This window comes from Stomoxys calcitrans, chromosome 5 (assembly GCF_963082655.1).
Source record: "Stomoxys calcitrans chromosome 5, idStoCalc2.1, whole genome shotgun sequence".
Classification (NCBI taxonomy): domain Eukaryota; kingdom Metazoa; phylum Arthropoda; class Insecta; order Diptera; family Muscidae; genus Stomoxys; species Stomoxys calcitrans.
Genome location: NC_081556.1, coordinates 160,699,598 through 160,818,000, shown reverse-complemented (window position 1 = coordinate 160,818,000; position 118,403 = coordinate 160,699,598). Strand labels below are relative to the sequence as shown.

Sequence of the window (118,403 nt, the reverse complement as noted above, 5' to 3'; positions counted from 1 at the left end):
TCCAATAACTGCGCTAAGTATGGTTCAAATCGGTCTATGTTTTGAGATAGCTGTCATATAAACCGATCTGGGATCTTGACTTTTTGAGCCTCTAGAGGACGCAATTCTCATCCGATTTGGCAGAAATTTTGTACAACGGCTTCTCTCATGACTTTCAACATACGTGTCTAATATGGTCTGAATCGATCATCGATATAGCTTGATACACCTCCCATATAAACCTATCTCCCGATTTTGCTTCTTATACCCCTGCAAGGCGTAATTCTGATCCGAATGAACTGAAATATTACACAATGACTTCTACAATATTCGACATTCATTAATGGTCCGAATCGGACTATAACTTGATATGGCTCCAATAGGATAACAGTTTTTATTCAATATTCCTTGTTTGCCTAAAAAGAGATACCGCGCATAGAACTCGACAAATGCGATCCATGGTGAAGGGTATAAAAGATTCGGCCCGGCCGAACTTAGCACGCTCTTACATCTAAAGTGCGATAATTTTTTGATTTTTTTGGCAAACTTTTTTAAAAATGTGGTTAATTTTGGAACATGAAAGGAACATGAAATTATAATTTGTGTTTAAAAGACTGATTTTTTAAACAAGATTTTGTTGTAGAAAATGAAAGAGTAGCGAAGCGAATTCTCGGTAAAGTACAAGGCGATATTGTATCAGCAAATGACGTTGAACCGTCAGTCGGAGAACTCAACACAGCATTGAGGGAGAGAATGAAAACAAAATTTTTGCTCAAGTTAGTAAATAATGAGATGGACCTATACGATACCGAAAAATATGCTCAAGTCTCAGGAGGACGCAGAAGAAGAGCTAATGGCATTTCCAGAAAACATTTTTCTAAAGAGGATAGCAATGATCTTTTCGACCAAAATAATTAAATAATATTTTCGACCAAATAATAAAGTAATTCGACTCTTTGCCTAACTTTGTCGTAAGTGTTTCGGGTTTACCAGGAACATCAGCACCTTAAGAATTGATTGTTTCGGCAGTTAATAACTTACGGACTAACGAATAATCTGTGCAAAATTATGAAAAGATCGGTTAAGAAATGGACTAGCAAAGACCACAAAATGAAAAATCGGGAATTACGTACATATATATGGAAACTATTTATCTAAATCTTCATTGACTTCTACTAAATTCATCTTTGATTTCATAAACGAAACATTTGCTCCAATCAACAAATCATACAATAATTGCAGTATTGATTAAAATCAGACGAAAAGATCGATTGTTTAATGCGCCTGCAAAGCGTGTTACATACATATATATAAATTCACCATTGATCTCCAGAGTCACAAGAGAAAATTTCGTGGCCGACATATTGCAGTTTAGTCAATTTCGTACTTAAATATATCTGGGAACTACATCTAAATCTGAACCGTTCACAATTAAACTCGGTACACATCAGACAGCTGCAACGAGTATGATTGTGTAGGCGTGATCATCTGTTTTGAAAAACGAGTAAAATCAATCATGTGCACAATCACTTGTGTCTATTCAACACGAAAAACGAATTGATTGAAGCACTAGGTTCCAATCGAACAACTCACACGCTTGTTTTGGTAAGGAGCCTGTGAATGAATCTGCTGAACTGGACGCTCAATTTCAAAGCACGTGCTTGATCTGATTTTTCTGTTTGTTGAATTTACTTTGATTTGTTCAAAGTACAAATGAACAAGTCTGATTGGAATCAAACTATTGTACATGAATAGCCCTTCGCTTCAATAAATTAACACAGATTAAGAAAACAAAAAAAAAAAAAAACTTTAATGTCATTTGGTTTTATGGCTAAATTCTATCATTAGAATTTTAATTTCATTAAATTAACTAAAAATTTTACCTTTTCGATATTTGCGACACCCAATTCATTAAAAAAATATATAAGCTTCTTTTGAATGTTTACACTGATCGACCACTCGAAATCCATTGATTGCATGCCTAACACCAAATCAATAATCTAATGGTATTTTTGATAATGAATTGCCACGCCTAAAAGAATTCCACATGTAGATGGTTGCTGATGCACTTCCTGGACCGTTAGATTTAATTATGTTAGTCAAAATGCTCCACACAAAAGTTAGACCTTTGCGTTGGCTAGACGTTGTATGGTTTCAACTTTCCACATTTTCAGCCATTTCAAACGAAGAAAACAAAAAAAAATCAAACAAGTGTTTGTTTTTATTTTAAGTCCACGTGCACCGAGTTGGATGAATGTGCATAGAACAATCAATTGTGCCGAACAAACTCGAATGGCAACAAAAAGTTTATTTAATTCAAGACAGCTTGTTTGATCATACCTTGTTATTGAATGAAACGAGCGAGTTCGACATTCATGTCTGATAACTATTGAAGTGGTTCGAACTGAATGTTCGGTTCGAGCAAATACGAAAGCAATCATTCGTTCATCCACCCAAACAAAAGCATCAACATAAATCGAGTCGCTGAAAATTTTGCTACTCGCTGCAGTGTTCTGATTCACATGCTTTCGCGGATGGTTGCCAATATGCGCAAATCAGACTACATGACAGAGGTCCTTACGCTTTAAAGGAGGGTTAACGATAACCCTATCCGAAACGACAGTTACATGTAGTATATTCTTTGGGATCCAGTTAACATTAAAACCAAGTTAACATTTATTTGGCTAAAAGATTAACTGTAACCTGCACTAGTACTGTGGGTGTGATGCAATGTCCAGTTCGACTCATATATTCTTCCTTATTCGGTTTAGCCATGTCCGTCTGTCCGCGTATCTTTTTTGTACCGTGTTTGTTCGTGTGTCTTTTATTTGTAATCAACGTGCAACATTATCCAACCCTCCCAGCACCGCAGTACACAGAAAAAAATAAAAATTCGTTTCAATCACGAAATTAATTGATTCAATTAATTTTTTAATTGAAACTGCTTCAATCACGAAATTGAGAATACCAATCACAGTTTTTAAAGAGGCGGTTCAAAAAATTTAAATAAAAAAGTTTCATATTGCAAATGTTGAACATTTTTGAAATTTCCAATTAATTTTTTAATTAACCCAATTAAAAAAAATTATTGAAATATTTAATTCATTTTTTAATTGATACAATTAAAAAAATGATTGAAATTTCCGAAATACCCAATTACATTTTTAATGGATTCAATTAAAAATATGCAAACTTTATATTAATATTTTTGCACAAAGCGCGTCGTATAAAGCGCATTCTCGATTTAAATGCAATATGCTTCACTTATGTATTGGGTTGCCCAAAAAGTAATTGCGGATTTTTTAAAAGAAAGTAAATGCATTTTTAATTAAACTTAGTATGAACTTTAATCAAATATACTTTTTTTTCTAAAGCAAGCTAAAAGTAACAGCTGATAACTGACAGAAGAAAGAATGCAATTACAGAGTCACAATCTGTGAAAAAATTTGTCAACGCCGACTATATGAAAAATCCGCAATTACTTTTTGGGCAACCCAATAAAACTCCTGGAACACGAGTTTGAGGTTTATGTTTGGGTCCATGATCACTCCATAGAAATAAACACCTCCGGGGGTTTTCCCAAAAATGCAGCGGAAAAATTGTTTACCGAATTATAAAAGAAAGAGTGGCGAGGCGAGTTTAGGTCTAGCTGCTGACATAGACATAACAGTAATTAATATATTTTTACAATAACTTTAAGAACTACATACATTTATCTTGAATATGTTATGATTAGATCGATGCTAAAGAAGCCATTATGCCATTAACATGTATCTTTTGATCATAAAATATATTAAAATTGCGTCCAGAAATTTACAACGGTTGTGGAAAGACTGTCTTTTTTATCTTCTATATATGAAATGTATTTGTCAAAATTTTGAGCAGCTAGACTTTTTTAAAAACGGACAGTCATAACAGTGCTTCGGGGTCTAAAAAGCTTCCAATTCAATTTAAAAATGATGAAAAAAACCTACTACCTCGATCACTAACATTTTTTTTCGTCACTCGATGCGTTCGCCAATTCAAGGAAAACAGCTGTTTTCCCTTTAAAAATTGGTGAATGAATCGGGTGACAAATATCCTGACTAATATTTAGGCAACTTTCACTTAAAAAATTAATAGATTCAATAATTTTTATACCCACCATCGAAGGATGGGGGTATATTCATTTTGTCATTCCATTTGCAACGCCGATTTAGGGTCTTAGGCCCATGAAAGCCATATTTATTATCCGATTTTGCTGAAATTTGGGACAGTGAGTTGCGTTGGGCCCTTCGACATCCTTCGTCAATTTGGCCTAGATCGGTCCTAATTTGGATATAGCTGCCACATAGACCGATCCTCCGATTTAGGGTCTTAGGCCCATGAAAGCCACATTTATTATCCGATTTTGCTGAAATTTGGGTCAGTCAGTTATGTTAGGCCCTTCGACATTCTTCGTCAATTTGGCCCAGATCGGTCCAGATTTGGATATAGCTGCCATATAGACCGATCCTCAGATTTAATGTCTTAGGTCCATAAAAGCCGCATTTATTATCCGATTTTGTTGAAATTTGGGTCAGTGAGTTGCCTTAGGCCATTCGACATCTTTCTTCAATTTGGCCCTGATCGGTTCAGATTTGGATATAGCTGTCATATAGACCGATCTCTCGATTTAAGGTTTTGGGCCCATAAAAAGCGCATTAATTGTCCGATGTCGCCGAAATTTGGGACAGTGAATTGTATTGGGCCTTTCGATGTTTGTCTTCAATTTGGCTCAGATCGATTCAGATTTGGATATAGCTACCATATAGACCGATCTCTCGGTTGAACAATGACTTGTACTTATAAGCATTTGGTCTAAATCGGATGATATGTCTATATAGCTGCTATGGGGCATGAGGTATGCATTTTTCACTGGATTTTGACAAAAGATTGTTCACATATATATCCGAGGTGGTGGGTATCCAAAGTTCGGCCCGGCCGAACTTAACGCCTTTTTTTCTTGTTTAAATGTAATTAAAATTGTTGTCATTTTCAATTTAAAAATTTATTGCTTCAATCATTGTTTTAATTGAATATAATCGTGATTGATATTTTCAATTAAAAACTTGCAACATGGTTCACATATATTTGAAACTCCTGCAACATGAATTTAAGGTTTGTGTTTGGGTCCACAATCATTCCTTAGAAACAAAACACTTCCGGGGGTATTTCCAAATATTAAACACAAAATACAGTTTCCCGAATTATAAAGGAAAGAGTGGTTAGACAGTAACTTTATAAATTACATCCATTGGGGCAGTTACAGCAACAGAAAAAGATTTATCTGGAATATGTTATAATAAGATAGATGGTAAAGAAGTCGTTTTGCCATTAATATGCATATTTTCATCACAAATAGAATAGAATTGAATTTAATCGAATCGCATCGAATAGAATAGAAAGACTGTGTGCGGGAAAGTTTTATCTTCTATATCGCAGATTCAATGAAAACATTTGTTTTCACTCTATAAAATCAGCTGTTTTCAATGAATTGGCGAACAAATCGAGTGACAACAAAAAGATAAAACTTAGTGGTCTAAGCAGTAAGTTATTTCTATCACTTTTAAATTGAATCGACAATTTTTTTAGACTCAACAGCACTGTTATGACTGCCCGTTTTTGACTGTCCGGGAATATTTTCGAAAATAAACGCAAAATATTGTTTCCTGAATTATAAAAGAAGGAGAAGCGAACCAGCAACTTTAAGAATTACATGCATATGGGAATAGAAAAACATTTATCTAGAATATGTTATAGTTAGATCGATCCTAAAGAAGTCGTCATGCCATCAATATGCATATTTTCTTCATAAATAAGTTTATTGCGTCTAGAAATTTAAAAAGGTAGACGGAAGACTGTTTATGGAGGAGGTTTATTTTTTATATATACATAGAAAGTATTTACAAAATTTTGAGCGGCCAGAATTTTTCAAAAACGGACAATCATAACAGTGCTGTTGGGTATGAAAAAAATTCCGATTCAATTAAAAAATGATTGCATCAATTAATTTTTTAATTGAAAATTTCAATCACGATCTTAATTGAAAAAATAGTTCAGAATCAATTAAAAAAATTATTGAATAAATTAATTTTTTGACATGACATTTACATATGTTTGAAACGTAAACTGTACAAATAAAAAAAATATTACGAAATGTTTTCAAGTAAAAGTTTAAATGAAAATAAAAATGTTCAGTCATTATTTGGACCAATATTTTTTTCAATTACGATCGTGATTGTTATTTAGGCAACTTTCAATTAAAAAATAATAGATCCAATAATTTTTTTATTGAATCTGAACTTTTTTCAATTGCGATCGTAATTAAAATTGTCATTTTCAATTTAAAAATTTATTGATTCAATCATTGTTTTAATCAAAATCGAGGGTGCGCCGTATATAGTGCGTTTTTCGGAAAAAGTTTAATAAAAAATTTGCATATTTTCAATTAAATTTTAAGTTGATCCAAAGTTCAATCATTGTTTTATTCTATCAATTAAAAGATACAATAAAAAATGATTACACTTTTCGAAATATCCAACTAGTTTTTTAATTGGATCAACTTAAAATTTAATTAAAAATATGCAAATTTTTTATTAAACTTTTTCCGAAAAACGCACTATATACGGCGCAAAAAAATTTCAAAAATTTTAATAATTGGATCAATTAAAACAATAATTAGAAATTTCAAAAATGTTTAATCATCTTTTTAATTTTTTCAACCACCTTAAAAACTGTGATTGATTTAATCATTTTCGTGATTGAAGCATTTTCAATTAAATAATTAATTGGATTCATTAATTTTGTGATTGAAACCGGTTTTTATTTTTTCTGTGTAGGGTTTCAAAAAGAAAAGTTGGTGAGGAATGAATGATATAAATACATATATGTTTATTTCAAAATTAAAAGACAAAATCGTATCAAACATCACTTTATGCTGAATGTTATGAGAAGCAATTTAAGTAATGAGATACAATTCATTGGAGCCTATATCCAAGTTTATTCTGCTGGCAATTAAGAACAAAATGTTCTCTCTAGCACACTGTATGTTGGTATATTTATCGCCCACCCATCCATGGTTTGTTCGAAAAGAAAGATACGATTTGAACTTGCATTTAGGCTTCGACTAGAGGTTACTCATCAGAAATGCCAACTTTCAAAGGATGCAACCCATTTCGTTGGATACACCCAATCCGGAAATGACGATAAAAAGTTTTTATATTCCTGTGTGTACGTATGGGAGTGATATAGGAAGTGGGCCCCCACACCCAAACGGAAAGAGGGTCCTTCTTGAGTAGCAGATTCTCTCTGGAAAAGAGAAATAAAAGCTTACAAACATTTCTTATTGTGATTTAGGTGTCTTACCTCCACTTGTATCCAAAATTGGAATGGCGTATCGTCCATGGAGTAGACATGGTAAGCAAAATAAGGCGGCTTATCGCCTTCGTCCAACATGACCCTATTAAAGGACCAGTCGACAATTTTATTTTTATTATGTGGATCGATGTATATGACCGCTCTGTCTGCAGACCTCAGGCTGAATGAATAGTTTACATGAGTATCATTGATATAGGTCTTGGAGGTTAATTTTAAATCTGTGGCAATTACAAAGTTCGGCCGGGAAGCTGGTACCCATTTCATTGAGTTTCTGTAATAGACAATTTGTTGAACAAAATATGAACCTTACATTTCATATACACTTACTTCCAATCCATCCATCGCGTGTTGTACAAAGGTAACCCACAAAATGTTTCTGAGGCGCATTGCTCATCTGTCCAAGACTGCGGCAAGGCGTCTTTCAATGTAGTGTCATCTAAACTATAAGGCCTAGTGTCTACCGGCTGAATATAAAAGCCAGTGTCATTTTTAACCACCAATCCCGCATAGTCGCGAATTATGCGTTCTGTGTGCTGAAAGAAAAATATCTTCGTTATTGATGTGAAGGGGGGGGAGGGGGCAAGATTCAAGAAGCATTACCAAGACGTAATATCTTTGGGGAGTCACATCCTTGGTGTATGGAAAGCCAGCAGGTGTGGCCGCAATTATAATGAACACCACACATATAACTGCGAATATAGAAGAAATTGTCTTCGATTTGCGAAATTTGTTCAAAAGCGGTAACTGGAATGGGTAAAAAAAGTAAGACACGATACCCCAGCCACACACAACAACAACAACTCACAATGAAACCGCCAAAGTGTAGAATGCATAAAATCGAAAATATTGAGAGTAGCAGCTCAGGTCTGCTAGTGGGACCATCACGGCCTTGCATTGGTATGAAGAAGGTCAAGAACAAAAAGGACAAATAGGTATAAAACCAAAATGGCATCACTTGGCACAGCGAATGGATGACAAAATAATAATCCTCTGCAATAGACAAGAATCATGTTAAATGTTATGTGCCCCACATCCTCATCGTTATGCAAACAAACTTTTTGCGAATTTGTCAACAGCCATATTCAGAATTACGGAAACCGTATAGAAAAAGACTGCTATCATAACACAAAAGGATGAACGTATCCCAAGTCCAGTCATTGTTAGGCAAATAACGGCAAGCAGAAGACAGTGAGCATGCATGAAGCAGGCGATGGTATTATTCAGTCCCATTGTATTCTGAAATCATAAAAATACAAAATTTGTAAATATGTATTCATTTCATTACATGTGAGTCATCCGTCCAAAATGGGGGACCTTAAAATACTAAAACTACCATCTAACATTGAGGCTTTCGAAAAACTGCCTTTCGCATTTTACAGCCTACACTATAGCATGGGGCTTATAACAATCCCTGAATTGATCTTTTTGAAACCTGAGGCCGAATTACAGAATACATGATCGAGTAGGCTTCCGTATCGAATGAAATTTTTTTCTTGTTTTAGTTTTATTTTAAAAATTATTTCTCGACACAGAGTAGTTTTATTGTAATCTCATTGTATTAATAAAAAAAATTAATATCATATTGTATTTAATGCATGTTATACGACTTTCTTACTCACATTAATGTCGATTTTTTTTCATAAATTTGTTAGCTTTAAAAGCATTCGCATTCGTAAATTTCAAAAATTCTCGTTCTATTGAGCAAACACAATACGCACGTTTGCGGTAATTTGGCGCTGATACCTGAAGTACACTGATGGCTTCCACCACCCACGCCACAATCCCATGGCAGCCGGTTGTACGTACCGGATTGACCCGATGGAGTTCTTCATCGGCAAGGGCTGCCGCCTCAGTGTATAACACACTGCTACAACAACAACAACAACCACCCACTCTACATGCGGTCAAGATAGGTCCGATTTGATCCCTTGACCTTCTAGAAGCCTAGATTTTAAAACTATTTCTAATAAAGTTGATATGTGAAATACTCGTGCACCGTCTAGGATCCAGGAATAGATATAGCCGCATTTAAACTGGTCCCGCCAAACGACTTCTTGACGCTTGCAACAGTAGTCTAACTCTGAGGTGGCCCTTAATGTTCATATGTCGTCAAACTTGTCCACTAATCCAAGGTTATGGCCGGACAATCATAATACGTTCTCACTTGCCACGCCATTTTCATAAATAATTACCTTATTTTTCCTCCAATGTATGTATAATCCTGGCCCTAAAGCCAAAACAAAAAACATTGGACAATAATAGAGACCGAATATCATCCATGTCTGGGTGTACCAAGATTGCGTCATGCTCAGAGCTTCGACAATGATAGCTATCAATATCGTCAAGCCCACAGCCACTGCCACTGTGAGTAATTGGAAGCCGAAAATAAGAAAGAATTGCATGTAAACCGGTTTGGCTTCATCTTTTTCATCCGTTCCAGACATTAGGAATACCGACAGAAATATGAAGATAATGGCGCAACAGCACACAATTGAGTTGATAATTATTCCTGTCGTCTCCGTATATGCCACCATGAACCAACCCAGGAAATCGTAGAAGACCACATGTCCTTCAGCATGTTCCTGTAAAACAATTAACAGAGTGCATCATAGCAAAACCAAACTCTATATCATACTCCTACTTACCTCTGGATTGGTTAGTTCCTCGGCGTTTGCTAGGGCCCAGGTTAGAGCCAAAACATTGTCTCCAGTCGTCTGATAGGTTCCTCTCTCCAAATTCTGGAAATTATCGTATTTAGTGTGATAAATGTAACCGTTCAACGCATGAGCCATGTCCAAACCGGGAACACCACGATGATCGCGAAAGATGCGAAAATCCGTATCGGATGGCACGAAATTATTTTGAAACAACTCTTCGGCCAAGGTGGTGGCAAAAGGATGTGGAGCAGATTTTATGTAGTACTAGAATTTTGTATAAAAAGAAAACTATCAGTAAGTTTATACGGGTTCATCGGGGCCGTTTTTGACGTTGCAGTTGAAAATCATGCATAAATGAAAAATTGCAAAAATCGAAAATTATTACGAAAGAAGAATTTAAAAAAAAAAAGTTTATATATGAGCTTCCCCTTCAACTAAATGATGTTTTCGTATGATAAATTTTTAAAAAGTGAATACTACATATTGGTATCCACCGTGGCGCATAGGTTAGCATGCCCGCATATCGTACCCCAACGCCCGAGTTCAAATGTATGTCTCGCTTCTATCACATAAAGACACAAAATAAAAATGTCAAACAACAACACACAACAAAGACAACAGACAACAATTAAAATTGTGCGAAATTGATTCTGATGCAGCGACATGTCGCAACTATTTTTCTCATAGAACTCAGTACCACTTGTACGGAATGTGTTCGCATTATCTTCGTCACCATTTTTTTATAGTGCGTTTTGACAGTTGTTCGTGTGAAAAATCGAAGACAGTACTATGCTTTACGGCGAAGATCTTTAAATTTTACGATTTTTATTTGTTTCTCTTTCAAAACGAGCTCAATGATCGGAGATTTTCTTTGCAAATGGAAAGCCAGAGATTGTAACACACCAACCACTATGGGACGCGTTTTGGCTTTGGTTAGAAGACTTTTCAACCATATTAGGTGAGATGGCTTCAAGGGCCGTGCGTTGGTACGTTGTATTTGAATCGTATTAATTACGAAAACGCCTCTATGATACAATTACCACATTACCAATAGCGAGGGCTGTTGCCGCTGTCTAGCGTTCGAAGCCATCACTACAACTTCCAACAGATGCACAGAATTATGTGTACCACGGAAGAAGTGTAATTGTCAGGTGGCACTGGCTCTTAATTAAATACTGGGTGCCAATGATACTCGAGATGACAAGGCGAGTTATTGGCGCCTTCAAATAACCAATGGCCGACTGGAGGCGAGCGTCGTCTTGGAGCAAGCGGCTCGCCACAACGGGGGATACATGTGCAATACCACAAAATCCATGCGGTTAGGGCGCTGGGCCAGTAACCCGCCCCTGAAAACTATGAGAAACAAAGGAATAGTAAAAATGGATCCCCCAACGTTGACGACCCACGCAAATGACAGGAGGACCATGATTTGCGGATCTGCACCTGGAATGTCCGCACTCTTTATAGAGAAGGTGCAGTATATAACCGCCTTACAGGAAGTGCGATGGACTGGGAATGGCGTCACTACAACACCAAACGGTGACGAACTATACTATAGCTGCCATAACACGAGGCATGAATTTGGCCAGCTTTACTCCGGTGGATGAGAGACTAGCCACAATCCGCACAAACGCCAAATTCTTCAACATCAGCATTATTTGTGCCCATGCCCCGACGGAAGACAAAGACGAGCAGACCAAGGATATTTTCTACGTGCGCCTAGAGAGAGAATATGACCGTTGTCCCGCCCATGATATTGAAATCGTTCTGGGAGGTTTTAATGCGAAGATAGTTTAGTTTAGCCCTCACGAGATAACGTCCAGTAATGGGTTGAGACTGATAGATTTCGCCGCGGCAAAAATCATGGTAGTTAGTAGCAACCCTGCAATCAGTAGCAACGCGCCAGATGAAGGAGAGGTATCGGGAGAAAAGGAGAGAGGAGAAACGTCTATTCCGCGGAAAGAAAAAGGAAATGCAAAGACGGGATTGTGCGAATTGAGATGTACAGGAGTCAGAATGAAGTCCGGAAATTCTACCAAAGAATTAAAGATCAATCCGATGGCTTTTTATGCAGGCACATACTCCTGTAGAGACAAAAAAGGAAATTTGGTAACTGACACCGATAACATGCTGAGGATATGGAAAGAACCCATCAGCTAGTGTCCGACGTTGGCGGCGAAGAGGATACCGCAGGACCAATCAATGATGATGCTATAGAATGTTTACCTCCTAGTCAGAATGAGGTCCAAGTAGCAGTGACCCGACTAAAGAACAACAAGGCAGCAGGAGCCGACGGGTTACCCGCTGAACTATTTAAGACCGGAACCGACACGCTGATAAGGCGTATGCATCAGCTTATCTGCCCGTTATCCGTGTTTAACGCAAGCCCCCAACCCTTCAAGGGGCTGCCGCAACATGCTTCAAACACAACAACAACACGCACAAAACATTTTTGATTTTTATAACTTACATAACCAATTTGTATATAAGAAATCATCTGGAAAAAGGCACTTAAAAGCAAAGGGTTAATTTTTTTTGAAATTTACATATGTTTTAGTACATGTAAGAACTAAAAGAAAGAGCATGACTTTAAGTCCGTGTAATACAGGGTTACCATACTGCCAAGGTTCGTACTTTTTATCAAAATAATTTTCGAACCGCTATAACTTAATATATGACTGGATATAAAAACGCCCAAAAAGTTTCTTCTGCAGAATTTCTTAAAGTTTAGAAATATGTATCAAAAAATACAAAAAAAAAAATACATAACAAAAATTTTAAAAAATATTTAACCCTTTAGCCCCCTTCATTGTTTTTCAAACTTACAACTAAGCCCAACTTTCTCAATGTTCGTTTGCAACAACATAGTCATTGGTTTACAGATTCTCACGAAATTTTACTCGAGGGGTGATTTTATCACTCCCAACACTCTGATGATTTTTTTAGAAATCGATTCAGATTTTAATCGCTCCCATATATAGGTTCAAGGTTCTCTTATGACTCCCTGATGAATTTCATAGATATCGGTTCAACTTTAGATAATGCTCCCATGTACATATATGGTTCATTTTCGTTCGTTCGTTTTATTTTTTATACGGCTCGTACCCGGAGACCCTACGCAAGGCTCAGAACCAGTGGCGATTGTATTTTGGAGTCTTAATATCTATTCATGGGTTCTAATATATTTGATTTGTTTTTCTTGGACTTCATAACACACATGGTTTTGGTTGGTGTTGGTTGGTGTAGACTTACCTTGATCAGCCAAGGATGATCGGGTCCAGTTTGAAAAAGAACTTCCTTTCCACCGGAACCTGTTGAGTCCAAATTTATTAACGCCCTTAAAGAAAAAAGTGGCAAAAGATTTTATTTTAACTTGCAAATGTATAATAAAAGGGATTCTAAAAACACAATTTGAATATGAACAACCAAAAGTTAAAACATATCTCATAGTTGGCAAATCGGTGGCGTTGTGACGCATAACCAGCTTGAAGGCCTGGTTATGCATGCTTTCGTAAATGTAGAAGAACGTGTCAGCTGTGTTGTTTTGTCTTATGAAAACACATGCAACCGATTACCGAACGTCGTTCGACCGTAACATGAAAGTGGAATTCAGTAAAAACAAAATTTTACGTTCCGTTTTCGTGTCGGCTGTAAGAATATGTGAAGTTTGAACAAATTTCAAAACCATAAAATGTGTATTTAGAAAACTGATAGTTCTATTCTCAGATTTCCTTGTGTATTTTAACAATTCATTGTTGATATAAGAAGAAATTTTAATATTATCGCATACGGGAAACGAAATCGTGAGCGCAGAATCTATTCAGAGATTTCAAACACTCCGCCACGCACTTCGGTTTCACTGTCCTCGAACGCAATGCCTTGAGGTCCGCCATACTGTCCACATAAATCCTGAGTTTCGACGACCGTAAATCCCTTACCAGAATATCTTTTGCGGCTGTCGTTTTGACACAGAGCTCTGCCTGAAGGAGTGTCTCGAAGTATACCCTGATTCGTTTCCGGACTCCATATTGGAGCCATCTGTGCTGTAATTTATATCTCCTCAATTCGTTTCTTCGACTGAAATTTCGCTGATCTTCGAGATAAATTTGGGTCGCATCAGCAGTACGACGTCGTCCGCATAAGCGATTATTCTCACGCCATCCCTGAACACACTATCTCCGAATTCCGTATTGATAGTCCTGCTACGTAGCATACAGTCCGACGTGGCGGTGACTATCGACCCTATTTCCACGTTGTTAACCAGACCTTTTAAGAAGGTTTATTTGACAGTTCTATAAAGGAAATTTGACAAATAAACTTAATTGAACTTACTGATGCGTAGACGGTCTCCTAGCCGATCTAGCTAAAGTCAACTCCTTGGCATCCACTACATACAATACAAAAAAATCATATCGGTCCATATATGAGGATATATTGTAGATGCCTTACAGACCGTGATTATAAAAGACTCATTTTTACTCGGTATTACTGAAAGCAGACAAGATTACTGATTTCGCAAACATAAGGCTGTGTTTTAACAAATATTTCGCTCTGTTATGTTAAATAACAAATTAAAACTCATATTATTTTATTCGTTTATTTAATATTTAATTAATTCATAGTAATGAATGAACGCGATCCACATTGGTTCATATGGGATAAAACTCTTATATAATCCGTTTCGGCAATTTGGATTGACTGTGAATATTTTATTCGATTTTTCGGTACGAGGCATTTGAAACAATGTCCAGCGAACACAAACTGACCACACGCCAACTAAAGGGTGATTTTTTTGAGGTTAGGATTTTCATGCATTAGTATTTGACAGATCACGTGGGATTTCAGACATGGTGTCAAAGAGAAAGATGCTCAGTATGCTTTGACATTTCATCATGAATAGACTTACAAACGAGCAACGCTTGCAAATCATTGAATTTTATTACCAAAATCAGTGTTCGGTTCGAAATGTGTTCATTCACCGTAACGTTGCGTCCAACAGCATCTTTGAAAAAATACGGTCCAATGATTCCACCAGCGTACAAACCACACCAAACAGTGCATTTTTCGGGATGCATGGGCAGTTCTTGAACGGCTCCTGGTTGCTCTTCACTCCAAATGCGGCAATTTTGCTTATTTACGTAGCCATTCATCGCTGAACGGTGAATGAACACATTTCGAACCGAACACTGATTTTGGTAATAAAATTCAATGATTTGCAAGCGTTGCTCGTTAGTAAGTCTATTCATGATGAAATGTCAAAGCATACTGAGCATCTTTCTCTTTGACACCATGTCTGAAATCCCACGTGATCTGTCAAATACTAATGCATGAAAATCCTAACCTCAAAAAAATCACCCTTTACTATGCACAACAATTCATTTTTGAATTTTGAAACGAATGTACTGCACAATTTTTTCGACTTGGACTGAATTTGAAGCAATTCACTTCAAATGCTATTTATGGCTTAACGTGATTTTTTTCTAATTTAATTTCTCAAATTTTGACTTACTTGCAATTGGGTGCCCATTTGTGTTGCGTAATAAATCCGTGAGCTGCCAGAAGATTACTTTCCTCCGCACCATTCAACAGAAAGACAATGGGATTCTTTAATTCCTTTTCCGAAATAGAAATTACTCGCAAAACCTCCAACATAACAACAATCATGACACCCGCATCTGCAGCAGCGGGAGAGCCCACTTCTGAATCATAGTGGGAATTCACCAATAAATACGACTCACTACTCGTGTTCTTGGGCGACAACTTGACAATAATGTTGGTGACATTGTGATAGGAAGTGGCCATGCCCCAAAGCATAAAATCCCCCGACGAATGCTGTACATCGACCTCTAAGTCGTACAGATCTTGGCGTGACGCTGATTTAATCTTTTCAATTTCGTTTAGCAAAAACCGAAGTGCATGGACTTCATTCTCCACAGTGCCCGTAAGCTTAACGCCAATGGATGACAAACCCAATAGTTGCATTTGAGCTCTCTCGCCTATAAATTCATCAGGATGAGCTTTTTCATCGCGTATGCGTAGGGTCTCCGGGTACGAAAAGAAACTTGGTATTACAGTAACATAGAAGAGCAAGAACCAAAAGGCACAGAATACAGGTGCCCAATACCAGTTAATCTTTTTCGATTCGGCCGCATCTCCCTTCGGATCTGGGTTAACATCGAAACTATGTAACTTCATTGCCACCGGCTACACCTTGATACTACTTGCATGCAGTAGTACACCACAATCGAAACTGAGTTGCCTCTTCGAAGCGAGGGGAGCATAGGCCAACTGATAGATGTTATCTTAAACTACAACAATTAGCCTATTCGCACGATTGTTACAATAATAAAAGTAAAAATAGGCGATTAGAGGCGTCCATATCGATTGGGGGAAAATAAGCCAAAATGAACTTCCACTGCCGCACTGTGGCATAACATTTCCCAAAAGAACTGGGCTCTTCACGAAATTAATTACATTAATACAACAAACCCTTGAAACTTTTTAAATATGTGATTCATTAGTTCTCAAACCTAATAAAAGACGCATTCAAAATGTATATTAGAATTAAAGTCGGTTGCTGGCAAACTTGTCTTTCCTTTCCATTTTCGCCGAAAATATTTTATGCGGCTGAAGTGTGTTTCAACGCAATCATAGGCAGGAACTTTGGGTTCCGACCTTCGTAGTCTTGATCTTTGTCATGAGAAGCTCAGCTGAGAGCTAGGGAGTGAATCTACAGGTTTCGACTAGTAGAATGCTCCGTACGAAGTAGCTGCAAATGCAGTCGCGGATAATCAGCGGTATCAAGGGGAGAGTCTCGGTGAGAGGCCAGGCGGCACTGGCTCTGAGTGTCTCGATATGAAAAGACGAATTGTATGCGCCTTTAAATAACCAATGGCCAACACGTTGCCGCAACGTGCTTGCCCACCTTTAGGAGCTTGACGCGGATCGCTACTTCTACGTGCAATTATAAGACTACAACAGCAACGCTGATTATTTTCATTTAGTCGTTTCACCCCACTGTGCAACTCCAAATGCTCGCGCATTAATAATGCCTAATATACCAGTAATTAAAAAGCGAAATGGTAAAAAAAGATTACTATGTCAGGTTTATAGCAATTATAATCAATTGCTACTCAATTCCTCAATTGGGCGCCTTGAAATATCCGGTCAATTTTAAATTTCTCTTCATTCCCAAAACCATGTTTAGCAGTTTCGAAAGAAAAAGTAATGGATAGTAAAGTTTCCTATCAACATACTAAAACGTTTTATGGAAAATTTGTAATCCCCAAAATCCGGGGGTGATATGAGCTGTGGGGTCAGCCATGATCGACTACTTGACATTTTTTTGTAATTTTTAAATTATTTTCCGACTTAGCTGGACCGGGCGACACAAATTTCATGCGTTTACAGGTTGCGGGTAGTGGAATTCTCCATACGGATTAGCTGAAACTGCAATGAGAGGCCGGATGGCACCAGCTCTTGCTTAACTACTGAGTGCCTTTTTAATAACAAATTTGATCTTTTTTTTAATTTACAATATTTTTGCCTCTACCGTTATTTTTGGATTAAGAACTTTATCCTTTATCTACGACTGATAGTGCAATAGCAGCTGTTTTATAAAGCTGCTATTGCACGATCAGTCATGTCATTCATATAAGCTTTCACTTTCTGTTTTCATAAGACTTAAAGCCGAAACAGAATGAGCGCGTTGAGCTTTGTTTTTGAGTGTTGCGTGTGTGCAACTCTGCACGCAAATTCCGCCAAAGCAACGCGGTAAAGTTATAAAATTTTTAACTTTTACACTTGAAAATGAGCGTCATTCAGTGCTGCCACATTTAGATGTTTTTAGTCGTCAAAGTTAAAAATTGTTCAACTTGGGCGTGTTGATTTTTTCTCATTTAATTGCAAAGTTGCATTTTTCAACACGACGTCCCTCAACGGCCTTTAGGGTTGGTATTCTAGTCTGCTTTCGTAATAGTCACGGAAATTTTTAATTGTTCCGCGAGCGGAATTAGACAGCAATCAAATGTTTTTGTTTCCATACCAAAACACGTTTTTTTTTCAGCACTTTTTGTTTTCTCTAATTAATTTATTATTTTTGCAAATAAATAAAGTAAAATGAAACATTAAAGTCAATAAAAAATAAAAAAAAATTAAGCCGTCAATGGTTTTAAGGTTGCCACTTTGCTTTTTTGTCATTTTCCTCACAATAGGAAGAGTACTACTTTTTCGGCTATTTTTAGCCTACGTTTCGCCGACTTTTTTTATATGGATCTTAAAAGCATTCCGCCTGAAAAGCTGAACAGAATACTCAGCTTTGCTTTACATTTACGAGAGCATAACCAGGCCCTAAGAGAAATTTTAATTGAAAATATTTCTATATATACATAGATAAATTATATATAGATAAATAATTTTAACTTCGCACATAGACTGGTTGATGGCGCATGTGAATATAGATAAATGAGAATTATCTAAGAATATGCCGCAAGCAGAATTCTGCCCTCAATGGTATGCATTTTGCATCGTTTGCATTTTCTAAATAACCAATATTTCCCTTTCCGTGAAGGAAACTAAGGCATAATGCACGTATATAGGGCTTCGGCAGCATTAGCTTCCAATATCAGTATCTTTCTTTCTTTTATTATTATTTTTTTTTTCTTTTTGTTATAAATTAGATTTTTTAATTTTTTCGTCAGAGCTATAAGCTTGACATTTACTGTCAAATTTTGAGAGCACAAAAATTTCTGTTATTTCAATCCTCTTTCTATTTATTCTAATATCCATTTGTCATATTAAATTTTTCGTACGCTCCTGTTCAAATAGGAAAGAATCTCGCCGAGCCGTTCAATACCAAACGAAGCTTCAGACAAGGGGACAGCCATCGTGTGATTTCTTTAATGTCCTGCTCGAGAAGATTATAAGAGCAGCAGGTGTAATAGGCACGGCACACTACTCACAAGAGAACAATCGACGACATCGATGTAATGAGTCGGTCACCGGAAGAATCAATTACAGCCTTTGAAAGTATTGAAGTGGGTTTGGCCGTAAATGGAGATAAGACAAAGTGGGTGATATCAACTTCTACAAAGCCTTGTAAACCCGAGCAGTTAAAGAAAAAAGGAGAAAGTTGGGAACTGCAACTTTGAGATAGCAAATTTATCTTCCTCGGCATCACCGTAAGCGAAACAAATGACACCAGATTTTGAATAAAACTAATGATAATATTGGCTAACATATGTCACTTTGAATTAAGCAAACAGATGAGGAGCAAAGCCACCTCTCGGCAGACGAAAATTACATTATACTACTCGTCTTGTTATATAGCTCCGAAGCATAAAATTTTCAGTAATGGTCAATTACAAAAAAAAAAAACACGCAATGTATAACAACTTGCAGAATCGCTATTATTGAAATTACAAATCACATTGATCGTGTAATAGCAGTTTAAGGAAGGTGAGTTTTGACTAAACCTATACATACATGTGTAATGGCTAGACATAAATCGATGTTACATAGTAGGAAAATATGAAATTTTAAAAAAAAAAACGCATTTCTTACAAACATTTTCTGTCTATAACTAGTGAAACTTTTATTAAAAAAAGAACAAAAATCTTCTTATTATTTAGCCTATAAATTGAATTTAAACACACAACTTATGAAGTAAAATGTCATGGAAGTTTGGGCTTTTGTTTACAGCACATTAATTGTTTTAAAAGATCCATGTGTCATACGTAGCTGGCCATGCTGTAACATCGACGTACTTGGGAAAACTGGCAAGGAACTTTTTGAAATCGGCTGTTTGTACTTCTTTCTGATGATTCCAATGACCACCTATGCCGATTTCCACATTAGGTGTACTCCAGTTTCCATCTTTTTTCTGCAAAGAAATATTGTGTTTTTAATACCTTTAACTAACTAATCATAATTTTTCAAAGTATGTATTAAGAAAATCATTTAATTTCAGGTGTCCTTCAAAAACAAACTTCCTGTTTAATCTTTCAAACTTAAAAATTATCTTTAATTAAATTAGTTTATTCAATGCAAGTTAAGGTTTTTCTACACTACTTACCTCAATTTCTAGCCAAAATTTCAAAGGATCCCCATTAATGCCATATGAGAAATATACAAAGAATGGTGGTTCCCATTCCATACGCAACGGCGTCCAATGGAAGGACCAGTTGAGTACCTTTCCTCCATTCAAAGGCCTTATAAATATACCCATGTGATCCGGTCCGGTCAATTCAAAGTCATAACGTATTTTGTTTTTACTTATTTGATTTTTGGAAGTTACTTGCAAGGATGGCAATTTATCAAAAGAAGGAACAGGTCCTGGTATCCATAGACTAGAACCTCTGTAAAAACAAAACGGTCGAATAGCGTTAAAAAGTAAGACACAAATTCTGTCGTTAAGATTGTATAATCGTAATCACTAAGCTTTTGTGGTAATTGACGCAAATTAGGTTGCTCAATATCTCAAGCAACACTGATTTGAAAAGATCTAATGCCATATAAATAGTAGAGCCGTGCATGTATGCCTTAACTTGTGATTATCCGGACTCACCTAGCTTTGTGCCATCTATGATTATACAATGGCAGTCCACACAACATTTCCTTTTCACAATCATTCATAATGGGTTGAGCTAATGTCATATTGATAGCATGTTCTACAAGAATCGAAATGATGAAGATTAAAAATTTGATAAAAACTTTCGTCGCATTTAATATACTTTTGACTGAATATGTTCGTCTGTCCTGGGGTAAAATATAATAGCCAGTGTCCACACGACGTATGTCATTATGGGCATCGCGAAAGGTTCTGCGTGTATGCAATATTGAAAATCTTTGCACATTAGTTTCTGGTCGATAAGGGAATCCTAGCGGAGTGGCAGCGATAATAATGCAAATTAATGTGATACCAAGCAAAGAGCAAATTATGGTCTTCGATTTACGGAATAGATTTAAAGCAGGAATCTGAAAAAGACAAAAAAGTTTTTTTTTTTTGAAAAGTTCAAAATGTGCCATTCATTCGCTACTCACCATAAAACCACCAGTCAAAACGCCAACACCAACCGTGAAGGCACAAATAATCAAATCCGGATTGACAGAAGCGCCAAAACGGCCCGTCATAGGAATGAATGTGACAAAGAATCCATGCGACAGATAAGCATAAAAAATAAACGGAGGGATACCGCAGATAATGTGTGGTATCAACCAAGGTAAAGCTGAAAAAACAGACGAACATACGTGTATATATTTTACGTGGGGTTGAGATAATGGAAAGTCTTACATTTATTATGAAGTTTTGTCGCCAAATTGACAATCAAGGCTGTTGTGTAGAACAGAATCGAAATCATGAACATAAATGCCGATCGTATTTTACAAATAGTCATTATTAAAGTTAAGAATGACAAGAACAGGCAATGGCAGTGCAGAAGTAGCTGTACGCGGGACCCAATTGGTAAACGATCCTGCAGTGTTAAAAAAAAAAAAAAAAACATATGATACAATTTTGAGTCTACATGTTTCAAATACATACGTCTTTGCTATATTGAAAATACAGGGCGGGTACTATGGCTAAACCGAAAAACAGAGGACAGAAGTATAAACCCAAAATCAACCACGAGTGAGTGAACCTAAAAAGAAACGCATTTAAATTAAATTCCCATTTGATAAATCAATGGTACCCACCAAGCCATTGGTAAATGTATTAGATCCATAAAAATGCCCACTAAGAAACAAAGCGTAGTGGCCGCTATCACAGCAAGTACTTGAAGCAGAAACGTTTGCAATGATCTTCTTAGGACATGTCGTAATTTGATGCCCGCATTGTTGGCCATTTGGAAAAAGGAGTAGCCACAAGCAGCAAAAGCAGCCAAACACACAACAACGTTCAAAATAGTACCTTCGGTCTCAGTGTAAAATACTAAAAAGGAACCCATAACATCGAAGAAAATAGTATGTCCTTCGGCGTATTTCTATATATGGGAAAATAAGAGGCCAACATTTTACGATTGTCTATGCATTTAACAACTATTTACCGAAGTGTCTTCCAACTCGGGAGCATTTGCAATTTCTCTTACTAGGGCCAGAACATTATCGCCAGTGTTTTGAAAACTTCCTCTTGGAATAATCTCAGGACGATCAAAACGGGTGTGGTATACATAACCATTGTATTGATGCGCCATATCAAGACCTCAAATAATAAATTTCTTATGAACACTCTTCAATTAAACTATGAACAAAAGGACTCACCAGGCACTTTGCCGTGATCTCTGAAAATACGAAAATCGGTATCGGAGGGTATAAAATGTCTCTGAAACATTTCCTCGGCCACTGTTGAGGCGTAAGGATGCACAATTGAGTTTCTATAATGCTGCAATGAAGAACAAAAATAAGACAGAGCAAAGAATAAGGGATTTTTCCGTTTATTTTGTACCTTCATAAGCCAAGGATGGTTCGGACCAGATTGGAACAGAATTTCTCGGCCTCCACTTCCGGCAGAGTCCAGATTTATCAAAGCCCTATTTAAAAAAATTTATTTGATAACCATTACCGCTTATTATTATTTAGCATACGAGTGCTTACTTGCAGTTTTTCGCCCATTTGTGTTGCGTAATAAAAGCGTGGGAAGCTTGTAAGGGATTCTCTTCGGCGCCGTTAAAGAGAAATACCACGGGATTTTTTAACGACTTGTCGGATTTTGACAGCACACGTATAGTCTCTAACATAACGGCCACCATCACACCGTCATCACCCGCTCCAGGGCCTCCGGGCACAGAATCGTAATGACTATTCACCAACAAATACGAGGAGCCATTGTAATTCTTGGGACCAATCTTAATAATGAAATTCTGAATGCTTTGATACATGTTGATCATTTCCCAATGGATGTAACTGCCCGACGCTATTTGGACATCGGCCTCAATTTCATAGATATCCTTAGCCTCACTTTTCAACTTTTGAACCATGTTCTTAAAGTATTTGATGGAACCTTGTTCATTGGAGGAACTGCCCACAACGCGTGGTCCGAGATCAATAAGTTTTTGTAAATTCAACTCGGCCCTTTCGGCAATAAATCTGTCTGGATATTTTGCCTCATCTTTTATATTTAGAGGCTTTGGAAGGCGATGATATGCCGGTATGGCCACAGTGTAGTAAAGAATTATCCATAAACCCAGGAATACAGGAGCCCACTGCCATTTGATTTTACTGCCCTCCACAAAAAATCTTTTCAGGCCAACATTCTGCAAGTATAAAATTTGTTAACCGTCTCATATCACAAACAGTAGCAATCTAGATAGAAGTTTGTACATAGGTACCTACATAGATGTATTTATGTATTTGTATTTAAGTGATTAATTTTTGACTATGGACAACGAAATTCCATAGCCTTTCTAGTTGGTAGGAATACCGTGACTAGTATGGGGTATCTTATCGTTTCACCACATTTCCTCTGCACGGTCATACAGACATGTATGTATGTATGTATGTATGATTTTAAGCATGTACTCATGGACATGAAAGCTCAAAAACCTGTTGAAAATGAAATTTATGGAAATGTTCTAACCTCTTCGGTATGCCTTTGGCGCAATAGTGGGTCGGTTGTGCTTTGATCTGCATTCGGTGTATTGACCCTCCTTCTAACGTTTTTATTCCTATCGTCCATAGTGGTGATAACTACGGCGTCTTTTCTAGTTCCGTGATAGCTGCTTTCACCGTCTTCTATTGGCTCCAATCTAACCCAGCAGCGCAATGTTAATCGACTGACCACCTGTACCTGCTTCGCAACTGGCAACCGAATGTGTACTTATTGATTATTTCGAAAATAAACATTTTTATGGAATGCGTATCTTATCTGTTGGATTTCCTATCCATTATACTCATACACGTCGTTTGTTTATAAATAGTTGTTGTTGCTGTTTGTCGTTTAGTGCTTTAAAGAAATGTGAGTATTTGTTTGGTGGGTACTCGCAAAGAATTGTACCATTAAGCAGAGCATTCTGTTCAGATTTTCGAGCGGTCAACTCCATATAAAAAGAACGTCGGCGGAGAAGTAGTACTCTGCTTATTGTGAGGAAAATAGCGAAAAGAAATTGTAGTGGCAACCTTTGAAACCATTGCCGTCACTATTCTTGTTTGTTTTAATTTTTGAATTTAATTTGCTCATTTATTAGTCAAGTCGTTAGACCTGTTCGTTACTGGTTTCAATGGTCAATTTTTCTTTATTTATTTGCGAACAAAAAAATTAAACCGGAAATTGTTTATTCAGATAAAAAAAAGAGTGTTTTGGAATTGTAACAAAAACATTTGGTTGTTGCCAAATTTCGCTGGCGAAACAATCAAAAAATTTCGTGACTATTCCGAAAGCAACACTTAAAGGCTGATACTATGTTCGTTTTTCACCGTTGAAACCTCATTTTTTCGCTATAACTTTTTTGAAACACTACACAAATAACCATGGTACAATGAAGAGGTAGTGTCATTACTACAAAAACAAAACTCTACCCCCAAAGAAACTACCTTCAGCGACAAATCTACCCACAACGAAAATACCGTGAGTGGCAAATGCTGAAATTGAAATGTCAAAGTGGTTCCAGAAATAAACTCTGTTTTATAACTTATATTCTTCAAATGTGTTTTTTATTTATGTTTTCATCATTGTAACACTGTTTTGTTGCTTATGTTTGGAATATCGGATCAAATAGAACATCTTTTTAAGATATTAAAAAAAATCACAGCTGTGTTATCAAGCCTTTGACATTTAGATTTAATACAAAACAAAAATAAAAAAGATTACGTATGACCTCACCTTATAAGTGCACCGTGAGTGCAATCAGGGTTCACTAACTAAGGTTAAAACATTTGCCCAGCTGATGAAATATTGCAATTTCAGAGTTGTATCCAAATACACTCTTATGTCAAATGGTTCCTTTAGATTTTAAAGATTTTTTTTTGTTTATTGACCCACATTTTAATTCTTAATCTATACGTTTGTAGTAAAAAATCTATAAATTTTTTGACTGCTGCACCTGGCAATACAAATAAAAACTTGTATACCAACTTGTTTTTAGTAGTGTACAATGGGAGTGTAGAGTCGGAATTTCTACCCCGATCCCCAGAGATTGTATCGTTGATTTTGTGGTTGTTGGGCAAGTGACGCTACCTTCTATACTTGCACAATGAGTGAAATTCTGTTTCTTTCAAAAAGAAAGAAATGTAAAACAAAAAAATTAAACTTTTAAATCAATGGTGTGCTGGCTATGCAGGCTTATTTTTTTTTTTTTTTTTTTTTTTTGGGTTGATTCAAATTGTTCTATGCCTTCGGAACTTCGTCACACCAAGGCTATACAATCGTATGTTAAGAATATATGTAATTCAACAAGTTACCAAATTGAAAGAGATTGGCGCGAAAAGTTTTGTCTTTTGACCAAAATGTGAAAAAACTTATAAATGTCTGGCTGCCGGCATAGTTTTGTGGAATTTAGAAATGTTGGAAAAGCCGTATCGCGATCATAGAGGAAAATATCAAAGTAGCAACACTGAAATCATTGCCGGCATCATTTTTGTATGTTTTATTGGACACAATGGTTCGTGTTTCTTTATTTATTTGGGAAAGAATAAATTAAACAGAGAAAACCATAAGCGCTGTCATGAACCCAAGGGTCCCTTGCTATCGGTGTGAGGAGTCGGACTGGTGGGCGCTGGTTGCTCGGTTCTTTTGCCAATCCAACAAACTGGAAGACATCACAACTGTGGAATTCCCTGGCGCATAAAATACCTTCACGGCGCCACAGGACATTGCCCAACCCAACCGTGGCACCCTTCGTCGTGGAATATTAAGGGTACCCCGTGATCTATCATGTGGCAACTTCTCTTTTCTTCATAAAAAAAAACAACTTTTTAAACAGAAATAAAACTGTTCGATAGTCGTTCGTAGGTATGGCTGTCGGTTTATAGTCAGGAGAAATGCTTTGGACTACCTTATCCGTTTTGTGTCTTTTTAATAACCTTTCCTTTTCAGGTATTATAATAACTTTATTTACTTTAGTGTTCCTTTAAATTGTTTTATTGCCTCTTTCATTTGTAGACCTTTTAAAATGTTTATTACTTTAACAGTTCAGTGTTTCTTTTTTTAAATTGCTCATTTGTTCACTTTTCATGTTTGTTTTTTTAAAGTTCGTTTCTTTTAAAAAACATTCTTTAAATAGGTCTATGTTATTTGTTTACACTTTCAGCCTTTTTTTAACATTGTGATTGTTTTTAATCACATTCATTTTCATTAAGAAGCAAAGCTCAATAACACAATTTTTAAAAATTCCTGACTTGCGTTTGACATTCAGCGGGCACCAACAAAATATACAGCGGTCAAAAAAAGTATTCATCATTAGCAAAATTGATAATAAATTCACTTATTTTGGGTAATTGAAGAAAATTTAAAGTAAACAAATAATGCAGTTTTATGCAATAGTTTATTTTTCGTAATATGTTTTAAAATAAATTCAAAAAATAAATTTAATTAGCGCAAAAAATGCAATTTTATATAATAACACCAAAAACAGAACAAAAAAAGTATTCATCATTGATGTGCTATCATCAAAGTCAAATTCAAATATTATTTGGGAATCCCCCTTTTCTGTTTTATTTAGTAAAGGAGGCTTTGCCCTTGACAGCAAATATTTAATTTCATTGAAAATATAGTTTTTGTCAAAATGGGTCGTAAGCAAAACGAGGTTTCTGATGAGGTAAAAGTTTTGATAATAAAACACCACAGGAATGGTTTAACTCAAAAAACTATCAGTGAAATATTAAATAGACCACGATCTACTATACAATCCATCATCAGAAAGTGGACAGAAACGAAAACTGTTGACAATAAACCAAGATCTGGTCGACCAAAAGCACTTTCAGTTGGAGATGTGCGTTGGCTAGTGCGGCAAGTTCAGAAAACTCCGAAGACAAATGCGACCATTCTTCGTAAAAACACTATGGAATATTTAGGGAAGGAAGTTACTACACAAACAATTCGAAATACACTCAAAAGGCATAGTTACAGAAGAAGAACTGCACGTAAGAAGCCCTTTATAAATAAAATAAACCGAGTGAAAAGGCTAAACTTCGCAAAAATGTATGTAAAACAGCCCGAATCATTTTGGAAAACAGTCATTTTTGCAGATGAGAGCAAGTTTAATCTTTTTGGGTGCGATGGAAAGGTCATAGTGTACAGAAAACCAAATACAGAGCTTGAAGAACGAAACACAGTTGCTACTGTAAAACATGGTGGAGGTGGTTTAATGGTTTGGGGGTGTATGGCGGCTTCAGGAGCGGGAAATCTTGAAATTATTAATGGAGTAATGGATCATAAGTATTACATTGACATTTTAAAGAGGAATTTAAAAGATAGTGCTGTAAAACTTGGGCTTGGTAATAACTTTCAATATTATCAAGATAATGACCCCAAACATTCTGCTTTAAATACCAAGATGTGGATGCTGTATAACTGCCCCAAAGTCATTAAAACTCCTCCTCAAAGTCCCGACTTGAACCCAATTGAACATCTTTGGGAACATCTCGAACGCAAATTGAGAACGCGCAATTTTTCGAGCAAGAGTCAAATGCAACAGGTGATAATGGAGGAATGGACTAATATAGACCAAAATATAACCGCTAAATTAGTCCAATCGATGTCAAACCGTTTAAAAGAAGTTATAAGACGCGGTGGTCGAATAACAAAGTATTAATTTTTTTAAATTATGTTATTTATTTTTTTGTTTTTTTGCAATGATGAATACTTTTTTTGTTTAATTTTTTGTGTTCAGCTGTAAAATGGCCCTTTTTGTTCCAATAAATACTATTTTTTTCTTTAAAAACAATGAAATTGTGTACATATATATCACACAAGCACTACTGCATCATTAGTTTAATATGTTTTTATTCCAATTGTCTTTTGTAGACTTATTAAAAAAAAAACATTGAATGATGAATACTTTTTTTGACCGCTGTATGATGTTAGCCATAGTTGTTAGTAGGTGTCAGCTGGATGCCTCTTTCGTCGACAGAGGCGAATTCTAGCCATCGCGTGCTCAAAAGCCTGGTACTATTTTCGCTTTTAGGCTGGTACTATATTTTTTTTTCGCGATATTTTTCGCCAATTATTTTTTCTAGATAATAGATTTTAAAGCATAAAAACTTGCTGATTTCATTCAGTAGGATGTTCCCTCAATACTTATCGTAAAATTTTAATAAAATTGTTTTTAATCACTGTTATTTTTGTAATGCTTAAAAAAATCGCGAAAAAAGAGTTTTCAACGGTGGAGAAGAGAAAGATTTACCATCTGTAGGAGAGAGAGTGTGAGAGCAAAAAACGTTTGAAGAGATTTGTAAATGATAGGTTTCAAATTTCTGCTGGATGTTTTTTCCCCTGCAGAAGTTTTTTACTCCTTCACAAATTTTTATTGGCAAATTGTTACTGGATAATTACCCGAACACACCGTTATATTTTGCAGCGATCGGTAAACAAAACACAGCAGCTATTAATCGGGACGATAAGTCACCCATTTGCCGGTTAAGATTTTTAGTTAGGATAAGCAATAAGCATATATTCAGAAAAACAAATTCCTGTGCCTTAAAGCACATTTACATTCATTGACATTTTTGTAATCTGAATTTAACTAATTCCCAAAACAAATCCTGTCCATTTACACTACGTTTCAGGATTCACTTATAGAAGGTTAGGTCACTTGAAAAACATAAAGCGGATAGGCCCCATTAAGGACCTAACTGCCGATTGAAAATGTCACTAAATAGGAGAAATCGTAAACAAAGAAAGAATGTAAAAAGAGAACAAGTTGACATCCTCAATGCTCAAGTACTGCCAAAAATAAAAAAAAAATGTATGTCGGCAGATCGCATGCCCTAACCTTATTCAATGAATCCTGACTACGTTTTTGGGGAATAAGGTGACATATACAAGCGTACATGCGTATACATGAATGTGCATATCATACACATTTCTTGAGAACAGTAGCATATTTTTGTAATTTTGTCGATTACTCAGCCATGAAATCGGGTTTATTTAGGATTTAAAACTAAATCTTGCAAAAATGGGGTTTATTTTGTATGGTCAAACGTGCAAAAAAAACACAGAACTAAGCACATAATTCTCGAATAGGCCATAAATCCGGATTTAGTGGGCGTACTTTTAAGGTTCGAATCCTATTCTGCCCCTGCCCCTGTTCCTTAGTGGAATGTTCATGGGCTAAATTTGCATTTGCATCCTATTCTGCTTTCGGAATAGTCGCTGAAATGTTTAATTGTTTCGCGACCGAAATTTGACAGTTATTATTTGCTTTTATTTTCATACCAAAATACATTTTTATCCGCACTTGTGGTATTTTTTTTTTTTTTTTTGCAAATAAACAAAATAACAAAAAGAAAAAAAACGAATCATTGAAACCAATAAAACAAACTAAAATAATGCCGACAATGGTTTCAGGTTTGCCACTAACATTTATTTTTTCCATTTTTCTCACTATAAAAAGTAGTATGCACCTCTGGCGAAACTTTCGTTGTCAGCACCGTTACCCAAAATTTCGTGTGCAGGTACGCAGCTCAAATGAAATTTTCTTTGCGTAACAGGGTGACATAATTGGAATTGGTGAATTTTTTTTTTGGAACTACTACATATTAGGTCTCCCTGTTACACGAAGAAAATTGCATTTGAGCTGCGTGCATTTCATAAGGTACTATATTAGCTTTTCGCGATGAATTTCCATGTAAAAGAAAAATAAGAGGAAAATATTGATGAAAAGTATTCGTTTCGCTACAACTTCTTTTTTCATCTAGGGAAAATTTACATTTCACGACGCATAAGATGACCACAACCACAGTCGCTGCGCAACAAGTCGTTTTCTTACGTAAAATAAACGCGTTGGCCAAACTTCTAATTGTAACTAAGTGTTTGTTAGTGATCTTGCTCACATGTACTTACTCGGATTGTTTGTTATTTGTGGATGCATAAATAAGAAAGAATTTGTATAAAAATATAATTAAATATACTTCTACGGGTGGGTTTTGGTTGAAATTTCAACAACATATATGAATTTATGAAGAGTCCACACACTCACACTAATGTGTACACTGCACGTAAGCAGCTAACACATTGATTGTTACCATATTAATTTTTATATATAAATGGCAACATTTTGGCCAAAGAGACCCAAAAAAATCACATGTGGTAACCTTGTCAAACCACTGAAAGAACGATTTTGGGAACACGTTGAGCAGCAGCAACGTGTACACCTTTAAGAAAAATCTTGTCAGTCATTTCAATGTTTAATTTTTTTATCGTTAAATCTTTTTTTTATTTTATCAAACTTTTATTTTTTAACAATATAAATTTTATTTCATTTTTTTATATTTTATATCATCTAACATTCTTTTTTCAACACATCTTTGTCAAAATACCCAAATTTTTTCAACTATAAATTTTGTTAAGATTTCTTTGTTAACTTTTTTATATTTTAAACCATTTTTATAATAATTATTCTTTATATCATTTATTGTTCTTTTTGTTAAGAGGGATATTTTATTACATTTATATAACTGTAACTATAAGATTTTAGTCTTGTTGTGTAGGTATTTATCTAAGAAAAATCTAACAATTAGCTACACTTCCACACTCCCGAAATGAGTTTACGAGTATGTGAGGAGGAATTTCTAAGCGATCGTGGAAGGCACATTGCGTAGCAAAAAGTGAGCGACCGTCAGAAAAGAAGCTCTTGACGCGAAGACCCGCTGCTTTCTAGACCAGAGAATGATGGCAACTGAATGGAGAGAGAAACATACTTGGGACTTCTCCCCCCAGATGCACTCCCTCTCGACCCCCTCCCCGCCACCTAAGTTTCTTTGGCGACCCCGTACGCATATCCAAATACATCCATTCTTGCTGCAATTGTCTTGAGTTACACGAAAGTTGGACTTGGAGATCGACAAACAGGCCATAACTTCCTTTGGACCTACATATCACTTATTGCGAAACTGGTCACCGCGGCATACGAAATAAAATATAAATGAATAATTGCACTTTTGTACTTTACACTATTTAACACAGAATGGTCGCACTATTTACGTATTTAACACAGAATGGTCGCATTCCGACGCAATATTTTGAACACGACAACGTTGTAGAACTTTTCTTGTACAAATAAGACCAACTTATTATTGAACAATGAGCAGTTGATGTTTGGACGGCGCATAACAATATAAGGTACATTGACTATAATTACCATTTTAAAACACATATGTATATATGTGCCGTTTTATATCGGCTGATACACTATTAAATGTTCACTTGTAAAACGCTATATCGAATATGTTATACGATAAGTATGTGCGCGATGTAATTCCCTTTTATTAAATGGCAAGATATTTTCGTTCATAAAATACCTTTGGCATGTATAAGACATATGTACATACATACTCGTATATATGGTATTTATGCCTGCTTTTTAGTTTTTGTTTACTTTGTTTAAGTGTTTAGTAAAAATTCTTGTTTATAGACTAATCCATAAATACGGAGGGAAATCACTCTTGAATTGGCAAATAAAACTAATGGATATTCATAAAAAAGGTAAAGCCCAAAACATTGTTAAGCGCCACAAGCACATTGTCATTTACTTATAAGTGCACAGAAAAAAATAAACAATTAAATCAAATGAAAAACAACTCAAAAACGTTTATAATTAAAAAAGACATTTTTATTTATATGCAAAGACGAATATGCCCACGAATATTTCATCAAATAACATGAGGCAAACTTTACGCTTACCAATGAGTGCTGTCCGGTTCAGTTTTTTTAAGAACAATGATAAGAGACTTTACCTTTTACAGTCGAGTCGGAATGGGATGTCGCATTCGAAGCACAAGATAAAGCAATTGAGTCCGGTTTATTTGACTTATCCAATTTATCTGAAGTTTGGTTTTTTGTCATAAAACAATACAAAAGAGAGATAGATACGTCATTCCCTCCACTATCGGTTTAAACTTTACAGCACCAAAAGGATCCAGTTTACACAAGGAAGACTTTTGACAGTGCGCCAAAAAACATATATGCTCATTAATCACTTAAATTCTTAATTACTTTAAATTTCCAACTTATTTAATTCTAGATTTTCTAAAATTAATCATTTAAGAAGTTTTTGGAAAGATAACTTTTTACTCGTCACCATAGCATGGGGGTATACTAATCTAATCATTCTGTTTTGTTAGATCTCGAAAAAGCGAAAAGATAAACATTGAATCAATTAAAAAAATATTTGAAAAAACTAATTTTATACCCATCATCATAATGGGGGTATACTAATATGGTCATTCCCTTTGTAATAACTCAAGAAAGTAAATTTGAAGTCTATCTAACAACGTCTGGCAGCCGTATAAAAATGCAAGGACCAAAGTTTACTATATTAAACGTTTATCCACTCACGCCGCACTAGGCTTCGGAAAAAAACAAGAAAAATTGTCGTTTCCATTATGAACCTCTCCTCATTCCAAGACACACACGCCAAATATTGAAGTGGATTAATGAATTGGCATGCCGACTTTTTCTTCTTTAAAATATTTCATATCCTTTTTAATTTTTAGCAAAATCAATACCTTAAATTCGGTCAGGGTAAACTAGCGCGTTTATTATTATGCATATATTTGAAAATTGTTTAAAGTTAATTTTATTGAACTACAACGATGTCGATTAGTTTACCGCCAAACAGCGGTCACATGGCAACTCCGTTATAACAATCCTGTCCAATGTCGATTCCTTTCAATAAATAACGGTTACTCTTTAGCTTTCACAATTTACAATAGAGAGCATTAGATTGCGCTCGAATTCATAGCAAACGTTAGTTAGTTACAAGGCTTTGGCGTGAACGGTCGGTAAAGAATTGTGGAAAAGACGTACGGTACTCGTCGGTGGTAAAATAAAAAAAGTGAGTGGTGATTCAAAAAAAAAAGTACAAAAAAAGAAGATAAATGAGGAAGGCCTGGCTCATCTTAGATACCACCATTCAATTCGACTTTTTGACACAATCCCTCGTATAAAGTGCTTTTTAATATTGTATGTAACAAATACATGTGCATGTGTATGTCGCTGTAAATAAAGTTACAACGCTCTCCCAAAAATTGTTTTATATATATAAAAAATAATAATTCATTTATACATACATGCATACCTGTCCATTGGGGTGACCATAAACATTTCTATGCGTGAGTGCATTCAAGCTGTAGCTTTTACTATTGGAAATTAAGAATAGCAAATGCGTACATGCACACATGTAGGACTTACAATTTATGTACATACACATACACATAGCCATGCGTTTATTTATTCCTTGCCCACTTAAGTCATCAATATATCATTTCGAGGTGCTTCGTAGGTGTTGATGGAGTATTCTATTGTTTTTATATAACCAAGCTAACCATTGATGATGGACGGATTTATTGTATCTTTGCCAAAACTTGGCTATAGCAAATTCTAGCGCAGGGTGCATACTTTTTCAGTTTTGAAAATTGGGTCAAAGACCATCGTATCTCCTCCCCCATGAAGTTCCTGCGCCCATACACTATACTTATAATCAAGTAGGAGTTCATAACGTACATACGTATGTATGGATTAAACATCAATGTTTTCAATAAAACTTTGGGCTTTGGTTAAGCAACTATTCTAATCGGAATCGTAAAACTAAACTACCAAGGATTATTGTGGGAAGCATTTCGTTGAATATGCATGCCCACACTGTAAACCGTTGTTGGCCGACGGCATGAACATGGCTAAAATACAAACCCTACCGGCGTCTAGATTTCAAAGCACACGCTGAGTGGAGATGGGAGCTTTTACTAGCTCATCATTGATTTTTCGACCCCTTGAAAAAGTACACATTGCAAGAAAGTAACCTTATGATTGGGTCTTTGTAATTACTTTTTGTGTTTTGTTTTGATTTCGAAGTTTACGAATAGTGTTTGCAAAGTTTGAACAATAAATCAGACCGAGCAAACACATATACAAACGTGACAATGTATGTATATGTGTGAAAATTGACATGTGTATGTGAGATTCTCAAATGACTTTGTTGTCACGGTTTTTTTTGCTATGTTCGGGGATGCCAACTATAAATAAGAAAACAATCTATACTAACAAAAAGTTGTTGCGACGCTTGAGGCCTGAAATGGAAGTAATTCAGCTGATGTAGAATTAATAAACTCTGCAATTCGTCGACGATTTCGGTCCGATTTCTTGACGAATATCTTATAAATGCGAACGATTTTGCAGACGAATCGGTCGAATTTCGTGCCCATTTCTTGACGAATGTCTTACAACTGATCAAACAAAAAAAAAAAAAAAAAACAAAACACAAAAAACATTCATTCGACACGTTGTACAGAAATAGTAAAGAAAAAATCCCTCAGACTTTGCGAACCGATTTCTTTCCGGATTTGGTACGAATTGTCGGACGTCAGTCAAAGTCGGATCATCTTGTTAGCTGGGTTTTCTCACGATTGACTAACATTCACTATGAAAATAATGATAGCGTTGAGTTATTGTTCAAGTTCTTCTGAACATTTGCATTGTGATTTCTGAATATTTACATTGTGACAAATTGAGGACATGGTTCTCATTTAAATTAAATCAAATCAAAATAACAGAGTAGGTATTTAAAATTTCGGGTTAGGCTTAATTTCTTTTTTTTATTTTTAATTTTATTTTCTCATTTATTAGTCAAGTAGTTAGACCATATATGACTAAAACACTACAAAATCAACAATTCATAAAAATTTTCTTAAAAATAAATAAGGAATTAAATACTACTCAAAAACAGTAAATCTCATAAATTTAACAAATATTACCAATAATAATTTATAATACATATAATAAAAGTTAACATTAAAAATTTTCTTAAAAAATAAATCAGGAATTAAATACTACTCAATACAAAAATAAAACAAAAAATAAAATATACACTCTTTGTTTCGCAAATTGTGCACAATGTAGGTAGCACAGAAGATGAACAAAACCCTTGCAATCGTGAGGTTGATTGTTCAAGGCCCAGCCAGGGAGAATCGACTTTTTGATGAGGCACCAAATTCAATTTTCTTCTCTTAGTCCCTATTTCGTCTCGTGTCGTCGAGATATATCGCCAAGCGACATAATTACCTCCAAACGGGGACAATAATTGGACGAAAAAGCCAGATCCTCTGCAATTGTTTTGAACTTCCTTTTATCATAATCTTGAGACGCGCGATATAAAATGTTTTCCAAGTAGTTAGCAAAATTTGCATTTGTGTTTCTCAAAAAAAAATCTTTGTTAGTAGTGGGCAACCCTATTGGGATTACAGTTGTGAGCTACGACTGATTTCCCTTTTGGTATTCGTTTCCCTTGGCTTTGCTTGCTTCGTTTTGTTTTGTTTAGTATTTCATGGAATTTCCATTTACACTGCCATGCAAACGCACTTACCCGAACGTACACATACACATAAACTCGCACTTGCAAGAAGTAGGTCAGTAAGATTTCACGAGTACTTAGAAGAGGCAGTGAAAGTGACAGGGTAACGTTTAGATGGCAATATAACACCTTCAACTGTTTCCGGCTGCTTCCGCCGCAATGTTTTTCGCCGATGTTTTCGCACGCACACACAATACACGAAGGATCTCTTCTTTTCAACTTGCGAATAAGTTTTTTTGCAATTCATTACAACTGCATATTGTAAATATTGTTCACCGTCGGCTTTGTGGTTTGGAATTCCCAGTGTTTTACATCAAACACAGTCTTTTCATCATTGTTAAAAAGTCATCGAGTTGGATGGGTTTCGTCAACTACATGTTTTATGGTGAACTGATGCAGCGTTTTTTTTATATACCGATGTAAAAAAAAGAAAAGAACCGATGAAAATCCTGAAAAACAATAAATTAAAAAGAAAGAAACGGTGTTGAAAAGTGGTATTAATTTCAGTTTATTATAAATTAGTGAAAGAAGCCTTTAGTTACTTGCACACGACTTTCTGCTATTTTCTTTAAAATCAAATTTCTTAGTATGTAGAGCGAATGTAATGTTTAATTAAAAAAATGGTTATAATGTAATTTTGTAAAAATGTCCGAATGAGGTGGTTCAATCCTACCAACCACACAAAAAGGAAAAACAATTAACGAATATTGGAAGGGCAGCCGGCGGCGAAAAGGTGGTTTATTCTTGAACGCAGCGTTTTCCCTCCATACCAATTGAAGAACTCAAACTGTTTTGTGGATGTATTTTATTTGGAAGGGGGCCCGATAACACAAATACGGAAGGTCTAAGGAGTGCTTTAGCCCGTCTACGCAATAGAACGGGCCCCTCAATTCCACAACCATCTCCACCTACCTCACCTCATCCCTCCTCCGTAGTTGTCAGCTGTGGACGTGAGCTGACCACAACAGGAAGGAAGACACCCACTAACACAACCTACTCAACAAACAGCAATGGATCAACTCGAGATGTAAGTAACTATATATAATATGTATTAGCTACTATTATCCTCAATTGATATTTTAATTATCCTCAGCTGCTATTTTTACAAGTCTTTTCGAAAATGTGGTCATAATTTCAATCCATTCATTCCGTTTGCTTCTATAGTAGAGAAGCGGGATTTGGCGGACGAACTATTCTAAAATATTGAAAATTATTTTTTTTTTTTCATAAATTCTGAAATAACTATTCAACTCAAAAACTATTCATAAAATTTATAAAAGTTAAAATCACGTATGAAATGGAATCAATTATTTCCCTATTTGCATTTGCGCAATATATCTCATAGCAATGTAGACTATGATTTTAAAATCGATACAAATCTCAGCATGAAAAGTTGATGTTACACTTCTGTACCCTTCACCATATGATGGAGCTATACTAACTTCGTCATTCCGTCTGTAATATCTCGAAATACTGGCCTAAGACCCGATTAAGTACATATGTATTTGATCTTCGTTCGTCTGTGGGACTAAACTTTCATTACGATTTCTTACAGTCAAGAGAAACACGGCCCATAACGGTTCATACATTGATGTGGCTTCTATTTAAACAGGTCACTTGATTTGGAGAATCATAAGGTGACATGCATAGACCTATATAAGATTCGGTCCGGCCGAAATTATATGTACCTGGTGATGTTCCTTGTAAACCCGAAACATATTCAACAATTCTAAGCAATGAGTCGAAAGTTGAAAAGACCATTGCTATCTTTCAATAAAATCCATTCAAATTTTGAAATTTGAAAAATTATTTTATTCAGCTAGTATTCGATTGGAATTGTTTCATAATATTGTGTATCTCAATTTATGCAAAAATCTTGTACCCATTCTTTATTGTAATTGAGACCACACGAATTTATTTGCAGAAATTTATTGGACTTGAATATCCAAAAGAAAATATTTGTTTTATTCAATATAGGGGTTTGAACTGACAAGTTTTTCAAATTATAAAAACTTTGTACAAAGACAATGTTTGCTTCGAAATGTAAATATTGTAATTGATTATAGGAAGTGTGACAATATTCTTTCCCTCAATGCTGTGATTAGTTCTTCGCTTGTCGATTCAACTTATTTTAAAATTGGCCGTTGAACCCCAAATTATATTCTTAAATTCCCCTTTAAGCACGTTTTTGAAAAAGGCTATTAAAAATTAAATCGCGGGAAATATTCCGGGGATAATCCCGCCAAAAGCGGGAAAGATGATCACTTTTATAATAATTCATTTCTATCAGCCTATTCAGTATTTTCATTATGAAATGGCAAACCATACTGCGCACGAATCAACTGACAGCAGTCCGACAAAAGACAAGCACCGAAAAAAGTATTGCCAGATTGAAAACCACGCGTTTAGTTATTAAATGAGGTATAATCATCAAATAGCAAAGAAGTAAGATATATGTATACGTAGATTGATCCTACAATGGAAAGAGCTATTACCTATACTTACATTAATTGGCTATGACAGAATATTTGTTCCACTAGCCGAATGTAGAATAGCGTTCCAAGCGCCTCGATCTTCTGCGCTCATTCTAAAATCTCTGACACCAAGTTTCGAGGTGTCTCCCACAACTTGATCTTTCCATCGGGCTTTTGGTCTTCCCGGTTTGCGTGTACCACCGTGTTTGTCTTCAAAAGACTTCTTTGCTGGAGCTTCTTCATCCATTCTGACAGCATGACCTAGCCAACGCAGCCGTTGTATTTTGATGCGTGTAACTATGCAATCGTCGTCATACAGCTCGTGGTTCATACGTCGCCTATATTCTCCGTTAACGCAAACTGGTCCATATATTTTACGAAGAATTTTTCTCTCAAATACAAGTACCCATGCTTCAGAATCATACAACAGCATGGGTAGTATCAGTGTCTTGTAAATAATGTCTGGTATTACCTATAAGCAGTGCTTTAATTTTAAACATTTTTTTATGTAAGTCAAAATTAGCGTCAAAGGAAAAGGAAGAATCATAATAATAAATTATGATGGACAGTTCTTTAGAATACCCACTTGAATCAGTAGGGTGGTTTATATGATGGCTATATCTTGACTTATTACAACCTTGTTAAACATGTGTACAATTCTGTACGATAGTAAATGTAATTATGCATACAAAGAAGATAAAGGATAGTTGTTACAACAATGGTCATATGAACGTACACTAATGACACAGAAACTTTTAAAAAGTATTGATCATTTTTAAGTGATGTGCTTTGTCGCTAATTGGGCATGCGTTTCATCTATTGCACGTACCTAGATGAATAAAAACGTCTTTATATGGAAAGAGGCATTTTGTAACAAAAAACTCTGCATTCGGTTGACCAATCTGTCAAACTTTTCTTGCTCATAAAGAACGCATTTATAAATCCATTACGTGATGCCAAAAATGATGCAAGCAATAGTTTTATTACAATGAAACTAAAAACAACAAATGAAAGCGTGCTAAGTACGGCCGGGCCGAATCTTTTATACCCTCCACCATGGATCAAATTTGTCGAATTACCGGGAAAAGGGTAACTCTGTTGTGCTGTTTCAGGTTATAGACCGATTTGACACGTATGGTGAAGGTCATGGGAAAAAAAAGTTGTACAAAAGTTCAGCCAAATCAGATAGTAATTGAAGTCAAGATCCCAGATCGGTTTATATTACAGCTTAATCAGATTATGTACCGATTTGCGCCATACGGAAGACAGTTTTTGGAAGTTATAACAAAACACCTCATGCAAAATTTCAGCCAAATCGGATAGGAATTGCGCCCTCTAGAGGCTCAAGATGTAAAATAGGGCGATCGGTTTATATGGGAGCTGTATTAGGCTATAGACCGCATTTGACACGTACCTTGGAGGTTATTGGAGAAGCCGTTGTTCATAATTTCAGCCAAATTGGATAATAATTACGCCTTCTATAGGCTCAAGAAGTCAAGATCCCAGATCGGTTTATATGACAGCTATATTAGGTTATGTACCGATTTGAACCATACTTAGTACATTTGTTGGAAGTCATAACGAAACACGTCATGCCAAATTTCAGCCAAATCGGATGAGAATTGCGCCCTCTAAAGGCTCAAGAAGTCAAGATCCAAAATCGTTGTACAAAATTTCAGCCAAATCAGATAGTAACTGAAGTCAAGATCCCAGATCGGTTTATATTCCATCTATATCAGATAATGTACCGATTTGCGCCGTACGGAACACAGTTTTTGGAAGTTATAACAAAATACCTCATGCAAAATTTCAGCCAAATCGGATAGGAATTGCGCCCTCTAGAGGCTCAAGATGTAAAATAGGGAGATCGGTTTATGTGGGAGCTGTATCAGGCTATAGACTGATTTTGACCGCATTTGACACGTACCTTGGAGGTTATTGGAGAAGCCGTTGTTCAAATTTTCAGCCAAATTGGATAATAATTACGCTCTCTAGAGACTCAAGAAGTCCAGACCAAAGATCGGTTTATATGGCAGCTACATCAGGTTATAGACCGATTTCCACCATACATCGCACAGTTGTTGGAAGTCATACAGAAACACGTCATGCCAAATCGGATGAGAATTGCGCCCTCTAAAGGCTCAAGAAGTCAAGATCCAAGATCAGTGCTACTTACAAAATCCTTTATTGTTTTCCATACCACTCCCCTAAGTAGGTTCATGTCTGGTATCGTGTCCCCAACTAAGTACTGGGGTCTGTTACCCACGAAAGCCGGGAAATGCTCTAACGCCTCATCATCTTCTCCACATATCCTACACATGCTGTCACTTGCCGCACCGATTTTGCATAGTCCTATGTGTCCCATTATGACACCAAAAGCTATACTGACCTCCTTCTTACTTCCTTTCAGTCTCGTCTTCTCATGATCTGTATCATCTCAAAGGATTTCGCCGTCCTACTGACCGTTTCGCTGTTCCACAGTGTTGCATGTATGTGTTTGAACAGGGCTTTGTCGCCCACGTTCTTAAATCGGACTGTGTCGACCCGAAAGGCTTCGAGTTAACCAAGTTTATCGAAGGCAGTTCTATGGCCTTCACTGCCAAATCGTCCGCCCTTTCATTCCCTCGATTGGCACGATGCGGATTGTGACATGTTTGTGATCTTCTGGTTGTTATTGCCGTCCTGGTTGTTGTTGCCCTTATGGCAATTTTACTGTCTGTTAAGAAGTTCTCACTCGACGTCCTCGCGTTAGCACCACACCACCTCAGGCATTTCGTGATAGCCGGGATTTCCGCCTGTAGGAAACAGATCTCAGTTCCTGGGTTCTCAATGTAGACCCCCTGGCCCACTCTGTCCCCTAACTTTGATCCACCCTAGTATTGCCGTCTGGAAAATGGATTAAGGAGTGAGAAAAAGCTAAATCAAGTCATACCCATACTAACACTTTTAAATAAAGTAGGATGCCACCGCAGCGAAGAGGTTAGCATGCCCGCTTATGACGCTGAACGCCTGGGAGGTTTTCCCCTCCTAATACTGGCGACATTTGTGAGCTACTGTACCATCTGGTATGGCAGCCATGTAAAAACTTTAACACAAAGAAGTGCCGCACTGTGGCACGCCGTTCGGACTCGGCCATAAAAAGGAGGTCCCTTGTCTTTGAGCTTAAACTTGCGTCCGATGACTGCACTCATTGATATGTGAGGAGTTTGCCCCTGTTCCTTTATGTTCGTGGTCAAATTCACAATTTGCAAATTAAATAGGCCAAACCTATAGGAACTTGAGTTTGGTCGTGACTATCTTTGCACCATGCGCCCAGACCTAATCTTAAATGGGTTTGCATAGTTGATGTAAATGCTGCATAATTTAATTTAATGTATTCAGTAGATGTTACTGCGGGTAAGCCAGAGTTAAATTTTTCCAGTAGGCTTATGTTAAGGACTACATTAAACCAAGCTTTCCTTGTAGTAGTTTATAAACTGTATTTAAAAGGAGGAAAATGATGGCGATCATTTCGATATTAGGTATCCTATTATAATTTGTTACACCAGATAACTTATTTTATTACGTTGAGATACCTCGGTTTTTAAGTTGAAGCGATAGGCCAAAGCTTCTGGTAGGAATCAAACCCGCAGTACTTGCAAAGCTAATCGAGGTACTCTACCAAATCGGCTACCATTTAAGACCCTATTAAATTATATGTCTTTATCGTTTGTATATTTCCGTCCAGCTGTCTTCGTTATTCCGTTTATAACATTACGAAATATTGATCTGAGACCCAACAGAGTATTTGTATATATTCTTCATCGTTTTAATATTTTTAGAAGAATTAGCCGTGTCCGTCCACCTGTACGTCTTTCGAAAGCTCGCTAACTTTCGAAGTCGTTTAAAATTTCGCACACGTACTTCCTATTAGTGTAGGTCGGTTGAGACTGTTAATGGGCCATATTGGTCCATGTTTTGATATAGCTCCCATATAAACCGGTATCGGATTAATTATCAGATTTAGCTGACATTTTGCATGAAGTGTTTTGTTTTGACTTGCAATAACTGTGCTAAGTATGATCCAAACCGGTTTATAACCTGATATAGCTGTCATATATACCGATATAGGATCTTAACTTCTTGACCCTCTAGAGTGCGCAAGTTTTATCCGATTTGGTTGAAAATTTTATGTACACGAAACTTTTAGATGTTTTCTAATTAGTATGCAATTGGAGACCCTAGTGGCTTCAGAGGCTGATCTATGGAGCTTGAAAATTGGCCACCTTGAGTATGTCAAATTTTGCATTGCTTGTCATTTACGGACCTTTTAAAGCATAGAGCTCGTAAAACTGTACAAAAAAGATACAGAAATGTTCAGTATATCTCTAATAGTTTATCAGTTATTGGACTTATAACGATTTTTTTTTTGAAAATTTTTGTCAAAGTATCTTCGGTATTTCCGAAATTATGGGACTGTTTGTAAACCGATTGAAAATTTTCACATCGCTAGAAAGGTTACAAAATTCTATTCAAATTAATCAAAATTGTCCCTTCCTATTAAACGTTATTCGATTCAGAATCTAAAATTTCCGAAAAAAATCAAAATTTTGCATTTTTTGCAAAGTAGCATCATTATTTCCTTCATAAAATTTTTGTTTCTGCCAGTAGGTGTTATTTTCATTTATATGTTTTAAAGAGGGCTAAATGTAGATGCGATTAATGCTGCGGAAGTCCCGATTTGACCAACTAATGTTAAGGCCGTCCAAAAATGGACAATTTTCAAACAACAATTTTTTGTTTGTTTTTGCGCAACATTAATTTGGTTGTTTCATTTTGTTGTTGGATTTATTTGTCCAGCTGAAACCAATATAGGGTTCGTTTTGTTTCTATTTCAATAGAAAGCAAAATAAAAACCCTTTTTCTCCTCAAACTTCTCAAATCGCTCAGCACAGATTCCAAAGTTCTTAACACTTGTAAAAAGTTTCTACATCTTAGCTATAAACGTACTAAAAACCACTAGTTTACTAAAGAGGCTCATTTTAGCTAGGTTCGTACCTTATTTTGGTCAGTTGGAACGCTTTTTAAAACATATTGGTAGATTTATTAATTTTTTTTTTTCTTTAAAATACTATATTATATTAACAGTGAAAAAATCATCATAATTTCTTTATGTATTCTGATTTTATAGCTCCTCAAGGATACACGTCACTTTAAAAAAAAATATATTTTAATTTTTTTTCGATTTCGCGTCAAATATATATTTAATGTTCGGAATTTTTAGAATACGAGAAGTCTGATCAAAAAGATAACTGTGATTTTAAACGCAAAACGCATTTCTTTATTCATCAATAACTATCTTGTCCCCTTCAAAGTAATACTAACATCGTTCTTCCGTTTCTAACTCATCGAATTAATAATCTGAGATCCAAAAAGTATAAGAGGTCTGATCAAAAAATAATAAAATAAAATAAAAATGGGCCACCGTAGCCCCTATTCCTTAGTGGAACATTCATGGGAAAAATTTGTTTGTATTTTTGTAATAAAAAATTATTTTTTCAAAAAATATTTTTTATTCATCGATAACTATCTTCTACCCTTCAAAGTAATACCCTTCAGAACACGTCCGAAATAAACTGACAATCCAAAATGACTGATACTGATCGTGTGTAATTAAATCCAATCCAATCCAAAAATTGAAAATGCCATTACACACTACAAGCAATTGTCCTTTCTATTTATATTTCAAAAAATGTGGCCAAATTTGTTGTTATTGTAGTAAAAAATTTGAGCCCCAAAATAGTAAAATAAGGCCCACAGTAAAATGAAAATATATCCTAATATTCCTTAAACCCCAATTTAATTTGAAAAATATGGATTTTCTTGAGGAAAACCCAAATTGGCCCCAATGGCTGGTTGAAAAGTCCCAAAAAGGCGAAAATAGGTCGCAAAAGTTTATTTTTGTTGTTCTCTTCATACCTGTTTGGGGCATATTTTCGTTTTGGGTTTGGGGTGCAATTTCATTGGTCCAACCTTCATATCGCCTACTTAACAATGAGTCTAGCTCGTCTCTTAGGCAAGCCAACCAGGCCAGCTAGCTCTTATGTATAAAAGCCAATGTGTGTTCGAATGTCTGTTTGTTTATGTATTAGTTGAATGTAATAGATTAAAAGTCTGAAGGGAAACATATTGATTGACTAAAGCTTGCAGTTAATGATATAATAATCTTTGTCGGGGTAAGCTTAGCGGGTTCCAAAGATCAAAGCAAAAGTAGTTTCATAAGGGTATTTAACAATTTTATTTAAGTCAGGCTTACAAATTACTAAAAATGTATTCTGCAAAACTTTAAAGAGACCAGGCAAGTTACAACAAAATACAGCAGACACGAATCAAACAGTTAACATGAGGTCCAGAATAGAATGCCTCCTTCCCAAAAAGGAAGGTTGCCTTCATGGTAAATTATGGATAAGTTGGTGTAATTCAAATGTGTGTAATCTATGACTGCATCATACCAGTAGACTCCCTGTACACTACAATTATGGTGCCTGTGATCTATGGCCGTTAAGAACCAGTAGCATTCCTCTGCCTACACGTGTCTGGGTACTATGGCTGTATCAAACCAGTAGAATCCTACTACTTGAGTCGAGCTAGGCTGCGTTAGTGTGGCTGTCACCGTAGCTGTCGCATACTTGCAGTGGCTGTCCACACACGACGGCAGCCTAAGCCCAACTGAAGTAGGGGTGATCACTCGAAGAGTAGAACGTGCTATCGGTTCCTGAGTATCTGTGACGTCGAAGTATGAGTATCTGTGACGTAGGAGTGTACAACCAACCATTGTTTTAGTGATGTTATGAGCAAGTTTAAGTGAGTATCATCTCTCAGTATAAGAGTGTTAGATATTATTGCAAAAAACAGGTTTTGAGCGTAGCAGATGGCAGCTAATTGGTGGTTGTTATAATTATCAGTGAATTGTGGTTGTTATAATTATCTGTGAATATAAACTCAGAAGAAATATAATTAAATGGGATTAATAGAAATGCAATTTATATAAATTGAAATAATATACAATTGTATATTTCATATAAATGTAAAAATAGAAATAGATTAGAGTGATGAATGTATGTAACGATAGCTTCGGTACAATGAAGTGAGCTATTACTTAGTTGCTGCGTCATGCACCGCACTAGTTCTTGAAAAAATTGCACTTTAGGCTCTCATTTCTTTAAAGACTTGTCCTCATTACCCAGCAAAAACTCTCATTAGTAAATAGCTAGAAAGGTAAGCGCATTCAAGAAGTAATAATTATTTATTTGTAGGCATCGTTTCTAATTACTTTTACATTGCGATTTCCTAGGAGGAAAGTCCTTTCGCACAAGCACACCAATAGTTTAAAAATAAGTACATACGACTAAGCGTAAAAGTTGTCAAAAAAATAACGACATATTATCTTAGTTTAACGTTGCTAAGAAATAACTACTTAGACTCAAACATGTTCGCGCCTTTCTCCACCACCACGTTCTCAATACTCAATTTCTTTGAAGAAGACAATTTTTATATGAATAATACAAATTATAAGTGAAATTAAAATTTAACTTCATCGCAGCCGAGAGTTGAACCAAGAACCCTCTGTTTTCAAAGCAGACGCTCTACGCACTCATCCACTTTACTATTGTTTGACACAAAAGCAAACTTTAATTCTATTTCATCAAAGATGGTCATGCCTTTGAGTTTATGTTTGACATATTCTATTTATAGACACAATATTCTAACACATGGGAGTGATTTTAGTAGTTTTGTGGAACATAGCTTACATCAGAAGATTTACAATGCAAAGGTCCCGAGTTCCAATACAAAGTTGAGTTAATCTCGTAACGGACAGCAACCATGGGTATGAGATAATTTTGCCCGCAGTTTCTTAATGGTATTTTTGTCAATACCAAGGTTATAACAACGATTTTTTTCTATTATTACAACTACTACAAAGAAGTGCTTATTCTAGAGCTTCATCGAATGTTGTATGTAATGACATTTGTACCACCGGTAATACAGATGTTGATAACTCGTTATATTTTAGCAGCTAGTGATTCTAAGGATAATGAGTAATCCATTATTTGTACATGCCAAAAATAATGACATGGACTTACCAAGTTTTTGCCAGGTAGCGGATGTACATTCTTGTTGCGGATTTTTTAAAGCGGTCGTGTAGGTTCACTTTGCCTTAGTAAGGCTGATAGCAGACTGCAGATCGCAAACTTAACCCAACCTAACCAATATTGCAGTTGGTACAGCCATCTTTAAGATATTCACAATTTTTTTCCAATTCGTAATTAGCAAAAAATATGTACATTTCCAAAATTCTACACCAACAAGCTCAAAAGGCTTTAAATCTAATTCTATATTTTTAAGCAGCAAATAGAAGAGGAGAGTCTTTTGCATTTCATTACAGCAAAGATGCTATTCAACCTCTCTTTCGAAGGTACTTAGGCTCATATAAGAGTACTTACTACAATAGGACTGACTACTCCTTATCGATATGAATAATTACATTTCATTCGCCATTACCATAAAAACTCATTTCTTCTATTGAATTTACGCACAATAATAGTCATTAAGGAACAATTCACAGTTAGATTCGGAGTTCGAGTTTGGAAGGAGTGCCAGGACTTGGGCAAGTTTTTGGCATATATAGTCACCTTGCCCCCAGCATCTTGGTAATGGGCCGCACTGATCTCTCCTTTACGGGTCTAATTAGGAGAATAAATTTAATGTTATTAAAAAATAATTGCTTGACAAATACAACTTCGAGAGCCAAATCGACGGCCAGTCATTTGACTTCGGCTGTTAGGCATCGTTTTATTTATTCAAATGTTAACGAAGACGCTGCCTATGATGATGATGATGATAGCTGAAATTGAGTTTGCCATTGAGTATTTGTGAGTAAAGTGGTGGAGAAATATATGCTTGATAATGCGCCGTTATTCAAAATCGAATTGTTTCCTTTGGCAATGGGAGCTTTTCTCTTTTTTAATAGGGCCAAATACATTGAATCCTTCTACCGACTCGAACGTCCTTGCCTATCCTCGCTATAATACACAACGTTCACACTCTTACACGTCCATCCATTCATACATAGCTAGCAGCTCGTATCTATGTATCTAAATAAGTATGCAAGCAAACATATTTATTTATGATGTTGTTATACTTGAACAATATATGGGCAAATGGATGTATGCCTTATTTACTGGAGGATACTCAAGGGTGTATAATGTATCTGTGCCAATGCTTCTGCGATTGTGTATGGACGGATGGATGAGTGTGTGTGTGTGTATGTGAGACTGAGAGTGTGTAGAAGTTTAATTTAATTTTATACCCAATTAAGTACAAAATTCGTTTGATGTCTCTTTGTGTGGAGAGATACGATGTATTTTTTGCATTTTCCTCCTCTATTGTTTGTTCGCCAGAAGGAGGGGGAAGAGCCAGTGGCAGCGAGCAAGGACTGTTGAGAATGTGCCACTGCGACAAGGGATGACTGCGAGTGCTCGGAGATATTAATAAGAAAAGGGTGAGCTAACAGCTAGACGACGAATAAATCAATGACTAAATGAGGGCGAAAATAGACCAAACTGATTGATTATACGCACTGAGGGGTAGATAAGTGGCACAAGATAGCAGATGCTCGAAGCAGGTGATACGCTTGAAAATGACGATGCCTTAATTTACATCATATTACACACCGTGTTAATATATGTCTAATTAAGGCACACTTTTCCTACGCCAACGCTCTTAGCAACCAACCAGTAAGAAGGCGATTTGTTGAATCTTTGATTTTATTTTTTATAGGAACTCCGCTACACAAGTATGTAGATCTCTTGCTACTGGCATGTTTCATTGTTATCAGAGAAGTTTCCCTTATTTTTTTATGGGAAATTTGGTCCATTAGCCGGCTTGCTTGCATTGGTTCATGTCTTAGTATCTTCCCGAGAGTAAAAATAACTATTTGTTTTTCTTTAGGCCCAGTATGCAGCTCAAGCAAAATTTTCGGTAGCAAACACATGGTGACAAAAAAACTATACATTCGTTTGACCAAACTGCCAAAGTATGCATTTATCAAAATTAAGCATTGTATTTATTGTACAAATAAATCCGAAAAATACCCCAAGCTTTCAATGTCATCCTGGAACACAGAGCAAAGAAAGATCCAAATTACCTATCAGCTGTACCTTAAAACGTCATCAGAACAGCCATGGTCTCCTCACATAGTATGGCAGAAATGTGTAGTATGTCTACGGTTAGGGCCACCCATTTAAAATAATCCCCCACAGTGGCACAGGATATTATAATTTAATGCATTTGCTTGTAATACCCAGAAGGAAGGGAGATAGACCCATTGATAAGAATACTGATCGACTCAGAATCACTTTCTGATTCGATTTAGCTGTGACCGTCTCTCCATGGTATTTAATTTGTGTACAAACTACAGTTCGCCCGAACGTCTTCAAGTTTGGCACATACATTTTTTTGGCGTAGAGACGAAGCCTGTTGAAAATGGAAAAGCCGGTTGTTAACCGATTCTATCGAAATTTAGCAGGAAGGATTTTCCTTTAGAAATCGGTTAAGATTTATATTCATCTGCCATATAAATATGAAGATTGCCCGATTTTCACATCTAGAGCCACTGCAAGCGCATTTATTGACCAACCTGTCCAACATTGTGCACAACGCGTTCGTCGACGACTACCACAATATCTAAGAAGATTGGTCGAAATCGGTTCAAATTTAGATATAGCTCCCGTCAGATTTTGGGTTATTTACAATAATATTGTCGTTTGTTAACCGTAGTTATTACAATTTGAAAATATTTTCTCGAAATTTGATACCGATTGTTTAATAACCCATCTGAAAACATCAGCCGAGGTCCATCATAATTGGTTCAGAAGTCACAAGTATTAAATCTAATTGTGATCACCTCTTCCAGAAATAACACTGCTTGGAGACTTTCCCGTAAAAGAATAATGGTTTCGTTGCTTGTGTGACACGAAGCCGTCTTGTTGAAATTAAACATTGTCCAGATTAATAGCATCCATATCCGACCAAAAAATCATCTCTCGATAGCGCAATCCATTCACCGTTACTGCTGATCCAACCTACCTACCCAACAACCTAGAGGCATATTTGAAATTTATTTTCTTTTGTAATAAATCCCGTAAAGTTTGTTGGCCTATATCATATTTTTCTGAAAAGAAACCAACTGAGATGTGTGTATACTGTGATCTTTATCCTGTCTAAATTTTTCTTGTATTGAAAGAACGAACAAACACCTTGACCGGTTAGCTTTCAATTACAGACTGAATGTAATTTGATACTCAACTTTAGCTCAAAATAAAACAGGTAATCCCTGAATTTTACATCCAAAAATGTGAGTGGTGCATGGGTAATAGAGGAAAGCCCGGTTAATAAAGGTAGCATTTTTGACGCAACGGTTAAAAGAGGTACAAAATCAAAAGCACAGCATATCGGTTAATAGAGGCCTGGATAATCGAAGTTCAACTGTATTTTACTTCCAGGCTTCTCTTCATTATACCTATTCCTATGTAAAATACAGTGTGCAAGGGCGTCATAATGGAACAGTTAACACGTCTTGCGAGTAACTTTCGAAGTTGGACACTGTCATATCTACTATTTCCTGTAGTAAATAGGACATACTACCGATGAGTTTTACCCGAGCATCTTCTATTAATGCCTTCGAGGTAAATAGTGCCAAAGGCCATCCTTATTCTATATTTCTACTAACCAGAATAATACCAAATTTTAACCACCAGATATCGGTGGGTTAAGTGATGTACGTAATTTTTGTTTGAACCCTTGTCGAAACCTGCGAACATGGGTTTTAAGTCCACGCTAGTTTTTGAACACAGAAGACCGAGCATTCGAATATCATAGGGATCATAATATTAAATAATATAATACACATAAATATTCTATTTATGATATTCTGTATTCTCATAGTTATATCCCGGCCGAACTGAACGCATTTTTGCTTGTTAATTATCGTCTGGATATCAAAGCCTTTAAAACCAGATTAACATCCCATTCAAATCTTTTTTTTCTGAGCTAAGTTTTGTGTTTTAACGTTTGTTGATATATTTGAAGTATAAAATAATTTTTTGTCAATAAGCATCAAGCGATACAATGGCATATTCCTCGCCAGCAGGTGATTTGTTGTTGCTAATTCCTAGGCTTCCCTTTAATAATCATATTGGAAGCAGCACCAACATTAGGATCGCCACTCGCAATAGGCTGCTTGCCATCCGAATCATTGCATAACTCCGAAATGCAGGAACGATAATAGGTTTTGTATGTCGAATCAGTTACCACAGAGTTATATTCCTAGAAAGAAGCCCGAAAACAGATTACATCATGTTTGGAGCAATGAACACATCGCTATTTACATCGAGTTTATCCTCACAGCCACGTAGGAATGTTGCAACCTTTCCATGCTCGTGCTGCAAAAGAAAAGGGGACAAGGGTAAAAATCGCACTCAGTTACAATGAATGCACAGACAGCATATCTCTCTGGTAATGTCAATAAATACCACCAATTCCTGGCGCACTATCGTGCAGTATTTCTTGGTACAATTAGTTTGGAGTTTCGGTTTAACGATACATGAGTCATCCGGACTTCCCCATGTGTAACTGCAGGTATAGCAGAGTAAGGCTACAAAGAGAGACAAGTAAAACAGAACACACAAAATGCACACAACATCAACACAAACAACCAATCAGACCACTTAACTAAATAAGTTTTGGAAGCAGACATAGGAATTCAATGGAAAAACAAGTCAAAGCGCCATAAGTTCGGGCCGGGCCGAATCTTCTATACCCTCCACCATGGATCGCATTTGTCAAGTTCTATGCCCGGTATCTCTTTCAATTTGCCATGCTATTGGTGTTATATTAGGCAATGGACCGATTCGGACAGTACAGAATATAAGAGATGGAATTGGAGCAGTGAGTGGCTTCTGCGCTTTTCGACAGATATGACAATTATTTGCATTTGAAAAAGATGCTTATGGTGGTGGCACAACAATTATTGGTTTCAAATCCCGGCGTGAACATCAAAAAATTCTCAGCGGTGGTTATCCCCTTAAAAAAAGGACACCCCTTATCAATAAGCTTTAACTTTAATCGGACTGCACTCGGTGATATGGGAGAACTATCCCCTGTTCCTTAATTAAATGTTCATGGCAAATTTATTAGATGATGATGACATTAAGAGCAACAGCCATCCAAGCAACAATGATAGAAAAAACAGCTTTTTAAAATTTTATTTCATAAAACAAAAATTCAAACTTCGATCCAATTTCATCATGGAGTTAAGTTTCAACATATTTCTCATAAGATATAACACACATGTGTCAATGATTCGAATTGTAATAACCCAAACACCATAAAAGCCATTTTAAATATGCGTACCGTCATCAAAGGGATGCCACCGTGGTGCAGAGTTTAGCATGTCCGTCTATGACGCTGAACCCCTGGGGTTCGAATCCTGGCGAGACCATCAGAAAAAATTTTCAGTAGTGGTTTTCCCCTCCTAATGCTGGCAACATTTTTTTAAGTACTATGCCATGTAAAACTTCTCTCCAAAGAGGTGTCGCACTGCGGCACGCCGTTCGGACTCGGCTATAAAAAGGAGGCCCCTTATCATAGAGCTTAAAACTTGAATCGGACTGCACTCGTTAATATGTGAGCAGTTTGAACCTGTTCCTTAGTGGCATGTTCATGGGCAAAATTTGCAATTTTATATAAAAGTTGTTTAGGCACGCATAATACAAATTTGCGACTTTGGGGTCAATTGAATTCACCGCACGATTAACCGATTTTGACGGTAAACGATTTCCCCATATGTCCAATAGACCCCCTTGGCATTTATGTAGGACGAATATGTGAAGAGATGTGGCTTGGCATTCGTGTGTCATAATAATATGCTATGGACATTTCGTTACATCGTTCACTAATGAAACCATATTAACCAATAGCCGTGGCAGAACAAACATAATTTCTGGGAATCACAATGAAAATGGAATTATTCACTTGAAAATACTACGAACACAAATTGGTTGCAATAAATAAACTTGCCATGTAGATATTTCTGCGCTCAATAAATCCATTGTTTGTTTACAACACAAATAAGACGAGGACGAGCGCTTTGTCCATTTATTACAAGCGAGAAAATGTTCCTCCCTCTCTCTCTCTCTCTCTCGTATACACAATCACTCATACCCATAACAAAAAGCACATGTATGTATCTAAGTGTGTATGGTTGTATGAATGAAGGCTTTTACGTCGACCATAACCCATCGACATCACCTCTATGCTTAACCGCAAATTTCTCCTTGTGCACAATCATGTAGTGTCGCACATAGCATTGGGTGTGTGTCTACACGGAGAAAAAGATTTTTTCAAAATCACTAAGCTATCCGCTTGAATTGTGCACACACGCAAAAATAAAAACTATTTAGCCATAAACGAAATTTTCGTCAGACAAACTTCTTTTGTTAAAAACGTGGGGATGTTGTTAACGAAAAAATTGCATGAGATTTTCAACTGGTTCACAAATGGGCCCACAATTTCAAAATTACCGACGATACCTAGACTAAAACTTTCAAACAAAATTTGTTTTAGTCCAATAAAACATAAACAGTTAGAGATGTTCAAAACATTTCAGCATGTTTTTGTAGAGTTTTACGAGCTCTATCTGAAAAAAAATGAATAAGCTATTGGGTTGCCTAAAAAGTAATTGCGGATTTTTTAAAAGAAAGTAAATGCATTTTTAATAAAACTTAGAATGAACTTTAATCAAATATATAATTGCCATTTTGTTCGATAACTTTTTGCCATCTTCCTGGCAAATTTAGTATTCCACGCTCATAGAACTTCTGGCCTATATCTGCATAAAACTGAACCAAGTGCGATTTTATAGCCTCATCATTGCCGAAAGTTTTACCATTTAAGGAGTTCTGCAAAGATCGAAATAAATGGTAGTCTGATGGTGCAAGGTCAGGGCTGTATGGTGGATGCATCAAAAGTTCCCAGCCAAGCTCACTCAGTTTTTGGCGAGTGACCAAAGATGTGTGCGGTCTAGCGTTGTCCTGGTGGAATATGACACATCCGAATTAATCGTTTGGTTCCTTGGAAGCAGCTCAAAATATACCACACCCTTCCAATCCCACCAAACAGACAGCATAACCTTCTTTTGGTGGATTTCAGCCTTTGAAGTGGTTTGAGCTGGTTCTACATGCTTGGACCATGATCGTTTTCGACTAACGTTGTTGTAAACAATCCATTTTTCATCTCCAGTTATGATTCGTTTTAAAAACGGATCGAATTCATTGCGTTTAAGGTGCATATCACAAGCGTTGATTCAGTTTGCTAAATGAATTTCTTTCAATACATGTGGTACCCATATTAAAATTGACGCTAAACAAACAAATGTAAACAAAATTTCGCGCACTTTTTTTCTAAAGCAAGCTAAAAGTAACAGCTGATAACTAACAGAAGAAAGAATGCAATTACAGAGTCACAAGCCGTTGAAAAAATTTGTCAACGCCGACTATATTACTACTATATAACCGACAATTACTTTTTGGGCAACCCAATATAAATGACTATTTGGCAAGCAAATCAAAATCTGGACCCTCGGGATCCCCAAATTTTGCACACTTATTGGAAAATACCTCAACATTGACTATGTTAAGTTTCGTGTACATATTTGTGTCTGTTCAAAAGTTCCAGATTTATTTCCAACATTTTTGGATTTGGTAACACTGTGCGATGTAGTTCAAACAAAGTAAACGAATCATTATTTCGTGCAACAAAACAGTTCTTAAAGGTTTTACCCTAAACAAATATATGACTAACGCTCAACCGGGGAAAATGTCATACATTTACTATAAAAAGCATACCCATATAAAACAGATTGATATCAAGATATATTCATTTACAGGTAGTGGCAGTTGCTCAACAACAAAATATTGAGTTCACTATCTGTCAAAACCTATGATTAGTGCAACTCTGATTTTGAGTATTTTCCTAGTTCGCACGATTTTTCCTTGTTTGTGTGTGTTATACTTCTTAACTGTAATATACACACACAACAAAAGCTCGTTGACAGATAGTGCACTTCGCGAGAAAAAATTGTACTCAGCTGTTTACGGTACACTACCTGGTAATTCTGTCATGGATTTATATATCGGAAAAATATTCCAAACCTTTGTTTTTTGCGATCAGATATTTGACATTGTTGTAAATTGTTCGAGATGTTTAGTGGTACGTATCGGTTCAAATTAAGATATACAGTCGGACCTCGGTTATCCGGCAATCGGTTATTCAGGAACCTCCATTATCCGGGATAGAAAAGATATTTTTGTCTTTTTTCTATTAACTCGATTATCCGTGATTACCTCTATAAGCCGGGAGTATATATACGTTTTACAACTGCAAATTTACAAATTTTGCCACGCACATTACATTAAGGAACGTGAGGCAAACTTCTCACATTTCAATGAGTGATGTCCGATTCAAGTTTAAGCTTAATTATAAGGGACCGCTTTTTAAAGCCGAGTTCGAACTGGGTGTCCTAGTGCTACACCTCCTTGGGTAGAAGTTTTTACATGGCTGTTATTTCACAAATGTCGCCTGTATTAGGAGATAATAACCACATTCGAAATTTTGCTGATGTACTCGCCAGGAGAAGGCCACCGTAGCGCAGAGGTTAGCATGTCCGCCTATGACGCTGAATGCCTAGGTTCGAATCCTGGCGAGACCATCAGAAAAATTTTTCAAAAGTGGTTTTCCCCTCCTAATACTAGCAACATTTTTGAGGTACTATGCCATGTAAAAAAATCTCTCCAAAGCCTTTCGGACTCGGCTATAAAAAGGAGGCCCCTTAACATTGAGCTTAAACTTAAATCGGACTGCACTTATTGATATGTGAGAAGTTTCCTTGGTGGAATTTTCATGGCCAATATTTGCATTTTTACTCCCCAGGATTCGAACAAGAGCTTTCAGCGTCATAGGTGAACGTGCTATCCCCTTAGCTACGGTGGCTCCAGTTTATCGATTACGTTTGGAAAATTTAACAAAAAGAAACCGGATGTTTGGTGTTTGGTATGCAGAAGCACTCGTAGATGGGCATAAGGTGCGAAAGATTAACCAACAGCTTTATTATGCGTACAACTGCAAGGCTATAGTTATTAGAAAAAGTACTGGACCAAGAGACCTATAATAAATATTAAAAAAAACATTGTAGTTTATTATTTTTACATAAGATTCTAAACCAATGTGTAATTTTCACTAAAAAAAATGTGTGAAAACTGCAAAAAAATTTACTCGGTTACCCTGGAAAATCGATTATCCGTAATGTCTCCGGTCCCGAGGATCCCCGATAATCGAGGTCCAACTGTATTTTTCACACAAGCCTCAAACTCCCATAGAAATACAATATATAAAAATAGCCCATTTGTAAACCGATCCCGCCAGTTTAGGAATTTGCCACGAAGCTTATTGTAAAGGGGCTATCGATCAGACTGACATAAGAATGTATTGTAATTAAATACACCCGATACACTAATTGGACCAAAAACTACAATTTTAAATTTCATATCATACAAATAAATACATGTTCGAACTTAAGAATCAAACTTTGACAATGTCCCCTTCCTATAAAATGTTAGTTTTAAATTACAACTTTTTTCGGTGTAGTCATTGAAGTACACAATAGAACAGAACGATATATAAGTCTCGGACATAAGTACACCACTTTACAATGTAAATGGCAAGTGAATGAACTTTAATAATGGCCTTTGTTTGCCAATATTAATAATAACAATAGTGTTAATAGTGTTGGGGACAGCACTTAAAATAATCCGTCCTCAGGGATGGATATGGAGACGTTGTCACGTTTATGAAAACGGCTTGTTGAATTTACTCTAAGTGTATTGGCCAAATGTTTGATTTTTCCAATGAATTCTATTTCAGGGATTTTACTGAAAACCGATTAAAAGCGAAACATCAATTTAGTTTCGGCGAAATTGAAACATCTGTATATTTCGACTAAAATTTGGCGTCTTCGCGCGAAACCTCAAAAAAATGATTTTTTCTCAATTCAATCTCTTTTCTGCCATTCTTCTTCTTCTCCCAAGTGATCACTTTAAGGGGGACATTGTCACAATTTACGCACCTATCCACCCACCCGCTATGACAGAATCATGAACGTCATCACTAGAAAAAACACATAAACTAAGAAACACTTGCACAAAAATAGTCTTAGTAGTATTTCACTGATGTTTGTATTTAGTGAGTGACGATTATATTTGTTGGCCATGGAAACGAAAAAATAGTTCTAGGACTGCTAGGAATAGCTATGATGCTTGTGGTATATATATCTACCATTCGAACTGCATATCATCCACAATAGAGTTGCACCAAGAAGAGCCACAATTGTCCGATACCCCTCCATTGCGGTAGGTAAGTGTGTTGCTTAAAACTTTTCGTAAAACTGATTTCATAGATGGAACTCGTGCCATATATTTGTCTTCCATTAATCGATGACTAGGCACATTCACACACACACACACTACATGCATATTCGTACGTCCCACTAATTGGACCTGCAACACCTTGTGAATGTTATCACAATGTTTGTTTATTCTTCATATCTTAATGATTAATTTGTTATAAATTCTACACTCGAAAAAACTTATCTGACAAATTGCAAATAGAAAAATGAAGGATTTAAAATTTTAAAATATGATAAAATGAAAAATTGATTGCACTTATAGTTTCTAGGGCTTTATTTTCAAATCCGGAAACAGAGGTCTTATTTTCGCATGCGTAACGATCGTAATTTGTTTTTGCCCGCAAGATTCATCTATCATATACAACCAATTTCCGTCTATTTTTAGGCAATTAAAATAGGATGTAGAAGTATTTTTACAAAATATGTAATACAATAATTATTACATATTGATTCATATTTGATTAATAAATTTGAATTAAAATTAACTTGACGCAATAGAGAAAATGATCAAATTGCCTGCAAGCAAGAGCAAAGCAAAAGCATTGCGTCACTAAACCACTAAATTAAATGCGGTTGGATATAGATAGATACAGTAATACCTCGATTAACGTCGTCGCGGATAACGCCGTTTCTATTTCCGTCGTAAAAAAATTGTTCCTAGTAACTTCGATTTACGTGGTCATTTGATTTACATCGGCTCAGTAGTTTCGAAGAAAAAATCGGTCGATCTGCCTTTTTGGTTGTACTCGTTGTTCATTTCGGGAAATCCCAATGGTGGTCCATGTGCGCTAAAACTTTTATCGGATTGCACTCATTGATAAGAGAGAAGTGTCCCCGTTTCCTTAATGGAATGTTCGTGGGAAATTTAGTAGGAATAATGACTTAAATCGATGTATTACTGTATTTCCATAAGATCGATGTATGTATTACTGTATTTCCATAATGTATTACTGTATTTCCATAATCGAAAAATAAACATCGAAGTTTAACCGTTGAGCCTAGTACTTCATTCGGATCGAAAATGCCTATTAAAATATTGCGAACTCCAACGGACTCTATTCTTAGTCAGCACATAAACAATAGTCAAACATTAACACACAACAAATTAGCGTTTAATTACATTTGTAATTTTTTAAAGGGAAATTTATTCGAAATCAGTACTACTTCTACGGAATGTGTTCGCATTTTCTTCGTCACCATTTTCTTATAATGGGTTTTTGGAGCGAAAAGTTAAAGTCAGTACACTGAAAGGAAAAGCTTTGTGATAGAAATGAAGTCTCACGTTGTATCTTAAAAAGCGTGTAGAAAGCACGTTTAAAAAAAATTCGTAAGGAAACACATATTTTTTAAGTCGAATTTTCTTAAATATGTTTGATGAAAAAAACAAAAATTTTCCCGGCGGTAGAATTCGAACCTGGGCTTCCAGATAAGACAGTGTCATTCAATATATTACTTCACAGCAATAAGTTTTTCAAATAAATTTAAAAATGTGTAGAAAACACATTTGAAAAAATTGTTTAATAAGAAATATATATTTTTTGCACCGAATTTTCTAAAAAAATACAAAAAAATTGACCGGCGAGGGGATTCGAACCTGAGGTTCAGTGGAAGGTCATATTACTGCAAAACAATAAGTTTCTAAATTAAATTTAAAAATATTTTGAAACCACAAATATACAATCGAACCTGGTTTTGCAAATTTTCGTTAAGTGATGCAAATTTCGTTAAGTAAATGAAACGTTGCATTAAGTTTATGAAACTTATTTAATGTACTTGTGGCGCAAATATTAAATTTAACAAATCTTATATTTTTCCGTCAAATTTCATATTCATTTGTTGCGTAAAAGTTTTAAATGCTAGTTAAAGGCATTTAAAACTTTTTACAATTATTTTATTTTCTCATATTTAACAATTGTTTTAGAAATAAAGTGTTTCATGCTATCAATGAAATCTGGTTTATTAATTTAATGAAGCCAGAAATTATTAAGTATGGAACATTTCATTATGTTAATGCAACTTTTCATCAATGCATCAATGAAAAAAAATAAATAAAACCCGTTTATTGATACAATGAAGCATTTTTCTTTCAGTGTACTAGACCATAAGGAAGATGTAAATTCCACGTATTTTTATGACTTATTTCTCTTCGAACACTAACATAGTATTGTTTGTAGTGTTTAACACTTTGTCAAAAAAAAAACCACATTACATTATAGATGTATTTCTATATCTTTGATTCCAAGTAATTTCCTTTGAACTAACCAAGAATTCCATTGATAACATTTCAAATGAGACATTGAGATTTAAGGCGACCGTAGCGCAGAGGTTGGCATGTCCGCCTATGACGCTAATCGCTTGAATTCAGAAAAAAATGTCAGCGATGGTTACCCCTCCTAATGCTGGCGACATTTGTGACGTACTATGCCATGTAAAAACTTCTCGACTATAAAAATGAGGCACTCATTGCTATAGTTCTTTAATGAAATGTTCATGACAAATTTGCCTTTGCATTTACATTTGAGATAGAGGTCGCTCCAGTAGCCGATCGTGCTCGGATTACCAGTGCGGGGTCGTGGATTCAATTCCCACTAGAGGCCTCGTCTTATTTGGTACAATGGACTAAAATAGTCTGTGTAGAAAATAGACTGACACTCGAACCTAATCCAACCTACATTTGGGATGGTTACATATTTCCAATTACATAATCAGCTCAGCTCCGACAAAATAAAAATCTTCAATATACAAATTTTTTGGTCTACGGACTTGTTATTTTGGCGAATTAAAACTAAAATTTAGAATTATTACATTAACGTGCGATAACAAGTGAAAACGAGCTAATTGCGGTAGGGACGAATCTTGTATACCATCCACCATTGATCGCATTTGTCACGTTCTTTTTATAAAAACTAAAAAGCATCAATGGATTTTTATATCCATAGGAAAGGAGATATATTAATTTAGTTATTCCATTTGCAACATATCGAAACACCCATTTCCGACCCTACAAAAATATATATTTTGGATCGTCGTAAAATTCTAAGATGATTTAACGATGCATGTGTGTCCAACTTTATTTATTTTCTAGATCTATTGGCTGATCTACACTCTACAGAGTTAAAAAATTGAGATATCGAGCTAAAGTTTGGCACAGTTTCGTATTTCATCTATTCGCAGACTATGTTCTTGAACGAGCAAAATCAGATCATATTTATATATAGCTGTCATATAGACCGATTACCCGGTTTAGGGTCCCAAGCCCATAAAAGCCACATTTTATATCCGATTTCGTTGAAATTATAAACCTCGAGTTTTTCTAAGGCCCCCGATATCCGAACCGAAAATGGTCCATGTCGGGCCATAATTGGATATAGCTGCCATATAGATCAATCTGCCAATTAAGGGTCTTAAACCCATAAAAGCCTCATTTGATACCCGATTTCGCTAAAATCTGGAAAAGTGATTTACTCTCGTTGTCCGACCTGCTGCCATATAGACCAATCTCCCGGTTTTGGGTTTTAAGCCCATAAAAGAAAATGGGTCTTTTACCCGATTTCACTGAAATTTGAAAGAGTGTTTCGCAGTGGCCTCTCATTGTCCGACCTGTCGGACATATTCCACATGCGACCAATTTTGGATATAACTACCATATATACCGATCTACCGATTAAGGGTCTTAAGCCCATAAAAATGCTTATTTTCCTATTTCACTAAAATTTAGAGCAGTGTGTTGGACTAGATTTCCCGTTATCTGAACCATATTTGATTCAGATCGGACCATACTTGGATATAAATTTGGAACATGGAGTTACACTAGGCCACCCGGTATCCGAACCGCGTATGGTACATATCAGACCATATTTGGTAAAACGGCCATATAGACCGATCTGCAGATCTGGGATCTTAAGCAATAAAATCCTCTTTATAACCTGATTTTTCTAAAGTTTTACGCTGTGACTTTTATACATCTACCGGTACTTGAACCAAACATGATCCAAATCGGCCCAAACTTGGATATCAATATAGATAGAGTAGATTTACAATAAAATAGAATAATAGACATATCCATGGTGGTAGGTATCCAAAGTTCGGCCGTGCCGAACATAATGTGTTTTTACTTGTTTTTTAAAATTTAGTTTTAAATTACTTCCGGTATATGCTTAAAAAGTAAAGTCGGATGATCTGTTTATATAGGAGCAACAGACAGCATGGATATTGGAGGATATATTAGAAATCATTATGCTCAATTTCGGTCAAATGCACACTCTAGATGCTTGGGAAGTAAAAGTTGAAACCACATATCAGTCAAGCTCTTTAATTTTAGGCAAAAAAAAGTTGAATATCATCTCACGATAGCGCTCGCCATTCACAGTTACACTACTGTTCGCATCGTCTTTGAAAAAGTACGGTCCAATGATGCCACCAGCCCATAAACCGCATCAAACTGTAACTTTTCTGGGTGCATTGGTAGCTCTTGCCATGCTAAGGGCTGATCTTCACTCCCAAATTGACAATTCTGCTTATTTACGTAGCGTGAGCTGTTTAAACCAGTATTGCCAAAAAGATATTTGTAAATTATGAAATTCATCAAATTCACTCCTTTTCAATTGGATGGAATTGGATGTTTTTTGGTGTTAATAATTGCATTAATCGCACTAGAAGAAGGAAAATTCTCTTCTTCGGATGAATCCATTGTCGTGTGCAGCAAAAGCAAAACACATAGAATAAACCGAATTTCAGCGCTGATTCTCGCATTCACTGTGTTAGAGACAAATTTTCTTCTCTTCATAAAAATAAGTGTCACAAAGCTTGGTTCGGTTCCACTCGGCATCAGCGCGCACACTGTTCTCATCCTTAACGTTTGTAACACCCATGGTTTGGCGTGAACCTCTGGCACAGTACTATTTATTTACAATAAACATATTGAATATGGGTGCAATGCGCACATACACCACACGTCATACGCTCAATCCCATTGCAGCCAGTTGTACGTACCGAATTGACCCGATAGAGTCCTTCATCGGCAAGGGCTGCCACCTCAACAACAACACGTCATACGCTACCTTGGTCACTCATTTCCCATATAAAAATATTTGGCAAACAATTATTTGCAAAGCAATTCTGCAACTCCTTTTTAAGTGCCAGTCATTTTGAGGAACCCATGGCTTATGCTGATGACGTAATCTGTACTGTTAAAATGCAATTTTGGCAAAGTCGCTACATATGTATGTACCAGCGCTTTGATTTTTTAAATTTTTTTCTCATCTCATTTGATTTTTAAAATTTTTTTTCTCCTGTTGCACGAATGAATGAACTTTTGCCTATAAATGACTAAAATAACGTTTATTCCCTAAAAATATTGAAAAGGTCATACACAAACCTCTTTCAAACGATATTTTTGTGAAAAAATTTAAATTTTTCTTTTTTTTAATCATGTAACTCCAAAACGCAAAGAAAATTAGCGAGGAGCACTACCACCACAACCGTTTTGAAGTAAAGCATAGAATAATACTGGCAAACTTTGGATTGAATGAGCAGTTTAGAAACAAAGCCATCTCTTGACAGACGAAATCACGCTAAACAAGACACTGATACTACCCGTATTGTTATAAGGATCCGAGGCATGGGCATTTGTAAAAGCAGACGAGGCACTGCTTGGAGTGTTTAAGAGAAACATTCTTCGTAAAATTTATGGACTAGTTTGCATTGATGAAGAGTATTGAACCACGAACTGTATGAGCTGTATGACGACGTTAGCATAGTTAAACGTATCAAAATACCAGAATGCGTTAGCTATGTCATGTAGTCAGAATAAATGAAGAAGCTCCAGCGAAGAAGTATTTTGAAGGCGAACCCGATAATTTACGTATACCGGGACGTTCATTAGCCCGATGGAAAGATCAAGTAATGAGAGTCAGATCGAAACTGGGTGTCAGAGATTAGGAAAGTGCATTTGTTTTATTGTTGTGTGTTTTTCCGTTGGCCTAAAATGACAACCTATTTAACTTATATAGCCAAATTGCAAAATTGAATGGTGCAAAATTAATGTTATGCAACCGAATATTTCCAAATGAAAATAATGCGACAGCAAATTTATACACTTTTTTATTACGTTGCAACTTTTTACTTTTTTTATTATAACATAATATACAACAAATTATTCATTTCGTCGTATATGGTATCAATTTAACAAGTTCTATACTATCAAAAACCTATCTGAGAATCGAGATACATTAAAAGAGAGACATTATATTGCATTTAAGCAGCTAGATTTCATATTATGTTATATAATAAGATTTATGTATGTAAATAGGAGTCTGTAAGGATATTTGTTATCTATAGACTTAATAAAAATAAAAGTAAAAAAAAAACTAACAAAACTTCTGGATACTACTAGCGCTGCAGTACAAAACAAAACTTTGATTTATTTAAGGAACAGTTTGACATGACCAAGGTAGTAAGCTGTATTTATGTGTGATGGTAAAATGTGGTAATATCGAGCAAAAGTGAATGGATTCAAAAATGTAGCTTACTTCCACACATTATTGCACTTTGAATCAAATAAAATATTTTCACACGAAAATGTGGTCTTTTGAATTGGAAACACACAAATTTCGATACGACAGTGTCTGAGTGCACGACTTTCGATACGTGTCGAAATCTCATTCGATACAAATGCGTACTCGATCACGTATGCGGCAATACGTACTTTGACGCCAAACAGCTTGACAGTTTTGAACACCAGGCAGAAGCCCCCAAGAATGAATTTAAAGAATTTATGTTGACAGCGCTTAAATTACACAAAAGGGTCCAAGAAGGGTTCAAAAATATGTTAGATGAATTCGTCATGTGGGAATCAATTGTGAAGACTGTTGCCGATACAACAAGCGCAAATAGCAGCAAAAAGACAGGCTTTGTAGTTCGATTTGATAAGAAATTATGGTCAATTGAAAGCAACTTTCAGCAATGGTAAAATCGACATTAAGGAAACAGGCAGATGGAGAGATGACATGAAGTTTTTCTTCCACCTCACTCAAGTCATTCGTCACTTCACTGAGGAGAGTGAGATCGGGCATGAGCATCTCACGCTCCAAGTCAAAGTCATGCAAGACCTATAGGATTTGCGCTGCAACAAGGACAAGGATCCTCTGACATCCAATGACAACGTGAATATTTAACTTGCTTGTGTATTTGATGATCCCATGAAATGTTACATATATGTGCCATTAAAGCTGGTGTTCAATTATATATCTGCTTACAGTGAGTTCAAAAAATTTCCCAAAATGTTGGTAAATAGAAATTTGAAAATCATGACGTGCGTGAGGATTTTTATTGAATCACGTTATGTGTAAGATTTTATCTAATCTTAAATAAAAACTCATCACCCTAATGTATATAAAAAAATATTTTGACGAAGCACACAACATCTTCTCTTCGAATTCATATCGAAAAATAACTAGACGAAAATCTGGCTAAAAATCGTAAAATAGGGCCTAAGCTTTATCTCAAATACAAGATTTGGTGCAGTAAGCTGTATTAGACATCTAGGTTTAACGAAATCTTAAATAAATTGGCTTTTTAAGGCCTCAAGGCCGTACGTTGTTTTTAGCATGCAGTTTGGATTCGGTTGTTAATGGAGCTACTAAATGTGAAAAGTCGTCACGCTCTATGTTAAATGGGGCATTCGTGGGGAATTTTTCATTGTTTTGTTTGTACTAAAATTTTGTTCGTATTTAGTTACTCCACCAGTATTTAACCAATATGATTTTGTAGAATAACAAAAGCATTTATTTGCTTATTTATTTAGTTACTCCGCCAGTATTTAACCCAGTATGATTTTGTAGAATAACAAAAGCATTTATTTGCTGAATGTTTTCATATTGGTTTTGTAAAATAATTTGGCATCAACTTGCTATTCCCCAATTTTTGGAGTTTTAAATATATTTAATTTTGGATTTTTAGAAAATAAGGAAAATTGAAACTTTCACGAACTGCACATTATTGGACTGGGTCTTAATAAATGTGACTCATACTCCAGTGTCCTGTCTGGAAAATCAATTTCGCAGTCATTTTAATAAAAACTTTAATTTTAATTTGACAGTCGAGTTTTTCGCTACAATTTGAGTTTTTTTTCTATGTCTATGCAAATGATTATTACAAATTACACGCAGCACTATCCAAATTTAAACGATGGCCTTCAGAATTCTCATTTTTCTCGCTATGCTCATTTCACTGTAACTATGGCTCATTGATGAAGTCACAATTGTGGGAAATTACCACGACTGCAAGGTATTACTCTCACCTTTGGAAAAATAAATCGAAGCTGACAGTTTCAGGAACTTAAACAAATTAGTTGTGACCCACATCCCAAACACACACACACACACACCCATATATGATAAATGGGTTTAATCGCAAAAAGGAAATAAATTATTTCGCCATCCCACTAATGAGTGGGAGTTTGACAGGACAATACACCGCTACTAGTTAAAAATACCACACACATAAATGTGATAGGAAGCGTAAACCAGAATGAAAATTGCATTCCATGACTAATCCAACGCAGCCTTCTTACTATCTGAGTTATGGCAATGGGCATCGCTCGTTCTTTTTTGTATACCCTCCACCATAGGATGGGGGTATACTAGTTTCGTCATTCTGTTTGTAACACCTCGAAATATGCGTCTAAGACCCCATAAGGTATATATATTCTTAATCGTCATGACATTTTAAGTCGATCTAGACAGTTCCGTCCGTCCGTCTATCAGTCGAAAGCACGCTAACTTTCGAAGGAGTAAATCTAGGCGCTTGAAATTTTGCACAAATACTTTTTATTAGTGTAGGTCAGGATTGTGGGATTGTAAATGGGCCAAATCGGTCCATGTTTTGATACAGCTGCCATATCAAAACATGGACCGCCGCCATATCAAAACATGGACCGCTGCGGAGGCCACCGTATCGCATAGGTTAGCATGTCCGCCTATGACGCTAAACGCCTGGGTTCGAATCCTGGCGAGACCATCAGAAAAAATATTCACAGGTGGTTTTCCCCTCTTGATGCTGGCTACATTTGTAAGGTACTATGTCATGTAAAAATTCTCTTCAAAGAGGTGTCGCGCTGCGGCAAGCCGTTCGGACTCGGCTATAAAAAGGAGGCCCCTTACCATTGAGCTTAAAACTTGAATCGGACTGCACTCATTGATATGTGAGAAGTTTGCCCCTGTTCCTTAGTGGAATGCTCATGGGCAAAATTTGCATTTGCCATATAAACCGATCTTGGGTCTTGACTTCTTGAGCCTCTAGAGGGCGCAATTCTCGTCCGATTTGACTGAAATTTTGCACGTGGTGTTTTGGTATCACTCCTAATAACTTTGCTAAGTATGGTTCAAATCGTTTCATAACAGGATGTAGCTGCTATATAAACCTATCTTGGGTCTTGACTTCTTCAGCTTTTAGAGGGCGCACTTCTTATCCGATTTGGCTGTAATTTTACATGTGGTGTTTTGTTATCACTTCCAACAACTATGCTAAGTATGGTTCAAATCGGTCTAAAACATGGTAAGCTGCCACATAAAGCAATCTTAGGTCTTGACTTCCTGAGCCGCTAGAAGGCTCAATTCTCATCCGATTTGGCTGAAAATTTGAATGAGGTGTATTGTTATGACTTCTTACAACTATGGTAAATATGGTGCAATTCAGTGCATAACCTGATATAGCTGCCATATAAACGGATCTAGGATCTTGATTTCTTGAGCCTCTAGGAAGCGCAATTCTCATCCGATTTGGCTGAAATTTTGTACAACGGCTTCTCTCATGACCTTCAACATACGTGTCCAATATGGTCTGAATCGTTCTATAGCTTGATATAGCTCCCATATAAACTGATCTCCCAATTTTGCTTCTTGAGCCCCTATAAGGCACAAATCTTATCCGAATGGACAGAAATATAACACAATGACTTCTACAATGTTCAGCATTCAATTGTTTGCCTAAAGCATTGTTTACCTAAAAACAGATACCGCGCAAAGAACTCGACAAATGCAATCCATGGTAGAGGGTATATAAGATTCGGCCCGGCCGAACGCTCTATTTTTTTTTTTTTTTTGCTGCGTTGTACCATTATCTCCTATTTTTTTGTTTCTGTGTGATTCATCGAGAATTGTGCCAAAAGTAATAGCCCATTTATTTGTTCGTCTGTCCGTACTCAGACGTTGACTATGTAGGGCATAATACATATATACAAGCAAGCATACATATATACAATCTGCATATGCTTTGCTTGTCACATTGCATTTTAAATATGTCCAACATTTCTAGAGATTATTAAGGCCAAAAGCACTTGGACCCAAAACAAAATAGCAGTGAAGATTAACATAAATTTATGGGCCAATATGTTTAACTTGAAGCAAACCGACTGATTCGACCAAGCCCTTTTAATTATCTAAAGAAGTTAGTTTATTTAATTTTATAAGACATTGGCTTTTGTATGCGCATTATCATATTAAAAATTCAAATACAAAATACGTTAGTCTTAAAAATTTGTCAATGATATTTAATTTTTTCGTCGCAAATTTATAAAAAATTCCTTCGACATTTGTTTTCCTCTAAAACAAATCAATATTTCTCTGTTATAGTGATTTACATATATACTCGTATACGTTACCCATATCAACTAAGTGTCTTTTTTTCTCTTTTTAGATTGATAAGATCGCAATTAGTACAGCGGCTTCAGATGTATCAATTCAGCAATTACCGATAACATCCAGCCACAACGGGAAAGGTATGTAAACTGTAGCGATATAAAAGTATACATACACAATTTAGATACCAACGGAAAGACCCGTAGATCTGTATGCTTATAAAATTAAATTTAAATTTATTTTACCGAGAATTTTTGAGCGCCTCGGTAGCCCGGCAGGTTGGAGGCGTGCTCGCATTGCCTTAGGTCGTGGTTGGACTAGATTCCTACCGCAGGCTTTGGTCTGACACTACTGTCGTGTCACAATGGACTAAACTTGTCTTAGGGCTCTATTACACGGCATGTAGTTGTCGTGTGATACAAACGAAACTTACATATGAAAATCACTTTTCAAAATAGCACATGTAATTTTTTTCATTTACAGCGTGATCTATTCCTTCCGGAAAAAACATAAAGAAATCGGCTGTTTTTTTTTGTCAGTCGAATGAATGCACCCCCAAATTAAATGGTTTTCACAAATTTAATAATTTAACCAGTTTTCTCACAACTTTAACAATTATTACACATAAAAAAAAAGATTTTTAGGTCATACGAAAATAACATACAGGTGTGAAAGCAAAAATGTTGAATCGTATGTAAATTTTCATAAAAAATTTTAAATACACGTGAATACAAAAAGTGGCCTATTCAATTTATAAACTGCATATTGTCGACACAACGTCATAACGACCGACGCACCGTGTTTTTCACTACACAAAAGAAAAAACAAATCTCGTTGTCAACTACATTACTACTTTAGGGGATACCAAGGTCTTGGGGTTTATGGCTGCTAAGGCCTATATGTATATCGTCATCTACGTAAGGTTAGATTTTGTCCTTTTTAATGGCATAGTACCGACAGACCAAAGTCTTTGGTGGGAACCGAAACCACGAACTCACAACCAAGTCAACTACCATAGCGCTCGTATGTATATCGTAATCTATCTCTAGTGCAAAACTAAAATAGGCATATATATTACGTATATGTTTGTATTGATGTTTTCAACATTTAAGCCCCTATTTTAAAAAATAAGTTAATGTCGGTCTTAAACCCGTTACACAGCTTAAACGTTACAGAAATATATGTAAATATTGGAAAGTTTTCGGGTTAGCTAAATCGTGTATGCCCTCTATCGTTGGTGCAAAGTTCTCTGGCCCAGGTCTTGAAATGTATGTTGGAAGTCATACTGAAATTCATATGCGAAATTTCATTTAAATCGCAATAAACAATCCTTTTAAATCAAATCGAAATATCAGCTAATTTAAAGCTAATTTGGTGTGGGTTAGAAACTAAAATAGAAATTTAAATGCTAAATTCAAGCGAATTGGGATAAAAATGTGCCTGGCATGGATATTGGAACCAAAACTTTGAAAATAGCAAAATTATTGGATATTCTGAATTTTCAATTTTCATAGATAAGAAAAATCGAAAAACTAAAATAATCTGTGGAGAGATTTTAAAATAAATCCACTTTGAACATTCTAGCGCCCGAGGTACGATTAAATTTCTGTCCTTTTTGGCAACACTGGTTTAAACAGCTAACACAAGCTTCGTGTTTTGTTTCACTGTGAAACGTCTTTAGTTTAGCCTATAATTTAACCATGAATCGTCTCACAAACGAACAACGCTTGCAAATTATTGAATTTTATTATCAAAGAGCGTGCTCTGTTAAGAAAGTTCATCGCTCGCTCTACTTTGCTCATTTTTGGCTCAATGGGTACGTAAATAAGCAGAATCGTCAATTTTGGAGTGAAGATCAGCCAGTAGCATTGCGGTTTATGGACTGGTGGCATCATTGGGCCGTACTTCTTCAAAGATAATGTGAATCGTAACGTAACGTAATGTGAGATGATATCCAACTTTTTATGCCCAAAATGCAAGAGCTTGACTTGCATGAGATGTGTTTTCAACAAGACGATGCCACATGCCACACAGCACGCGTAACTATGGATTTATTGAGAGCGGAGTTCGGTGAACATTTTATTTTACGTTCGGGACCGGTTAATTGGTCACCTAGATCGTGTGATTTAACGCTCGATTTTTTGTGGGGCTATGTAAAAGCTCATGTCTATACAGACAAATCCGCTTCAATTCACGCATTTGAAGACAACATTGAAGCATTTTTTCGTGAGATACCGGCCGAAATGTTGGAAAAAGTAAGCCAAAATTTTACTAAGCGGATGGACCAATAGAGACGTACTTACGGTCAACATTTATATGAAATAATCTTAAAACATTTAATTATTAATAATTTGAATCGATTCAAATGAAGATTTCATGCATTTAACTGAATTTTTTTGTTTTATGTGTTTGTTTTTTTTTTTTGAAAAACTTTCCCATAGCTCTTAACAAATCACCGTTTACTACATCCAACATAAGACATCGCACAGTGGGATAGAATCGAAAAAACTTACAAAAAACTGCCGTTGCGACAGTTTTGAGTAAATAGTATGGTTAGAGCTGAGGTGTTAACGGGATCGTATGCATAATTTAAAGGCCTCAATTGGTCCAGGCGCCTCTAGTTTCGAAGATTTTCGACTTTTGATTTTTTTTTTGAAGAATTTTTTCCCGAGATATTCTTTTTATTTTGCAATTAACGAAAGCATTTGTAGTTCGATTTTAATGCTAATGTACAATTTGGTTTGGTGATTAAATTAACAACGACTTTGCCGCTAAAATGCGATTATTGCGTTAAAAGTTAGACAGTTCGAAAGTAAAAAAATATGAAAAAATTAGATTTTTTGCATTTTTGGTCAAAAAACGTATTTTCATTGTTAGGCTCTATTTAAATATGTTACTTTAATTTTTTCTTTTTGTTTGTCGAAAAATAATATGAAAAAAATCGTTTTTCGCGTTTTCGGTCAAAAAACGTATTCTCACTGTTAGGATCTATTTAAATATGTTACTTTAATACTTTTATGTTTTCTTTTTGTTTAAAAATTAAAACAGGAAAATTTTAACGACATCTGTCGACTTAAACTGATGTTATATTTATTTCAAAATTGACACATTTTTATCGAAAAATTGGGAAATTGGTACGAGTTCTTTTTTGCAATTTGCAAAATTTTTTGCACAAACAATTTGTAGCCTCCACAGCCAATTTAATAAAAAATGCGGATTTCAAAATCATCTTTGCCCAAAATGAATATTTGGGATATTTCTGTGAAAAAATCGGCCTGTATTTATTTTTTAATTTTTTAAGACACTTTTATCTGTAAAACTCCAAGAAAATATTTAAAATGTATACATTCGTTTTTTCTTATAATTTTTTCAATTTGTGTTTGAGTTTCAAAAAAAAAAAAACAACAAAATTAATCGTACTTCGTGCACACAAAACATGAAGTAACTTATTATAATGTCATCTGACCTGAGAAGGAAACCTACCTTAAGGATCGACAGTCCTACACAGAAAAAAAATATTACTAACATTTTTTTAACTAAAAATTTATTTAGGTATGGTAGAAAACAGGGTGCGGATATTAATCCGCCCCATGCCACTATGGACATACACCTAAGCCAGTAATCGGCTTATTGTGTGCTCTAAAATTGAAAATAAAAAGGTTTTCAATTAAAAAATTAATGGAATCAATAATTTTTTAATAGAATTCGGATTTTTCAATTACCATCGTGATTGAAATGTTGGCAATTTTCAAATAAAAAATTAATTAATTCAACCCTTTTTTTAATTGAATCTGAACTTTTGTTTTCAATTACGATCGTGATTGAAATTTTTGTCATTTTCAATTAAAAAGTTAATTGATTCAATCTATTTTTGAATTGAAACTGAACTTTTTTTTTCAATTACGAGCGATCGAAAATTTTTAATTAAAAAATTAATTGATTCAATATTTTTTTTAATTGAATCTTAAAAATTTTTAAATATAAAATTTGTGATAAACAATAACGATCAAGACCACTAAATTTCTTCTTTTTATCATTCAATTCGTTCGCCAACTGATTTAATAATGGGGAAACAACGGTTGTCATTGAATTGGTGAACGATTCGAGTGAAAAAAAGAAAAAAAGTGTTAGTGATATTGGCAGTTAGTTCTTCCAATCTTTTTTTTGTGAAATCTGAAACTTTTTAAGACCCGACAGAAACAACAACAACCGTCCGTTTTTAAAAAATCTAGCCGCTCCAAATTTTGATAAAAACCCTTAATATATAGAAGGTAAATCTCCCCAACAAACAAAATATGCATATTATTGGCATAACGGCTTCCTTAGCATCGATGTAATTATAAAATATTCTAGATAAATGTTTTTCTGTTGGGTTTTCTTTCCCAGTGCTAGTAATTCATAAAGTTTCTGTCTCGCTACTCTATCTTTAATAATTCGAAAAACAATATTTTCCGTTTCATTATTGGAAAAAGCTCCGGAGGAGGTTTGTTCGAAAATAGTGATCATGGACCCAAACAAAAACTCAAATTCGTGTTCTAGGCGTTTTACATATGTGAACCATGTTGCATCGCAATCGAGGGTGTGCCTCATATGGAGCGCTCTTCGCAAACATTTTAAAACTTGAATATTTTTAATACTTTAAGTAACAAATTAATTGAAATTTTGAAAAAATTCAATCTCTTTCCAAATTGGATCAATTAAAAAATTAATTGGAAATTTTAAAAATTTTCAATAATTTTTTTATTTGAAACAATTTTCAATCACCTTTTTCAAAAACTGTGATTGATATAATCATTTTCGTGATGTAATATATGGTTTTGCTACTGGTTTAATACCTTACTCTCTCAAAAGTCGTAAAAAAATGCGAAGGCCGAAATCGGATGCGCTAAAGGCTGATAACGCTTAAAGGATCATGATTTGAGAATCCGCACTTGGAAAGTTCGGACTCTCCATAGATATACCTCTTATCTAAACCACACTAAAAAATGACGTAGCAAAGCCTCGGTCGGCCTCGAATCGTAGATTCTGCCATGGCCACATAAGTTAAGGTGATTTAAATTGTCAAAAATATTTAGGATTTCGTCGTCATTCGATTTACGTCTTCCCTTTAGGTTCAAAACAAAGCCCTTGAAACAATTTCAATCGAAACATGTAATAAGGCAATAAGTTCGTCCGCCCTTGTTCTTCAGTAGCGGATATAGAAAGCGACGCATGATTAATGTCGGGATTGTGAGGAACAAATAGAAGTATTACTGAATACACTGCCACTTACTTGAATAGAACATATCTAATCTTAATTGTTTTCCTTAAAACTGTAGTAAAAAGTGGAAGTATAGTATCGTTATCTTTTAAAACTTGTCTAATTCCAAAATGAGATATTAAACATCTATATCCTTTCATACAAGTAAGGGTAATACAACAAAAACAAAGTCAAAAATTCAAGTAAAATATTTGGGTCATTTGAATAGAACATGCTAATTTAAATTAGTAAAGACATTAAAGTTAAAGTCAAATATTATTATGGTATTCTAAATTGAAAACGAAGGTTTTTCAACATATTCCATAAGTAATATCTCTATCCTGTTTAAGGATGCATAGCATTATCCTGCTTGATTTCAAATTTTTTACATCCTTAGAAAATTGGTTTCAACGAGTAATTTGTTTAAAAAAGACTGTTTTCCGAGTTGAAAAATGTATGTGCCAACCATCCGTATACTATTTCTATAATATTTAAATCCGGAAAACATGGTGGTCACTTGAATATCTCAACTTTTGGTATTAAATCAGGATTCACTAATAGAAGGTTAGGTCACATGCAAAAACACAAAGTGGATAGGCCCCATAAACATCATTAAGGATGTCAAATCTGACGATTGAAAATGTCATCATATAGGAGAAAACGTAAACAAAGAATGAATGTAAAAAGAGAACAAGTTGACATCCTCAATGCCAAGTACTGCCAAATATTAAAAAAAAAGTATATCGGCTGATCGATTGGCTTAACCTTATTCAGTGAATCCTGGTATTAAATCAAAAATTTGACAATTAAAGTCAGATGCCAAGAAGCTAAACTGTTTGTGAATCAGAAAAAGTACTTCCCTAGAGCCCCTTGTATGCTGCCGCGTTTAATTTTGATGTCAGAAATAGAGCTCAACTGCTCCTAAAAAATTTAATGGCTTCCTACAACATGACAATATCTTATAGACAATTTAAACGATTACTAAAGTGCTTTTTCCTATCGACAACAGCGGATGTAATAATTAAAGTCAACAAGGCTCTTTAATTTAAATTTATAGGGCCAAATATATAAACAGTTAACATCCTTTTCTCCAAATCTTTTTGATAAGACACCAAATCTGAGACGATCGATGCAAAGATGATCTAAGGATGATTTATCATTTATTTAATTTCGTTTCTAATGCGACGCATCAGAGAAAAAGCGTTTGCTGTCAGTACACAAAAATTTATTCTAAAATTTTTATTCATTTCGGCAGCTAAATCAAGGATATTTAAGGCTTGCTTACGAATAGTGGCGTTGTCAGCATTTGTTAATGCAATTCAGTTTTGGAATTTTGACGTCTCTTAAAATTTCAGCAATTACTTTTCGAACTCAACTTGCCCTCTTCAACTATATAGCGAATTGAAAGTCCAAAATCTTTTTAGGTCATAGTTTGGCTCCTTCTATAACACTCAAGAACAAAGCTCGACCCATTTTCTTATGTTTTGGGTTTCTTTAAATTTTATTTAGTTTAAACTACAATTTTGTGAACGTTCATCAATAAATTTTCATCAAAAAACTGATAAAAAAATTTAGGATGTTCTATTCAAATATTTGTTTTGTTTTTGTAGTATTGTCCTTAATTGTATAAATTAGAAAAAATGTTTAATGTTTTATTTTGAAATAAGACAATTAAAAAAAAATGATATTCTTAACTACCACTTTCTACTACTATTTTGAGAAAATAATTAAGATCAGTGTATTACTTCAGTATCCCGAGTAAAAAAGTTGATATGGCCAAATCTAACTATAATATATATAAAATTGTATACGAAGAATGGGTACACATAATTGGTTCTAATTAGATCCATTTTTATCTCAAATTTGTCCCATATACAATCTGATCCAATTACATATAATAATATCTAATTGAGTCAGATTATCCTAGATCCAAATATATGTGAGATTATATATTTCATATATAATTGGACCTTCGGCTATATATATATATATATATTGTTTTTACGCATCCAAAGCAGAAAAAATTTAAATGTATAAATAAATTTGTTCTCCCAGCCCTGCTCATAAAGAATAAAAACAGCTCTATCTAATCTCGCGTAGTTCGGCCGGTCAAACATGGTAATTTATCATCTTTTTTTTTCTGTTTTTTTTTCTGTTAATGGATCCATTTATGCGTGAATATTAAAGATCATACTATACGCACCAAATTTCCACCAAATCCGACAAAAATGTAAGAAATTTATATGGCGACTATTTCCTATCTTTAAAGCCAGTTAGACAAATGTTAACTCACTCAGACTCAGAATTTGCAAAGAGGATTTCGGGCCCGGACCATCAATTAAATGATTTATAAAATGAATGGTAGAGTTGCTCGCACTTTGGCTCGTGATGACGTCGGCACCTCTCTAACAGGAAGATTACACAGGTTCAGAGAACGTGTTGTCTTGGCTAGGCGAGGCGATGAGAACTAAATAATTGATTCAGCGAGAACGGGAAGATTTTGAGCACCATGAGGGTTGGAACTCTGAGCTCCAATTTGTGTGATTTGCAACTGCACATCCAGCGGTATCGAGTAAAGATTCTCAGTAAGAGGCTGTTGACGGAAATCTAATAGTTCAAGCTACCCGAACGGCTCAAAGCTAGAAGAGAGAACTGGTCCAGGCGCCTATATTGAGAAATCAGAGACCGAGTTCTTCTTCCTCTTGTTGATCATAACAGGAATGCGTAAGGTGGTACGATTTTAATGAGAGATTTTCGAGTGTGAACATCTCAGATAGTAAACGGTTTTTAGAGCGATAACAACCAAGGTGGTAGGGTCAAAGTGTATGGGGGCTATTGACGCCTCCTCTAAACATAAGACCAGCGCCAATAATTTGAGAAGATGCAGTGTCAACCCAAGAACGTCGTGGACATTTTTGTGTACAGTAAGTTGTCCAATAGGGAAATAGCAACCAAGATGGTGAAGTTTGATGGTTTTCTATTTTTATGAGGTTAGGAACCGGAATTGCCAGACAAAACATCAACAAATTCTAGAAACGTTTAATAGCTATATGACTGTTATTATGTATTTGTAAATGCGAAATTTTTCATCAGTTTTTTTATTTAGCAAAAAGTTTGCAATAGTAACGAGATTTTAATCCAATAATTAAATTTTTTGTGCATACGGCCGTAAATATTTTACAATAATGCTTGAAAAATATACAAAATAGTGCTTAAAATATAAAGCCTTAAAACAGAAGAACACAAAAATTATATCAAATTAACGGAAGGTGCAAATGTAATTCAAAATAGTAAAAATATTGTTAATATTTTGCATTCCGGAACCATATTACATTAGGAAAGTAAAACTCCCATAGATCACATTATACCAACTGTTAACCCACCAATAACCACATATTGGTCAAATTTAACAAAAATTTTTATGAACTAAAGTTAGTTATTTGTGGTGCAAGATATACTTACTTTACTTTACTTTAATTGGCTATGACAGAATATTTGTTCCACTTGAACGTAGAATAGCGTTCCAAGAGCCTCGATCTTCTGCGCTCATTCTAAAATCTCTGACACCAAGTTTCGAGGTGTCTCCCACAACTTGATCTTTCCTTCGGGTTTTGGCCTTCCCGGTTTGCGTGTACCACCGTGTTTGCAAGATATACACATACATATATAGCTGAAGATATAATTATATCTATATTATATATAAATAATATTTTTGAATATAATTATATATAGCAGATATATCTATACCTGGATCCATGACAGTTTTTAAAAAAATTACAAAAAAAATTGCAAAGAAAGATTAAATTCTATAAAAAAAAAACTCGCTCTTAGTTTCAACCTAGAGGGCGCGCCTTTTTTGACAACTTCTACTGATGAGTTTGAGTGGTATCAAACGAAATCGCGATCTACGAATCCAGTCAAATGCCTTAACAAAGCAAAAACGCATTTAATGCCTAATTTAAAAAAATTGGTTTTTCTATTTGTAATAGAAACAGGTAACCCTATGGTCTGCAGCCAGACAATATCCGACTGTTTGAAAAAAAAAAGAATGAAATCAAATCGGGCAGTAGATTGAAAGTTTTATGCATTTAAATATTAAAGAAATCACTATAGGTCAAATATAACCCAGAATAGTATACACTATATTACATACAGGGTTACCAATTGAAGCATTTTCTGAAAGCTTATATCCTCTACTACAAACCGTTAGAAGATGCAAAACAATCAGCTTTCTAGTTTCAAAGTCATAAAGGCTTTACAACCACAAATGAAATACTGAAATAGGTTTGGCCTCCTGGAGTATCAGTAGTATCCCGATAGCAACCAGATACACAAGGTTGCACCCTGGTTTCTCTGAATTAACACATTGCCCTTCTATTTGTGATTACATGTCAGTACTTTTGGTAATAAATATAATATGAGGAATTAATTCCAACGATCGCATACAATATCAAATCAGATAAAAATAAATTCTCAAAAAGTCGAAAAAAATTCGACCTCTATGCATTATCATCGTTATTTGAATGGTAGTGGATTACATCTACCAAATAGTGAAAGTTAAATATTGGGTTAAATTGCAATTCTAGCCATTAAAACAAAATTTTATAGAACCGAGGTGGCCAGCTTTGAAGGCCCACCAATGAACCCTGGGCCTTCTAGGCCGTTAAAAATTTGCACATAGCCTTGAAAACACCTCAGCTATAACCATATATGAACATATCTTTGTCCGTTCACAAATGGTAAAGTTATAGCAACTATTTTTTCCCCATCCTACTGTGCGACGATACTTGTGAAATGTACATACCAACAATATACTTGTACATATGCTTATGTATAGATATATGTATTAGGAAGTTGTATTAGTTTGTATATATTGATGCATGTTATATTTAATCATTGCAGATGCCGGCCCTTCCGATAGTACCTCCCCCACCCATTTCCAGACTCTAACTTATGCCACACAAACGAAAACCGTAGCTACGAAAAGAACCACTTCGAAAAATAGCCTTCCCACTTCGTACACCAGTACTCGTTCAGCAGCAGTAATGGCTTTGGCATTACGCAACCAGGCCCCGTCCAGTCCGGGAACGGTCCACAAGAATACCAGGAACGGTCGACCCTCGCCCCCTCCAACTAGTTCCGTCGAGTCGACGTTCTCCAACCAGCAGATTCCACCCGCTGTCTCGCAGCCAGGTGAGATCAGGGGACCAGCCGCGAGACCGAATGGTATCGCTGACATATACTCGGGCGGCTCAAGCAGCTCGGACAACGATGGTGTAAATAATTCCACTTCCTCGTCGGCCACCGCCTTGCGTCGTTTGTACTTCAAAACCGGCCGCAACACTAAAACGAAAACCAATGCAAAATCTTCCATGTCCATGACCAAATTAGCAAAAACTCCGGTTTGTAATACGGCCATTCTATACAATGCTTCGGTGGAGGGGGCTCCTCATTCTGGTGGCAAAAACGCGGCCAATAGCAAATCTGTTCCCAAGGTTAGTGTTCTCGGCGACATCGAATGTACGCTCTCTTTTTGTCTATGTCTCTTATTTCTCATATTTATTTTTTGTTTTCCCCATCGTCCATAAACCCTAAGGTTGTTGTAATGGGGTCGTCCACTGCCTCGACGACAGATGCTATCATTAACACTTCAACTGATTCGGCGTCGACAATGGTTACCAATGTCACTCATACCGACACATCCGAGACCTGCGATTCTTTAGATTTAGGTAATTTTTTTTGTACTCATATTTCGCGATCTCCCTGTGATTGTCTTGCCTTGTGCATAACAACGATGTCCGCATGCTATAATCCTGTAACTTAAATGGCAAAAAAGCATATCACTGTCCAAAATCACAGAACCTCCACTAACTGCCTTTTCATATTCTAGGTGATAATTCTGGACAAAGCGAGCCTATTTTCAGTTCCTTGGAAGAACCTCTGCTCACCGCAATCCAAGTTGACTCCGAGCAAGAGGTTACCGAGTTCGAATTGACAAGTTGCTCATCGTACTCCCGGCCTGATGTAAACCTTCAAGACAGCACTGAGGAGGTATAGCACAAAAAATTAACCAAATTAGAAAGTCGCCCACCCAAGAGTGTCGATTAGGTGCATTCCAATCAACCCAATCACAATGCTCATGTACTGAAACTTTATACAAAGAGAAATCAGTTAGGCACTTGGAGCTTTTGTCGACATTTTGCTTTTCTGCAGCGCCATTAAATTCGTTATTCTTAAAGCTTAGAGTGAGGACACTCTTGGGGAATGTGGGCAATAAAAATGAGCCACGCATTATTTTTGTAATTAACAATTTTAAATCTGTTCTTTAGAGTCAGGAGTCATGCCTTTCAATACTGACGAACGAGCCTACGTCAACCACACCGCTGTTATCGTCCTGCAGGAAGTATGCGGCGTCTTCTTCGAGTGCCGCAAACACGGATAAAGAACGATTGCCCAGTACGGCGCCGGCTCCATCAAGCGGTGGCAAACACTTCACATTCGATCAACCGCAATCGCCGAAATCCGCCCGTTGTAGTGACAAGTCACGTACTTGCTTCATATTCAAGGAGGAGGGGGGCGCCAGCATCCTTTCATCGCAACAGCAACAAAGGAAATTCTCACAAAGGCATGGCAAGCATGAGGGCGACAAAAGGCAAGCGACGGCAGCAGCGGCAGCTTCAATATGCGCTGATGATCCCAATGGAAAGTGTGAACAACAACACACTGGCGAAACGCAAAAATACGCCGGTCATTTTCATGGGGAGCGCTCAAATTTCAGTGATATGAGAAAGACTCGAAATGAGGGCAATGCAAAGGAACGCAACCGCTATTCGATGGGAGCCACCATCGGCACCCAAAGAACGAGTCCCAAACGTGAACATCGACGTTCCCCATCAATGGCAACATCAAAAGTCAATTCCGCTCCGCCCACCATTAAGGATAGCAACTTCTTCGACAATGCCTATATCTCGACTCGCCACACCAACAAGCAGCTCTCGCCCACCTCGGGCCAGCGCAAGTACTCGTCTAGCTCCTCATCGGGAGGCAGTGAGCGTTACAAGGAGGGTATATTGTTCCCCTTCGACAGGGAGGCGCTGGATTATGAGCGCATACAACGCGAATGCTTTGCCGTAAATGAGAACTCGAGTTCATCGACCACCACCAGCGATACGGACGAAGCCGAAAACTGTTCCGTCTACGAGAGACCGAAATGTGATGCCTCCAATCCTACTGATTTTTACCAGCAATACACCCTGCTCTCACAGACGGAGCAACAACAGCAGAAGCAGCACTCGCGAAAGAATTCGAAACGCTTGCGTTCCGACTCTTTGGTCCAAAAGTATGTACCTAAATCGGACGCATTTTGTCCGAAGTCCATCAGTAGCTCGCCCACCACCACCCACTATTCCCCCAACTCCCACGTTGAGCTGAGAAAGTTCGAGGACATTGCCTCCAAGTTCGAACAAATGGCGCCCAACCATGGTTCCATCGTTAACCTCGCAATAAAACCCCCCAGTCCAAATGCCACCACAGCCTCCAGCAACCACTCCCTGAACAGTTCCATTTTGAAAAACAGCCATTACAGTAGCAATAATAACATTAACAACAATAACAATACCCATGAAAGCATATCACCGGTCACCAGCAGCAGTCCCTGCAATTCACGCAGCACCACTCCACCACTGCCCAATGTGCGTGTGGACTTCTTCATGGAGAAATTGTCAACAATGCATTCGCGCAAGAAATCGTTCAAAAATAAATCAAATGTCGCCATCCCAGCCATTGAGGAAATCGAAAGTGCTGCCGGAATAGCAGGAGCACACGACTACTTGGACGACTGCCAGTATGGAGGAGCTGCGCTAATTAACGCAGCGGCTATTTCGGGTGGTGGCCCTATAAATGTGACGCCCAATCCAATGGAAGTGACTGCAGTATGTTCACAACCTCCACCGCCGCCGCGGGCAACCATTGTCGTCCAACAAGTAAGTATTTACATATGTATGTCACACACACACACACACACACATACAATTAAGCTTATGCCCGCTAATCACTCTCAGCTGTCTCCTGGATGGCTGTCAGTAGCAGGCTACCCACTTATTTTCCTCATAATAATGGGAATTATTAACACGAATTCGACTACATAAAGTACCACATATAAACAGAGAGAAATGTCCATATGTATGTATGTATGTATGTATATATACATGTTTGTTCATTTCACAAGAATGGGGGAAGTACGTACGACGTTCCCTTTCAAAAACAATACCAATTCGAAATGAAATAAAATCAAGACGAAATGAAACGAACAGAACCGAACCGAACCAAACCAAACAAAACCAAACAACACAGAACGGATGGACAGACGGATGGACAGACGGATGGACAGACGGATGAACGCATGGCAGAAAAGGTGTTTAACTTAAGCAGATCTAGCCAATTTCCTTTCAAAAGAATAGCAACAAAAGACATGTTTATCTCCCTCCTGGGGGAAATATGACATTAACCCAATCCATGGGGGGTACACGACTATAACACAATGGCGTGTCCCCAAAAAGGGGGGCCAAATTTTCAATTTTATACACAGAACCGAACAAAAGTCGTAATGAATAATATTTTACCCATGTCTACATACGCTCAATAATGGCAACAATTTTCCACCAAAAAGTGTCACCAAAAATTTTTAAAGGGTAAGGGAGTAAATTTGTTTACATAAAAAGAGTTAAATAAACGCATATTTGAAATTTTGAAATAGTGGATTACTCTCGGACTAATCAAGAAACCAACCATCCACACAATAGTGGTCCTTCGCCCTCGAATGTTTTCGCATCAACCGCCCAGCTGTCGATTTGGTTGACATACCAGTATGATTGTGTTCAAATCCCGACTTGAGACATTCGTCAACGTTTAGAGAATGGTCACAGGAATGCTACCGTCTCTAACATCCTCGTTGTTCACCTTCAATCAAAATAACGTCCGTGAGGCACTAGCACAGTCTAGTCTGGATGACACAGACCAATTGGTAGACTCTGGCACAGTCGCTGAGAAATTGAGAAAATTTTTACAGTCCCTTTTACAAAATACCTCTGGAAGATGGGGAGACACTGATCTTTTTGCACACTTCTCCTCTTAGTATTCGCTATCACCCACTGTACTTGACCGCCACAAGGAAAAATACTGTGTTTAGCTTTAAGTTTTTTTATTCGTACGATGCACAAAAAATAAGAGTGGCACGTTCACAAAAAAAAGAATAATTCAACCGTTCAAACACAAAGAACAGAACAAAAGGAACAAAATAACTAATACTGAAGACGCTTCAACACACTTAATGCCGAAACAGAATGAGCGCGTTGAGGTTTATTTTTGCAACGAGACGAGTTAAAAAATGCTCAACTTTGACACTTAAAAGCGACTGCCATTCTGTGCTGCCACACGTGAATAAGTGTTTTAGTTCGTCAAAGTTTAAAATTTATTAACTTTTGCGTGTTGTTTTTTGATATGTGTTTGTGGAGTTGAATTTTTCAACGCGATGCTCCTCAACGAGCTCATTCTATTTAGGCCTTTAGTGTCGCCGTTCGTGTCCACGATTCGGCAAGACGTTCAACGCAACTCATTTACGCGGGCAAAATTTGTGAGTCAAAAATACATCCCATGAACATTCCATTACGGAACAGGAGATACTTCTCCCATATCAAAGGGTGCAGTCCCATTCAAGTTTTAGCTCAATGATATGGGACCTCCTTTTGTTGATGTTTACGCCGGGATTTTAACCCAGGCGTTCGGCATCATAGGTGGATATGTTAAACTCTGCGCCATGGTGGCCTCCTGTAGGATATTCGGCCATCTAAAAATTCGATGTATTAGGGATCAAAAACTTAATTTCGACTCCATTTATTGATATGAGAGAATTATCTTCTGTTTTTTAATGGAATGTTTGTGGCAGAATTTATAAAATGTAAGTTAAATAAAATGGATTAGTTTTTCGTTTATGTCTCTTTCGAGCTTAATGACCGAAGATTCATTGCAATGGAAAAGGAAAGCCAGAGACCATAACACACCAAACACTGTGGGACGCGTTTCGTCCTGAGTAAGGCGACCAACTCAACCACACTTAAGTAGATAATCAAATTTACTCAAATATTTTGTCCAATACCTCTTGCAAGAGTGTTTTGAACTGGAAGAGCGTGTTTATTCGAATACAAGTAAAATGGATCACATGAATGTGAAGTTCTATTAACGATTTCTATTTATAAGCAGAAAATAAAAACTTATTCATATGGCATAACATTAGCTTCCTCCAGAGTCTTAAAAAATATCGTCCTGAAGTCATCTTCTATGCATGTTGTATAAGGTTATAGACCGATTTGGACCGTACGTAATAGAAGTGATTGGTCTAAATTGCAGCTAAATTAAATGTAGTGCGAAACCGAGAGGTCGATTTATATAGGAACAATTATTTATATAGGTCATGGATTGCCTTTAATTATAAATTAATTTTACGTTATGGGTTTTTATTTTAAAATAAATTGTGCATATTGAAAAGGATGAAAAGGAAAGGGAAATTCAAACCCAATTTTTTACCGATTAAGCAAATCTCAGTTTTTTTATACCCACAACCGAACAAAACAGTTGACCATTTTGCAATTCCGTTTGGAACACATCAAATTATACATTATCAACGCTATAAAATATTAGATCATCGTTATTCATAAAAAATCTAGACATGTCTGTCCGTCTGTTTGTTGAAATCGTTCAATTATGGCCTATATCTTGATATTTTTACCCCGATTTCAATGAACAACCGTGCCGAGTTTGGATAAAGCTATCTCCCGATTCACATGTTGAACCCAGAAATGCGCTTTCACTAACCATTTTACAATGAATTGCATGTACGTCCCAACATCTGAGTATGAACCAGATTTGACTATATTTGTATGCAGCTGTCACAGAGCCTTGTTGTCTGATTGAAGGCATTTCACCCAAAGTTTATAAAATTTGGAAGAGAGTTTATGTGTTTATGGCTAACGTTATGTTGATTTGTTGAAGCGGAACGTTACACAGTTACAATAAAAGAAAACTTCGTAATAACATTATTTTGTTTGTTGTAGAAATGTCCCAAACTTTTAATTTTTTTGCGTGTACTTGAAGCTCAAGACGCCAAATTGGAAGATAGATTTATATGGGAGCTATACCGGCGAGAATTTCTGAGAACATTTTTCAGCGGTGTCTCCACTAATGCTGGCGACAGTCATGTCAAACTTCCTTTTCAAATTCGGTAATTAAAAGAAAGTTCCTTATATTGGGTTGCCCAAAAAGTAATTGCGGATTTTTTAAAAGAAAGTAAATGCATTTTTAATAAAACTTAGAATGAACTTTAATCAAATATACTTTTTTTACACTTTTTTTCTAAAGCAAGCTAAAACAGCTGATAACTGACAGAAGAAAGAATGCAATTACAGAGTCATAAGCTGTGAAAAAATTTGTCAACGCCGACTATATGAAAAATCCGCAATTACTTTTTGGGCAACCATACATGAGCTAAAAAAAACTTTATTGGGGGAAGTTTTTAGATCGTTTTTACATCCCTGTGGTACAGGGTATTATAACTTTTAGGAATTTGTTTGTAACACCCAAAATGAAGAGAGATAGACCCATTGATAAGTATACCGACCAACTCGGAATCACTTTCTGATTCGATTTAGCTATGTCCGTCTGTCTGTCTGTCCGTCAGTCCATGTTAATTTGTGTACAAAGTATAGGTCACAGTTTTCATCTGATCGTCTTCAAATATGGTACAGGTATGTTTTTCGGTCTAGATCCGATTTTGATATAGCTCCCATATATATATATAGTCATTTGTTAACCGATCCTCTCGAAATTTGGCAGGGTTGGAAGGATTTGCTCTTGACTCTCGACATTACTGGTGAATTTCATAGAAATCGGTTCAGATTAAGACATAGCTCTTTTATATATATATCGCCCGATTTTCACTCAAAGAGCCACTTCAAGCGCATTTATTGACAAACTTCCTCGACGACTGTCACAGTATCTGAGAAGTTTGCTCGAAATCGGTTCAAATTTAGATATAGCTCCCATATATATGTTCGTCCGATTAGCAGTAATTTGCAATCAAATTGTATTTTGTTAACCGATTCTTTGACCGGAAGGATTTTCTTACGACTCTCGACATTACTGGTGAAATTCATGGAAATCGGTTCAGATTATGATATAGCTCTCATATTTTGACAAATTTTGTTCAGCGATGAGGCTCATTTCTGGTTGAATGGCTACGTAAATAAGCAAAATTGCCGCATTTGGAGTGAAGAGCAACCAGAAGCCGTTCAAGAACTGCCCATGCATCCCGAAAAATGCACTGTTTGGTGTGGTTTGTACGCTGGTGGAATCATTGGACCGTATTTTTTCAAAGATGCTGTTGGACGCAACGTTACGGTGAATGAACACATTTCGAACCGAACACTGATTTTGGTAATAAAATTCAATGATTTGCAAGCGTTGCTCGTTAGTAAGTCTATTCATGATGAAATGTCAAAGCATACTGAGCATCTTTCTCTTTGACACCATGTCTGAAATCCCACGTGATCTGTCAAATACTAATGCATGAAAATCCTAACCTCAAAAAAATCACCCTTTATATGGCCATATTTTCACCCCAAGAGCCACTGCAAGCACATTGTTTGACCAATCTTGCCAAAATTTTGCACAACGCTTTCCTCGACGACTACCACATTATCTGATAAGTTTGCTCAAAATCGGTTCAGAATTAGATATAGCTCCCATATATATGTTCGTCAGATTTTGGATAATTTGCAATAATGTTGTCATTTGTCAAACGTAGTTATTACAGTTTGAACATATTTGCTCGCCGAAGTCCATCAAAATTGATTCAGAATTGGATATAGCTCCCACATTGTACTTATAGGGTACGTTTAGGACATTATACAGTCGGCACCGCCCGACTGTTGCCCTTCCTTACTGGTTTTTAATCACACAATAACTCACAAATGTCGCCGGCATTAAGGCTGGTATTATATTCGCTTTTCGCGATATTTTTCGCCGATTACTTTTTTTAAATAATAGATTTTAATGCAATAAATCTTGCTCATTTCATTTCCTCATTACTTATGGTTAGGTTTATTTATCTTTGTTATTTTATTTATCTTATTTTATCTTTGTTATTTCTGTAGTGTTTCAAAAAGTAATCGCGAAAAACGTGGGTTTTCAACGGTGAAAAACGAACATTGTACCAGCCATTAGGAGGAGATAATCTACGCAGAGTATTCTTTGAATGTTCTCGCTAGGATTAGAACTCATGCGAACGGCGTCATAAACAGACATGCATATCCACTTCAAATCCCGTCCCTATATGGAGCAGTTGTCCAGTGTTCCAATAAAACTTTCTGTTCCAATTTTAGCACAATCGGTTAAAAAATACGATATAGAGGATATCCAAACTTACAGAGGTTGATTGCAACCGTCTTATATTTTTACGGCGATCTAGAATAAATTTACTTTGTAGGGTCAAAGTGAATATTTCGATATGTTGTCCGCCTCCTGCCCTGCAGTGGTGGTACAAAATAAGTAGAAGAGTTAGGGCCTTAGAAAATCATGCCGGTTGACATAGAATAACTTTTCGAATTGATTCACCCATAGACGTTTTTTTTTGCCTAAATGAACCTGTTGAAATCGCTAAACGACTTTGAGAGAAATTACAAAAGAAAAGCGCATAACAGAAAGAGATTTTCAAATTCGACGCTCCTGACTTTCCGCCAAATACGCGATTGGGGCACATGCCAACACACGCGAGGCTGTATTATTTTTATACAAACATCTCATAGTTGATTTTCCACAGAATTGTTTTTTGATTTCTCTTTTCTTTCTCGCCTGGAGGGTGGCTATATGCATCTCTCCACGTATGCTCTTCAGCGACTAGAGCTACAGCTCACAGAAATCTCTTTTTCATATAAAAATGGGAGCATGCTTATGATCGCTTATTATTTGTTTACGATACGCGCATCCATTCGCACACAATTTTCCATTGAGAGGTTAGACGGTACTTTCGATTTAAAGAACAAGAACGTAAACTCACAACACAAACAACTAAGAGAAATGTGCAAATGAAAATATGAAAAACAAGCATTATAGGAAACTTTCAAGTGTAATTTTTAGAACCAGTCCACAGATCTCTACATGAGTCTAATTGTGTTTCTTACAAAATAAAATTTAACTTCAGTTCAATAGATCCTATGGGAAGATCATAAACATTTACCAACCCACACACGTGTACAGTGATTATTTTACAAACAAAAAATACACAGTCTTAACAAAACAAACAATGGCTCCGTTATATAAACGTCTCTGTAAAACATTCTCCTTCAGGAAAAAGGTGAGTACCCACTTGACAAAGAATTTTGCACCATATTCAGGATATATGTATATTCTGTGCTTCGGCTACTCACCATTGTCTGTTTGTCATTCGGATCAACATCACAAGGACTTCAGTGCGTGAGGGAAAAAATGAAATGCGGTCTCACAGTTACAAACAGTTGCGATGTGTCATCAGCGATAAATAAAACTCGGCCACAAAAGAGACAAAAACAAACTCGTCCATCTTATTTTTGGCACAATCATTCGCTATACTCGAAATAATATCGACAAGCTATACAAATAAAAGCTAAACGCATAATGTGTGATCAATTATTCCATATTTTTTCTCAACCACTATTTTCCAATAGCGGTCAAACTTACATGACCCAAAAAAAAATAATATTTTCACTGATACATAATACGTACATGCGCCAGTAAGATCATGGAATCAATTGAAAGGCCTATTAATTTTGAATGCATAACAAAATTTCTTTAAATTTTTTTTTAATTATGATACAATCAAATCATTAAAAGTGGTATGAGCCATATTATGTTGCAGACCAATTTGGACTATAAAATACACACAAAATATATTTCAAAGTTTTTTGGTAGCGAACCCTCAAAGTAATGCTATCCTTAAGTTGCTTTATGCTAACGGACACAGTCTTCCATTTGAAATTTTGATCTGATCTGACTGATTATCATTTTACGTTGAGAATGTTGCAAAAGGCCTTCAGTTATAGGTGATTTCATTTATATTTAGGTACAAATCATTCAAAGAGGGTCGATAACCATTTCCACGAACCACGGCCGTCATCATCAACTCATGACCAACATGTCAATAAAATCAAGGAATTGGTGTGCGAGAATCGACGATTAATAGTTGGACCTTACTGATATCGTTGGAATATCGGAGGGAAGTAAAATAACGATTGGCTCCAAAATCACTCAATTTTCTTGAAGAACAGCGTCGTATGCCGTATTGATTCTTGTGAGTTCTTGGCCAAAATATCACTCCACAACCGAATACACTCGCCTGATTTATCCCCGTGGGACCTCTGGCTGTTCATCAGACTCAAGCGACCACTTCGGGGAAACCGTTTTGAGTCCACTGAATACATGAATCGCTACGCGCATTGGAGGTTATTCTGGAAATTCGATTTAACAACAGTTGGGGGAATTGGAAAAAATCTTGGCATAAGTGTATTTCGGCTGGGGTGATTACTTCGAGGAGGACGAATAAATGAAGAATTTTATAATTAAAAACAATTTAACTAGTTTTTGCAGAAAGCTTACTCTTTTTAGAGAGCTATTAAGTTGGCATTAAGTATTCCTGTTAGGGGTCTTAAGTGTTGAAGTTTACATCTCAAGACTTTGGCTTATCTTGACAAAAAGTTTAAACCAAGACACTATTTAAACCCTACATGCAAAATTTCACTCAAATCAGCCAAGAAGTTAGGTTTGTTTTGGCTCAAGAAGTCAAAGGGAAGTATCGATTCATATGGGAGCTTCATCAAAATTTTAATCGATATGGCTCATTTGTAATCTTAAATAATTCATATCACATAAGAAGTAAAAAACGAGATAATTTTAGAGCGAATTTTTTTTGCGGCTTTTATTGACTGATTTATAAATGTTTCCTATCTGTAGTTCTCTCAATGATGGAACTATCGTTCAAACCAGACTCTACCTAATAGCAGCCATAAAGTCACTCTTATACTATATTCAGGCCTAAGCTGTTTTGAGCAAACGACTCGTTTTCCCTTTATAATGCTCTGTAAACGACTCCTTTTTCCTTTGCAATTTATAAGGGCAAAACGAGTCTTTACCACAAAAACGAGTCATTGAAAGCATGTCAGCCCAAATAAATGCCAAAATTGTGCTAAATAAACACTGCCCTGAATAATGTCAAAAAATAAAACACAAATTTCTTCAAAGAAAGAAAAAAAATTATAAAATGGACAACATTTTACAGATAAAATAAGAAAAAATAACAACAGATGTATCAGGTTATGGACCCATTTGAACCACACATAACACAGTTGTTGGAAATCATAACAAAACATCTCATGCAAAATTTCAGCCAAATCGGAAGAGAATTGCGCCCTCTAAAGGCTCAAGAAGTCAAGATCAAAGATCGGTTTATAGGGCAGCTATATCAAAACATGGACCGATATGGCCCATTTACCGACCGCCACTGATAAAAAGTATTCGTGCAAAATTTCAAGCGGCTAGCTTTACTCCCTCGAAAGTTAGCGTGCTTTTGACAGACAGATGGACGGACGGACATGGCTAGATCGACGTTAAATCACATAACGATCAAGAATATTTATACTTTATGGGTTCTCAGAAGAATATTTCGAGGAGTTACAAACAGAATGGCGAAATTAGTATAACCCCATCCCATGATGAAGGGTATACAAATTGACAATAGTGCATCATAACATTTACGTCGGAGTGTGAAAAAATGTAATTTCCATAACATCTCAATATTAGCATAACATAACATCTCGATATTAGCACAACGTGTCAAGGTAGACATAGCTTTAAAACCCCAAATCCATAATAATGCCATGCCGACATTGATTTATGTCGTTTTTAAAAACATCTCAACCGTTCACACTGATTGAGATGTTTTGGAAATTAAACATTTTCACACTGCAACGCAAATGTTATGATGCATCATTGTTAAGTTTTTTTTTTCTTGTAAAATTTTGAATATTTTATAATTATTTTTCTATTTTTTGACATTATTTAAGGCTGTGTTTTGAGTTTGTGGCATAATTAAAGCATTTATGTGGCAAACGAATCGTTTTGCCCTTATAAATTGTAAAGAAAAAATGAGCCGTTTTCAGAGCATTATAAAGGGACAACGAGTCGTTTCAGCTTTGGTCTGAATATGGTATAACCTTTTCTATATGAATTATTTTTGCCAACATAAAAACAGTGTCTGGAAGTTTATAATTTGCCAAAAATAAAGAAACGTCGAAAACCGTCCAAATATATTTTCCAACTGCAAATAAAAACAAGTACTCGCCACCTAATAACGATGAAATTTAAACTCTTTATACCGGAGATATGTCGCTCAAAATAAAAAAAAAAAAAAACATATATATATTTGTCTTTTTAGCCGTCCCTTAGCTTAGACAGTACCATCGAAACGTTATTGATTAAAAGTGAGAATGATTTCATTAGTGTTGAGCAAGATAAGGATCCACAAACGTCCTCGTTGTCGGTGCGTAAGCGTAATTCGCAGCAGTTGAACCAAGCGCCAACCATTACCCAACTCTATCAGCAGAAGCGTGATGACAATATCAGACAATTGTTAGATGTTACAAATACATTGACCTTTGAGGAATTGAGAGATTTTGAAATGAGGTAAGGGGAGCAAGGACTCATGTCCAAATAATCGACAAATAAATAAATATTTGTTCATTTCAGATATGGCTCGCCCCATCACAGTCGATCACAGTCAGTGAAGACTCCTGGTAGTCGTGCCTCGGGAAGACCAAATCAACTGTGTTTGCCACAACAACGTTCCAGGTAATACTGTGAATACCAACATTTTGTTTAAAACAATAAGTTTTATTTCCTAAAAAATATTGGAACAAAACAATATTAAACAAATTCAAATTTCATAAAAAAAAAATAAATTAAACTTTTGTCTATTACGGAAAACAAACTTATTTTCATATATAAATACATTTTTAAATGAATTTTCGTAAATTTCACTCTTTGTCTAATGTTGTTTATGAGGTGCTGCTCTCAAGAAGCATCAGCAGGAAATAATTTTATGAAAATTCTTTAAATTTGTTTTTTGCATTACCCTGTGTATGGAGGAAAAGTTCAATTTTACTAATGCATTTCATTATCCTTTTCTTACTTAGAGTGGCGTCAATGCCAAACACTGGCGTTGAAGAAGAATACTACAGGTTGAGACATTTCTCCATAACAGGGAAAGGCGTCATAAATCGTGGTGATTCATTAAAGAGTCGTCGCAGTAAATCAAATAACAGTGTGGCAAGTTCAAATTCCAGGTAGGTGTGCCCATACGAACCAACACCCACATGTTGCAGTTTTTAATTGCAAATCGTTGTTGCCTTTTTTGTTTTTTGTTGAACCATCAGTAATGAACATTTAACCGCGCCTCAAGCACCGCAGGCTACTCGTAGCTCCGCAAATCACAGTTTGGCTTCAAGTCGCGAGAGCAGCACATCAAATCCCGGCAACGGGCCATACAGGTTGGTAAATGTGCCTTAAACGATGCATCCGATAACTTATTGCAATGTTCAACTATTCACCTTTTCAGAGTGCTCATGATGGGAGCTCCCGCTGTGGGCAAAAGTTCATTGGTTTCTCAATTCATGACATCGGAATATCTGCATGCCTATGACACCAGCATTGGTAAGTCAAACAAGTCTTCCTCCAGAGTTCATTGTGGTATTCATTTAGAGGAGCAAAAAGTGTGTGTCTGTCTTATTATTTCTATTATTGATTTTTTTATTTTGAAATCGTTTCATTTCTGTTAACCTCGATGCTTACGTTTTTATGTTTTTGTACTTTATTTTTTGTTTTCAGTTTTCAATTTTGTGGTTTTTGTTTTATTTTTTTAATTTCATTCGTGTAGCAAAACAAAAAAATTAAAGTGCAACTGGGTGTGTTTGTGATGTATGATGTCTTTGTGAAGAATAGGATATTCTCCATACGTTTGTTTGTAGTTGATGGCTAGCCATGGCAAGAGTGATGCAATCTGATAACATCAACACATTCACGAATGTATGGCTTTTTGCACTTTCTACGAACTATCCCAGAGGCTCATATTAAATAATAGCCTGGATATAATTTTTTGTCAACCGTTGAGGAAAAACGGTGGATGTCAATAAGCCTTGAAGGGCACAATGGCAAGTGAAATGCAATTAATCTCACAAAGCTCAAACTTAAGCAGATAAATAGTCTCTTTATAGCGATTTACTTTTAATGTTGGGCATGACAATTGTCAGTGATTCATCGATAAAATCGTTTGACAAATTAAATTCCCAAAAGTTTTGATCATCTTAATTCTAAAGGCTGAATCTGAATGACAGCGTTTTGCTATGTACATGAGCGTTGCGCTAAACAAATGCAACTCTGCAAAAAAATGTCGAAAAAACAACGAAATGAAATTTTCTTTACTTAACAGGGTGTCAAACAGGCATTAGAGAATTTTTCCTTCCAACTACGAACTACAAAATTTTAAATTTATGAAATTTCGAAGCTATTGCTCAATAAGTCCATTTTCGAAAAATAAAAGTCCAAACTCCTTTTAATTTTTTCTTCAAAACGGGAAATCTGAAATTATTTCCCTGTAAATTTTATTTAATTTATCTTCATTATCTAATAACTAATTTGTGTTCTGCTCTCCCATTGATGAATACACAAACATTCCTCTATTGTAATCAGCCGGTTTTAAACTCTTTGTGTCTAACGGATACAATGTGCACCAAATTGCAATCTCATTGAATGGTCATTGCTCATTTTCAATATTCGTAGCTTTCATGACTTATCAATTGCACCGCCATCTATTAGCCATGCATTCATGATGCAAGTTATCTTTGTGATCTCTTTCCGTTCCTCTCACTCTCTTCCTTGAGTTGCCAATAAACTCCCACACTATTCGATCATTGGCTAGTTGTTGGCTTTGCTTTTCCTTTGTTTGTTGGATTTTAGATTGCGTTTCGTTTTTTTTTTTTTTTGAATTAAGTTAATTTCTTTTTCCGTTTTCATTGGGTAATGATGTGGTTGTGACACAAACATACTGTGTATCGATGTGTGTATGTCTGTTACTAAAAACAACTCTTATTTTTTAAATGTCCTGAAATCTATTTCATCACATCCAAACTGACCACCACCACAACCACCAAATATCGATCAAATGTGGACAACGTGCAGGCAATTGTAACATTCAAATACATATCGAAAGACCCGCTGACGGTAAACAAAGCAAACAAAAAATAACAACTAGGCACAATGCTAATACAACAAATTAATACATAGTATAATAAAATACACCCACAACACACACACTTGCATTTGTCAAACATAGAACATGTACATGTCATCCATCCATGCATTCAATTCACTACACCTACTACTAAAATGCAAAAGGGTTTTACAAAATCAATCACCGTTGCCAGATCATTTAACGAAACTGTAAATACTAAAAAAAAATTATAATTTTATATGTAAAATTAAAAACCACAAAAATACTAGTAGGAATAAATAAAAATATAAAATGTTGCTTAAAACTAGAAATTTTACGTTAAGATAAAAAGTCTTCAAATTTTAGATCGATTATGATTGTCTGTCCCTCTGTCGGGAATCTATATTCAAAACTCCAAGGTTTACAAAATTATAAACCCCCTAATGTAAATTGAGATTTTAGGAATGTCTTTTTTCATTCTTTAACAAAATATGTATACCAAATAGCTGTCTAACCCTATTGCATTTCAGTACAATTCAAAGTCCATCTCGTTAAGAACACAAGTTGATTAATACAATGCATTAAATTCTACGCCCCTGAAGAGATTTTCTTGGCAGATTTCACAAATTTTGGTACCTTGGTAGAAAAGGGAATCTATGATGTGTATGCCTGGGAGACACTCCAAAAACTATGTTATTTGAATGCAAAGCTTCTTAGGCGGTACCTTACCCCTCCCAAAAAACTCCCAGCGAAAATTAGGTAATTAATCCTAGAGTTTTCCCATTCTATCTAATCTACGTAATATCTTCGATCCATTTTGGTTCATCCACGCTTGCTGCTCACATCTCCTCTGTCCATCTCCAGCTATTTGCAGGTCTGTCGCTTCTGTGATTCTTGGAGTTTTCCAGTCCAAAGCCTGCCTGATGACATCATCCTAAGGCTTTCCCTATGAATAGGCCATAATTTCACTTAGGCTCTCTTATTTCCTCTCTCACTGGTTTCTTTATTGAATAGTAGAACAGTAGTAGAAATATGCAAACCATTTTGTTTGTCTCGAGCATTGCATCATTATTTATTTAAAATCAAAAACCTAAATAATCACAGCGCAATTAGGTAACAAGTGCACGGGCCAGATTTTCGAGATTATCCCGACTTTCTGTGGCTATCGCAACTATTCTACAAAAAATATGGGAAAAATCCCGACTTTTGGAGCCAACACAAATATTGAACAAATCGAAAGTATATATACGAAGTGCCTTTTTTGTACAATCAACTTTATATATTCCAAGCATTTGAGTCTCTTCTATTTGTCCATGCCTGTGTATGTATGTTTGCTCTTAGAACACTACTGTTTTCACAAATAGTCCTTGGGACTGAAACTTGGTGCAGTTCTGTTTGGACCCCTATTATTTTGTTTATGGTGGTTGTATTTTTCATTCGTTTCCGATGAAGTTTAGACCCAAATCAGTGCCAAATATTGGTCATATAGGTCCAACTTTCGGTACGGCAACCATACAGACCGTTTTCCGGTATTACCCCTTGATAAGAGTATGTTATTTATCCGATTTCCTATTTGCACTTCTATCGAAATTATGATAGCGTTTGTACGAATATCTGCTTGAAAGATTCCAATTTTTTATTGCTGTACGTCGCTGGGAAGTGCAAAAGGGCCATATGGGTTCAGATATGGATATAGCTCCCGTATAAAATGAACTTGACTTTATGAGTATCTAAAAGCCTCAATTATACCCAACACCACTGCCGTGGTACTGAGCATTATAACTTCTTTAAAACATCGACAAGACCCATTGATGAGTATTCGGATCGACTCAGTATACTGGTCTAATTTTTTATAGATTTGGATATAGCTCCAATATATATTTACGTCCAGTTTCGACTAAAACTGTAACAATTTTGTCATTTTTGCGGATCATTACATTAAAATTTGGCGCGAAAGTTTCTCTTATAACACTTTAAATTACTCTTGTATTTCATAGAATTGGTTCAGATTTAGATATAGCTTTCAAATATATGTATATTCCGATCTCCACTTTTAAGATCTTTGCAAACGCATTTATCAACAGACCTTCTCAAAATTTTGCACTATTTCCAATTGAACTGGATTGGTAGAAATTCTTCACTTCAAATTTAAGCAAATTTTAATTTTGGTTACACTTTGGTTTAGTATCAAAAGATCGGCTTTGGCCAACTTTAGCCGGTCCTTACTTGCTTTTATCCAATTTGGTTGAATTTTGGTATGTAAAGTATTGGGTTGCCCAAAAAGTAATTGCGGATTTTTAAAAGAAAGTAAATGCATTTTTAATAAAACTTAGAATGAACTTTAATCAAATATACTTTTTCACACTTTTTTCTAAAGCAAGCTAAAAGTAACAGCTGATAACTGACAGAAGAAAGAATGCAATTACAGAGTCACAAGCTGTGAAAAAATTTGTCAACGCCGACTATATGAAAAATCCGCAATTACTTTTTGGGCAACCCAATATTTTTATGCCCTCCAAGCCCGCACAGCATACCATCTAGATAAGACTGGTTGTTGTTGTTATTGTTGTGTTGTGTTCTATCTTCCGTCTGCTCGATTCCGTTGAATATCCAGATCCAGGAACTCCGCGACTAGAGTGGGGTGCGTCTAGAAGGATCTAGCTCTGAGTCGAGTGGGTCTGGCTGAGCAGTTAAGCGGGTTACGTGAGTCGTGTGGCCAAGGTCACAATCGGGACACACATCCTGCACGTTGGCATTAATCCTTGCTCTGTAGGAGTTGAGCAGTTGCTATACTATCAACTGTTATAGCCCACTTATAAACCGATCCTCAGGTTTTACGTGCTGAGCCGCTTGAAGCCCCAACTTTTAATCGATTTGGCTAAAATTAGGTACGTGATGTTTACTTAAACCTTACAATAAACATACCACACATTTTAATAAGGAGGGGAATGGAGCAGAATTTTTGGAGGAGCGAAGCAGTTTCCAATCTCCAAATCCGCTCCGCTCCGAAAACGAGCAAAGTGCGGTATGGCATTGATCGCATTTGTCAAGTTCTTTGCGCGGTTTCTCTTTATAGGCAGAAAAAAGGGTCAAGCAACAAACACCATGGATTTTTATACCCACCACCATAGGATAGGGGAATATTCACCTGATTTTGTTGAAATTGAGAACTATGATATCCTGTCGACATCCGCAACCAGTTTGGTCCAGATCGAACTATATTTAGATATATGTGACATATAGATTGATCTACCAATTATGGGTCTTGAAACCATATAACCGATTTTGGTGAAATTTGAAACAGTGAGTTGCACTACCCTCCGGACTGAACATAGTCCAGATCGGACCAAATTTGGATAAAGCTGCCATATAGGCCGATCTGCCGATTTAAGGTCTTAAGCCCATAAAAAGCCACATTTTGTTATTCTGTTAAAATTAAGAGCAATGAGTTGGACTAGATTTCCCGTTGTCCGAACCAAATTTGGAACTTAATGCGGGTTTACTTTTTTTTATTTCGTTAGAATTGCTTCCGATATACGCTTAAGAAGTATAGTCGGATGATCTGTTTATATAGGAGCAATAGACACTGATTCAGACCAAACTTGGCATGGATGTTGGAGGTTATTATAAACGTAATGACAAAATTAATGTATCACTTCATTGGGGTAGGGTTTGTATAAGAAAATTAAAAAAAAATAATCAATTTAAATGTAAAGGAGCGGAAGCTGAGCGTAGGGCGGAGCGAAAAAAATGCCGGAGTGGAGCCGAAAGAAGGTACCCGCTCCGGATCCCTGGTTCAGATTATCAGATAAGACAACACTGCTCTGACACACTTTTCTGAGTTGGCTAAGCTCTTATCATCATGGTTTCGTCTCGTTTACGCAATTGCACACTAATTTTCTATGCATGAAATCAGTAAAACTGTTTAATTTTTAAGTGGAGATTTATCTCTTTGCAATTCTGGCTTGTACAACCGATCGTAGTCAACTTGACCCCACACGATATGGACTTAAATCTTCTTTTGTTTTAATATTCCGCACATACAATAGCATACATGCTACTTCCTTCTTTAAGTTCAGTTCATCCACAATATTACCTGTTTTAAAGCTTTTTATTCCCTTCAATGAATTCAATGTATGTAAATACCATTTAATCATTTAATGTATGTCTATTAATGTATATTTAAACCACAGAATATACATATATGTATATTCTGTGTGTGGGTACTATAACAAAATATTACCGTACAAAATAATAAACACACACACACACATACACCTCCACGGACGCCATAACCATCGCGAAAGAAGTTCTTCAGAAATTGTAATTTGTCTTCGTGATGTAAATTTCCTGGTGCAATTCTGTTGACCGGAGATACCAGCATAGCATTTACCGAATCTTCTTCTTATATTTAAAAATCAATACGTGTTTGTTGGTTTTTGTAATTGTCTTGAAATTTTCACAGATGGTGCATAATGATGCCATGGTGAAAATAGGGTACTTCATTTTTTGATATCTGAAGGGACCACCCCCCGGACCCTCCCCCGTACCCCCATTTTCAGAAACGGCAGATCTCCGAAATTTTGTGGGCTCTCTTTTAGTAACCTAAAACCAAAAATTTAGTACCGAAATTTCGGATGGGTAAAATGGGGGGCCGCCCCACCCACCAAATATATTTATATGTATACCAATCACGACAATATGGGACTCAAATGAAATTTATTTGAGAGTGAAAAACGAATTTGGTATTCAAATATGAAGTCAAGCGTTTGAGGGCCGCCCCACACCTAAAATACCCCTAAATCGAACATATTTACCGACCATGGCAATATGAGGCTCAAATAAAAGGTATTTGGGAATAGAGCACGAAATTGATATCCACTATCGGGACCAAGTTTCTGGACTTATTTAATGGTCGTGACAATATTGGGCTCAAATAAGAAGAAATTTAGGAGTAGTATACGAATCTGATATCCAAATGAGCGACCAAGTGTTTGGGGGACGCCTAATCCCATATACTTCCCTCAATGACAATATAGGGTTTAAATAAGTGGTATATGAGCGTAGGCAACGATGACGATAGTTTTTCAGAGCTGGAAGTAGAGCACGAAAATGATACCCATTTTCGGAACCAAGTTTCTGGGTCACCTTCACCCCCTAACCCAAAAACCACAACCCTGGGGGCCTTCCCACTCCCAAAACTCCCATGAGTGTATCGGGCTCAAATAAAATATTTTTTTTTGTTTTTTTTTTTCAATGGAGTACATCTTACATCCCAACTTAGATGAACTTTAATTGTCGAAAATAAATGTTCAAGAGATAATTTTGTTCTATATAATGTTAAAGAAGGCGCAGTGGAGTGAGTCCGGTTCGGCTTGTATGTATATGAATGTAAGGCAGGGTGAAGAGTGCTCTCGTGGATAGTTAAGAAACGATGAACAAAAAATGTTGGTGCAAGAGAACAGTTTATACTGCCTGAATTCACCGAAATTTTTTGTCTACATGAGTTCACCACATCTATGCTAATTTGATTCCACATTTTGAGAGCCGATATAAGTGAAGTATTTTAATTTTGACAAAAAGAACAAATATACCTAGAATAACGGATTGTTTTAACTTTGTGATAACTGAAGAGTAATTAACTGATAACAGCCCATAGGTAACACATCATTAGTAAATGTTTCATGATCTGCTTATATACCTTCATCAGTTTTATCAAGTCTTTCAACTACCAGAATGACAGGTATGCAAATCATGGTTTGTTAATTTGTGCTTTAGGTCCGAGTACATACGCATGTGACCATAAGTTAGTTCCTGAAAAGGAAACGTATACACTCGTAGAAAAAAGTTTGCTGAAAATAGCAAACACTATCTGCTGAATATTAGTAGTTGGTTTTGCTGCTATTGTAGCAAACAGCATTAGTACTGCAATTATGAAGGGGTTGTTAGAAGAAAAAATAAAATACAAATGTAAATATGTATCTCAGTGGATGTTTATAATCACCACTGAATGTATACTTTCCACAACCTTTTTTTCTTTAAATTTAGATACAAAAGGCCAGTCATGTGCACATTAGTAGAGCAATAACAAAAAATGCGAGCTAGCTCAGCCACATTTCGAAATGTATACCAATGGATGTATCAGGTAGCTTCTTGACCGTAATATTTCACACATTAAAAACATCTCTTCTAACAAAATTTCTACAAAAATTTCTTAAAAAATGCAGAAAGCAATCAAAACAAGTAAATGTCAAACATAAAAAATAGTATAACATTTTGGTTCAGCAGATTTTTGTGCATAAAACAGATGATTTGGTTTGCTGATTTAGCTGACCGAAATGCTAATACAGCAGCCCCATGTTTGCTGAAACAGCAGTAATGTCTGCTTTCCCATATTGAGCAGACAAAAACTGATGTCTTAGCAAACATTTTTGCTGTTTGAGTGTGTACTTATAACAATTTGCTCAAAAAATTCTAACAGATGCGAGAAATGTCAAATTCTTAGTCGTTTGTATGTATGTGAGTGCGCTAGGAACCCGGGCGACATTGAACGGCGAACTCTCGAGTTATTTTATTAACCAGTTTCAAAGTTCAAACCTTTCCTTTGGTCTATGATCATATCTTCCTGCAGTTACAGGTTCAGCTGTTCTACTAATCAGTAAAGTTGACACACTAGAACTCGCAGTAACGGATTCCAGGTAATCCAAATAATCAGCAGAGTAGATAAGCCACGTTGGACAACCCAAGGTTCATTAGTTTACAATACTCGAACAAAGAAGAAATTCGTTTAATACAAGGCAAGGCAATTAAAATGTGAATAGACCGAATTAAAATTTCTACAGAGCATGTTAATAGGATTGAAAAGTTCGTAATTAAGTTTTCAAAAACTTATTTTTAATGGTACATAATTTCTAGTGCGACCTGTAGGGACATTGAAACATAATTCTGTAATTTAATAGTACACGCAAAAAAATAATTCATTTCACATAATAGAAATTTTCGCCACGTAAACTTCTTTTCTGAAAAAAGTTGAATTTTGTTTACGATAAAAGTAAATGTTTTTTTATAAAATGTTATAAATTATTATTCGGAGTTTCAACTAGTTTTGTGCATTTTGAAAAGGATTTATTGTTTGTAACACAAATTTTTACTAATAATAAGCAGATCTTTCAGAGAGTATTTGGATTTATTTCGACGTTATGATACACAATTATATTAAAAGCCTTCCATGTTGCCCTAATTATTTTTGTTTTTTTGACGTACCTATGGCGAGTCTTTAAAAATTGTCAATTTCCGAGTTTACCATCCGCCCATCACATTTTATCCATAACGGGGATATACGTTTTAATCTCACCCTCTTCCTAGTTGAAGAGGCACAAGAGAATCGGTATTGGTCCGGTAAACAAATAATCGTTTGCAGCTATCGAAACACTTTTGTCATTAAAGAGTTTTTGGTTTTACAACAAAAGAAATGTGAATTTGCTCAGGGGTTTACAATAAACAAAGTTAGTAATATTCAATAATGCTACGATTATGGCTGCCGTTTGATATGTAAAGCCTTAACGTTATTTTGTTTTTTGTTTCTCATAAAAATGTCTCATACGTTTTATTTTTTTGCGTGTACGAATTGATTTCTCCATTAATAATCTTAATAATAAAAACTGAGCGTAACATAAAACGTCTTCGTTCAAGTGTGGGAACATCAATTAGTTTGAGACGATCAATATATGGGGAAAATCATACAGGCTTCTCCATCCAAGACCTCTAAGCGCAAAGATTAAGAACTGTTTCTGAACCGACTCAATTCTATCAATGTGGTGTCTGTAACAGGGCGACCAAACAGCCGATGCATATTCCAACGTGGGTCTTACTAAAGAAGTGCAATGCCTTTTTGTTTGGAAATTCCTTAAACCACATTTTTATAAAACCCAATAAACCTCTATCCTTATTCACACATTCGTCAATATGAGAAACGAAATCAAGCCTACAAGCAAGTAGAACACCCCAATCATTAAATTTTACAACATTTTTCATATGCAATCTCCAACTTTATACGAAGGCGAATGAAAAAACCCACGCGAGAAACCCACATTTTCCGATATTAAGGGTCATGCAGTTGACAAAACACCAATCAAACAATTTTTTAAGGTCATTCTGCAGGAGTTGATATATATTTATACAATGAAGAGATAAGAAAAGCATCACATCATCAGCTTAAGTTAAATATTAGATGACGATATAACAGAAAAGAGATTGTTTAAGTATAAATTAAACAGAACAGGGCCAAGACGACTGCCCTGAGGTACGCGAGTTGTCACCCGCATTTTGTTAGACAGGATACCATGAGAGAGAACTTTCTGCATTCTGCCACATAAATAGGAGCTAAACCAGCTTATTAACGTTGGAGGAAATCCCAGCGCGTCAAGCTTATACAAGAGAAGACCGCGTAACTTTACTGAAGTCCGTGTAAATAACATCAGTTGGAAGCCTATTGGAAAAATGATTTAAATACATGATCAACAAATACCAACAAGTTGGTTGCCGAAGATCTACCCTTCATAAATCTATGTTGGGAGGTAGAGACAATATTTCCCAGAATAGACGCAAGTCTTTCCTTAATCAATAATTCAAAGAGTTTGGGGATTACATGATAATGTCTAGATTGGCGATGGCTTATGGGCTTGTGATAAATCCCAGAAAGACTGAGCTAAGAAGGCACAGATTGCACACATTTTTTTCTGTCTGGGTTCACTACAGTCACTTAGTGCATTCGCCGTTCTTGACTACTGTGTAGGCTTGATATGGCAAGCCCCATGCCACTTAGCCAGTAATCGGCTAGTTGTGTGCTCTAAAAAGTAACCTTGAAAAAGAAAATTTTGAATTTTTAGTGTACACCCTAAGCCAATTGATTTCAAATAGGAACTCAAATGCTTATCATGTGCAGAGCAGCCAATCAAAGAAAGCTTTTTCCTGTGTTTATAAAAATAGTTGAACCCCAACATAAAAGTATTAACGACAAATTGAAATGTATCTCAATTAAATATAATTACACATACCGGCAGCACCATTCTACTTCGCATACGAATTGATGCAATCATACCCCCTCCTATTCACGCACATTTCTTATACTCACACCTATGTTCGCACAGGAGTATTTCCTTGTACTGATTATGCATCTCTGGTGTTTGAATTTTACCTTACAAATTAAATGTTTGCACGTCGCTTTCTTCATTTATCATTCTTATCTAAAAAAAAAGTTTAGTATAACAAAAAATCCACACGACTAAAACTTGTATTTTTCAATTCTTCCTCTTACTTTAAATGACACACAGACGATGATTCCGGGGAAAAATCAGTATCAGTATTATTAAGTGGTGAGGAATCGGAGCTAATATTCATCGATCATCCCTATGCTGAAATGACGGTAAGTAAATATGAAAACAATAAAATATAATAACAATAATCCAAATGAGATAAAAGAACGCTGATTTTAAGATCTTCAGTATTTTGTTAAAAATACAAGTTGAAATTTTGCAAAATGCTAATTGATTTTTCTCGACCACTTACAGCCGGATGATTGCTTGACCTGCTATGATCCTCACGGTTATTGTGTTATATACTCAGCATCGGATCGAGAAAGTTTCAGCGTAGCCGAACATATATTACAAGTTCTATGGACCAACCAAAATATTGCCCAAAAAGCAGTGATATTAGTGGCAAATAAGGCGGACTTGGCTAGAAGTCGTTCAATAAGTGCTGATGGTAAACTGAAAAGATGTTGTAAACATCTGAAAGCTTATAATTAAACCTCTTTTGTATTCCTCCTATTTGCCAACAGAGGGAAAAGCAATGGCAACCGCCTATGATTGCAAATTTATCGAGACCTCGGTGGGAATTAATCACAACGTAGACGAATTGCTGGTCGGTTTATTGTCACAAATTCGTTTGAAATTGGAGAATCCGGAAAAATCAAGGTGAGTCCAAGGGCAACATTTATTTGATTAAATAAAAATTAAGTTGAATGGAAAAACTGGCTTCAACAACAGGTACGTCGGTGGCCTGGCTACGCTTGGGCATTGCTGAACATTCAAAGTTGGTCAACTCAGCCCAAAAAAATGTTGTTCGGGCTGCCAAAAATGCATAAAAAAATATGATTTTGTGTGTGAAATACCAAGGATATTCGACTAACATTTGTTTCTGCAATTTTTCTCGAGGCTGTCCCCTTGTTGTTCTTTGCAAAGACATTCAATTTCTTTAACTAATTTGGCAATATTTTAACAGATTTGACAATATTTATGGGGCTTAAGAAGCAACAAATAAAGGAGTTTGGAACTCAGAACACAAATGAATATTTGGCAGCGCAAACAACAATTGATAGGGGATGCTTTAATCTGAGGGCCCAATGTATGGAAACAATTATTTTCAGTTTGATAAAGAAACTTATTTTTGTCAGCTTCGTTCAGAAATTAATATTATGATATATATCTCATTTGCCATCAAAATATAATGGTTGTAATAAGTATAATATTTTAAATTTTGTACGAAAAAATTTTTGTCTTCGCTTTTTTTACGAAAAATTAAAGCCTAACCATACCATATTATTATGTAGAGTCAGTGCAATCCGTAAAAATAGTTTGTTTCAATATAAATTGGTAACATACAGTCACTCTAAAATGGGTTGAAACTCGGAATTATAAACTTGCACTTTATTACGATGGGTATATTTGGGCCGAACATTGGACTCCAACTTGGCTTTAAGATCGGTACGCAGCTCTACAAAATTTGCGGTTGCAGCCACGGCATTTATGTCTCCACTGAAAGATAGTTGTGTTGACTATAAGATGGCGTTAAACATTTAATTAGATTCATTAGTTTGCACGATTTTTACTAGTATATATATACTGAAATTAGCCGTGCATTTTTTATGGAAACGAAAATTTCGTAAGAGCTGCGTACCGGCCTTTACTAGCAATATATTCACCATTAGAATTTTTACGAATTATGGAAATTCAGTTAGAGAAGTAAGTGAAAACGACCCTTATGCTCTTTTTATAACCTCGATTAGAGCTGGCAAACTATGCAACAATCGAAAGTGTGTTTGTTTAATTTTTGCGTCAGTATCGAAAGTTTGTAACACTATCAGTAAAAATTTAAGTTTTTGTTGAAATGTACCCGTTTTTGATAGATATTATTGGATTAACCAATAATTCCATAACTCATAAGCTAAACGTTAGTTTTTTTCATTAGAAAACTTTCAAAATAAAACCAAATTACCAAAAATGTATGAGTTTATCTTAAACATATTTAATAGTTATGTGGCATCCGTCAAAATTTCCACTTTAAAGCCGGTACGTAGCTCAAACGAAATTTTCGCTGACATAAGAAATGCATTCGCTTTCCTAAGCGAATGGGTCAAGGTCTCAGATGTGGGAATTTCCAACTTTTGGTGATAGTTAATATGTTTTATTTTAGTCCAATCCAGTGCAACTCAATGTTATGGATGAAATATCAGTGCAAAGTTGCACTGGTAAATTATCGGTATCATGCGATAACAGATCATAAGAACCGATTAATCGTGATTTGCACTATATAGTACTAAAATAAAACTCAGCAAGTGTTAGTGCTTTGAATATTTCTTGATCGAAGACGAATCTAGCTTATTGGCTGTTGTAGTGGGGATTCACATTCAAAACGAAAGAATTTTCACGTTTTTAAGTGTTTTCTTTGAAAATATGCAGGTTTAACAATATATTTTTCAAATTTATCGTTACTATCGATAGTTAAGAAGAAGAATAATATCGAAACTATCGAATGTTTGCCAGCTCTACCCTTGACCCTAAGATGGGAGCATACTAATCTCTTTATTCCGTTTCTAAAGTCTTATAATATATTTTTATGTGGCTCTTCAAAGTTTATATGTATGTTCTTGATCTTGAAGAAAGATATCCGCTTGAAATTGTGGACAGATACTTGTTGTTGGTCATTGTAGATGATGGCACCAAAACTTTTAACCCAATTTCGCCAAAGTTCATAATAGATATTGCCTCATAAATAAGGCTCGAAGGCTTAGAAGCCAATTTCCAAAATAATCCATAAATATGAACATAATTCATTTGTGTAAACTCTTAGCAGGTTTATCATGTTGATACATGTTTCTACTTGTTTCTACTTGTTTTATATATACTTATTTTGATTTTCTTCATTCACAGAGACATGTTCCGGAAACGTTCTATCAGAAAATCAAAACGACGCGCATGCTCTCCTTTAAGTGGAGCTTGTTTAACCGGCAATGTTAATGCAAATACACCCCTGGGACCCATGGCTAACATCATATCCGAAGCAAATACTCCACCTGGAAGTGCACACAGCAGGTAAAATGAAAATTGAACGTTCTTTCGATGAAAACATTTAACGAGAAACTCCCCAAATTTATGTCGTTTTAGCCCAAGGAAGTATCGCGGATCCCGCACCTCCACCAGTCTAAAAGTAAAAGGTCTTTTGGGACGAGTATGGGCAAGAGATTCCAAATCGAAAAGCTGTGAAAATTTGCATGTTTTGTAAAACACATAGAAACACCAAGCCAGCAGAAGAATATGCATTAATGACAAAACATCGTTTAAATTTATAAAAAAAAATCGGTAGAAATAGATAAATGTGTAAGTAGGTATACATTACACACGTAACAATACCACAATGCATACATATTTTGAAAAAAAATTAATACACTTTAGGCAGTATTGAAATTACATATTCAATGCAAGGGGTCTCACATCATTTATTAAGAGTTGTATGTACGCTTCAGCCATAAGTATATTCACAAAGCATTTTTAGTTTCGAACTTAAGGCGCTATTACACGGCATGTAGATGTCTTATGACATGTCACTTTTTGTATTCACATGTAATTGAAAATGTTTGTCAAAACTGTCAATTTACATACGACTCATCATGTTTGCTATCACACCTGTATGATATTTTCGTATGACATAACCTAAAAATTGGAGCAAAAGCTGATTTTTTTAGGCTTAAAAATTGTTAAAGTTGTGAGAAAGCTGTTTAAATCATAAATTTTATGAAAACAATTTAATTTAGGGTTACTTTTATTCGACTGATAACTAAAACAGCTGATTTCTTTAGAGCACGCTCTAATCGAAAAAATTTACATGTGCTATTTTGAAAAGTGATTTTCATATAAATTTGTGAAAACAATTTAATGTAGGGTTACTGTTATTCGACTGATAACAAAAAAAGCGATTTTCTTTAGAGCACGCTCTTATCGAAAAAATTTACATGTACTATTTATTTTGAAAAGTGATTTTCATATAAATTTGTGAAAACAATTTAATGTAGGGTTACTTTTATTCGACTGATAACAAAAAAAGCGATTTTCTTTAGAGCACGCTCTAATCGAAAAAATTTACATGTACTATTTATTTTGAAAAGTGATTTTCATATGTTAGTTTCGTTTGTATCACACGATACGTACATCTCAACATGTGCTAAATTTGACATGTCATAAGACAACTGCATGCCGTGTAATAGAGCCTTTACATGTCAGTAACCATGCTAGAGGGCAATCTCTCGTTAGAGTTGTTGTTTAAGGAGTAAAATAGCTGAATTGTATCAAACGAGCTGACTGGGAATTTGGCCAATGGTTTAGGTTTTGAGGAAAACCACTAAACTTTATTAAATGTCCTTATGGCCTTCCTGTAAAGTGTAAGTGTAAGAAAATCGTTTTCCATTATGATCTCATGCTTGGTATCAAACGAAGCTTCAATTGAGACCCCTTGTGACTTCGAATAGTTTTTGTTTTTGTATAAACATAATTTGTGTTATTATTTTTTATAGAACTTTATATGTTATATTCTAAGGCAAATACTCTCGCTGATTAAAATCAGATTTTTTACCATCTGCCATTTTGAAAATCGTAAAAAGGTTAGCAAAAAAATTAACAACATTTTACTCCAAATGACGATTTGTCCTAGTACATCCGGCCTTAACACTTAATTTACCAGTGTATAAAAATGGTTACTAACGTTTAATTAAGTCGGGAAATCATCCTTAAAATGGGTCCACATCTACATACTCGAACATACATAATAGGCACTAGGCACTAGGAAATACACACACACATGGATACAAACACTGCAACACTTGCAAATTGTCAATGAATAAACAGAGAGAATACCATTTATCGCATTATTTTACTACTTGTACCCATAGGTGTTTCCAATGAAAATTGATTCAATGAATATTACAACAAATTTCCCCCTCCTTCCCATAAATGTTATTCTCAAATCTGATTGTTGTATATGCAAGTTTTTAATAAAAAAAAACACACAATTGTCCCATTATAAGCGAAAAATCTATTTGTATCTATACAAAAAAAAACACAAGAAGCGAAATGCTAAATACAAAAACATATGAAAAAGACATTGATGGAATCGTCAAGAAAAACACATATTTCTTAAATACTTAACTCCTAGCAAGTATTGTACTCTCGATATTTCCCTAAACTATAAGCAATATTAGAAAACGCATACACAACACAAAAAAAAACAAAAAAATACATTTGAATTCCACAATATAATTGTTGTTAGACTTTTTTAACGCAACCATTATTAGGTGTTATTAAGTGTTGCCAGTTGCAAATGAGTTGTTTCTCAATCCAATTCCAAATTTGATACATTGAAATTATTTTACAATTGGCTATTCATATATCTTCCGAAACTCCTCCCAGAAATCCCACATTTACGCAATTATATTTAAGCATTTATATGGTACGTGCGTACGCGCATATGTGCGTATGTATACTTACAAGTAAAGTATGTATTACGACAATTATTATTGTTATTATTTGTACGTTAGCCCTAATTTTTTAAGGTTAATTATTGTTAGAATTATTTTAGGATTTTTTATTAAATTAAACCAAAAAAAAAAACAAAACATAATTGCAAACTACATTATTTATGCAGCAACCGTTAGTACTTGACATGCTTTTCATGCTATTGTACCTGGTGAAAATTGCACACGAAGGAGCAAGGTATTGTTAGCAAAAAAAAAACCGCGGACATTCTTACATATTTCCCTTCATAGTTGACATATTTTCTAAGGTAAACGCATCTACGTCTAATTTCAATGGAAACGTCGAAGTGTGCAGCCGTTACAGATTTTATGATTCCCACAGCAAACTAAACAAATATTTTTCGAAAGCATCTGCTATTCTCATAGCATGAAACAGTCAACGCTGGCGAGTATGGTCACAATCGAACAATATTTGGATATAGCTATACCAATCTCCCGATTTGTTGTCTAGGGCCCATAAAATGCGCATTTATCTCCCGGTTTCGCTGAAATCTACTACAGTGAGTTGGGTTAAAAACCCTTATATACGTACCAAATTTGGTCAAGATCGAACGAGTTTTAGATATAGCTGTCTGATCTCCCTATAAAAACGCATTTATTACCAGATTTCGCTGAAACTTTACACAATGAGGTAAGTTGGGCACCTCGAAATCTCTGCTCAATATGATCCACAACGGTCTCTTTTAAGATATAGCTGCCATATATACCGATTCCCAATTTAAGGGTTTAGGACCATAAAAGGCACTTAAACAGTCAACGCTGGCGAATATGTCATAAAGTTAATGTTTTCTATGAAAAGCATAATAGTAAGTTAGGTAAGATAGATATTCGACTTCGACTTCTGCTAATTCAAATTTTCTTACTTCATCACGATTGGATAGGGGAAAATTATTCGTTAGCCATAAACGAACTTTTCGATAAGTTAACATCTTTTAAAATACAAAGGATTGATATTGTTTGATATTGAGATGTTGAAATTTATGTTTGTTCCAACCTGGGGCCATTTGGTGTGAGTATTTTTGCATATTCGAGCATTTGATTTAAAGTAAAATTTGAAAAATTGTTATATTCCTCACACGATCGCGAACACCTCAAACTGAGCTTCACCCAATGGAAAAAATCCAAAATGGCACTCCCAATAAAAAAAAACTAAAAATTAGTCTCTTTTTCAGCTACACTCTCTACCAAATGAAAGAGAACCAAGATGTCATGTATTCAAAAGAATCATCTTTTCGTGTAACAAACTCTCTTTTGCTGTATACAAAGCAAAATTGCAAATTTTGCCCATGAACATTCCACTAAGGAGAGTGCAGTCCGATTCAAGTTAAAGCTCAATGACAAGGAGCCTCCTTTTTATAGCCGAGTCCGAACGGCGTGCCGCAGTGCGACACCTCTTTGGAGAGAAGTCTTACATGGCATAGTACCTCACAAATGTGGCCAGCATTAGGAGGGAAAACCACCGCTGAAAATTTTTTTTGATGTTTTCGCCAGGATTCGAACCCTGGCGTTTAGCGTCATAGGCGGACATGCTAACCTCTGCGCTACGGTGGCCTCCGTGGCTGTATACAAAGCACTTTGGCTTAAAAGAAGTTTTGCATTTTTGCATAAAAGAGCCATACTGTAAGCTATGTTAAGCCGCTGAAGGTCACCGTAGAGCAGAGGTGACGCTAAACGCCTGGGCTATAAAAAGGAGGCACCTTTATGATAAAATTGCATGAATATGTGAAGAATTTAAGGGATGAGCGTTTCTTCATGGCGCAAAATATTGTCAAACAATGTATACACTGTAGAAATTCTGTTGCCTCCAGCCTGGGCCCGTTTGGTGTCATGTATTTGGTTTGTAGTATTGTAAATGCGAGCATTTTTTTCACTTAAAGTAAAATTTGAAAAATTTATCATTTCAAAGTTTACATTCGTACCCGATCGGGAACCTCCCAATACTTAGTGCTGCATGTCTGAGCTTTCCCAAATGAAAACAACAAAAAATTTTTTTTTTACGCTCTCTTCACTACACTCTCTGCCAAGTGGAAGAGACACAAGATGCACACCAAAAGAATTATCTTTTCATGTAACTAAGTGTCTTTTGCTGTAAACGACGAATTTTACATCAAAATGTAGCAAATTCACGACTAACATTCAGCAGAGAAGAAAAATGTTGCAGTTAGTATTAAAATAGTAAATAAAACAGAGTGGATTGCCGCAAAGATATTCCAAACGTTTTATTTTTTTGCGTGTACACATCCTTTCCTAAGATGATACAGGGGATACATGTAATTGCTATATATGTACGGTCTTAAACCCACATAAGGATCATTTATTTCCCAATTTCGTTCAAATAAAGAATCCCGAGTAAAAAAAAGTTGGTATAATATCTGGCGTCATATAAAATTCAATCCGCAAAATGGCCTAGATCTAATTTGATACAATTTTATCTCAAATTTGGCCAGATACAATCTGATCCAATTGCACATCACATTATCTAATTGGATCAGTTATAACGGCCGGTATCTCACGAATAAATGCTTCAATGTTGTCTTCCAATGTGTTTATTGAAGCCGTCTTGTCTTTATAGACATGAACATAGCCCCACAAAAAAATAGTCTATAGGCGTTAAATCGCACGATCTAGGCGGTCAATTGACCTGTCCCGAACGTGAAATATTCCAAAATTTTATTACAAAGACAGCAGAAAATGCTACTGAACACTGCAAGGGTTTACAGAATTTCTCTTACGAAAACTTGCAAAGCCACTTTTGTTGACTTTTTAAAATTGTGTAAAATTATTGATTTTTGACTAGTCAATTTTTTCCCAAAAAAAATTTAATTGTCTTTATCGAATGAAAATAAAAACATTTTAGAAATTCTCTTAAATGTATAAAATGATAAAATATAATATAAAAAGATACATAGTTTTAGAAATATGTACTCCATATTTCTCACTTCCATGCAACCGTTTGCTGAGCTCACTCACGAACGAAATAGGCCATGGCAACAAATTACGCTTGACAGCATCCTGTTTTGTTTTTGATTTGCCTGAGATGATTGAGACCTACCTGTCGCTGTTAAAAATGTCATGTCGCTCTAGCGCTTGGCTGCATGTATTAATGAGTATGCTGGCAAATTTTGTGAAAAATTAAATTCCTCTGTTATTTCAATGCTCTTTGAGCATAATAAAGCGGATTATGCTCTCAAAATTTGACAGCAAATGTCAAGCTTATAGGTGCGCGGTACTTATTTCTTTTCTTCACAGCAACCAGCGCTGCCGAAAAACATTAAAAATAATTTCGTGGATAGTTCGGCTTGAGGTCATGTACAATTAGTAAAAACAGATTTTATATATTTTTTAAAATAAATATTTTAAAATAAAACCATTAATAAAAAACACCGACATCTGTTTTGAATAATTGTACATGACCTCAAGCCGAACTATCCGCGAAATTATAATCAAAAAAAATTCAACAATACTCAATATAATAAAAATTAAAAATGTCAAATTTACAGCAAAAAAGAAAAGAAAGAAGATTGGAAGCCAAGACTGCCGAAACATGAAACGGAAATGGCACGCAATTGAGAGCAGAATTCTGCTTGCGGCATGTTCTCAAATAATTTTCATTTATCTATATTCACAAGCGCCACCAACCAGTCTATGCGCGAATTTAAAATTCTTTATCTTTATATAATTTATCAATGAGCACAATTTATTTCGAAACTAAGGGGAATTAACATATACATAAGCATGGCATTAAATTAAAATTAGAAAAACTTGTTGAAATCCCGAATAGCATGTTCTTTATATCATGAAAATGAAAGGTACTGTCAGGGTAAACAAAATTTTTGTAAAAAAATATTTTTGTCACAAACTCTTGCAATAATTTATCGCAAAAAACATGTTCTTTTATAGTAAACACAGTCCAACGTTTTTCAAAAAAAAAATTTCAGATGAGTATTACAACATTTCATACCGAATTTCAGGCAAATCCGTTGCAATAAGTGCAAATCGGGTGAATTATATGTATGGGAGCTATATCTATCTAAATCTGAAACGATTTTGATCAAAATTAATATCGCCTGTCTTTAGGCTAAAAAAGTGACATATGATGATTGGATAACAAATGCAAGCTCCACCTTACTTACAAAAAAACGACAGACAGACTATCAGCAAAGAAAGGTTATGCGGACAGACGGACATGGCTAGGCCGAATCAGCAGGGATTTGGGTTGCCCAAAAAGTAATTGCGGATTTTTTAAAAGAAAGTAAATTCATTTTTCATAAAACTTAGAATGAACTTTAATCAAATATACTTTTTTCACACTTTTTTTCTAAAGCAAGCTAAAAGTAACAGCTGATAACTGACAGAAGAAAGAATGCAATTACAGAGTCACAAGCTGTGAAAAAATTTGTCAACGCCGACTATATGAAAAATTACGTTTTGGGCAACCCAATATAAAGTAACCTCCACTTTGCATTTAGAATTCGTCTGAAGTGGACGCTTCGGGATTCGGTGCATAGTCATCGTTATACTCAGTACAGTTATAACTGTACATTGTTTTTAAATCTGTAATTTTATTACACGTGTTTTTATATACAGTTGGAGGGGACACCAACTTCGGAAGTACAACCTGGCATATAGAGTCGTACTCTGCCATTTCAATTAAAGTCCAAAAAAAAAAAAAAAAAAAAAAAAATTAGAAACATCATCTATAAAGTAACCTCTAAAAAGAAAATTTTTAAGTAAGGAATTCCGTGCTACATACAATATCCTTAATTGTTTTTAATACTACTCCCCTAAGTTGGTTCATGTCTGGTATTGTGTCTCCACCTAAGAGTCGGTATGTATTAGACGCGAAAGTCGGGCGGGCAATGACAAAGGAAATGCTCCAAAGTCTCATCATCTTCCCCGCATGCCCATACATAAGTGAGCTCGTAGTCCTATGTGTCCCGTTATGATACCAATAGCTATGCTGACCTCCTTCTTACTTCCTTTCAGTAATAGCCTCGTCTTTTCACGATCTGGATCCCCCCATAGGATTTTCGTCGTCCTACCCACCGTTTCGCTGTTCCACAATGTTGCATGCGCATTCGTCGCCCACTCCCTTAACTCAGACTGTGTCGACCCGAAAGACTTCGGGTTAACCAAGTTTATTGACAGCCTCTGGCCTTCACCGCCAAATCGTCTGCCCTTTAATTTCCCTGTACTCCGTTATAGGCCGGCACCCAAATGATGCGGATTTTGCCATCCTCAGAGAAGGCGTTAATCTCCTTCTTGCACGGCAAGACTGTTCGTGACCTTACCGTCCTGGTTGTTATTGCCTTTATGGCAATTTTACTGTCGGTAAAGATGTTCACACTCGACGTCCTCGCGTTTACACCACACCACTTCACGCATTACGTGATCGTCCGGATCTTCGCCTGCAGGACCGTTTATGGTCAGGCAGTCTAAAACAGATTTCAGTCCCTGGGTTCTCAATGTAAACCCCCAGGCCCACTCTGTCCTCCAGCTTTGATCCTAGCTAGTCTGCAACATGATCTTCCAGATGACAATACTAGGGTTCCGTCAATCCAAGACTGTGATGATGACAGCAGTGCCTCGCACTCGACTTGATTTAAATTAAATAAATATATCAATTTCTTCACCTGCTTTTGATTTTGACACTAGCATAGCATTTAAAGTATTTTTTGCAAATATTGCAACTTCACCTCCACGACTTTCCCTGTCATATCTGTAAACGGAGTAACCCATTAAATTTATAAGTGCATCGGGGATAGCAGAAAAGAGCCATGTTTCCGATACACAAATAAAGTCAATATTCGATTTCAAAAAATGTAAATGTAAACTCCACCTTTTATATGTAGCTCTGAGAAATTAAATGGCATATGTTTAAGCCACTTCTTTGCTTGGACAAAATATTGACCAGATTCTGGGTAAAGTTCTGGGAATCTCTGTCTGGACTAGCCATAAAAGTCAAGATTGAGGTTATACGGATTAGAGAAAAATGCATCGGCAGCGTTCATAAAGGAGTGGGGTGATACTATCTTCAATTTTGCTTATTGTATGCTTAATGTATTTGCCTTATAAATTCCTGTTGTGTTTTCTTGTACCCAGCTACCATTTGGCCGTTGTACTAATGATTTTCGTCATTGGACATACCAGCATTTTTGTACCTATGGCGGAACTTTAAAAGATGTCACTTTCCAAGTTTACCAACCGCACTCGACCGAGCTGCTCCAAATACTCATTACTCTTTGCTCAGTCACAAAAGGAAACAATGTTGTGAGGATGTGTCTATGATAGTGACGAAAAGACAATTGCTATTATTTCCATGCCCATAGGCTAGCTTGATATTATTTTCTTGTGTCCATACACAGCAACTGAGTATTTTTGCCCTCCACTGGTCTATTGGCTCAAATACTCACCTTTTCTCTCTAGTGGGAGAGACAAAAGAAAATAATTATTGGTCCGGTAAAAGAATAATCGTTTATGTCTATCGAAACACTTATGCCATTAAAAAGTTTTTTGTTTTATAACAAAAGAAAGGTTCTTTCGAAAGGTTCGGCGAAGCTACTAAAGGTTATACAATAAACAAAGTTAGTTACGTTCACTAATGCTATTTTTATGACTAACGTTTGAAACGAAACATTACACAGTTTTAATAAAAAAAATGTCCCAAACGTTTCATTTGTTTGCGTGTAAGACGGTCAATTGTGAATGGTTCACCACAATTTGTTTGCGAATCATTGTTCACCATGACATTGCGAGCACTCATACATCGATTCAACCAACCAACGCCTTTTTGAACGGCCAAAATTTGGAATTAATGGGTCGTCTGCCGAACAGACGAACGATTTTCGTCGCCAAAAGATGCAGTTGGAGCGTTCAATAACCACGTTTTGGAGGTGTCTTAATCGAAGTCAAAAAATGCTTCGACCATTGCTTTGAGCACATGCAAAAGTGTATAAATCATGCTGGAAAACAATAAAAAAAATTTTGATGAGAAATATTTGCATTTTCATTATTAGGCCAAATGTATATAATGCAACCCTCGTATGTACATTCAGACAAATCGAACAATATTAATGTAGCTCCACACGCAAAAAAATTGTTTCACATAAAAGAAATATTCGCCAAGTAAACTTCTTTTCTGAAAAACGTTGAATTTTGCTTACGATAAAAGTACATGTTTTTTTTGGTAATTTCTTGCAAGAATTTGGGACAGATATAACGTTTTTTTTACTCTAACAATACATTTCATTCTTGATATATAAAATGTTATTCAGTGTTTCAACTTGTTTTCGTTACTTAAAAATGAATTTAACATCATGCTTATGCATACAAAACATTCTCTTTAAATATAGATTGAGCATATTGAAAAGATTGCCAAGATCAACTTATTGTTGTAACATAGTTCTAACTCAAATTTTTACCTATCCAAGTTGGTAATTTAAACTCTTTCTGAGTATATTTGGATTTATTTCGATGTTATACATACATGTGATACACAATTATATTAAAAACCTTCAATGTTGCTCTAATGCTCAATGATGTCATTGGACGATCTCCCCATTTGACTTTCTGAACCTTTGCCCGAAATTTTTCTATGATTTGTAACAGCCATGACAAGTACGGTCCATTTAGGTCAATAACTTGATATAGCTCATATACATATATTTGAAAAGTCGTTCAATGAACTGAACAAATGCGATCCAGGGTGGAGGGTATATAAGATTCGGCTCGGCCGAACTTTGGACGCTTTTACCTGTTTTATGTTAGATTCTTCTGAATTAGCTTGGTCTGGGTACAATGGTCATACACTACTCTTAACACAACACATGGGCACATTCCATGTTTGTACAAAAAATTTGATGCAAAAGATTTTGAAAAAAAAGAAAGAAAATCGCACCTTAAATTTCACATAATGAAAATATATGTATGTATATACAAAAGATGCTAACATAAAACATAAATATGTACATCGGGGTTTTTCGTTTCGATTAAGTAACGCTAGTGACGCCTTCCCAGAGTTCGAATGTTTAGCAACAAAACTAGTGGATATTGCCTAGCCATTACAGAAGGCAGTTAACTCAGATGATCAACTGACTGACATTCTGAAGGAAGTAGGCCTACTGGTAGTTGCTACGATTATAGTTGTAGTTAGGAGAAGATGCAGTATTTCTTACCAATAAACGTAAATATTGTGCATATGCAAACATAAGATTTGCCTTTGCAAAAAAAAAATTGTGGAAATAAGTCTGCCATTTGTGAACGGTTACAGATATCTTCACGAATCTTCTAACTAATGTGCAATTCAGACTGCAACATTCCAGGACCTTACAAGACCCGGGGCCCATCATGGCCCTTCAAATTTGGTCACCTCGGCCCCACAATTTGTTCGATTTTCAATATGAATAATGATTTAAATAGACTAAAAAATTACAATTTGCTGCATTGTATTACAATAGCCCAATCGGAGGGCCCACGAATACACCTAGATTCTCTAGGGCCGTAAAATGTTGCATATAGTCCAACAACACCTTCTCTATACATTTCAAACTTCATAAGCATATATCAATTCATTCAAAAATGGCAGAAAGATTTTCACTTTTTTAAAGCCGTCCGATTGCGTGATTTGTAGAGAATGTATTGCAAAAAACCCCGATTTTAGAAAGGTCAGGCTCATCATAATATTAAATGTTGGCGGACTATTAAGGTGTAATACAAAATGAGACCAAAATGTACATATTTTTGAAAACCAAAATTCGAATCAATGTTCGTCATTATACAAAAACTAATAAAGTTATCGTTTTAGTTTTTCAATATTTTGTAGAGGAATATCTCCCCAAAAATAAAAGTATAAATTTTGGCCACATTTATTGACGAAAACTCTCAAAAATGCTCATACTGGCGAAAGATGTTTGCAAAGTTGGCATTTTTCAGTAAAATAACCGTAGAGACCTCAATTTTTGGATGGCACAAACATTTTTTGCATGCATTTATATACCTCTTTGGGTAACAAAAATATGTTATCAAGTTTCCACTTTGCGTTTTGAGAACTCGCAGGGTTTTTACGGATTTTTCGTAAACAATTCCAATATTGTACTCCACATAGCTCCTACTAGAGTCAACACAAATTATAAAACGCATCTACGTTACGTCCTCTTATTACACCTAAGCTGAACAATGAAATTATCTTTTTTGAGCAAAAAATTCTAAAAATTGCCTTTTTCCACTTTTTTGATTTGTTACTCACATAACTTTTGACTGAAGAATCAATCCATAGCATAATTTTGTCAGCTATCAAAATCAATTGAAAAATTGAAAGTTGGTTTAGAAATGCCTTCACAAGAAACAAAATTAAATGACCAGCATCTGCGAAAATTTCAAAAAAAAATATATTGCCGAATTTCTGGGATATTATAAAAGATATCTTGCACACAAAATCACTTTCCCGCACTTGCCAGCAAATAAGAGATTTTTAAAATCACACCATAAATGCGTTTTTGGCAGCCCGAACAAAATTTTTTGGGCCTAAGTGATTCGTGAAGATATCTTTATCCGCTCACAAATGCTGGACTTATTTCCACTCATTTTTTTCCCCATCCCACTGTGCAACGCATAAATATGCCTTCCCATGACATTTCCTTAACATAAATACCAATCAACTTATAATAGCGAAATACAACTTCAAAAAAGAATTTCAACAAATAAGCGATATATACATATGTAACTCACAGAAGGTCAGCCACAGGCGACCTGACTGCATAAGTTCATTTACAGTTAAATTTATTTATACAAGATAATCGAGTAAGAAAAAAACAACATACATATTAGTATAGCATTTTTATAACATTTTTCATTACATTTATAGATATTGTATAACGTTAACAAACTAAGAGATCCATGAACACTCAGTTTTGAAACTGAATTCGATGAATTCCAAGAATAATAAATTCCGATGTATGTAAAAATGTTTATTACACCAAATAAAAAAGACTAAACCAAAAACAAAAGAAAAATATAAACCTTATGTCGCGTCGAGAGATTTATGAGAAACAGTGATTTTTAATTCATGTGCAAAACGAGAAAAACGAATTTATGCATAAAGTCAAGTTACTACTCGTGTACGAGTATTTAAAATGACAGCAAACTTTGAGTTCGAGTTATTATAACGAGTATAAGGGCCGAGAGGCCGATTTGTATTCGGCTGGCTATACATTGAACCGCCTTCTTATGTTTATTTAAATGTCACTTAATACTATAATGAAAGAAACAAAGCACACCAATCACTCATTTTTCTCACATCTTGCACAATGGAATTCGTCAAAACAAAAAAAAAACCCACACCTATAGCCTAATAATAATGATAATAACATTTTTAAGTATAACAAACACATATAAAATTCATATTTCGATTTAAACTAGATTCGCAGCAAAGGGAAGCAAATGTTATTAATTCAAAAACAAAAAAATCTATATTTTCAATTTTGTAAAACGAACCAAAAGCTATTATCGATCTGTAAACCAAGTTTGTAGGTTCAATTAAATCGTTTTTCTTCTCTAGAACAATGTTTCCATAAGTCCAATCAAATATGTATTTATAAAAAATATCTAATTGTCGTTAATTGAGAAAAGAACATATTTTTTGGTATACATACTTGTAGAAATATACACAAATAAACATTATTTACATACCCGTTTAAAAAATTTGCGAATTTTCATTTATATCTAAGTGAACGATTAATAGGATGACTGATTTGCAAGCTTGA

General features: G+C 35.7%; 4 protein-coding genes and 1 long non-coding RNA gene across 16 annotated transcripts; 2 read left to right on the top strand and 3 right to left on the bottom strand.

Annotated features, from left to right (window-relative positions):
* Positions 1 to 6,867: 6,867 nt before the first annotated feature.
* LOC106090145 (endoplasmic reticulum metallopeptidase 1) lies at positions 6,868 to 16,277 on the bottom strand. Its single transcript, XM_013256239.2, has 10 exons — positions 15,544 to 16,277; positions 13,287 to 13,371; positions 10,023 to 10,298; positions 9,570 to 9,959; positions 8,433 to 8,613; positions 8,183 to 8,367; positions 7,978 to 8,121; positions 7,705 to 7,910; positions 7,366 to 7,648; positions 6,868 to 7,308 (listed from the first exon to the last, which is right to left on the bottom strand). Exons 1-10 carry the CDS (start codon positions 16,227 to 16,229, stop codon positions 7,141 to 7,143), a joined length of 2,604 nt encoding a protein of 867 aa, XP_013111693.2. The 5' UTR covers positions 16,230 to 16,277; the 3' UTR covers positions 6,868 to 7,140.
* Positions 16,278 to 18,716: 2,439 nt separating this feature from the next.
* On the top strand, positions 18,717 to 20,081 carry LOC131998100 (uncharacterized). Of its 2 annotated transcripts, XR_009398551.1 has the most exons (3): positions 18,727 to 19,213; positions 19,291 to 19,490; positions 19,734 to 20,081. It is a non-coding gene; the product is annotated as an uncharacterized LOC131998100 (long non-coding RNA). The 2 variants fall into 2 exon arrangements; XR_009398550.1 differs by having other exon boundaries at positions 18,717 to 19,490.
* Positions 19,625 to 31,222, bottom strand: LOC106090147 (endoplasmic reticulum metallopeptidase 1). Of its 4 annotated transcripts, none has more exons than XM_059370262.1 (14): positions 31,133 to 31,222; positions 23,605 to 23,970; positions 22,623 to 23,281; positions 22,474 to 22,558; positions 22,290 to 22,410; positions 22,076 to 22,230; positions 21,726 to 22,012; positions 21,574 to 21,670; positions 21,325 to 21,505; positions 21,075 to 21,259; positions 20,765 to 21,008; positions 20,599 to 20,701; positions 20,107 to 20,389; positions 19,625 to 19,914 (listed from the first exon to the last, which is right to left on the bottom strand). In XM_059370262.1, the coding sequence occupies exons 2-14, from the start codon at positions 23,701 to 23,703 to the stop codon at positions 19,747 to 19,749; spliced, it is 2,667 nt and encodes an 888-aa protein (XP_059226245.1). In that variant the 5' UTR covers positions 23,704 to 23,970; positions 31,133 to 31,222; the 3' UTR covers positions 19,625 to 19,746. The 4 variants fall into 4 exon arrangements, with proteins under 4 accessions (XP_059226245.1, XP_013111695.1, XP_059226243.1 ...); XM_013256241.2 differs by lacking the exon at positions 31,133 to 31,222 and adding an exon at positions 30,629 to 30,719; XM_059370260.1 differs by lacking the exon at positions 31,133 to 31,222 and adding an exon at positions 30,025 to 30,113.
* On the top strand, positions 29,744 to 112,196 carry LOC106090148 (dual specificity protein kinase splA). 8 transcript variants are annotated; one of them, XM_059370258.1, is made up of 19 exons: positions 29,744 to 29,776; positions 29,880 to 29,982; positions 36,115 to 36,554; positions 67,256 to 67,337; positions 77,339 to 77,931; positions 78,033 to 78,165; positions 78,327 to 78,487; positions 78,766 to 80,418; positions 89,952 to 90,199; positions 90,263 to 90,364; positions 90,709 to 90,858; positions 90,949 to 91,062; positions 91,131 to 91,225; positions 92,750 to 92,791; positions 102,113 to 102,204; positions 102,350 to 102,542; positions 102,619 to 102,754; positions 104,990 to 105,151; positions 105,224 to 112,196. In XM_059370258.1, the coding sequence occupies exons 5-19, from the start codon at positions 77,482 to 77,484 to the stop codon at positions 105,339 to 105,341; spliced, it is 3,849 nt and encodes a 1,282-aa protein (XP_059226241.1). In that variant the 5' UTR covers positions 29,744 to 29,776; positions 29,880 to 29,982; positions 36,115 to 36,554; positions 67,256 to 67,337; positions 77,339 to 77,481; the 3' UTR covers positions 105,342 to 112,196. The 8 variants fall into 8 exon arrangements, with proteins under 8 accessions (XP_059226241.1, XP_059226237.1, XP_059226240.1 ...); XM_059370254.1 differs by lacking the exons at positions 29,744 to 29,776; positions 29,880 to 29,982 and adding an exon at positions 31,232 to 31,302; XM_059370257.1 differs by lacking the exons at positions 29,744 to 29,776; positions 29,880 to 29,982 and adding an exon at positions 32,929 to 33,016.
* Positions 50,003 to 56,551, bottom strand: LOC106090149 (uncharacterized). Its single transcript, XM_013256246.2, has 4 exons — positions 56,431 to 56,551; positions 50,574 to 50,695; positions 50,430 to 50,483; positions 50,003 to 50,367 (listed from the first exon to the last, which is right to left on the bottom strand). Exons 1-4 carry the CDS (start codon positions 56,498 to 56,500, stop codon positions 50,206 to 50,208), a joined length of 408 nt encoding a protein of 135 aa, XP_013111700.1. The 5' UTR covers positions 56,501 to 56,551; the 3' UTR covers positions 50,003 to 50,205.
* Positions 112,197 to 118,403: the final 6,207 nt, after the last annotated feature.

What these genes read in the sequence shown, in the direction of transcription:
- LOC106090145 (XM_013256239.2), bottom strand. Translation starts at nt 16,229, where the DNA reads ATGAAGTTACATAGTTTCGATGTTAACCCAGATCCGAAGGGAGATGCG. An exon ending in AAATGGGCACCCAATTGCAA is followed by an intron (nt 13,372 to 15,543) that starts GTAAGTCAAAAT and finishes TTTTTCTTTAAG; the next exon opens with GGCGTTAATAAATTTGGACT. An exon ending in TACACTTTGGCGGTTTCATT is followed by an intron (nt 8,122 to 8,182) that starts GTGAGTTGTTGT and finishes TACCCATTCCAG; the next exon opens with TTACCGCTTTTGAACAAATT.
- LOC106090147 (XM_059370262.1), bottom strand. Translation starts at nt 23,703, where the DNA reads ATGGACGATAGGAATAAAAACGTTAGAAGGAGGGTCAATACACCGAAT. An exon ending in GCCAAAGGCATACCGAAGAG is followed by an intron (nt 23,282 to 23,604) that starts GTTAGAACATTT and finishes TTATACTTGCAG; the next exon opens with AATGTTGGCCTGAAAAGATT. An exon ending in AGATCACGGCAAAGTGCCTG is followed by an intron (nt 22,231 to 22,289) that starts GTGAGTCCTTTT and finishes TTATTATTTGAG; the next exon opens with GTCTTGATATGGCGCATCAA.
- LOC106090148 (XM_059370258.1), top strand. Translation starts at nt 77,482, where the DNA reads ATGGCTTTGGCATTACGCAACCAGGCCCCGTCCAGTCCGGGAACGGTC. An exon ending in TTGCCACAACAACGTTCCAG is followed by an intron (nt 90,365 to 90,708) that starts GTAATACTGTGA and finishes TTTCTTACTTAG; the next exon opens with AGTGGCGTCAATGCCAAACA. An exon ending in ATCCCTATGCTGAAATGACG is followed by an intron (nt 102,205 to 102,349) that starts GTAAGTAAATAT and finishes GACCACTTACAG; the next exon opens with CCGGATGATTGCTTGACCTG.
- LOC106090149 (XM_013256246.2), bottom strand. Translation starts at nt 56,500, where the DNA reads ATGGAGGGGTATCGGACAATTGTGGCTCTTCTTGGTGCAACTCTATTG. An exon ending in GATGATATGCAGTTCGAATG is followed by an intron (nt 50,696 to 56,430) that starts GTAGATATATAT and finishes CTCTCTTTGTAG; the next exon opens with CCTTACTCTGCTATACCTGC. An exon ending in GCTGTGAGGATAAACTCGAT is followed by an intron (nt 50,368 to 50,429) that starts GTAAATAGCGAT and finishes GCTTCTTTCTAG; the next exon opens with GAATATAACTCTGTGGTAAC.